Source organism: Lissotriton helveticus, chromosome 1_2, assembly GCF_964261635.1.
Source record: "Lissotriton helveticus chromosome 1_2, aLisHel1.1, whole genome shotgun sequence".
Classification (NCBI taxonomy): Eukaryota; Metazoa; Chordata; class Amphibia; order Caudata; family Salamandridae; genus Lissotriton; species Lissotriton helveticus.
In genome coordinates, this window is record NC_136058.1 from 344,443,409 (window position 1) to 344,587,587 (window position 144,179).

Below are 144,179 nucleotides of genomic sequence, written 5' to 3' on the forward strand. Positions count from 1 at the left end.
TTTGCTTATTCTTGTTCTGAGCTCCTAAAAAAATGGAAGACTGTAGCATGCTTGAGCATGTGATCATGACATGGGAGGTCTTTCAAAGCATAGTTTACCACGTTCTGGTGACTGGGTCTTCCCTTTGCGGCAAGATGTTAAAATTAAGAAACGCAGATAACAGAGGCAAAAATAATAGAGATCAGACTTCAGACTTGATGGTCGTGAAATACTGAACAATTCTAATGAACCCAGCCCTGCTAGCTTTCTTACTATCATTGTTGCCTAGAAGTACGCACATTGAGCATCAAAATGTTTGTTACTCTGTTTTCAGGGTTTCAGTTGTGAAGAACCAGAATTACCACCCACAACACAACAATGAAGCCTGCCATTCTTCTTCTGTTCCTTGGAATCTATGTGTGCTCATGTAAGTTTGATGCACAACTATTGTTTTTCAAGTAGAGTTTTTATCTATCGATCATAAAATGTTTGTTTCAGATAGGGTTTGGGTACTTCCAGCTGTGGAAATTCAATGGGTCATTTGGAAATGGTACTAGTCTGTTGGAATACTTGGCCAGTCATTAGAATTGTGATTGTCTAAGCACACCTCAATTCAATGCCCACTTGGTATGTTTTGAGTGTTGTTTCCTGCCCAAATGTCATTGTACAAACATTTGTGCAACAGTATTTTGGACACAAGGAGGTCAAAGGATAGGGGTGAAGAAGGTTTGGGAGTGAGTTGGTCCGTAATCCTGATTGAGTAGCAAGGGGGATTGCTGATATGAATTATAGCTCACAATGTGATTATCAATAGAGCTGTACATAACCAGGGCTCATTACACTATTATGATCTTGAACCACTGTCTCTGTCATATGTGCATGACGTTTTGTATAAATTCATGAAAACAGTGTACAGGAGGCTTTTTGGCAGATATAGAGTGTGCTATTAATTTCAACAAAGGAATCTGTCAAATAATCAAATGGAAAATACTTTCCATTCCTCCAGGGACATTTTTAATAGCATTTAAATACAGGGGCATCATTCATCTTTCAAACCATTTAATGTGGGGGACAGGTGCCCAACAGTATCTCCAATCTGTGGTGAACACACAGGATGAGATGGTTACATCATCTATCCAGCAACACAAAAAGATGATGGACAGAATGCTGAACATTGACAGGCATTCGCCCCCGTCATAGATCTGGGTTTAATCCATCATTCTTTTGCGCGCCACACCACTCCAGTTTGAATACAGCCAAATGCAAATCATTCTTGGCCCTGCTCACCATGAGAACCGTCCAGTCGAGCATGAACTACCAGGCTAGGTCCTTCTGGGACAAAAAGCATCCTCGAACCAGTTTAGGCTTTTCACACCTCATCAGCCAGACTAGCTTGAATCCAGTTCACAAAAGGGGGTGGTGATGGACAGAGCATCTGAATTAAGCAGAACACTCATACCCAGTCAAAAGATCAGGGCTTGATCCATCACCGTTTTTTAGCTCACTGCACCATCCCAGTTCAGAACCTGGCTACATGCAAATTAGTCTGTCCCTGGCCCATTGCATCATGGGAACAGGGCAGACCAAACTACCAAGCCAATTCTTTACTGGAAAGGAAACAAGCTTCCGGGGACCGATTTCTGGCATTGCAGCCATCTTCGGCCCGGCTTGCTTGAATCCTGATGGTGCAGTGAGCAAGGGACTCATGTCTGAGCATACCCTGCCACTCCTATAGTGGCCAAAACGATTCACAAAAGGGGGTGGTGATGGACAGAGCATCTGAATTAAGCAGAACACTCATACCCAGTCAAAAGATCAGGGCTTGATCCATCACCGTTTTTTAGCTCACTGCACCATCCCAGTTCAGAACCTGGCTACATGCAAATTAGTCTGTCCCTGGCCCAGTGCATCATGGGAACAGGGCAGATCAAACTACCAAGCCAATTCTTTACTGGAAAGGAAACAAGCTTCCGGGGACCGGTTTCTGGCATTGCAGCCGTCTTCGGCCCGGCTTGCTTGAATCCTGATGGTGCAGTGAGCAAGGGACTCATGTCTGAGCATACCCTGCCACTCCTATAGTGGCCAAAACGATTCACAAAAGGGGGTGGTGATGGACAGAGCATCTGAATTAAGCAGAACACTCATACCCATTCAAAAGATCAGGGCTTGATCCATCACCGTTTTTTAGCTCACTGCACCATCCCAGTTCAAAACGGTGATGGATCAAGCCCTGATGGAGATGTACCTTTTTTCCTTATGACCTGGAAGCGGTGGTAAAATGACTGTTCTTCTGCCCTGCACGCCAAGTACAGGAACTGGAGGTCGATATGAGGGACCAAATTCTTTCTTGTTTTCCATCTTCTCTCGAACCAGTTCTCCAACTCGGGGTAGCCAGCCAACTACCGGAATCTGCAACGCAGCATCAGATTTGGAGGGCAAGTGTTCCTTTGCAAGACTGTCTCTCGTCTCTTGTAGATGCTGTAAAACATGACAATGTTCATCTACGTCAAAGGGGACAGCAACTGCCGCCTGGTCTAGATCTTCAAGGTCCGGGACAAACATTTTGATACCAAAGAGCATTTCGTATGGGGTCCGCCCACCCAGAGACCTTCTAGGGAGATTATTAAGTGCACATTGCACGCTATTGAGATGGGCCAGCCAGTTCCTGCCAGTGCCTATAACCCAAGCTGTCAAAGACTGCTTTAAATCTCAGTTCATGTGTTCCACAACACTATTACCCTCAGGTCTGTATGGAGACAAAAACTTGACTTGGACCTCCAACAAACTCATGGCATCCTTGTACGCCTTAGAGGCGAACGTGGGACCCTGATCCGAATGGAAGGTACCTCAGGCAAAAATTCCTACAAAGATACGCAAGTCTCTTATGACAGTTCGCGAATCAGCGCTGCAGTGTGGCCACTTCCAAACAAAGTGGGTGCAAGAATCAACTGCAACTAAGATGTACTTATACACAGTATCAGAGGAAAAAGGACGGCAGTGATCTTAGTAAACACAACCAAGTGGTCTATTAGAAATGTACAACTGTGTCTGGGGCAGACACGTAGCAGTTGAAGGCTTAATCTGCTGTTAAATGTCACATTGAAGGACATAATCATCCGTCTGTTTGTACAGACCCCGCCACCAGAAACGCTGTTGTAACTGAGATACAGTAGCCGAAATGCCCGCATGCCAGACGCAAAACCCTCGTGGGCAACTATAATCAGTGTGGACCTGTGGTCCGTGTTGGGAATCAATCTTTCACCAACGTCCAGTATTTTCACATAAGGAACTTTATCAGGACTTAAGTGATATGAATATGAATACTTCGAAGGGAACCCCTTAGGATATGTACTTTCTCAGTAGCGGCAACGGCCGCCAAGATGTTATCATCAATCTTACTTTTGGAACGTGTAACTGCTGCAACCAAATACGTCAATACTGCTGTTTTTGCAGCCTCATCGGCCAAACTATTGCCAACAGCATGAACTCCCACACGTTGATGACCGAGAGTATGAATTACATACGCGAGTGGCAGCTGCTCTTTAAGTTCAGCCACTCGAACCCAGATCATTTTATGTTTTATCGTGCTACCCTTGGAATCATGAAAATCATTCTGAAACCAAAAGAATAGGTTTTCATTGTAAGATTGGACACAGTAGTAAGAGTCACTCACAATAAGAGTAGTCACACTAAGATCAGCGTACTCGAATGCAAGCATCAGAGCACGGAGCTCTGCCAATTGTGCGGTACAGTCCCCTAATATCTGAGTATGTATGACATCCGACTTGAACTCATCATTCACCATGGTACCTACCACAATGGCGCAAGCTGAAACGTATGCGTGCTTAGACCCATGCGCAACTTGCGCTGAAACATCAGTGTAAATGATACAATGGAAGTCCTCCAAAGACAGCATAGTTAATGGTGCAGGATGCACAAACTCATACTGCAAAAACTCTTGTGACTGCAAGGAGGCATCAAAAATAAATGTGACATCTGGAGATGTCAATGATGCAGCCCATTGTATCTAAAGTGGGTGCAAAGCTTTAGAATTTGGTACACTGGCTTTCGTCACTGCCTCTAGTGCAGGATACGGGGTAACAACCAACATGCGCTTTCCCTGCGACAGTGCACGTTCCTTAAGAATTGCCATTTGCACTTCTGTCAAAACTTTTTCCACAGGGAAAAAACACATTTCAGCCGAAGTGTACAAGTGTGACTTGTAAGCGATAGGCACTGTGTCACCTTCGTTAAAAGTAAGGTATGTGAAACCCACCGCCCGAGGGATGATTCTTATCACCAGGTTGGTGTGGTTATCACGAGTCAGTAAGAGTTTAGATTCTAGAAGATCAGCCTGCAAAGATTGCAAAATGGCTGAATGTTCAGGCAGCCAGCACCATTTGGTAAAAGTAGGTTGTATCAAAGCATACAATGGCTTGATACGCTGGGCATATCGGTAATATATGGACGCTCGAAATTCAAAAATCCCTGTAATTTTTTCAGTGTTGTAGGAGCGCGTAACTGTGCACATTTCTCCAAGAAGTGAGGAGCTAAACCTTGACCTTCATTGATGAGCTCATAGCCCAGGAACAACACTGTGTACTCTGCAATGCGAGACGTTGCAAAGTTACATTTGTAATCGAAGTCCGCAAAGTTACAAATAATGCGGTCAACGCGACACAGATGCACCCGAATTTCATCGTCAGTGAGATGTCATCCACATACAAACACGCATCTGGGTCAACTCTCTCCAAAAGAGAAACAATGCGGGCAGCAAACAAACCTGGACTATTCTTATAGCCCATGGCCAGGCGTTGAAATTGGTGTTGTTTGCTGTCACCGGTAAAACTGGTCCACAGGGAACTCATTCCTGACAAATTTTGGGCAAAATAAAAGTTGGTTATGTCAAGTGTGGTTTTAAACCTTTTGCGCACAAGACCATCCACTAAAGCAGAGCTGTGGGTATTCTGTACTGCACAGGTACGGCAATGCGAGTTTAAATGCCGGTAATCCAATACCAAACGGTACGAACCGTCAGGATTGGTCACAGTAAAAAGTGGGTTATTCATCGGTGTCACACAAGTTTAAATTACACCTTGATACTCTAATTGTTCAAGGATTTCCGCAACGGAAGCCTTTGCTTCACGCCGTATGGGATATTGAGATTGAGGCTGTGGCATAGACTGTAAGGGAATCTCGTGGTGTGGGTAAAATTAATCCCAGCCACAGTGAGTATGGTACAAAGCCGGCGCAAGGGCCTTAGCCCACTCTTCTGCAAAATTCAGCGCATTCTCCTTAGACACTGTGTGCGCGAAACTAGGGATAATTACCTCCTCTCCTCTCTGAGCTGCGAGAACAAAAGGTGGGGGCCAGTCAGCCTACGCTAACAAAATGTCATAGGTAGTTGTAAGATTTTCCCGAAATACCCCTTTTATTGTACGTTGTATGTCACCTTCAATTAAAAGGACAATTTCATAAAGCCTATCAGGGGGAGCTACTATAGTATCAGCTGTCTCTACAACAACATATTGGTCAGTCGCTGTCACCTTCAGTAGTGGATGCAGGGCCTCTCGCACTATGGTAATCTCTGCCACGCTGTCCAACAACGTCAGCGCCCATGTCTGATTCCGAAGCTGGGTTATCACTATCTGTGGCATATCTCGCTGGTAAAGCGGCAACTTTCTTTTTCTGAAACTGGGGTCTCTTCTGTGAAGAATCGTCCTGCTTGCCTTTTCCATCTTTCTCCGCGGGCCACCCCAACATCTGCAGTCGCTTCAACCACTGTACGAAGAGGCCAATCTGTCTTGTAAAGAACAAGGAGAGCGTTGATCAGGAAACTGAAATCTATCAGGCGACTTAATTTTACTGCGGTCGCACAAATCATAAACATGGTCAGTAGACGCAGGCATTGGTGATTGGGGACGGGACTCCTGATTCTGCTGCGGTTTCCCCAGTTTTTTATTTCTGTTTCATTTTTTCTTTGGAACTGTGGGCTGAACATCCATTTTAGACTTCGCACCCTGAGTTTGGTTTTTATCTTTAGCAGAAAAAGGCTTGACACCTAAACTATTGCGGCCAATGGTTTTATAAGCCACCGTAATAATTCTCGGTAACTGTCGGGGTTTGTCGGCATCGAGTACCTCGCGTAAGGTATTAGTCACTTGAAAGTTCACCGCATCTCCCTTTATATTAGAAAGGACCAGATCGGAAACTACATCAAATGAGCCCACAAGTCTCATTCCCAACTCAAACGCAGCATCCGGTCCGTGTTCGTCCTGAACACGCTTAATGACCGTCGGAAGAATTGACTGAGTGCCGAAGCACCTCGTTTACACTGCCACAAAAATCCTACCCCATGACTCACAGTCACCGGCTTCTGGTACCTCCTTGGGTCCTTGGGTAAACAAATTGTAAGAATCCTCTGTTTCTCAATGGGAGTCGAATTAGGAAAAACTGCTTCCAGCTGGTCAAACGTCTCGGCAAGCCAAAAAGGCATATCATCATTATATTGGGGACGCTTGCCCATTACTGCATTGACCATCACGGGACTAAGCTTCATTCCGCTCGGTCCAGCTGGAAGGGCCGCAACACCAGGGGCCCCGCCCTGGAAATTGCCGGTTTTATGTTGAACGAGAATGCGAAGTGAATCCAGCCAAAACCGGCCAAGAAGTGCCCGGAATGTACAAAGAACCCAATCTAGCCGCCGTTACACTGTGGGGAAGGGCGCCATCAAACCAAACACGGTGCTGTCATGCAGAAATCAGAATCTCCTGTGTCCTATAAGGGACATATTCTCCAGGCACGGCAGTGTGAGTGTAAGTGTTAAACACCTGAGTAGCCACATCAACTGCCGGAAACGTCACCGATGAATAGAATATCTCAAATGGGGAAGCAACCTCAGCACTCACCACCAAATAACTGCCATGCCCTCCAAACCAACGGTATAAGCTTGCAAATGATTGCGGACCGCAATCTGGCTATGCTGCGGTATGTCAATGTTAGCAATAGTAACACAGAGAGGAAAAGGTACAATGTAAAACAAAGTAGCACAACTGGGTAGTAATTCATAAAGAAACTGTTTTGAAAGATTCAAGCTTAAAAAGACCTATGTAACTATAGGTAGGTTTGTCCGACACTACTAATATCTGGAAACAATAGTGAAGGGGTTAAGGACTGATTGAAGCACTACTCAAGCGTCATGTAATAAGACACCCATCGTATGTGCGCCATGTTGCAGGGATTCTGCTCCTACACAGGAATGTGCGTAGAGACTTGGAACCTCAGTGAATTAGGGTGTGCCAAAACTCACCTTAGTACCCAATATCCCCTTACCAGACTAGCATCAGAATCTCATTGGCTCTTCCATAATACCAATGATTAGACAACCCAGAACATGGAACTTAGATTACCTCAGGCAATGTGGAACACATGAACACACTTTTGTTATACTCTCATACCAGTCCAAAACAGGGAGTAAAAGAAGACACGTGCAAGTTTGAAATATTTATTTATAATGCCGTGTTCTCATGCACAGTATCTTAGCTAATACAAGCAGACATATTATAAGCAATAAGATTATCAGCATAGTTACTATTCCATAAAATACAAAGGGAAAAAACATGTTATAATGCTAAATGGAAACAGGTTTAAAATATACCTATATTTCACCCTCCCATGCTAGTAGGTTATTTTATATCTACTGTAGGGAAATGGACCACCTGAGCAGTTTGGGATTTTCACCCTTCATCTGTTTTAGCCACAAGAGGGGCTTATGGTCTGTCTGAACTGCGAAGTGAGTACCAAAAAAGTATGGCCTCAGCTTCTTCAGAGCCCAAACCACAGCAAAGGCCTCCCTCTCAATAGCTGACCAACATTTCTCTCTAGGGGTCAGCCTTCTGCTAATAAAAGCTACTGGCTGATCCTGACCTTCTTCATTCAATTGTGATAGCACAGCCCCTACCCCGAACTAAGAAGCATCTGTTTGAACAATGAATTCTTTAGAGTAATTAGTACTTTGTAGAATAGATGCAGTGCACATGGCTAGCGTTAGGTCATCAAATGGCTTTTGATAGCTGACTGACCACTGAACTTTTTTTGGCAATCTTTTAGAAGTAAGTAATTCAGGGGTGTCACAATGGAACCATAACCCTTGACAAATCTACTATAGTACCCAGTCAGGCTCAAGAAAGCTCTGACCTGAGTCTGGGCGGTTGGAGCAACCCAGTCCATTGTGGTCTGGATTTTGCTCTGCAATGGTTCAACCTGGCCTCCATCTACAAGGTGGCCCAGGTATACAACCTGACTCTGCCCTATCTGGCACTTAGTAGCCTTGATAGTTAGGCCTGCTTTTTGCAGGGTTTCCAAAACATTTTTCAGGTGGATCAGGTGATCTTCCCAGGTGGAACTAAAGACAGCAATATCATCAAGATAAGCTGCACAGTAGTCATCCAGGCCTGAGAGGACTTTGTTCGTCAATCTTTGAAATGTGGCAGGTGCATTTTTCAGACCAAAGGGCATCACCACAAGCTGATAATGCCCACTAGGGGTTGAAAATGCTGTCTTTGGCTTGGCATCTTCAGCTAACCTGATTTGCCAGTAGCCAGCTGTCAGATCAAATGTCCTCAGAAATTTGGCAGAGGCCAACTTATCTATGAGCTCATTTGCTCTGGGTATTGGATAGGCATCTGTCTTAGTGACAGCATTGAGACCTCTGTAGTCTACACAAAGCCGCATCTCTCTCTTACCGCCCTGGGTGTGAGGTTTTGGCACAATGACTACCGGACTGGCCCAAGGGCTCTCGAAGGGCTCAATCACTCCCAATTCCAACATTTTCTGGACTTCTGTCCTGATACAGTCCCTGAAATTATCAGGCTGCCTGTAAATCGTATTTTTAACAGGCAGTCTGTCCCCAGTGTCTACTTCATGAGTGCGCCAGGTAGTCTGACTTGGAGTCAGTGAAAACATATGTCTGAATTGCAGCAGGAACTTGTCTGCAGTCACTTTGCTGCTGGTCAGTGAGGCTACCTGCCAAGGTTACACCATCAACTGACCCATCATCAGGGTTCTGAGAGAGCAGGTCTGGGAGAGCGTCACTCTCTTCCTCCTGTTCTTCATCAGTAGCCATGAGCAAGCCCATGTCTGCCCTGTCAACATATGGTTTCAGTCTGTTGACATGAAGCACCTTATGGGGGCTCCTGGGAGTTCCAAGATCTACCAAATAGGTGACCTCTCCCTTCTGTTCAACAATAGTGTGGGTCCACTCCAGTTGTCTTGGAGAGCTGCGATGGCCATAGGCTCCAACACCCACACTTGCTGTCCTGGCTGGTAAATAGCCAGCACAGCCTTATGGTCATGCCAGGATGTCTGTAATTCCTGACTGGCCTCCAGGTTTTTGGTTGCCTTGTTCACGTACTCAGCCATCCGTGAGCGGATACCAAGTACATAGTCCACAATGTCATGTTTAGGGGGTTTGAGAGGTACCTCCCATCCCTCCTTCACTAGACACAATGGACCTCTGACAGGGTGCCTAAACAGAAGTTCAAATGGGCTGTAGCCAAACCCCTTCTGAGGAACCTCCCTGTATGCAAACAAAAGGCAGGATAGCAGGATACCTCATCTCCACCTGAGCTTTCCTGGGAGACTTAATCATACCCTTTAAGGTCTTGATGAATCTTTCAACCAGACCATTGCACTGTGGGTGATAGGGTGTGGTGAACTTATAGTTTCCTCCAAACTCCCTCCACATTGCAATCAAGTAACTAGACATAAAGTTTGGACCTCTGTCTGATACAACCTCCTTAGGGAAACCCACTCTTGAGAAAACTCCCAAAAGGGCTCTTGCCACAACAGGTGCTGTAGTGGTCCTAAGTGGTATAGCTTCTGCCTATCTGGTGGCATGATCCACTACCACCAGAATAAACCTGTGCCCAGAGGCTGTTTGGGGATCCATTGGTCCAACAATGTCTATCCCACTTCGTTCTAAAGGGAACCCCCACCACAGGTAGTGGTATAAGGGTGTCCTTTGTAGTGCCACCTGCTTTGCCACTGGCTTGGCAGGTTACACAGGAGTGAAAAAACTCCTTGGTGTCTTCTGAAATGTGGGGCCAGTGAAAATGAGGGACAAGCCTGTCCCAAGTTTTGTTCTGGCCAAGATTTCCTGCAAGGGGAATATCATGGGCTATTGTGAACAGGAAGCCCCTGAATGCCAAAGGTATGACCAACCTCCTGGAAGCACCAGGCTTGGGGTTTCTGCCCTCTGAATACAAGAGCCCTTCATCCCAGTAAACCTTATGGGTTCTGTCACAGGGATTCTGCTCCTACACAGAACCGTGCATAGAGACTTGGAACCTCAGTGAATTAGGGTGTACCAAAACTCACCTTAGTATCCAAAATCCCCTACCAGACTTGCAATCAGTGTCTCATTGGACCGTCCATACCCCCAATGATAAGACAACCCAGAAAATGGAACTTAGAATACCTCAGGCAATGTAGAACACATGAACACTCTTTTGTTATACTCTCATACCAGTCCAAAACGGGGAGTAAATGAAGACACATGCAAGTTTAAAATATTTATTTCTAATGCCGTGTTCTCAGGTGCAGTATCTTAGCTAATACAAGCAGACATGTTATAAGCAACAAGGTTATCAGCATAGTTACTATTCCATAAAATACAAAGGGAGAAAGCATGTTAAAATGCTAAATAGAAAATGGCTAGATTGCACCTAAATCTCACCCTCCCTTGCTAGTATATTATTTTATATCTATAGAAGGTCTCTTGAGATTACAATGACGGCCCCATACTTCTGGTCCTAGTAGAAATGGATCACAACATTTTCTACACCAGCACTCTGCAGGCGAATGTTCGCCAAAATCAGAGGTGGCCACAACTGCATATATGTTATGTCTAGAACGTGCGCTGATCAGATCGAAAAACAACCACTGTGTTGAAATGACCTTGACGGCATTGGCACTCACTGTTCAGACAAAGCTTACCAAGCAAGGCTGCTACTATAGGAAAACATATTATTCTTGTGTGAAGCAAAACAGTCTGCTAGACTATAAACATTTATAATAATGTGTGCTGTGTGCAAAGGCAGCAGAAAGGAAAATGGCGTTTAAACTTCTAATAAGCTCATGCTAACTTAACACAGTGTAAAGGCATTGCACCTCTCCATGACAGTTCCACTAGCATTCCCTGCAGCCTCAGCAGCAGCTTGCTGTCTGAGGGGTTCAAGAGAAGGGCAGTCCAACTGCGCCTGCCTCAGATCTGCCCTGGAAGGTCCCCCTGTCCCAAGAAACTCAACCTGACCAGGTTCCAGTTCTTCTAGGACCTTTCCTTCTTCAGGCTCACAATCAGCTTCCTCAGAAGCCTGATCCTCACTCTGAGGCAGGGGGGAAGACACAGCCTTAACCCTACTGCTCCTTTCCTGGTAGGCAACTGGTCCATTATTCCAGAATCCAGTGCCTGTTCAGTGTTGCAATTGTTGACCTGTGACCTAGGCACTGCAAGAACATGTGCTGAGATACCTAACATTTCTGCATGTGTCCTAAACTCCACTTCAGACCAGGCTGAAGCCTCTAGGTCATTGCCAAGCAAATATTTTACAGGGAGATCTGAACTTACAACAACTTTCTTAAGGCCAGTTACCCCTCCCCAGGAGAAATTAACAACTGCCATACTATGTGTGGTAGTGACATTGCTAGCATTGGTCACTTGGTAGGTTTCACCAATGTATGATCTGTCCAGGGTCCACAAAGTCAGGTATCACCATTGTGACACTGTCACCGGTGTCCCTGTAGGCCTGAGCCTTTCTCCCATTCACTAAAGGAGTTTGTCTGTACTTGCCCAGATTACTGGGACTCACAGATGAGGACATATCCATACCTCCATCACAGATCAAAACAGCTTAAGTTAGTGTTCTGACTAGGCCAGAACCCATCTCAGTTCCCAGGGTTAACCCTAGAACACCCTTCTGTTGAAAACCACCACTTGGAGCTGAACTAGGGGGAACAGTTGCCTTAGGGGCAATGGTGATTGGAGCTGTCTCCTTTTTAGTGCACTCACTGGTCCAGTGAGTATTAGTCTTACAAACCTTGCACCATGGTTTCTTTGGACCTTCTTTCTTTTTGGATTGTTGGGGACCCCCACCATTAGAAGCTTTTTGGGGACCTTGTGAAGACTTCCTGTCTTTAGCTTTCTCCCCACCCTTTTGGTCTTGCTTCTTCTGGTCGCCACCTTGGTTCTGTACCTTCTGCTTCACCCTGGTTCTGACCAATTTGTCTGCCTTCTTACCCAATTCCTGGGGAGAGTTCAAATCAGAGTCAACCAAGTGCTCATGCAACAACTGGTTCTGACAATTATTAAGACTCTGTTCTGTCATGATTAGATTATACAATCCTGTATAGTCACACACTTTACTGCCCAGTAAAAAGCTTTCCAGAGCCTTAGTAGCACAATCTACAAAGTCAGTCCTGTCCTGAGTCTGTGCCTTCTTTGTATCTCTGAACTGCAACCTATACTATTCAGTGGTTAGGCCAGACCCATCAATTAGAGCACTCTTCAGGATGTTGTATTTGTCAGCATCCTCTTCTCTTACAGTGAGGAGCTTGTCTCTACCTTTGTCTGCAAAGGAGAACACACGATTGCTGCCCAGTTGCCCTGGGGTACCTACCGTTTTTTGCAGGCCCTTTCCAGTGCAATAATCCATTTGTGGATGTCATCCCCAACCTGATAGGGTGGGACAATCTTGTTTAAGTTTCTATGGTCATAAGATCTATCCCTACCACTAGGGATAATGCTGACACCAGGGGACTCTAGTTCCCTCTTTTGTCTCTTTCTTTCAAGAGCCAGGGTCTCTTTCTCAAGGGCAATTTCTTGTCTCTTGATCCTAAGCTGGACTTCCTTCATCCTAGCTTCATGTTCCCTCCTCTCATGTTCCCCCTTCTCCTATGAGATGAGGCAGAGGACCCTATTGATGAACCAGAATGGTTAGATTCCACTGAAGGTGATCTTACCCTTCTAGGCCCACCAGTAGGCCTACGTGGGGGGATAGAGGGAGACCTTTGAAGGCCCACTCCATCGCCAGGTGGTCCTGTGTCTGCCAGGTTGGGTTCATTAACCACTTCCTGGTCTGCATACTAATCATCCTCTGAGTCCTGTTGGGGACCGCACTAGGATCTTCTTCTGATGATGGATGGCCCCCCGCCCTACTACCTTGGGTATCTGGCTCTGATGCTTTGGCTAAGTCATCTGCTACTAAGATATCAATTAGGCGTTGGGTGGTGGGACTCTGTCCTTGCTTTAATTTCCTTATGGCACACAAACCTCTTAACTCTTGGAAAGAGAATGTGTCATACTTAGAAGGCAGTACTGGGCTGTCTTCTTGCAGAAGCACACTCGACCCTGCCTTTAAAGCCATGACTAGTGAGGTGTGGTGTGTGTACCTACCTACAGTACTTGATTTCCTACTAGAACCTCTCTAGGAGTTGAAGCCAGGGTGTGCTAGGCCCTTACCACCTACAACGTTTAAGTTCAGTACAACTTAAGTCTTATCAGCTTGATTTATATGTACCTATTGGTACCTTGATGTAATTTTTCAAATGATATTCTCAAGGTTATTTGGTAAAACAATGCAAGCTCTTATCCCATCTGATGCACACCAATGTGAGAAGTTGGCCTGGTATATGATGTCCACTATTCTAGTGGGCACCTTGCACCAGTCCAAACAACCCTTATTGATGGTAGGTTATAAAGTCAACCTTATAGAAAGCTATCCTAGTGGTAGCTGTGGAGAGCAGCCTTCAGGCTAAGACTTGGAGACATGTCAAGCAAGTGGTTTTGCCAATTATAGTCTCTTGAATGATCAAATGAAAGCACACCACACAAGGTATATATCAAATATATATGTATTTATTCTAAACACAACCCCTCTACACTCTTTATGAGGTCAGAGGTAAAAGTACAATAAAAGGAATTTAATTAGCATACGATAAGTTGCACAGTATACGTTATGCCCTAGGGGCCTCACAAACTATATACTGAAATAGTGGTATAAGAACCATGAGTGAGATAGAAAGCAGGTCTAGGGCCTGTGGAATCGCTGGGGCTGCCTAGAACCACCTAAGGTTAGGATGTAGGAGGCCCACGGGAGATGCGTGCAGTGTCTAAACACAACCGCAGGTTACAATTGACTTTGTATGGAGAACAAACAAGTTACAAAGCCTAGGTCCTTTTGACACCTGTTTTGAAAGAATACACATCACACTACAGGATGGAAATTAACAGCACTGTTACCAAGGACTCTGGCAAAAAGGCACATTCGGTTAGGGCAGAAAAATGCCAACTTTCTAAAAGTGGTTGTTAGGCTTGATAGCCTTATGGTGGTCTTCCCCAACTTTTTGCTTGTCTCACTCCAGTTTCTGACCTTGTTTTTTCTAGCTTTAGGACTATTTATTTTTATTTATTTAGCTGCTTTTATAGCGCCAGAATCGAACCCAAATGAGTTATCTCCGCGCTTTGGCCGCAGGCACAGGTGACGAGTAACCACTTTACAGATTATCTGGGGATGCAAGTGAGGAAATGCTAAAGCTTATATTTCTGTAAACAGATTGGTTTTTAGCATTTTCCTAAATGTAAGGTGGTTGGAGGTCTGTCTGAGGCTGAGGGGCAAGTTATTCCACAGAGTTGGCCCTACTGAAGAGAGGGCACGGCCACCTTGTCTAGTCTTTTTAATAAAAGGAGATTTATGCAGGAGTTGGTTGCTTGACCGTAGATCACGTTCCGGTCTGTAAGGCTGAAATAGTTGGGCTAAGTAGCTGGGGCCGTTTCCAAAAAGACATTTGTGGACCGTACAGCAGATCTTGAATTTGACCCGTTGGCGTACAGGGAGCCAGTGAAGTTCTCTCAGCAGGGGTCCAGAAGGTGTTCTAGGGGGGGCATTTAAAATCAATCTGGCCGCTGTGTTCTGGACCACCTGTAGTCGATTGATGGCATCTACATTGGCTTGTATCAGGAGCCCATTGCAGTAGTCAAGGCGACTTATTACAAGGGTCTGTACCAATGTCTTCCTATAGATGTAAGGTAAAAGAGGGAAGATTCGTCTAAGTAAGCCAATGGTGTGAAAACAGGCTCCAGCAATCACGTTCGCGTGATCTTTTAGGGTTAAATTTTGATCCAGTTTCACTCCTAGGTTTTTTATAGTGGATTTTGGGGAAGGTACTGGTCCCAGGTCTTGGGGCCACCAGTCGGGAGACCAGAGCATGTTAGCTTTACCAAAAAACATCACTTCTGTCTTCCCGACATTGCACTGGAGGTAGTTGGAAGCCATCCAGTTAGAGATGGCCCTCATACCTTCCGCAAAATTTTCCCTAACATTGGCGTTAAGGGCATTGAAAGGGTAGAGCAGTTGGGTGTCGTCAGCATACGACACTGGTGTGAATCCGTACTTCCTCACAATCTCAGCAAGGGGGGCCACATACACATTGAATAGTGTGGGGCTTAGGCATGAGCCCTGTGGCACCCCTTTAGTGAGCACCCTGGAGATGGAATGATAGGGGCCCAAGCTGACAGATTGTGCGCGCCCAGATAGGAAACTCTCCAGCCATGCAAGCGCCTGGCCTCTAATGCCCACTCCTTGTAGTCGGTTCAGCAGGATTTTGTGTGATACAGTATCAAAAGCAGCTGACAGGTCTAACAGCACCAAAATCATCGAGCCTCCTCTATCCTGTGACATCTTGATGTTGTCGGTCACGGAGAGGAGAGCAGATTCGGTGCTGTAGTTGGGCCTGAACCCAGATTGAGGTTGGTCCAGGCCCCCTGTCGCTTCTATGAAACTGGAGATCTGAGTGTTAACAAATTTCTCAGCCAACTTAGTCAGGAGGGGCAAAAGAGTAATAGGGCGGAGGTTAGAGAGTTCCGTCCAGGGGGAGGTGGTGTTTTTTCGTATCGGATTCACAACTGCCTCTTTCCACTGTTGCGGGAGTTTACCCTCTTTGAAAGAAAGATTAAGGATCTTCGTGATGATAGGGCATAGTAAACTGCCCAGGTTATTAATTAACCTGGCAGGGAGAAGATCACGAGGGGGAACCAGATTTCACATTACTCAAAAGAGTAAGTATATCACTTTCTGTGACTTCTGGAAAGACTTCAAGGGTCTCAGTGAGGGTTTCTTTGCACGAGGTGCTAGGGGCTTCCAATTTATTTGGGTGTTTGACTAGAATTTTGTTATAGATGGTGTTGATTTTGTCCTCAAAGAATGTGGAGATATTATTGCACAACTCTTGTGAAAAAGTGTCAGAGCTTTCACAGGCCAGCGGGTTGGCAAAGGTCCTGAGAATTTTGTACAATTCTTTTGTTGAATTGGCAGCTCCATCAAGCTGGGACAGCAGGCAGGTTTTCCTTGCCTTTTTTATGTTTTTAAAGTAGGCGGAGATAGCCTGTTGATAAAGTTCCTTGCTGGCAAGAGAGTGATTTTTTCTCCATTGTTTTTCCAGCTTCCTACATTTTTGTTTCTCCATTTTTAATGATTCGGAATACAACGATTCTTTTTTAGTGGTCAAAGGTTTTTTGACAGTCTTTTGTGGGGCTAAAGAATTTGTGATATCCAGAAGGATGTTATTTAGTTTGGATAGAGCCACTTCAACATTGTCAGAATCGGAGATTGTTGGCTCTTTCCAGAATTGTTTAAAGGAGTCCAGAGTGATTTTATGCCATGGTCTTTTGGTAATTCTCAGAGTAGTGGGGGGGTCCGAAGGTTTATCAAGTTGTGAAAAGGAGAATTCCAGCAAGCTATGATCTGACCAGCTGATGGCTTTGGGTGGATGGCAGTGTATTAAAGGGTGATTGGTGAATATTAAGTCCAATGTATGGCCCTTTCTATGGGTGGGGCCACAGTTTCTTAAATGAAGGCCTAGGAGAGCAAGGTCAGCTAGGAGAAGTTTAGTGTCGGGGTCTTCTACTACGTCTACATGAAAATTAAAATCACCAAGTAAGATAAAATTTTCCTTTGCTCTTAGGTGTGGGGCTAGTATTTCGGTCAAAGCAAGTGAAAAGCCAGCATTAGAGCCCGGGGGTCGATATACCAAGGCACCTTTCCAGTGTTCCTTAGCTCTGATATTGATTTTAAAAATCATTATTTCCATAGTGGGCAGAATAATTTGTTCCTGGACCGAGATATGGAGATTTTCTTTAAAAATGATGGCAGTCCCTCCACCAGTTTTTATTGGGCGGTCCTGCCGTAAAATTTTGTATCCTTGAGGAATCCCCAAAGTTATGGATGGGACCGTGTGGGGCTTCAGCCAGGTTTCCGTGAGGAAACATATTTCGGGCTTGTGGCTTTGGATAGTGTCCCAAATCTCGACATGATGTCGAGGAAAGGATCGGACATTTAAAAGAAAGCTTTTCCAGCCTTTAGCTTTAGTGATGGTGTCACTAGCCCTAGCGGAGCCAGTTATGATGGAGTCAGGGGTGGCTTGGAATCTGCATAGTGAGCAAGAAAACGGGCCCTCGGGAAATGGCCAATTATCACAGGCACATCTCAATTGTCCCTTAGGTTGGAGAGATAGAAGGGACTGTGGGGTGTACCTGATACATACATTCTTAGTAGAGGCCATGACGATACTGGTTAATGGGGTAGAGTAGGAGGCCCCTGGTCCCGTCCTGTCGCGGACGGGCGCAGACGGGCTTCTCTCTGGCGCGTCTCAGGCGCTTCGCTGCGCGCGACCGCTGCGCGTTCACTGTGACGAGGGGGCTATATGCTCCTCAGCATGCAGCAACTAGAGCGCTAACCGCTCGCTGCAGGCGGAAGTGACCTGGCTCTGCCTGACCCGCCCTCCGCTCTACGGCACTGGTTGCCGAGTCGGACCGGGGCGGGCAGGACGAGTGATTGAGCACAGGTAGCTTTGGAAGGTGAGTAATGTTATTATCGCCTGCACAGCAAAATCGGCGCTATAAATTCAGTGGGTCAATTATAAAAACTGATAGGCGCTATTACATCAGCGTTTTAGTTTTAACATCCACTAGGTGCTATTATATCAGCGTTATACTTTTAAAAACGAAATAAGTGCTATTACATCAGCATTTCACTTTCAAACAATTCACAGGCAAGCACAGTGGTTGTTCATCACCTGAGGCGTCAGCGGGTCGGGGAGACACTGCCACTGTCCTCCCTACCGCGATGCGCCGCCTGCTCCTCGCTGCCTATATGCTCCTCAGCATGCAGCAACTAGAGCGCTAACCGCTCGCTGCAGGCGGAAGTGACCTGGCTCTGCCTGACCCGCCCTCCGCTCTACGGCACTGGTTGCCGAGTCGGACCGGGGCGGGCAGGACGAGTGATTGAGCACAGGTAGCTTTGGAAGGTGAGTAATGTTATTATCGCCTGCACAGCAAAATCGGCGCTATAAATTCAGTGCTTTACCACTACTGACCAGTGCCAAAGTGTCTTAGCTCCCTCTCCTAAACATGACAATATTGGTTTAACCCCAATTGGCTTATTTAATATACTTATATGCTCCTAGTAAAGCGCAGTAAATGCTACTAGTGGGCCTGCAGCACTGATTGTGCCACCCACTTAAGTAGCCCTCTAACCATGACTCAGGCCTGCCATTGTAGAGCCTGCATGTGCAGTTTTGCACTGCCACTGTGACCCATCAAGATAAACCACTTCCCAGGCCTGAACATTCGCTTTTTATAAATATACATCACCCCTAAGGTAGGCCCTGTATGACCCACTGGGCAGGGTGGTATGTATTGAAAATACAGGACATGTACTTTTAAGTTTTACATGTTCTGGTAGTTAAAATCTCCCAAAGTCTTTTTTCACTACTACAAGGACTATGTCTCCCGTAGGATAAAATTGAGGTTACCTTATTGAAACTTTTAAGTGTAATTCCTAACTGTGAAGAGAGAGATTTTTCAAGTTTGGTGCCTCTACAAGTCTGAAAATGGCACTTTAGGAAAGATTGCGTTTTCTCACTTTAGCCTGTATTTACCTGCTGCTTGTCTCTGACTACATGTATTGGGTGGGTGAAAGTTGGGCTTTGTGTTTTACCTCTATACAGCCACACACAAATGGAGACTAGGTGTGACTGATGGGCCATCTACACCCTTATTGGCAATTCTGGGCAGGATGGGTGGGAGGAGCTGACACACCTGAAAAGGCTGTGTCCTGGCCTCAAACAAAGGGTTAAATATCCCCTGTAGTGAGCCTGGAGCCATACTGGGAAGGGAGGACCTCTGTGTACTTTAAAGCTTTCTTTGAAGCCTCCCCCACTTCAAAGGCACAACTTGATATATGTACTGGACCTCTGACACCAAGTCTTCAGTACAGTTCTGGACCTGTAACCACTTTGCCAGGGAGCATAAATGCTGTGCTACTAGAAGGACTGCCAATCCATTAGACTTCTGCTTGCTGTGCTCTTACCTTCCTGAGCTGCCCTGCCACCTCTTGTTCTCCTGGCTGGGTGAGAAGAACTGGACCTGCATCACTTGAACCAAGAGTGACTACAAGGGCTTGCTAGCTTGCCTCCTGTTCTAAGTCTCAGAGATATCAAAGACTTCAATTACCTGCACCTGCAAATGAACTGTACAAGATGTGAAGCTGTACTCCTTAGTGGTGCCACCAGAGCCCTGGACCCTTGGAATTGAACCCTACAGTGCTAGTACAACCAAAACCCTCTCATCATCATTGGAACCAGCGCGTCCTCATTAAATCGTGGAACAGAACCAATGCTTTCCAATCGGAACCAGCCCATCGCATTCACAATTTGCGCATTGCATGTTGTGGAAACAGTAGCAACACATCGCCTTCGGAACCTGCACCTCCTCGCACTTGCAACCAATGCATCGCCACCATTGCATGCAGAATCGCAACGCATCTCACCTGTTACATGGCTCACTTTGGCTGCACCTTGCATCTTCTTTGATGTCGACACAGGCCTAGATCGAGGTACTGTTGTTCAGCTGGCCTAAGTGGGTCCTTGTATCCAGTCTGCACTCTATCGCGGTGAGCTTGAACATTCGACTTTGGCCCGGTCCAGCTTGACCCGATATCTCATTTAACCACCTTTTGTTCTAAGTGCTACTTTACCTGTATTCTTTAAAAATTCACATCTCAACTTCTAGTTGTTGGATTTTTGTCATTCACTCCTGTTTAAGTTATAAAATTAAGCTTTATTTTTCCAACCTGTTGTGGAGGCTTTTTGTGGTGTTTTCACTGGGTTAATTTTTGAAGTGTTGCGCAAATACTTTACACATTGACTCTTAAGTTAAACCTGACTGCTACCAGAGAGTGAGCACAGCATAATTTAGGTTGTGTTGTGACTCACTGACTAGGATTGTGGTTCCTGCTTGGAAAGGGTGCATACATCTGCCAAACAGAAACTCAATTTTTAACAGTGGACTTTCTGCATATTTACCTACAATTCAACTATACCCTTTTCGCTGTTGTTTTTTTCAACTTTACCATTAAAGAGGATTAAAGAGGATTTTTAATTACAATAAAAAATAAGTGGAAGATACATTTCTCAATCTGATCCCAAACTGCTTAGGAGCAGATAGCGAAATCTGCTTCCAAAATGATCACCTATTAAGTGTTGTCTTAAGTTTGACTTTAGACAGACTTAAGACAGTGTTAAGACAGACTTAAGACAAAATCCTAACTTTAGTACTACTAAATGCCTTCTGTGAATACCGAAAGTATTAAGTTTAGGATTTTGTCTTAAGTTCATTCTGTGAATTGGGCCCTGCGTGTCCTCACCTTAATTTAGAAAAGCTCCAATCTTCCTTATAAAATTAAAATGTAGATTTTTTGATAAAGTTATTTGTGAATTGAATAAAATATTTAAATATATGTGTGTCTGTTTGTCTGTAAAGCTTGTGTCTGGATTGTTTGCAAATTATTTATGGGTTGGTCCACATGCACCTGTTAAACGGCTCGAGAAGAGACGGAGGAACAACAAAACTCCAGTAGCCCACGCCACCGTCAAAGCCGATGTCACCGCACACTACCTCCTCCTCAAAACCGCAAAGAAAATGGCCCTCCTTGACAGCATCATCGCCAACGCCCACAAAAGCAAAGAATTATTTGCCATCAAGGAGTTTTCAAAACCCAACAGTCAGACCACAGATGTCCCACCATCCCTAGACCTCTGCAACAAACTTTGCACCCTTTTCCACCACAAGATCAAGCAGATCTCCGACAGCTTTGACACTCAAGCACCTCCCACCATACCAGCAAGCACTGCACTCAACGACAACACCCTGCTCAACTGGACCCTGCTCACCACGAATGACACTCTCAAAACCATGAAGATCATCCACCAGATACCTCCACTCCACCCAAGTGTCCTTGTCCACAGTCCCACTGATCAGCTATACCAAGAACAGGACCGGAGGAAGATCCTTCACTTACCATGTAACAAAGACCTTTAACACCCTGCCTCTCCAACTCAGGTAAACCCAGTCGCTGACCCAATTCAGGAAGGATCTCTAGACCTGGCTCTTTGACTGAACCCCAGCGCTCAAACAGATCAGCTGCCCTATCCCCCACACGGTGAGTAGTTGCGCTTCATAAACCATGATTGATTGATTGCTTGAAATCATTTAACATGCATAGACAGGAGTCCCTGGCTTCCAGTAATAACTCAGTGTGGGACCCAGGATCCCAACAATGATTCAATGGGGATTCCTGGATTCCAATAGTGACTCAGTGTGGATCCGTTAAACTGTTAAGAATCACTGTTCAAGTGTCTTTAGAATCTGAAGCGGTGAATATTTAAAAGTACTAACAATACAACGTTTAAGAGTAAATTTACACATGAAGATTTACTCAAGTGGCCCCACTGGGTTGCGGGGCTGCCTCACTGGTTCTTGTCTGTTCTACGGCTGCCTCCCTGGCTCCTCTAACAGTTCACTTGTCAGCTGTGGACCTGTGGGAGTCGGAGGATCCTCTTTCTGTGGTTTCCTTCTGCCCTACTGCTGGCTGCCTACTCCTTGATTCTCAAGGCGGTTTTCGTGGACCTGTTGCTTGTTGGAGCGGTTTGACCGTGGCAAGAAGCGGTGGAAGCAGCATTTTTAGGGATGTCGTGGCACTTTACACTCAAGGTCTGCTCTGTTTTGATTTTTTCTTTATTCCTACCTTTTGCTGAGACTTTGTTGAGACTTTGGGGGAACTTTCAAGCAATAGGAATTGCTTTTTGTCTGCTTTGCCTTCTCCTCTGGGATGGGATTCAGTCCAGTCCCTGCCACAGTCTACCTACACCAGACACTTGTTTCTTTTTTCTTTCCATCCTCCACTACAAGATCGGTGGATGTGTCACATTTTGAACTTAAACCGAAGGGTCTCCCAAAGCCACCGTGCTCAGTGGTTCTCCAGATCAGGTCTGCTCCAGCTCTCGTATACGCCTCAAACCCCCTTAAATGCTTTTATAGTACGACCTGTTTTCTCAGGGAAAACATCTGCACAAGAAATGGGCCCACCACGCTCAACAAAATCCCCACACAGGCAGAACCAAGGAGAAGGAGAAGGCTATTGGGATAACCGGGAATAACGTGGGTAAACAATACCGCTCCCTCTGCAACTGGAGAGCCACAATTCACTGTAAATACTTCTCAAACAGCTACTGGTAGCAATCATAGGCTTAAAGTGGAGGCTCAGCCCGGGCCTGGGTCACAAATAGGGAAGTCTATCTTGAATTTGATGCAGTCTGGCCACGCAAACGGAATCCTTTGTACATGTGGTTGCGAAAATTCCATTGCAAGTCTTGTAATGGCCGAGGTGCTAAAGACTGCAGTGCAGGGAAGTAGGAGCCGTGTCAGTCTTGCATTTGATAGTAATAATAGCAATAACAGCCTAATCAGCAGCTTCTCTCCTACAAATATTCTACACTCTGATGCTACTGACACCACAATATCTCTCCCAACTGATCAGATTGACGGAGCAGACGGAGCGAATATTGGGGGAGCGGATTGTCTTGAGAACGATAAATGTACCAATCAGGATGATATGGCTGGGCGTGATAATGTTATAGATACAGCAAAAGCCACAACTACAACTGCTGGTGCCCCACTCTATTCATTGATAGCACAGCTTATGCATTACAGAGATGGACATTGTCTTGAGCGAGGCACGTAAGCAGGGAAACATGATAGTTGACAATGTCAGAGTATTGGTGTTCCTGGACTACACTCTAGCGGTTTGGTGGAAATGTTGCACTATCCTTGAGGTTGAACACAAGCTGAGGGAACATCACATCCAATATGCACTTCTCTTCCCTAACCATCTCTGTGTCCAGATCAACGGCGCAACGTCATCTTTTGCTGACCCTAAAGATGCTTGGTCCTGGATTGACCCCGTACTTTTTCCAGTTCCAATGTCCTTATCCTCACTAAATGCTTAAAACACTGGGACTTGCTAGATGTATGGCACCTCCGACATCTCAATACCAGAGTGTATTCCTAGTATATACATGCACATGGACTTTTTGTCCACCGTGACAGAATATTTTTTACGCAGGATGTTGTTCCACATATAACATGTATTCACCATCTAAGCCAAACACACTCTGACTGTAACCGGCTCCATTTGCAGTTATGCTACATCTTCCCACATACACCTACTTGGAGACTACAAGCCTTCATGCTTCCATCACTGATAATATCACAGAATACTTCAATGGTAACAGCGGTTCAGCCTTATCTCCCTTGATAGAATGGGATGCATTCAAAGTATCAATTTGAGGGCAATGTATAGGTAACGCCCTTAATGTGAGTTGTCATCTCAGTAAAGACATTTCCCGGTTGGTAGGACCTGATGGGTCATGATGAACTGGCTCAGTCTTCTAACTCTGCCCAGGCACGATTGCATCAGTTTCAGTGTGAACATCTTACACTATTGGAAAGGTTACTCTGTTTTAATTATGTCGAACACATTAAAAGAGTGCATGTTGATGCAAACTATCAGGGTATGCTGCTGGATTTACTGAGCCATCAGGAAGTGGACCGATGTTATCTCCTGTGTATTTGTTCAGATGAAGGGTAGTTACTCCACAAACAGCGGGATATACTTTCTGCTTGTACATGTCATTACACCCTGTGGTATACATCCGTGTCTGTCTTGGGAGCCATTAGTGACTTTTTCAGTGAAGTTTTCTTGCCACGGATCTTGCTGGAGTGCAGGGAAGAACTCAATGAAGAAATCACTGATGCCTGAAGTGATACGTGCACTTGTCACTAGCAAACCCCAGGGCCTGATGGGTTACAGTCTGAATTTTAAAACGTATATGTACCATTACTGGCACCACATCTGACAATGTTGTATGACACTGCACTTACTGCAGTGGCCTTGCCGCCCTCATAGTGTGATGACCTGCTCCTCTCATTGCCTAAACCGGATGGAGATCTGCTTTCCCTAGAATCCTACAGACCACTTGCATTGCTAAATACTGATTACAAAATTCTGGCAAAGGTTCTGATGGATCGTCTAGCCCCCTTGATTCCGCAGCTGGTTCACTCAGATCAATATGTTTGTTTACCTTCTAGATACTGCTCCTTGATTCTCCGCTATCTTTATGGGGTTCTTGAGCATGCCCAACAGCAATATCCCCTTCAAGATAACTAGTCCTGGACTTGCACAAGGCTTTTTATTCTCGCAAATGACATTTTTCATTTGAAGTGCTTGGCTGATGTGGACTGGAACCTCGCTTTCTCCGACTGATTTAATTATTTACACTAATCCCATGGCCAGAGTTAAAATTGGTTGCCATATCTCAGATCCCATTGCAACATAAAGAGGTACCCAAAAGGAATGCCCGTTGTCTCCTCCAATTTTTAATTTGGCTCTGGAACATTTGGCACATTGTCTATGTGCCCTGGGGGATGCTATTACAAAACGGTATACACCCTGTCTACCTTCATGCTGATAGCATGCTGCTCTATCTTAATGATGCTTGGTCTATACCTCCCACTGCTGACTTGTTGACTGACTTTTCCAGCATTTATGGAGCTGGACTAAGTCGTATCTCTTCCCTTTTAGCACTGAAACTCCAAACTTGCTGTTTAGTATGCATGGCTTAAAACTTGCATGGCAGCTATCCATATTTCTTTACTTGGAGATACGTATTAACCACAAACTTGAGGACCTTCTGGACTTCAAGATGTTGTTTTGCAAACTATGCCACTATCGGTGGCATAAAGGGTGACTCTAATGAAAACGGTGGTCTTGTGGAGGCTATTATGTTATTTTGCCAATCTTCCTCTTTTTATACACTGGCCATTCTTTCACTCTTTTGAACGTACGGTAGGTTATCGCGGTTCACTGACAAAATATCGACCCCCGAAATAAAGATAGATGAACAAAATATTGAATTTAATATATTAAGTACTACAATTATGTTTAAAAAAATAATGTACATTTAATATACATTTTAAGAAATATAAAAAAGACATTCAATTAAGAAAATATTTAAAAATACATATATTTATATATATATATATTCATACTTTAAAACAATTAATAAACTATTAATTGTAATGTATTTTATAATTTTATCAATATATAAAAATATACAAATAAATAAATATATATTTACATACACTAATAACATAAAATCTAATTAAAAAACAATATATTATAAATTAAAACATTACAATATTTAATCATCTTCAAAGTAAACTTTTGCACTAGAGTTAGTGTAACAGTAGTATTTTGGATAACAGACTAGTAAAATTGACTAATCCCACTTCAGTGAGTGCAAACGTAAGGAAAGTGTTGGACAGCGGACGGGGGGAAATTAGTATTCCCACTCCTGTGAGTGTAACAGTACGGAAAGTGTTGGATAGCGGAGGGGTAAAAATTACTATTCCCACTCCAGTGAGTGCAACAGTAGGGACAATGTTGGATGGCGGAGAGGTAAAGCTTAATATTCCCACAACAGTAAGTGCAACAGTAGGGACAATGTTGGATAGAGGAGGGGTAAAAATTACTGTTCTCACTTCAATGGGTGCAACAGTACAGAAATGGGTCGATTTGGATTCGGTAAAACTGCTCCGAATAGCCGTACGGAGCGTTTTTCCCATACGAATCGTACCCTGCAACGTCCCCCGTACGTTCGACGAAGTGCGATTCGTACCAGGATCTGGACTCCGTGCGAATCGTACAGAGACCGTACGAATAAAATCCCCATATGAATCTCCCTCGGATCCCGCTGTACGCGGCTGCTTTTCCCAACCCGGCAAGTACGATACGTGTGAGGTACGCACCGTACGACGCTTTTTCTACGGGAGCCGAAAATGTCCGGAGGAGCAGAGTTCATCTGGAAACAGGTACCGAATGCCCCCCCCCCAGGTATGGTGCCTACACCCTATGATTGCAGGGGTACGGTGCGTACACCCTGCGATCGCGGGTTACGGTATGTACACCCCATGATCACAGGGGTACGCACCGTACCCCTGCGATCATGGGGTGTACGCACCGTACGGTGTGTATGTGATTGTGTGCTTTTCCATACGAATAGCCCTTACCTGACGTGGACCGTACTCGTCGGGTCGTAGGCATGTGTATGAGTCGTACGGAGAGGGCTCCGGATACAAATTGTACGGACGCTTTTTTTCCAGGATCGGAATCGGCCCCAAAGTGTTGGACAGAGGAGGGGTAAAAATTACTATTCTCACTCAAGTTAGTGCAACAGTAGGGAAAGTGTTGGATAGCTGAGGGGTAGAACTTAATATTCCCACTCCAGGGAGTGCAACAGTAGGGAAAATATGGGATAGCGGAGGGTTAAAAATTACTATTTCCACTCCTGTTAGTGCAACAGTAGGGAAAGTGTTGGATAGCAGAGAGGAAAAAATTATATTTCCACTGGTGTCAGTTAAAAATTAAAAAAATATATATATACAACACAAAAGATTATTAAAAAACAAAAGGAAAACATATATAGAAATATAAAAAATTACAAAACATAGAAAAATATTATGATGGTAAATAGATATATAACAAATACCCACAAAGATTATATTAAAACATTTACACAATATTTTACAAACAAATAACTATTTATAAATAGAAATTATTTATAAAGAAAATCATTAAATATTACATACATGTAATCTTTTATATGTCCTACCCTATAACACCACACAATTCACAACACACATCTACATTTAAAAAAGTACCTTTCTAATTAACATAATTATCAATTAAAAACTGTATTAATTAAAAAACAAATGAACCCGAATGAACATTAATTTACTCTCCAAACGTTACCCCTTTAAAACCAAAATCCACACACAAAATAAAAATAAACAATTTCCCTAATTTATTATCAATTGATGAACTAATATTACTCATCAACAAATTATTGAATAATTAAACATAAACATATATTACTTTCCAGCCTATACCAGAATAAACACCACAACCCACACCTAAAAAACATTACACAATGTCCATATTTAATTTCAAATTTATGAATTAATATCAATTAACAACAATGTATTAATTAATTTAAAATCATTTACTACACACCCTTTACCACTATAAACCCCACAACTCACATCTAAAATTAATTACACAATTGCCAAATTTTAAATAATTAATTAGCATTAACTAACTAATAATTATTAAAAACAAATTACTTCCCACCCTTTACACTTGTAAACCCCACCACCCGTTCCTAAAAAAATGACAAAACTGACATAATTACCAATCAATTAAAATAACCAATTAATAAATAAATATTAATAAATAAATTCCCAAAATTAACATTATAAAATATATCAACAAGTCCTGGGCACACGCATAAAAGTAAAATAACATAAAATGTAGTTGTTGTATGAGAATAATGACAAAGTGTTCTTTCTTGATGTGCAGAATTTAATGGTGTGTAGCTTCACAGGCCAGCCACCACGTGTTTCGTCATTGTGTGATATCCTTGACTTATTCAGGGCTCAGTTAAAATATGGCAAGTCCTGGGACCTTTCAACTGGTAATAATTCCAACCCAGCGACTCATAACAATCACTCCAATGCGTGAGTTTTCTTATTTTAATTCTTCAGTGAATCTCTTAAGGAAAGTAATAATATTCAACATCCGTCGCGAAACCTGGCTGTTTATGCCAAAATGGTATAATTTAATGCTGTATGACGAAATGCCTCTTTCAGGCAAGATAAGAGTAACGTGGCGCCATCCGCCGTACGAAAAGCGAAGGTGAGTACGCCCTGTAACTCCTTACTCCAACACCTTGTTGAGTCGGAAAGTCTGAAAACTCACGCATTGGAGTGATTGTTAGGACCCACTTGGTCCAAATTATCACCAGTTGAAAGGTCCAAGGACTTGCCATACTTTACCTGAGTCCTGAAGGATTCAAGGGTTTTACAACCATGACAAAACATATGTTGGCTGGCCTGTGAAGCTGCACACCATTACATTCTACACATCAAGAAATAACTCTTTGTCATTATTCTCGAACAACGACTACATTTTATGTTATTTTACTTTTATACGTGTGCACAGGACTTGTTGTTATTTGTAGACGGACCCTGTTCAGAATTAGGGGTTTTCCGTCACCTGTCAATAATTTTCCTCTGCTACATTCCCGAAAACAGGCAAACACCATATCATACCGTGTTAACTAACACCCCCTTTTCATCTCCTATTATAAAATGTAAAATAAATAAATAAAGAATATTAATAAATGTATTATAATTAAATTACTTCCCACCCTATTCCCCCATAAACCCACAAAATGCTCTTAAAAAAATAACACAATTAACACATTACACATTAAATAATTAATAATAATTAACAACCAATTAATAAATAATTATCAATACATTTATTCCCAAAATTAACACTATAAAATCTATATTCGATTAATATTATTAAATAAATAATATTAATACATTTATTATAATTAAATTACTACCCACCCTATTCTCCTAAGACCCACAACCTGCTCTTTAAAAAATGACACAATTAACATGAATTCCCACAAATAACACTATGTAATCTAAATTAAATAAATACTAATAAATAAAACATAATAATGTATTTCTGATAATTAAATTACTTCTCAGCCTACTCCCTTATAAACCCACAACCCACTACAGAACTAATAAACGCAAAGATGAATTGAAATAAAATTATTAACTACTAAACATTTTACACATACATATTTTTGGAAACAAAAGTAATACTTTTACAAAAAAATAGATCACATACATTTAAAATATATACTAAAATACATCACACTTTTAAAAATTGATATTTTACACAACCATATTTTTGCAAACGATATTAATGACTCCGGTATTTTTTAAACGATATTTCTTACCTGAAAGTTGATATTCATGACCGCTATATTCTTGCTGTTGATATTTATCTGTCACGATATTTCCAACTCGATATTCTGTCTCTACACCGGTGATCGTATATGGTGCAATGCAAATCGCAGAGAAGCGCTGCTCAATCTTTATCTTCCAACAGAAAGTGGAGAGCTCAATGTTCCCAACCTTAAACATTATTATTTGGTTTCCCAACTCCAATGGGTATCACACTGGTTTGCGGGTGGCAATTTAACTAATACATTAAGGTAAATAATATCCAGAAAGTACAAAATTAATAAGATTTAAAGTTCTGAATACCACTTGTCCTTCGGACCGTAGTGAATGCAACAAAATGTTCTTCTTCCTCTCTGCAGAAAATCTGTCGCCATCTATGGCTTTCAAAAATGTTAGAAATTCTTCCTTACATCTATTCCAAGGAATGGGTGGATCTCTTTTGGATTGGAGAAATTTGGATGGAGGATCAAACTGCATTTTAAGTAAAAGTTTGAATAAAGTAGTACACATAATATTTAATCAGAAAGTCATGTGGACGGACAGAGCATTCCTTCAAAATACATGTTGTTCATGACATGATATCTTGTGTCAAAAATAATATAATCCAAAAGCTAAGCAACAGTAAGTTACAAACAAAATAATAGACCAAAGAATTAAAAAAACGGAGTACAATTATGTGCTCAAACCTATTCTTGCCAGTAAATGTAGGAATTTCTTGTTTCCTTATTGAAAGATGCAGCGAAGACGTTCTTTTTCACAAAGAGTGTTGAAATCCTTAAGCGCTCGTCTGCCCGACGATATATGGCTTTCACGTATGCCCAGTTGCGTCATGCGCGACGTGAAACAATCGGGAGCTGTTGTCGGGCTAGAGTGAAGGAATGCTTGGTGGGACGCTCGCTCTGCACTTCAAATGAAAACAAAGCGTGAGGCAGGTAAACAGTCCGCTAAGCGCTCGCGAGTGTAAATTTTGGATGTTCCATTGTTTTAAGCTGAAAACCAGCGAAAATGAAGTAATTTAAAGTGAATAAATTACCTTATGATTCGTGAAGAAATAGATCAACTTGTTGAAAGCTTGAGTAAGAATCCGCAACAGGCAATAGGTTGATGTACATAAAAAAATAAGCAGGATATACTCCAAACGATTCAGTAGTAATATTAGAAGTCAAGGAAAATGCCAACTACGATCCAAGATAAAATCTGATATGTCGCAGTAGAATAAAAGTCCAATGTAGGTTCAATAAAGTCCACAAAATTCAATAAAATCCATGAAAATGAGGTCGCTCCTGTGTTCCTTGTATTTTTGGTAGCAGACGAAAGTACCTCATCGCCAATTTTGTAGTAAATAATATCCAGAAAGTACAAAATTAATAAGATTTATTGTGGAGGAACACAGTACCACATCTGCTCCAGCTAGAGACTGTGATAACTCCTCTCTCTGGAACATGGAACATTACAAAACCATAGCATCAGATTGTAATAGGGATTTCAAGGATAAACTACAGGCATAAGCATTAAAGCAATAGTACTACAATTTTAGCATAACATATACAACACTCTTCTCCCTTCTTGGGACTTTGACCAGATACGTGCCACTTTCTATCCCCTCGCTAAGGCTTTGCAGTTGAGGGCGTCTCTTTTCCAGGTTGCTTACCAATGCATTAATTGGGCTTTGTTTATTACCTCATAGATGCTTCTTCACACTCCACCATTTCCACTGCGTGGTATGACCCGTGGATGCGTGTCTAGTTCCCTTCGTGATTTAACTCCCTGGCGTGCAGCGAGTTTACACAGTGTGGTTTAGGTGAATGTATGACCTAACAACTACTGCCTAAACCACGACTTCCTCATTAACGAAAGCTAAACCACGTACTGTATTTCACCACTACTTAGGTATATCCTGCCGGAACCCTCCTCTCAATGGAGGACATACCAGTTGACTTTAAGCTCTCTCCTTGACAGTTTTTATTACACACCTCTTTTATTGGTGTGCTGAGCCAGTCATGGGGTGAGATACAGCTGGGATTCACCCAGTATCTTGTCATTCAATATTTTCATGTTTTAGGTACGAGTGTCCTTCAGACCCAGTGGTTGGACAGTGCCTTATTCACTCACACAGCCCTTCCTCTCACTGCATTGCGTAAACATTGGGACACAGAGCTTGGCCACGCTTGCACTGACAGCGAATGGTACATTTTGTCAATTTACCCTACCTTAGTGTCTTTCAACGCCTGTTTCAAATTTATACAACTCTATATCCTACATTGCTCCGACTTAACACCTGATAAAAGAAATCATTATTTCCATTGCACTGATGCTGTTTGTCCCTGTACCCTAGCCACAGACATGGAAATATTACACATGGTCAAGTCATCAGGAGAAATCGAAATGACGGGGATCCGAAGCGCACTCGCAGAGGAACCTGCAACAGGAGACAACCTGCGGCCATTATTTGAAACTTAGGAAATGATGGCTGAATAGAATAATTCACCATCACACTGGGGAACAAGATTTCAAACAGAACAGGGACAGATTTAAGACAGTCGGGATGGAAGTAAAACTGGAAGGGAGAACAAAATGATGGTCTTCACTTGCTAGAGCCCTGAAGTAGTCAAGTGGGCACTCACCCACGATGAAACACGTGTTGGCTAGGCAAACCATTAAAATAAAAGAACAAAAGAACATACTCAAAGACTACCACTTGTGATATAAACCTATTTTGTCTGCATGTCCGATACCATAACCAGATTATTTACTATGGAACTAACCATGGGGAGAATATTAAGAGTATGGGCATAGGATCGTGTTAACAAAGGCTGGCATGTGTTATACACTGGTCTTAAATCTCTGCTTGAAACTATCTTTAGCCTTCTATTTGAGTGCACAGTAGTGTTTGAGAAAGAATTGGCTAAACTTTCTATCCTAGGGGAGGACCTCATGGGTTTAGAGAGGCATTCAAAAAATATTTCCCACTCCATTTGTTCTTATTGTTTGTCCTGCCCCACTAGCTTTCCTTATTCTGGTCTGGCTGTTGAGGGGATTCAGTAGAGGCTGTTCTTCGTACAGAGCTATCAGATCTGCCCCTGCTAATTGATGGACCCTGAGTTTTCAAGCTGGAGGCAAAAACTAATCTAGCAGGAGCGTTAGCAAACAGATAGGGAATGCTGGTAAGGGTTGACTTCGAGAGACCGCTATAACAGTTAGGCCCCTAAGGAATAAGTCTTGTGACACCATTAAGGTGCCACCCGATGCTTACAGATGCATAGTTATACTTACAATGCTCCATCCTTGTGTACCAATGTGAGCGAGTCTCCTGCACAACTGAAAAATAGGTATGACATTGACTATTTAATCTTGCCAACTTCAACAAAAGGGATTGGAATGACATTTGATGGTTAGGAGAGTGGGGTGGATTGGGTATGCCAAGAAGAGTTTTCCTGGAGATTGTGGTATTATAATTTGTAAACATCATGATTTGGTATGTTACATTTTAAACCAATGTAGGAATAGCACACACCTATGATCAAGTATTGGTGTCCTACTGCTTGTTCTTTTTATTCGACCTCCTACATAGAGACAGGAAATTAGTCCAGAGATTCTGAAAGAGTTTTAAAATTGTTCTGCAGCTCTGGTAGGCTTAAACAATATTGATTGACTTGTCAATGTTAACTTTAGGGGACACAGCGGCTAGGATTGTGTTGTCCAAGTAGCTGATTCTACCACCAGCCAGATAAACACAATAATCTTTCCCATTTGCCTGGCATTGAATCTAGTCCAATACTTGAACAGGACTTCAAATTACTAATGGGTCCAACTCCATCCAGAGTAACTTTATACGGTGCCCGGAGTACATGTTTTATTACTGTTACAGAGGTGGGCGAACCTTTAAATGACCCGGGCTGGCTCACCTATTTGAATGATTTCCACACATGACTTGTTGAAGAGAGTTAACTAACTAATTCGGCATTCTGCCCAGACTACGTGACTTTTTGTATCTACAGCTGAGCTTTTCACCTCTGGCAGAGGGTCTGGAGGATTATTGATTTAGGTTAAGATCTTTTCAAAATGTAACTATACATAACTATCACTTGTCATTAAGGACATTTTGGGTAGATTACTAGTGGGGATTGGGCAAGAACGTTTCCATAAATGTAATCTGTACAATTGTCCCCAGTGAGCCATAAGACGTCTCCTGTTCTTGTAACCTTAGCTCATTATTTAGCGAATAATGTCATTAAGCCCACTTGCCTTACAGGGTTGATTTTACAATAACTTTCATACCCCTTGAATGAATGTAACTAATAACAGACTTGGAAGATGAACAGAGGGGCATTACTATTATTAACTCCAACTCATTCATTCCCCATACCTTTAAAGCCAGTCAATTACTTTCTTTAACTTTGCAACATAGCCTATGTGCCTGGAAGGTAAGGTCATTGTCTGACCAACAGAGATAACATATTTATCAGAGGCTTGTATTTTAGTCTGCAAGATTACATTTTATTGGATATTTCTATCTGGCATGAATTCGATTGAATTTTAAAGTCGATGCTAGGTCCGACAGTGATCATTATCCATTTAAACTTGCAGTTGTTTTACCCCATGCTAGGTAGATGATTAGATTCCCCTAGGATTGTTCACCCTGTCATTCAGGTTGAGAATAACCATACGTTTGTCAAGTGGCCTAGAGTTGTAGGAAATCAGAACACAGTAGCTTTAATGTACCAAAGCTTTTACAATCTTTATGAACCTTATATTAATTGTCCAGTTGACCAGATCTAATTAGTTAAGCTTCACAAGCAAATATTTGCTGAATTAAATGAATATTTTTGGAAATTCTTTTATTCAAAGATCTCCAGAAATATTTTCTTGGTCAGGGACTGAAATAATTCCAGTCTATACAAAAAGGGGCCAAGGACATCCCTTGAATCATAAGACCCTAATCCTACTTGACAACCTTCTTCGCTCACCAGGTCCTTAATGAATTGGAGGATTGGATATTTTAAAAAAAAGCATATTGTCACCCTTTTAAGCAGACTTTAGAGAAGCAATATGGACCGTCGTTCAGGTCTTCGCTCTACATTAATTTTGTGGAAGCATACTAAACTAACTAATGATCATTTATACATTTCCCTCATGGACTTGAGATCAGCATTCGATCTGGCACCATTGAATTCATGTATTATTTAATGTATTTATATTCGTTTTTTAATATGTGCATAATAGTTTATACTATGAATGCACTGTCTGTTGTTCCTCATTGTATTATATTTGTGCTGTGTGCAGCTCGATGCATAATTTACTGTAGTGACCTGGGGTCAGGGGGCACTAGGACCCTGCACTCGGACCTTGGGGAGGAGACAGAGACTGGACACCACTTCCGGTCAGGGAGTGGGGCTGGCACTAGACTGGACGAGGGCAGAGGGAACGTACATGCATGTGGGCACGAGGCAAGAAAACAATGAAGAATGGAAGCATCACTTACCTGTCTCAGGGTGGGTCATTTCGCTGAACACGACAACTAGCAATGAGCAGGCGGGATCCGTAGCCACCACGAGAAACAACGTCGCAACCATGTCCACGTAGAACCAGGAGCCCACCCTGGTCTGCCGATTGACGGAACGACTTTGGGAGCCAAGAAGAAGAAGAAAACCAGGAGTCTACCATGCTCCATCAGGCCCCAAAGAAGAGAAGACGCGAAATCAGGGGCCCACCCCGATCATGAGAGAAGTGGAGCCCGGAGCCCACCCTGGCCTGTGTGCGACATCCACGGCAACATCGGGAGCCGCATCAAAGAGAGTGAGGTGAGGGAAGTGCTAAATAGGCGCCCGATCGTGGAAAAGCCGCCCGCCTAACTAAACGAGAGCCTGAGCGTCCCGCGTTGAGATTCAACTCAAAATCTCGCAAGAGCTCTGCGGCCATCTTGAAGTCAGGCGGGACAGCCAATAAAGAGCTGAGGAAGGCCCGGTGGCCATTTTGAAGACAGGCAATGCAATAGACCGCAAATCTCGCCCATAAAAGTTCCGGCAGCCATCTTAGAGTCAGACTGGATGGCGAATAAGAGGTTGGAGAGGGCCAGGTGGCCATTTTGATGACAGGCAGTAACAAAAAGCCAGAAGAAAAGGTGAAAATAAAGAATTAAAAGGAAATTGCAGCACAAAAAAAGAAAGAAGGAACACAGTATTATAAAAGGAAGACAAAGGAAAGGGAGAACAATGGCCAACGAAAGTGACAAATCCAGCGCACAGGCAATATTTTGCAGACCTCTACCATTCAGCATATCGTAACCCCAGACAGGCATCAGGTGGGAATGCTGGATTCGGTAAATTGAGCGCTACATGCGCGCCACAGACATTGCAGAGGCCAAACACGTTAATCTCTATTTGAATCTCGCAGGAGATGAAGTAGAAGACCCGCTCACAACATTCCCCAACGACAAAACAGCCACGTACAAGGGACTGATACAGTGTCTCACAGAGGAGTTCGACTCCCAAAGACAACTTCGACTTCAAGAGATTCATATTTAACACTGCGTGTCAACAAGCTGAGGAGTCCCTCGACGATTTCACGACCAGACTGTGAAAGCTAGTAACGTATAGTGAATTTGACAGGTTCGACAATGAACAAGCGATACGACTGTGCATCATCGAAGGTTGCCAGTCCATGGAGGTTCGCACACATATTCAGAAGAAACCAATGACGCTGGAGAAAATACTGACAATGGCCCGAGGAGAAGCAAGAGCAATGACACACGCCACAGAGATGGAGCATTGAAATGACAGAAGGGCAGAACAAGCGTACGTGCTACTGGTGTGGCCTTGACTTCCCACACATCGGTGCATGCCTGGCAATGGGCCAGAAATGCAGAAAGTGCAACAGAGACAATCACTTTGCAAGTGCCTGCCTGAGTAGACAGTTTAGAAACGAGAGAGGAAGACCGACAAGACCGCGAGCAGCAACGAGCTGGCATGCCAGGCACATGGAGACTGCAAATCTCAGTTCCTCAGGTGAATTGGGAGGAACAGTCGCGTTGTAAAGGGCGGAACAACTGTATTTGATGTCAGATGCACCCAAGGAGGAACGAGGGGCAGAACACATCAACACTGTGGAGAAGCAACAAATAAAGAAAACAGCAACTGAGGAGATTGATGAAGTATGCCACAGCACACGCTTCATGGTTGATAGTGGGGCCACGTGCAACATTTTGTGCACGTCGGAATACAGAAAGATGAAGATAAGACCGCCACTATCACCATCAACCATTGATATTTCACATGGGGCTCGAAGAAGCCGGTGGAAAACATGGGGAAGTTCATAGAAACACTAACGTACAAGGACCAGTCATGCAGAGAAGAGATACATGTGCTACACCATGCCTACTGAGCAATGTCACGGCGCAGGTAATGGGCTTCCTGGCCATGACATACCACATGTCAGAGAAACAGAGCATTCTACAAGAACATCCAGCCATACTACAAGGCCCCGGGCGTCCAAAAGGGAAACAAATAACATTGCACATTAACGAGCCACTTAAACCTGTGGCGCAGCATCACCGACGAGTGCCCATACACCTACAATCTCAGGTCGAAAAGGAAATACAAAGTCTGCTTGTACAAGACATAATTGAGCCTGCAGAAGGGCCAACTCCCTGGGTGTCTCCCATAGTGGCGGTTCCAAAAAAGAACACCTCAAAGATCCGCATATGAGGATACCAAACACAGCCATTGAAAGAGACCGACGCCTTGGGCCACACCGAAACGACATGATAAGCTATCTCACTGGAGCTTGTCGATTCTCGAAGCTGGACCTGTGCAAAAGGGTACCATCAACTGGAGCTCGACGAGCAATTGAGATACATTACAACGTTCTCCACGCACATGAGCCTGTTTGGCTACAAACAACTGAGTTTCGGCGTATCATCAGCTGTGGAGATATTCAGGAAACAATAAGGCAGGTGATCAGGTCGGTAAAGAACAGTCTAAACTACAGCGACGGCATCCTGGTGTTTGGTTGTTCCGATGAAGCACATGACACTGCCCTACGTGAAGTATGCCTGCAGCTGGAACAAGCATGACTTACGTTAAAGACTGACAAATGTGAGCTGGGAAGAACTGAACTGGTATTATTTGGGCATATCTTCTCAAAAAAAGGAACAAGGCCAGACCCCAGTAAGGTAGAGTCATTAAAAAAGGTGAATCCTCCAATAGATGTTGCAGAAGTGAGGTCATTCCTTGGTCTTGCTAGTTACTGTGCTTGTTACTAGACACTCCCAACTTAACAATCAAGTTCGCCAGATTCTATATTCCCATTGGCACATACTAAATGTAAATAAAACAAAACAGGAATTGATACCTAAGCCTTTGTTTGCATATCGCAAACATAAAAATCTCAAAGACTTGGTGGTAAGATCACGTATGACGGTAGCTAAAGGGAATTTATATAGAAATCTGATCACCGGGGCTCCGGTGACTGGCAATTTCAAATGTGGGAACTGCAAAATCTGCCCACAAACCATTGAGACAACTGATTTTCTATTCAATGGCATCACAATAAAGAACAACTACATGACGAACTGTAAAACCAAAAATATCATTTACCTATTGTTATGCCCCTGCAAAAAGGGATATGTGGGAGAGTCTTCCAGATCCATGTACATCAGATTAACCGAACATAAATCAGCTATTAGAACAAGAAAAATGCATGCACCATTAGTGGCTCTCTGTGTAGAAGTCGACCATAAACCAGAAGATATCCAGTGGATTATTCTGGAAAAAATTGTCCCTAAAGCCGGTTTATGGCCAGATAAGATCCGACACAAACGAGAAGTCTTTTGGATTTTTTCCTTAGAGACAGCAAAATCGGGACTTAATTTAGAAATTCCATGGGAACAAGCTATTATATAGCCATAAGACATTAATTACAGAAGTCTTTATTCTTAGTCTGTATATAGAGAGTATGGCAGATATATCATGGCTGGAAAATATTGGATACATTTATGCATACAATACATTTTAATCAGTATCCCCTTAATATATTGATCATCTAAGCTAGTTCTGACCTTTTGGTTAAAATATACACTGATGCACTGAAATGTGTGTTATGGATAAATAAATCACCTCTTTTCACTACCCTGGGTTCAATGCAGAGTAATGATTAGGAATTTCTAATTAATAAAAGAAAATGTAATTTATTATTACTGCCATCATAAAGACTCGTATTATATAATAAATCAGTACTACAATATATAAATAATTGATAATTAGTATATTTCGCGTTTGCAATCATATTGGCAAAGAAATCGGTCAAGGAGAATACTCTTGTCCGCTATTAGTGTCCGGGTCTCAAAAAATATAGACAGAATAGCGAGTTTTCGCTTCTGGCAACCGCCTTAGTCCATCGTTTATTTCTTTCATAAACAAGTCTCTTCGAAATGACGTATTTCTCTAGATTAGATGCAAAAAGTCAACCACCAGAATGACAGCCCATTTCCTGGAACACCAACACTGTGTGAATGAATTACAGTGGACAGTGATTGAACAACTACCCACAGAGTCAGGGCTATTTGAAAAAGAGCAGCGGTGGGTGTTCCGCCTGGGGACAGATAACTCTGGGCTGAATGACTCTGTTCCTTGGAGCCAGCTACGTTGAGTATACTATGACACCTTAATCACCATGCTATAAAGAACTCCAGACTTATTTTCCATATGTCTTACTGAATAATCCACAGTTATCAAATGTTTAATTAACGGTATGAACTTAGGCCAGGATTGCTCAGGCCCGTTAAAACATCCGCAATTTAAAAATCTCTTGATAATGAGTACCATTTGGACCCGTTACGGAACAGGGCCCGCAATCACTGCAAAATTATTATTTTTCTGCCCCTGGTTGTATATAAGACTATCCGGCAGCATGCACTGCTCCCCCACGCATTGACGAACAGAAGGGATACATCCGCACTAATCTTTAGCGCATGCGCGTCCCGTAAGCATGTAGTGTACTGTTGCATGTTTTCCCCTGCGCATAGAAAAGAAGGGATACATCCGCGCTAACCTTTAGCGCATGCGCGTCCCATAGGAATTCCGGGTGCCACGGTTGCGCAAGTCTTTCCACACTAGCTTCCAACACGTGCGCATCCGCTTCCCTACCGACAGCGCAACAGCGGATCCGGGTGCCTAAGTTAAGTTAAGTTAAGTTTAAAATATTTATCAAGCGCAACATACACCTGGGCGGTTTCTTGGCGCTAAGATAGCAGGCAGCCAGCTGGGCAAAATCAGTCGCTAAGACATAGAGTGAAAAGGCGAGCAGAGCTTAAGAAAGTAGAGCCTGAGTGAATAAAAAGGTCTTCAAAGCTTTGCGGAAGCTGGAATACTGGGTGAGGGACCTAAGGTGGAAGGGGAGAGAATTCCAGAGCCGCCAGAGAGCCAGAGTGGAGAATTTCGAGCCGCCCTGTTTTTTTTTCCGGTAGCGAGGGACTGCTAAAAGAAGTTGTGCCGAGGAGCGGAGGTCTCTGCCAGGGACATAAACTTTGATGGCTGAAGATATGAAGAGAGGGGCCAGGCCCGTCCTGGCCTGAAACGCCATGCAGCCTAATTTGAACAAGGCGCGTTCCCGTACGGGGAGCCAGTGGAGGGTCTTCAAGAGGGGAGAGGTATGATGAAATTTGGGGAGACCGAAGGCAAGGCGGGCTGCCTGGTTCTGCACCAGTTGCAGTTTACGCAGGCTGTACTGAGGGATGCCATTGAACAGGATGTTCCCGTAGTCCAAGCGGGACAGGACCAGTGCGGACATAATTAGTTTAAGTGCAGAGAAAGAAAAGAAGCGAGAGATAGAGCGGATAGTGCGAAGAGTAAGAAAGCAGGAAGAAACCACCGAACCAATCTGGGAGTGCATAGTGAGTTTGTCATTTAGCTTGATGCCAAGAGTCTTAACAGAGGGAACTGGGGTAGGAGGAGAACCAAAGGAGGGGGGCCAAAATAGAGAATTCCAGGGACTGGAGCAACCACCCGTCACCACAAGTTCCGTCTTATCGGGATTGAGCTTCAGGTGGTTGAAGTTCATCCAGTCCCTGATGAAAGATAGAATAGATTGGAAGTTAGAGATGGAGTCAGGGGAAGAGGACAGGTTAAAGATGAGCTGGAGGTCATCGGCATAGTTATATACCGTGACCTCCAGCTGCTGTAGGGCAAAGATAAGAGGCGAGATATAAAGATTGAGCAGTAAAGGAGAGAGAGAAGAGCCCTGGGGAACACCGCACTGGACCTGGCAGGGGGTAGCTGAAAACTCCCCAAGATGAACCGCCTGGGTCCGGTCCCTCAGAAAGGACGAGAGCCAAATAAGGGCTGAGCCTCCTATGCCCGCCGCCCTGACACGGGAAAGCAAGATGGAATGATCCACCGTGTCAAAAGCGGCGGACAGATCAAGGAGGACCAGCGCCTGAGATTTGCCTACGTCCATACCCTCTCTGAGGGTGTCTAGTACTGACACCACTACTGACTCTGTCGAGTGCTTGGGCCGAAACCCAGCCTGACACGGAGCCAGCCTCCCATTCTCCTCGACAAAGGAGCTGAGCGCAGATGTAACATGTCGCTCAAGCACCTTCGCCAGAAAGGGTAGAAGGGAGATGGGGCGATAATTGGCCATCACGGAGGGGTCGGCTCCTGGCTTTTTTAAGATGGGGCCTAGCACACCCTTATTTGGGCTTTACTTCCGTACCCAATTATCCAATATACTCTACCTAATTAGCAGTACGGTAGTATAAATAGAAAACCGCCAACCTCACTCCTCACTTCATCGGAGCAGCGTTGCGGGCAGGCAGGCGATTCTACCAGGCTTTTACCGTGAGTTGGGTCAGCAGGGCTCGAACTAGTGGTATGTACCATTGTACTTTTTATGTTACGCTGAACTTACAACTAAAACAACCTATTATCCAACTTTAATATCCTTTAGGTTGCTTAAACTGAGCAGTGAGGAAGAAATCCCCCAATACCACGCTAAGGCTCATGAGGTCTCCTAATCTTGAACTATAAGTAAGCCCTCTCCTCCACCACCATACCAGGGGGCACTAAATTCACAATGTAGTTGTGTGTCTATGTTTACTGTGTGTCTTTTTTCTATGTCTTCTTTTACAGGGTCACTGAAACTCATTTTGGGTTCTTTTTTACCCTTAACTCATTTAAAAGTATTGCCCTTTCCTGAGTCCCTGGACATCCGACTATGATGTTTATTATGTCTTTTCATTCCACAGGTTCTCTTCAACGCCAATTGGGCGCAACTGAGCATGTCCATTAAATAACATTGATAGGTACATTTCACCTAGTTTTATTTTTTGTAGAATACACTTTGACATCCCATGTGAGTAAGTTGAGGATAACGTGCATATCCTTGCCATGAAGAAGGAGTCCTTGTACTCCGAAACATGTTGACACTTCCCGGTTGATATACCCTAACACGTATATATTCAACCCTCTTCGCACCTTTTTAATAATACCAGCCGAGGATATAATAAATTTTGTTTTTCCTACGAGCCAGGTATTTTTTAACTTCACTTTTTTCACCTCACCTCACTCACTCACTTTGCTTCCCTCAACACATACCCACACGTAGTTCACTATCAAGTGCTCCTACGTAGCCGCAAGTCGTAGCACGCCGCACTCCGTAGAGGGGTGCGAAGGCCCCAATGATGAAGCATGACACCAAGGGGCCTTTTGGTGTGTGAGGGGCATTTAAACAACACTGTGTGCTCCCCATCACTTTAGGGATCACGACCACTTTCCAGAGTGGATTCCATTTTGTTTAACTGTATTTCTCTAAGTGCCATAGGAGGTTTGCCCAGCTGAGCCAATTTTAGACGCTTTCAGCTAGTTAGTACTAATATATAAAGGAATAAACATGCACTAACGTTCCTTTCACCGTCGGATCCGCGTGACCGGTTACAAGAGAACCCCAGACCACTACAAGCCCACGAAGATTATAGGTATGTAAATAGCGAAAGTCACCACCACGAGCAGATTACGTTATCTTGCATATTTAGTATTTCTAAATCCTGCTATCTTGTTTGCGTGTTCTCTCTTTTAGATAGAGAAGCAAACTATCATCGAACATATGGACTAAGAAAGTAGAAATAGTCCCTCTTTATCCATGGCCGAATCATCATTTCGAGCTGATTTGAACAAAATTCTCAAAATATAGCGTGCTTAATTCTATTTAAGGTAATCAGATAACTTCAGCCGTACCATTTAAACCATGTCTTTGGTGTTTTATTTATTACGCTTTTGTTTGTGTCTTTATTTTTAAGAACACTTCCGAGAGAAGTAATCCAGAAGACACTACTAGGTCTCTGAACCGAAAGATTGCATCAAAACGTTAAAAACGCCCCAAAATCGAACCCCACGCTACCGCGGTACAGAGTTAAACTAAGGTAATTAAACAACAATAGTTGTAATAATGAATGCATTTCACGTCTTGACCCGATATTAGCATATTGACTGGAATTATATATTATATTTTTATGTCATTCTCCAGCTGCATCACTGTATACAAATACACCAAAAGGAGGAGCTATCAATGACAGTCCAAGATTAATATAAGGTACTATCCTCTTGCATCTAAAGACCCTATTACATTGTGGGAGGTGAGGATTCAATTGTAGCTAATTCCTGTGCCTATCTGTTAATATTGAATCTTGCCTTTAGTTTAAACTAGCGAGAATATATGCATACTGTTTTACAAGTTTCATCGTAATAGGACAACTATATGGTATAACATCAACTCCACTTGTCTCTCTACGAACAAATTTGGAACCGAATATGTTTAATAATTACAACTTCGCCATTCTCTGCCCCATTAAATTGAGGGTGGAAACAAAAACATTTTGATAGGCTCTTTTTCTTTCTGCAGAATATAAATAAAAGTCTTGAGCTCTCCCCTCAAGAGCCTACAGTGGAGGTGCTAAAATAGAAGTAATTTCCAGAGAGTAATTAACCGCATGAGACATTTTATAAGTAAGTGATGATGTTGAATAACAATCACGCTTTGATCAACTGGCTATCTTCTCCTTAATATAGAGATAAGATGAATTGCTAATACTAAACTACATCTTTTTGTTTTTCATTTTTCTTTTAAATTCTTACTATTCTTTTTCTTCTGTTTTTCGATCCTGATAGGGAAACGTTTCTTTCAACCATTAATTCTCTGTGCATTGAACAAAATATTAACTATTTAAGTCAGCCTGACTGTCTATACATTAATCATCAGGTATAATGAATTGTAAGAAACAAGAATGTATTAACCATGTATTATTTGAGACAAAATGAAAAATGTTGATATTTATGATGAAAACATTGAGTATATAACAGACTATTTAAAAGGGAACCTAATGAGAAAGGGATACTTATATATAATTGTTTACTAAAAAATCAAGTAAAAAATAGAAATGAACTCCTGATTATAATATGAAGTGAATATAACAAATGTTTGATGAAATGACCCAGTATGTAACCTTACTTAAGATTGTTTTTATTTAAAAACCATACCTCATGTAATCACTTAAAAATAGAGATAAGTTAGAAGGTGTTATAGTTTAACAATTTTGAATTTGAACTGACCCTGGCCATTTACGTTTGCATATATTTGGAATAAGCAACAATTGCTTTAAACCACAGTTATCAAATGACTGATATGTTTTTTCGCTTTTTTACAGATCTTTGTGTAAAAAATGTTTGTCTTGTAAATGTTTGTGTTGTATATGTAGGACGGATCACCTGATGAAGGCTACAGGCCGAAACGCGCGTTGTTTAAGAACATATTGCCTACATCTGTAAAAACATCGACCAAATTTACGTTATTTATATGCTTTTATGTATTCTTTTTTTCTCTATGTAAAATGTATGTATTTTTGAAACAAATTTTATGAAATAACCAAAGAAAGAAGAAAAAAATAATGGACAAAACAATAATTTTCTTATAAAAAAAATACATGAATAATAAATTATATTTCAAACTCATATTGTACTTATCATGTGTTCTATTTAAACGTCATTTGTTATATGTAAATGATATATGGATCACATTAGCGCAGTAGATATTTTAGTGTTTGCCAATTAAGTTCTTTACTTACCTGTCTAATTAGTCCCTACAATTAGCAAACTTAATAATACGTAGGGGTCCCCTGTTTATAAAACAACTGATTCATAAAGGGACCCCCTAGTCCCAACAATTGGGTGAGTGTGTTGTTAGCGCTATGAAGTTGGGTTACAATCCAACGGCACTGAATCTAATGAATTTCTTTGATGAAACAACAGACTAAGCGATATAGACTATACATTACCATACATTTTATTTAACAGATTCGAGTTTGCTCAGCGCCTGCATGCCATAAGAATTGGCGATTCTCTAACAGTAATATTCCGGGGTCCATACTATGCAGAGGCCCATAGGTGAGTGTATAAATAACGAGTGTCTCTCACTCCATACAATAATAGTATTTTCCATCAATAACTTCGTGCAAATCCTTTCCTGATTAAATACTCTTTGACCAACAGGCGCCATATCACTACCCCACCCTGCCCACTGTCCTGAAGAAGACCCGCCACAGACCCACAATTAAGGCGTCAAAAGCGTCGAAACATCGACGATATTAAAACCATTGGACCTGCAGAGAATATCCAGTCAACCAAGGCCAACTGAAGTGGCATGCTGGACTTATTATAATTGAAAAATTTTACTGGCCAAAAGACTGTTCTCCTTCCTTTCCCCCTCCCCTTCCTTCACTCACTTGTATATAAATCACTATTTATATGTCATCAGTGCACTATATGTCACAATATACTCACTATATTGAAAAGCGCCGTTCTGTATAAAGTATATATATTCCTTGATTAATCCTCATGTGTAAAAAACAGGGTGTTTATGAATGAGAGCAATTCATAGACTAAAAATATATTGTTAACCTGATCTCTCCTTGGTTTGGATTTGCATGTTGAATATGTTCTTAGTAGAGTACTGTCTTAAGTAACCATATGACTAATCAAAACTTGGAATGATTTATTCACATTTTGAAGTAATCAGGTTGCATACCGGACAGAACCATTGTTTATACTAAATGTTATTGCCCAGGTTCTGAGGGACACTGGGTTACCCCATAGCGATGTACAGTGCCAGAGACCAGGAGGCAAAAGAGAAGATGAAAGCTTACGCGGACGACAGTAGACATGCCTCCAAAGGGCACCTCAAGCAAGGAGACCAAGTGATAGTGCATCAGCGGCAACGGAGAACGTCTGACAGTCCATTCTCCAAAGGGCAGCTAATGGTAATTGAGGTCAAAGAGCCAATGATCACGGCAGAAGAAGGCCCGTACAGAATAACAAGAAACAGTTCTCATTTCATTTTTTATTTTTTTATTTTATTTGTTCAGTTCATAGCAGACAAAAGAAGGCAAATAAAGCGTGAATTCAATAGCATTTGAAACAATACTATAACACTATGACAAATATCAAACAAAATTATGATCCAAATGAAAATTCAAAATGTTGGAGCATTGGCTGCCATATCTTCAACCCCAGTTGTTTTTTTTTTATATATTTAATGCGATATAAGTTAAATTCTAAATGGAACCTACCGCCATAGCCATGAAAAGAAAATATCGGTGGGGATAGCAGTTCTGTGCCATTTCATCATCAATACCAACCCCAAACAGCAGCAGTTCCCGACTAATATGAAATTGCACCTTCATTATTGTAACTAAAAATTCCTCCATACTTAAAAAAAACGGAGAACGTGCATTACAATCACAAAATATATGAACAATATCTGCTGCATCCATTTGACATCAAAAACATTTTCCATCATAAATATCTCCCCACCTCATCATTTTCACTGGTGTATGATACAAATTAAACACAGTTTTATAGTGTTGAGTACGTAAATTAGCAGACAAGACTATTGCACCTGCCATATCAATTGAATCTTGCAAGAATGCACCCGAACATCCCAATCGATTTTGCCATTCGGTATCCTGCCTTTCAATTTCATCCGATTGTTTTGATAGTAACATTTCATACAAGACACCAATCTTAGCTCCCTTTGAAAGAGCTTCCATGAATTCATTATTCACAATAGGTTGTAGTTGACGTTTATACAAAAAGTCCCGTATTTGCAGATATTTTAAAAAATCATTCTTCGCCACCACATATACCTCCATTAAATCAGTAAATTCAGCCAGTGTACCATCCTTGAAAAGATCCCCCAGACGGCATATCCCTTTAGCTTTCCAAATCCGCATCTTAGCGTCCCAGAATATAGATGGTAATATGTTCCTCAAGTCTAAAGGTGTATAGAAATTGAGCCGTTGAATATCCAAAATTTTCCGAAGCCACTTCCAACCCTTATAAGCTGCGGTCATCGTTTTGAATCTGGTACGCTTAAAATAACTAGGTTCATAAAGCTTCAACAAAGCTTCACAGGCCAAATCACCCAATATCATTTGATAGACATTAGGTGTCTCAAACACCCGTGTATTCCCCCCAAGTAGCATAAACCTTGAGTTTTGTATGAGGCATACTAGATAATAAAGAATAAAATTTGGGACACCCCATCTAGCACGTTCCAGAGGTAATGTCATATATTTAGAAGCACGACAGGGCTTCTTTCAACCCCAAATAAACTTATCCAAAATGCCTTGCAGCTGCATTAATTGTGCCCTGGATAGCTCCAAAGGGATAGTCCGGAAATAGTAAAGTACTTTGGGGAGGATACTCATCTTGAGGACATTGCGGCGCCTAACCATAGACAAGTGCAAGCATTCTAGCTTTTCTAACTGACTCTTGACAGCTCCTATCATATCATTCCAATTAACATCAATTATCTCATGTACGCACATCCTAATTTTAATCCCTAAGTACTTAGGGGTCCATTAGGATGGCGGGCGGACTTTGTCCGCCCGCCACCCTAACGGAGATCGGGACCGCCCGCCATAAGGGCGGGAGTCCCGTTGGGGCTATTAGGATGTGCCCGCCACAGTGGCGGGCACATCCTATATGTTTTACATTGTGGCGGGCGGTGCTCTCTGCAAAACATAAGTTGATGCATTTACATATGCAAAGCGGCAGGCACCGCGCGGTGCCTGCCGCTTTGCATATGTAAATGTGAGGGGGTACCATAGGTACCCCCCATGTGCCCCCCCGACAGTGGCGGCAACCTGGGGGCCCTGCAGGGGGCCCCCGCAGCAATCTAAACCTGCCTTTCCGTGGCGGCATTGCCGCAGCGGAAAGGCCCCTACATTGTGCCATCGTAATATGGCTGGCGGTGTCCATTGGGCACCGCCACCATATTAATCTATTACCGCCGCGGTCGCCTTGCGACCGCGGTGGTAAAGCGGCGGACGGTCTTTCCGTCCACCGCTGTCCCCTCCGCCATCCTAATCTGGCGGAGTGGAAAAACAAGAGTGGTTGTCGGGTGGATTGCCTCCGCCAGGGTGGCAGTGGCCACCGCCACCCTGGCGGAGGCAATCCGCCCGACATCCTAATGGACCCCTTAGCCTCTTTCGTCATTCGTGGCTCACTAACGCACAGCCCCATTAAACAGACAATTTGGGTTTTAGAGATGTTGAGTTTATAGCCAGCCACCTGTCCAAATGATTGTGTCAAGCATTCAACCTCCCTTATTGCTAGCACGGGATCCGAAGTCACCACCACAATGTTGTCAGCGTACACGAGTACGCACACTTCATAATCGCCAACCATCATTGGTTTCACCAAGTGATAGTGCATCAGCGGCAACGGAGAACGTCTGACAGTCCATTCTCCAAAGGGCAGCTAATGGTAACTGAGGTCAAAGAGCCAATGATCACGGCAGAAGAAGGCCCATACAGAATAACAAGAAACAGTTCTCATTTCAAAGGAGTGAAGACCATCGACAAAGACGTGGAGGGCGCTGTGGCAGAGACTCCCGGAGCACGGGAGAGAACAAGAGCAACTGACAAGGAAGAAAGATGGCTGGACAAGAATGAAGGACAAGCAGAGGAGTCACAAAAAAAGAGGAAGGGACTTGTTCAAAAAGAGTGAGAAAAGGACAAAAAGACTGATCGAAGAAATGTAGCGAAGGGGATGACCTCATATCTCTCCATTCTTTCCATTTTACATATCTCTCTCTCTCTCGCTCTCTCTCTCTCTCTCTCTCTATCTATCTTTTGTTTCCCTATCGTTTCGACACAATACACAATATCTCTCTCTCTCTTCACATTCTTTCGTGACAAGGGGGGAGATGTAGTGACATGGGGTCAGGGGGCACTAGGACCCTGCACTCGGACCTAGGGGAGGGTACAGACACTACATACCACTTCTGGTCAGAGAGTGGGGCGGGCACTAGACTGAACAAGGGCAGAGGGAACGGATGTGCATGTGGGCACAAGGCAAGAAAACAATGAAGAATCGAAACATCACATACCTGTCTCGGCCTGGGCCATTTCGCTGGACAAGACAATTACTGACTGCCTATTGTACACATGTGTTTGTGGAGGTGGGTGGTGATCTCTACAACACTAGATCTACAGGTTCTATCAGTAGATTTTTAAACTCAGTCAGATGACTAGTAGATCGATTTTTAGGTTTTTATCACTGGACTGTGTTCTGATCCAATTTTATGTGGAGTTTCTCTTCCTCGGACCCCGTGCTATGGTGCACTTTATTAATACTACGAAAACAAATTCTGTGTTATTGTATGTTTTTTTATGAAGAACTTTTTAAGGTTAATGACCAAAATTATGTATTTTTGGATGATGATCATTGTAGTTAATCCAGAAGGGTGTTTCATATGTTAATCAACCACCCCATCTCCCAACATACTTTGTCCTGGCTCATCAGTGAAAGGAAAGTGGAGGGGGGAAGAGTATGTTAAAGAAGGAGCTAAAAATTCTGGATGAAAAATGCATTGATTAATTATATCTCTTATTGGCCATACCCTGTTTTTGTATTTCCTACTTTTCAGTTCATATATCTGGATATTTAATGTCTTATTCATATGTTACTTTCCTCTGTCTCTCTTTCTCTCCCTTTCAAAAATGTTCTTGACGTCTGTCAGCCTTCCTTCTCCTTACCCTGTAGGGAATCCTTCTTTGTCGCACTTCCTTTATGTCTGCCCATTTCTCACACTCATTTGAGGCTGACATATGTCTAATTTTGGTCTCCTTCTCCGCTCGCCTCCAATCCACTCCACTGCCCTGCTGTGCCATCCCGTCCCCTTCCCTCCCCCTCTCCTCCCCTCTCCTCTCCTCTTATCACCCCTGTAGGTGGAGCCCTCAGATGTCACTATTACTACCCGGGAGAAGAGGAGAAGATCGTGGATTGTGATCGTAATATGGATGCATGTTTAGACCTCCGTTTGGGGCCAAGTGAGTATTTTATTTATTTAAAAGTTTATAAAGCACAAACAGCGACAGAAAGGCCTCTTGGCACTGATTGGTACAAGCTAAAACAACTAATACTGCTGCAAAGACAAAAATACCCCAAATGCTCAAATGCAAGAATATTGTTTGAATAGCCCCATTTTTAAGTGTCCTAAATTTAGTATGGTTGGTTTGAGACTTAACCAGCAGAGGGAGTTGGTTCCAGACTTTAGCTGTGTGATCAGAAAGAGCTCCGCAATAGACTTGTGCTTAAGAAATAAACTTATTAAGTACACCTTGACATAGAGTTCTTCAGTATCAGATCATCAACATCAGTTCAAAACAATGTCAGAAGTGACATCCTGCTCCCTTTGCAGGATTGGCCACATGTCACTCCCACAGCGACACCACATATTACAATTTGTTGCTAGGAGGGCAAGTACTTGTACCTCTTCCACTGCCCCAAACAAGAATTGCCAATGGCAGTAACATAGATATTAAAGGTAGGGCAAGGGGTAGGAGTTGCTACTATGAACTACCCCTAATTGACATCTGGTTATCTAACAATTACACTAAGGCTCTCATTCCAAGAGGTCTGGAGGAGTATGACTCAATTAGATACCACTCTGGTCCATTCTTCTGAGTACCCTGGTAGTTCTGAGCTTAATATTACTGAATCTGAAAATACTGGGCCTGTAAATTCCTGGCTCCACTTGAACCAGAGCCGTATGTGATGCTATAGGGGCTGCAACAACTCCTGCCCCCAGCCCTTGTCCTCCCATTTTATGGTGCATGCAAAACACACAAAAATAAACACGCATAGCCAATAGGTCTCGTCTTTGGAACCTTTAGGTGTTTAACCATGCAACAGTTAATGTTTTTGCACCTAGGATATTGTGCTGGAAAACTAAATACTTATAAGGTCCTAAAGGCGAGACCTATTGGCCATGCCAATGCTTGTTTTTACAGATATTTTGGTTCCTCGTGCCCTGGCTCTCTCTCCCTGCTGCTTTTCTCACTGATTTTCCCCCACACTAAAGTGAACTCTTCCAGTAGAGGTGTCTGATCTCAGCGACAGAGAGCCAAGAAGCTTCAAACAGATGGCATGCAGCGCTAAAGAAAAACCAACAAGTATACACATTGAATGCGCTGCACACAAGCCACCCTTACACACAACCTCTAGAGAAGCTCATAGTCTCACAGAACCATTCATCGATGTAGCAACACACAGGTCCCTACACAGATCCCTCTACACACCATAGAAGCTCAATGTCTCCGATACCCACTACACACTCCAGCACACACACAAAGTATTCAGGACAACACAATTCTCTCAGACCAATCTCAATACTAACACAGCCACATACAGACGGAGAACAACCATTACAACACAACTTTTACGACGCAGTACCATCACAACGCAACCATTACAACGCAGGTGCCATCACAACGCATGCCATTATAACGCATGCCATTACAACGCAGGTGCTATTACAACGCATGCCATTACAACGTAAGTATAGGTAAATATATAATTTTATTAATAATATTAATTTAATTTAATTTTAATTTGTATTATAAATTAATTTATTTAAAATAATTATAATATTTTAAATACATTTATTTTTTTAATTGTAATTTAATTTATTTAATTACTTGTTAATTTTTAAATTAAATTCATTTAATAATAGTAATTTTAACCCCTACATTATCCAACACTTACCCTACTATTACACCCCCCTGGAGTTAGAATAGTTATTTTTACCCATACACTATCCAACACTTACCCTACTATTACACCCCCTGGAGTTAGAATAGTAATTTTAACCCCTACACTATCCAACACTTACCCTACTATTACACACCCCTGGAGTTAGAATAGTAATTTTAACCCCTACACTATCCAACACTTACCCTACTATTACACCTCCCTGGAGTTAGAATAGCAATTTTAACCCCTACACTTTCCAACACTTACCCTACTATTACACCCACCTGGAGTTAGAATTGTAATTTAAAAAATATTTTAATAAATTAAAAATGAATCACAATAATTTAATAAATATTTGTTTTAAATTAATTAAAATTAAAAAAATATTAATAAAATTAAATACTTACCTATATTTACGTTGTAATGGCATGTGTTGTAATAGCACCTGCGTTGTAATGGCATTCGTTGTAGTGGCATGCGTTGTGATGGCACCTGTGTTGTAAAAGTTGCGTTGTGATGGCATGCGTTGTGAATGCATGCGTTGTAACGTCATACATCCCATACGGACCCCCACAGTGCTAAACAAAAACTCACAGAATACAAAACACAAACTCCACAGAAGCTCATGAGGCCACATATCTTACACACAGGCTGCCACCCTTCCTAGGCCTGTGAAAGAACACACAAACTGCCTCACACTACCTCAATACAATCCCTTAAAGCCTTGTGTAATGCACTTACACAGACCTACAGTTGAACCAGCATGTCAGCAACCTTGATTTCTCCATTTGTGCATAGAAGAACAAAAATAACCTCTGCCAACACATGAGTGCCTTTTGTAACTCATAAACAGACCTACAAGGGCATTACAACCACATGGACACCTCCATATGCTTACAGAGAGCACACCAATCAGCACAACCTCAACCCAACAACGAGTGTAACCCACACAAACTCCTACAACAGAATTAAATCTACGTGGACACCTCCCTATGCTGCTGGGCAAAACCACAATCTGGGCCACACAACCTGTAGGCAACTCCAAAGGCATGTGTACAACCCACACACAGACTTACACAGTCACTCAGTTCTGTAGTCACCTGGAGACTTGAACAGATCTGCACAAGCAAACATTACCGTGTGCAAACACAAGCAACCATACACAACTATTTTTGGTCTTCCTTCAAGCAGTACTTGAGTCATAATGCAAACACTATAACATCACAGACAAACTAGACTTCTAGCCCTGTATACTACCTCAAAATGAGTGCTACCTACTCTGTTCAACACTGTGAGAAGTTGGCCTGGTATATGATGCTCACTAGTTCTAGTGATCACCTTGTATCATGCCAAGCAACCCTTATGATGATTGGTTGTAAGTCAACCTTATAGACCAGCTATCCTAGTGGTAGCATGGGCAAAGCAGTCTTAGGCTAAACTCTGTAAAGGCATGTGAAGCAAGCTGTTTTACCATACACAATGCCCTTGAATACCAAATGAAAGGACACCACACAGATACATATTGAAAATATATATATATTTATTTACTACAAAATCCCCTATACTCTTTATGAGCACAGAAGCAAATGCGTTAAAACAAAACACAGTTTAAATATACGAAAGTTGCACAATATGGATGAGCCCTAGGGGCCACTTAAACCATATACTAAAATAGTGGTATAAGAACCACCAATGGGAAAGGAAATAGGCCTAGGGCCTGGGGAATCGCTGGAGCTGTTCGGGACTAACAGTGAAGAAGTCGGGAAAGGCCTGCGGGACTCGGGTGCAGCGCTTAAAGCACACGCATGCACCAATGCAATGTCAATGGTGCGTAAAAGTTATAAAGTTACTGTTTTAGGAACCTTCCGACTGACCTAGAAGGACAAAACTTTAGATCTAGGCAGTAGAGGTGTGTACCAGTGTAGGAACACCGGCGTTGCTGAGTTACCTCACCCACAGGTGCGAAGATGTGTCGGGTTTCGTCACGCAGGTCGATGGTGACTGGAGATGAAGATGCTGCAGGCGGGTCGTCGAGGAGAGTTCTGGTGGATCCAAGGATGGATCTGAAGATGTGAAGACCTGAAAGCAGAGGAGACCATGTTCAAAGCCACTAGCCAGTGACTACCGTGGAACCAGGATGGAACCAGGCGATGTCGGGTGCAAACACGTGGACACGAAGAGGTCGAGGATGTCCAGGAGTCAATCACGAGCTATCCCACAAAGGCTCTAGCTGATGGCCGTATTGGCAACTTGATTGGAGCAAACAGGCCGTGGCTAATGCAAGCCACGCAGGAAGTGGAGAAAGCTTGTTACTTGGACCAGCAAGGTCAGAGCGGGCTCTCCTTTTCAGGGGAGCGAGGGCCAGTCTGGAGCAACAAGACCAGCTGTGTTGTTTGTAGGTTTCATCACCAAGATGGCCACCAGCCAATGGGCTAGCGACCGGGATGACGCATCGAGTGGCAAAGTGCAGAAGGGCCCCACGCAGATCGTGGAGATGCTGGAGGGCTGATCTTCGGTGCAGGTACTGCTCAATGGTGGGGCTTCTCAAACGCCGAAGCACAGCATCGAGAGTTCCTCGGGTGCTGCGCAGTCAGCTTCCCGGTGGTCTTTCAAGATGGCCGGTCCCACGTCTCTCGGTGCCTCCACGGGTCTCTTCTTTTCAGGGACTGTGGATCGGGCTGTGAGATGTCTGGGAATCCAGGTCTTGTCGGGCTCTGGGCTCGGGCTCCGGTGGGAAGCGGCGGCAAAGCAGACGTCGAGTAGCTGGTTGGTGCCTGTATTCACAGGGTGGTCACTCCTTGGCCACAAGGGAGATTCTCTTCAGTCTTCTGTGCAGCAGAATGTCGAAGTCCAGTCTTCTTCTTAGTTTCAAGTCGAGTTCAGGATGATCTGAAGTCTTGGGACATAGCCCCAACTCTTATTCCAAATCTAGGGGCCGGATTACCTGCTAGGTCCCTCCTCTGGGTGGGACCAGGAAGGGGGGTGGTTACACCCCCTTTCCTTTGTCCAGCTTCGCGCCAAGACTGGGGCTGGAGAGCCCCAGCACCGGTTTGAACTGGCCTATGCACAGGGACACCTTGTGTGCCCCAGGCATGTCTCAATCTATTCAGCCCTGTCCTACCCAATACACAAAATCCCGTCTGGGGTGGTGCTAGCACCTCCCATGGCAGGAAACCCTTTGTCCAAGCCTCCCTCGCTGGAAGAACTCCCAGCAGCAGGAGGTCATACTTGTGTCTGTGGTGGCAGCATCCATTTTGTGATGCTGAGGCTCATGTTTAACTTTAACCGGGGTTCAGGTTATGTACATGTCGTGTCCCTCTAGAAGGGTGGAATGCTACCCCCGTCGCCAGAACTGGCGAGGGGGTAGTATCCCAATTCGTATGACACCTTACTCGACATGTTTTGATAAAGCCAAACCAAAGATAGCATTTAACCGCGAGGTTCATAATGCACTTAAGAGTATATGGTATGGCAGTATCATGGAACAGCTAAAGGACGTGGTTCCGAAAGCTGCAGACAGGCTCAGCTCATGCTAGAGCACCATCTCACATATTTCCAAGCACTCTGCCTCCAGGATTGATGAGGCCTTCCATAGGAGTGGCTGACAGGAACATATGTGTCCATTTTAAGTTAGATATAGGCATACTATACCTAAGCAAGAGGTGATTACACCAACTTGCCCCAGCTGAGTGATCAGCCAGTTGTGTCAAATATGGAGGCCAGGCCAGGGGTGGCACAATACGTGCTGCAGCCCCTGGTAGGCCTTGGAAACACCTATGCCCTGGGTACCTGGGGTACACTGTTACAGGGGCCAATAAGGGGAACCAGTTCCAATTCGTAATGCACCTGGTGTGCATTGGCATTAATTTAGAGAGAGAACAGCAGGCTGTGGGTCTGATTAGCAGGCCCACAGCCACATTAAGTCATAAACCAGTGAAGCAAAAAGCAAAAATTTGGGGTGACCATAGGATAGCAGACCCTACTCTCCTACACAACCCTCCCCCCCCAAATGCAGGGATATTCGACTAACCTTGACCAGTTGTGTCTTCATGTTCTAAGTGGAAGTACCTGGAGAGACCATCTGCATTACCATGGTCAGTCCCTGGACGGTGCTCCACTGTAAAGTCCATCCCCTGTAGGGAAATGGACCACCTGAGTAGTTTGGGGTTTTCACCCTTCATCTGATTAAGCCATAAGATGGTCGGTCTGAATCTTGAAGTGAGTGCCAAACAAGTATGGTCTCAACTTCTTCAGGGCCCACACCACAGCAAAGGCCTCCCTCTCAATAGCTGACCAACGTTTCTCTCTAGGGGTCAGCCTTCTGCTAATAAAAGCAATGGGCTGGTCTTGACCATCTACATTAGGTTGTGAAAGCACAGCTCCCACTCCCAACTCAGAAGCATCTGTTCGGACAATGAACTCTCTTGAGTAGTCAGGACTCTTCAGGATAGGTGCAGAGCACATGGCCTTCTTCAGGTCATCAAATGCCTTTTGACAGTTTACTGTCCACTGAACCTTTTTGGGCATCTTCTTGGATGTCAGATCATTAAGAGGAGTCACAATGGACCCATAGTTCTTAACAAACTTCCTGTAGTACCCAGTCAGGCCCAAGAAAGCTCTGACTTGAGTCTGGGTAGTTGGAGGGGACCAGTCCTTTATGCTGTGGATCTTACTCTCCAGTGGTTGAACTTGGCCTCCACATACAAGTTGGCCCAAGTATACAAGTAATGTGCCCTATCTGGCACTTTGTGGCCTTGATAGTGAGGCCTACCTTTTGCAGAGCCTCCAGCACTTCCTTCAGGTGGACCAGGTGATCCTCCGAGGTGGAGCTGAAGACAGCAATATCATCCAGATATGCTGCGCAAAAGTCATCCAACCCAGTAAGGACTTGATTTACCAACCTTTGGAAGGTGGCAGGTGCATTATTCACACCAAAGGGCATCACCACAAATTGGTAATGGCCTCCTGGGGTAGAAAATGCTGTTTTGGCTTTGGATTCCTCAGCTAACCTGATTTGCCAATAGCCAGCTGTCAGATCAAATGTGCTCAAATATTTGGCAGAAGCCAACTTGTCAATGAGCTCACCTGCCCTTGGAATAGGGTGTGCATCTGTCCTGGTGACATCATTGAGTCCTCTGTAATCCACACAGAACCTCATCTCTCTCTTGCCATCTTTGGTGTGAGGTTTGGGGACCAGAACCACTGGGCTAGCCCAGGGGCTCTCTGAAGGCTCAATAACACCTAATTCCAGCATCGTTTGCACCTCAGTCTTTATACAGTCCCTGACATGGTCAGGTTGCCTGTAAATCTTGTTTTTCACAGGAAGACTGTCACCAGTGTCCACCACATGGGTACACCAGTTAGTCTGACTGGGTGTCAATGAGAACATATGTCTATATGACAGCAAAACTTGTCTACAGTCATTTTGCTGATGTTCAGTGAGGCTGCCATCTAGGGCCACACCATCAACTGAGCCATCTTCAGGGTTCTGAGTTAACAGGTCTGGGAGAGGGTCACTCTCTTCCTCCTGCCCCTCATCTGTAGCCATGAGCAAGCCCATGTCTGCCCTGTCAACATATGCCTTCAGTCTGTTGACATGGAGTACCCTGTGGGGGCTCCTGGGAGTTCCTAGGTCCACCAAGTAGGTAACCTCTCCCTTCTTTTCAACAATTGTATGCGGTCCAGACCATTTGTCTTGGAGTGCTGCTGGGGCCACGGTCTCCAACACCCATACTTTCTGTCCAGGCTGATACTCAGTCAAGACAGCCTTTTGGTCATGCCAAGCTTTCTGTAATTCTTGGCTAGCCTCAAGGTTTTTGGATGCCTTCTCCATATACTCAGACATCCTGGAGCGGAGACCAAGTACATAGTCCACTATGTCTTGCTTAGGCTTTTTGAGAGGTAACTCCCATCCTTCCTTCGCCAGACATAGGGATCCTCTTACAGGGTTCCCAAACAACAATTCAAAGGGGCTGAAGCCAACCCCCTTTTGTGGGACCTCTCTGTAAGCAAACAGAAGGTAGGGTAGAAGGATGTCCCATCTTCGCCTGAGCTTTGCTGGTAATCCTTTGATCATACCCTTTAGGGTCTTGTTGAACCTTTCAACAAGCCCATTGCATTGTGGATGATAAGGAGTGGTAAACTTGTAGTTGACACCACATTCCTTCCACATAGCTGTTAAGTATCCCGACATGAAGTTGGCCCCTCTATCAGATACTACCTCCTTAGGAAACCCCACTCTGGAGAAAACTCCAAGTAAGGCCCTGGCCACAACAGGAGCTGTTGTGGTCCTAAGTGGAATTGCCTCTGGGTACCTGGTGGCATGGTCCACCACCACCAGTATGAATCTGTGCCCAGATGCTGTAGGGGGATCCATTGGACCTACAATATCAATCCCCACTCTTTCAAAGGGGACCCCCACCACAGATAGTGGTATCAGGGGGGCCTTTGTGGTTCCACCTGCTTTGCCACTGGCTTGGCAGGTTACACAGGAGCGACAAAACTCCTTGGTGTCTTCAGACATGTGAGGCCAGTGAAAGTGAGGGACAAGCCTGTCCCAAGTCTTGTTCTGGCCTAGGTGTCCTGCTAAGGGAATATCATGGGCCAAGGTTAGAAGGAAGCCCCTAAATTGCAGAAGTATAACCAACCTCCTGGTTGTACCAGGCTTGGGGTCTCTACCCTCTGAATAAAGGAGCCCATCATCCCAATATACTTTATGGGTACCTTGAGCATTCCCAGCAGCCTCAGCAGCAGCCTGCTGCCTGAGGGGTTCAAGAGAAGGACAGGTTAACTGAGGCTGCCCCAAATCTGCCCTAGAAGGTCCCCCTGTCCCCAGAAACTCAACCTGATCAGGTTCAAGTTCTTCAGGGACAGTTCCTTCAGGGGTCTCAAGATCATCTTCCTGTGAAGGCTGATCCTCACTTGTAGGCAGTTGGGAAGGCACAGCCTTTACCCTCCTGTTCTTCGTCTTGGAAGGTGCTTGGTCCATTGTTCCAGGATCCAAGACCTGAGGTTCAGAGAGGCACTTTTTGGCCTGTGACCTGGTCACAGCAAGGACATGTGATGATATCCCTAACATCTCTGCATGAGTCCTGTACTCAACTTCTGACCATAGAGAGCTCTCAAGGTCATTGCCCCACAAACATTCAACTGGGAGATCAGCACTAACCACAACTCTTTTTTGGCCAGTTACCCCTCCCCAGGAGAAATTAACAATTGCCACAGTATGTGTAGTAGTGACATTGCTGGCATTGGTCACCAGGTAATTATCACCTGGTATGTATTGTCCAGGGTCCACAAAGTTAGGTGTCACCATAGTGACACTGGCACATGTGTCCCTGTATGCTTGAGCCACTTTTTCATTAATCAAAGGTGTCTGCCTGTACTTGCCCAGATTACTGGGGCTGACAGTAGTGGACAAATCTATTTCCACATCACAAATCAGAACAGCCTGTGTAGGGGTTCTGACTAGGCCAGAATCTCCCTCAGTTTCAAGGTGATACCTGCTACCCCCTTAGTTTGTGGACCAACGCTGCTGACTGTACTATTGGGTGCAGGTGCCTTAGGGGCTGCAGTGTTGGGGGCTCCACCCTTTATACACTCACTGGTCCAGTGAGAGGTGTTTTTGCAAGTACTACACCAGGGTTTTCTTTGACCTTCTTTCTTCTTCTTCTTGGAAGTTTGGGACCCACCCTCAGTATTAGTTTGGGGCCCTGTTGAAGACTTCTGGTCTTTAGCTTTCTGCTCCCCACCCTTCTGGTCTGTTTTCTTCTGGTCACCACCCTGGTTCTGGTTCTGGTTCTTTTGCTTAATTCTGGTTCTAACCCATTTGTCTGCCCTCTTTCCCAATTCTTGGGGAGAGGTCAGATCTGAGTCAACCAAATGTTGATGCAACTGCTGGTTCTGACAATTATTTAAAATTTGTTCTCTCATAAGTAAATTGTACAATCCTTCATAGTCTGTAACTTTACTTCCCAGCAACCAGCCCTCCAGAGCCTTAGTGGCACATTCAACAAATTCAGACCAGTCCTGAGTCTGTGTCTTCTGGGTTTCTCTGAACATTAACCTGTACTGTTCAGTGGTTAAGCCTAACCCATCTATCAGAGCACTCTTCAGGACCAGGTAGTTTCTAGAATCCCCATCACTAACTGTGAGGAGTCTGTCTCGGCCTCTACCTTCAAAGGAGAGCCACAAGATTGCTGCCCACTGCTCCTGATGGATCTGCTGTACTCTGCAGGCTCTCTCAAGTGCTGTCATCTATTTGTGGATATCATCCCCAGCTTTGTAGGGGGGCACAATCGTACTCAGGTTTCTATTGTCATAGGACCTGTCCTTATCCTTAGCGATAGTGCTGCCACCAGTGGATCCTAATACACTCTCTCTAGGCTGTCTTGCTCTAGCAAGTTTCTCTTTGGCCAGGGCAACTTCTAGTTCTTGCTTCTTGATCCTAAGCTCAGCCTCTCTCATTTTGGCCTCATGTTCCCTTCTCTGAGGGCTAGTCAACCCCCTTCTGGAGTGACCATGAGAACCTCTAGGAGCTTGGGAAGTGTCAGATTCACCTGAGTGATTCCTTCTCCTCCTAGACTCCTGGTTAAGTCCACTTGGGGGTCTGAGTGGGTTGGACCCTGACTCAGTCCCAAATTGGCTTAAGTTAGCCTGGCTAAGTCTCCTGACTGGCACCTGACTAAGTCTCTCATCATCAGAATCACTTTCTTCTTCCTCCTCTTCCTCCTCCTCATCCTCAGGCTGAGTATCTCCAGTGGTCTGGTTTTCCTCATCTATCTGGATGACAGGGACAGGGGCATCAGTGTTATCATCTTCAGAGGGAGAGCCTCCTTCTCCAGGCCCTTTGGGGTTAGGATGGGAGGTCTTTAGAGCTTCAGACTAGTATAAAAGCTCTCTGAGGTGTGCTGTAGTAGGGGTTGGACCCATCTTGAGACCTCTTAAGGTACACATCTGCCTCATTTCTTTAAAGTTCAACATAGCAAATTTGGATGGTGCCCTTGGAGGGTCACTCTCAACAGGGACGGGTCCAGTGGACCCCTCTGCTCCAGACATTGCTCTAGTGTGGGTGGATATGTTGCAATCTACCTACACTGGTGTTTACCTACTAAAACTATTTAGTAGTTGTAGTCAGGGTGTGCTACTCCCTATCCTCTACTTCAGTAGAACTTAAGTATACTAGTCTTGTTTTATATGTACCTAACAGGTACCTGTATGATCTTTCAAATGATAGTCTCAAAGATTGTAATGGTAAAACAACAGCAAGCTCAAATCCCAAACGCTGCTCACCAATGTGAGATGTTGGCCTGGTATATGATGCTCACTAGTTCTAGTGATCACCTTGTATCATGCCAAGCAACCCTTATGATGATTGGTGGTAAGTCAACCTTATAGACCAGCTATCCTAGTGGTAGCATGGGCAAAGCAGTCTTAGGCTAAACTCTGTAAAGGCATGTGAAGCAAGCTGTTTTACCATACACAATCCCCTTGAATACCAAATGAAAGGACACCACACAGATATATATTGAAAATATATATATATTTATTTACTACAAAATCCCCTATACTCTTTATGAGCACAGAAGCAAATGCGTTAAAACAAAACACAGTTTAAATATACGAAAGTTGCACAATATGGATGAGCCCTAGGGGCCACTTAAACCATATACTAAAATAGTGGTATAAGAACCACCAATGGGAAATGAAATAGGCCTAGGGCCTGGGGAATCGCTGGAGCTGTTCGGGACTAACAGTGAAGTAGTCGGGAAAGGCCCGTCGGACTCGGGTGCAGCAATTAAAGCACACGCATGCACCAATGCAATGTCAATGGTTCGTAAAAGTTATAAAGTTACTGTTTTAGGAACCTTCCGACTGATCTAGAAGGATACCACTTTAGATCTAGGCACTAGAGGTGTGTACAAGTGTAGGAACACCGGCGAAGATGTGTCGGGTTTCGTCACGCAGGTCGATGGTGCCTGGAGATGAAGATGCTGCAGGCGGGTCTTCGAGGAGAGTTCCGGTGGATCCAAGGATGGATCTGAAGATGTGAAGACCTGAAAGCAGAGGGGACAATGTTCAAAGCCACTAGCCAGTGACTACCGTGGCACCAGGATGGAACCAGGCGATATCGGGTGCAAACAGGCGAAGAGGTGTAGCTTGTCTCTGCAGCCACGTGGACACGAAGAGGTCGAGGATGTCTAGGATTCGATCACGAGCTGTCACATAAAGGCTCTAGCTGATGGTGGTGTCGGCAACTTGATTGGAGCAAACAGGCCTTGGCTAATGCAAGCCACGCAGGAAGTGGAGAAAGCTTGTTACTCGGACCAGCAAGGTCAGAGCGGGCTCTCCTTTTCAGGGGAACGAGGGCCAGTCTGGAGCAACCAGACCAGTGGTGTTGTTTGAAGGTTTCGTCGCCAAGATGGCCACCAGCCAACGGGCTAGCGACCGGGATGACGCATCGAGTGGCAAAGTGCAGAAGGGCCCCACGCAGATCGTGGAGATGCTGGAGGGCTGATCTTCGGTGCAAGTGCTGCTCGGTGGTAGGGCTTCTGAAACCCCAAAGCACAGCATCGAGGGTGCCTCAGGTGCTGCGCAGTCAGCTTCTCGGAGGTCTTTCAAGATGGCCGGTCCCACGTCTCTCGGTGCCTCCACGGGTCTCTTCTTTTCAGGGACTGTGGATCGGGCTGTGAGATGTCTGGGAATCCAGGTCTTGTTGGGCTCTGGGCTCGGGCTCCGGCGGAAGGCGGCGGCAAAGCAGACGTCGAGTTGCTGGTTGGTGCCTGTATTCACAGAGTTGTCACTCCTTGGCCACAAGGGAGATTCTCTTCAGTCTTCTGTGCAGCAGAATGTCGAAGTCCAGTCTTCTTCTTAGTTTCAAGTCGAGTTCAGGATGATCTGAAGTCTTGCGACACAGCTCCTACTCTTATTCCAAATCTAGGGGCCGGATTACCTGCTAGGTCCCTCCTCTGGGTGGGACCAGGAAGGGGGGTGGTTACACCCCCTTTCCTTTGTCCAGCTTCGCGCCAAGACTGGGGCTGGAGAGCCCCAGCACCGGTTTCAACTGGCCTATGCACAGGGACACCTTGTGTGCCCCAGGCATGTCTCAATCTATTCAGCCCTGTCCTACCCAATACACAAAATCCTGTCTGGGGTGGTGCTAGCACCTCCCAAGGCAGGAAACCCTTTGTCCAAGCCTCCCTCGCTGGAAGAACTCCCAGCAGCAGGAGGTCATACTTGTTTCTGTGGTGGCAGCATCCATTTTGTGATGCTGAGGCTCATGTTTAACTTTAACCGGGGTTCAGGTTATGTACATGTCGTGTCCCTCTAGAAGGGTGGAATGTTACCCCCGTCGCCAGAACTGGTGAAGGGGGTAGTATCCCAATTCGTATGACACCTTACTCGACATGTTTAGATAAAGCCAAACCAAAGATAGCATTTAACCGCGAGGTTCATAATGCACTTAAGAGTACATGGTATGGCAGTATCATGGAACAGCTAAAGGACGTGGTTCCGAAAGCTGCAGACAGGCTCAGCTCATGCTAGAGCACTATCTCACATATTTCCAAGCACTCTGCCTCCAGGATTGATGAGGCCTTCCATAGGAGTGGCTGACAGGAACATATGTGTCCATTTTAAGTTAGATGTAGGCATACTATACCTAAGCAAGAGGTGATTACACCAACTTGCCCCAGCTGAGTGATCAGCCAGTTGTGTCAAATATGGAGGCCAGGCCAGGGGTGGCACAATACGTGCTGCAGCCCCTGGTAGGCCTTGGAAACACCTATGCCCTGGGTACCTGGGGTACACTGTTACAGGGGCCAATAAGGTGAACCAGTTCCAATTCGTAACGCACCTGGTGTGCATTGGCATTAATTTAGAGAGAGAACAGCAGGCTGTGGGTCTGATTAGCAGGCCCACTGCCACATTAAGTCATAAACCAGTGAAGCAAAAAGCAAAAATTTGGGGTGACCATAGGATAGCAGACCCTACTCTCCTACAAACACAACCCTACACCATCCCTACAGGACCCCAGAACTTGGGGTCCAGCTTCGCCTCATGACTCCCCGAGACCACGCTTCCATTCCAAGACCCCCTGTTACAAAACATGGAAATCAAGTGTGGAGGATGGATGAAAACCAGGACTGCAACTCCCAGAATGTAAAATGTACATGGTGAACCCTATTGGCTTATATCTCCATAGCATAAGCCCCTGTGTGCACCACAAGGAAGCACAGAGCATAGAGGTTCTTGGAATGCAGATACAAGCACTGTTGTCTCTTTGTGGCATATCGAGCTTTAGAAAGTGTGTGTTTAGAGAGGGTGTGTACATACAGTGTAACTGGCGTCCGTCCAAAAGGATGTGACTCAAAAATCCATACACGAGTAATACAGTGGGGGGGATGAGTCAGTAGCAGCACTGCACTCCTTCAATAACTACTACACATGCCTGTCTTCAAAAACACATTAATTGCCAGTAACAGTAGCTTTGCCGCATAAATCTTGCTGTTGATTCGCATACATTGCCCATGTAAATCTATCTACAAGCCCACTGGAATTACGTGCACGGAAAGCACAAAAATATATGGGTGGGTTAACTTACTTAGGCACCAAAAAAAGGCTAATTTACAAAAAGCAGCTTCAGCTAAAACACTATGAAAGTTTAGTCCATATGCTTTGTTACATACATTATTATGTTTAAAAGGCTCATATATCGGTAAACAAGGCTAAATGGGCCTGAAAATGACACACACAGAGTCCAAAGGCCACACAAAAATTGCTTTAAAGGCATTAATAATAAGCAGAAGGCACACTTAAGACAATAAATGTCACATATAGCTACGAAAAGTACAAGCTTCAAATCCCCACCTCCCCCACCACCACCACCTTGTGGGGCACTAGGCTGTTACATGTACATGGTAACACCTATTGCCTCATATCTTCCTAGCATAAACCCCTGTGTGCACCACAAGGAAGCATAGAGCACAGCGGCTCAGTGGAATGCAGATACAAGCACTGTGGTCTATGTGTGGCATAGCAAGTTTTAGAGAGGGTGTGTACATACAAGTTGACTAGCCGATGCTCGAAAAAAGGCAACTAAAAAAACAGCAAATGGGTAATGCGGTGGGGAGACCGGGTCAGTAACACCACTGCACACCTTCATTAATGACTACACATGCCTGTGTTCAAAAACAAAGTACTTGCCGGTATCAGTAGCTTTTTCGCATAAATATTAATGTACATTTGTGTACATTGTACATGTAAATCTATATGCAAGACCACTAAAACTACTTGCCCAACAAGCACCAAAATATATGGCAGCGTTGACTTAATTATACACAAAAAGATGGCAGATTTATGGTGCCTTGTCTGCATGCTCAGGATTGCGCTGCAAATCTTTTATACACATATCGTTTTCAAAGTACACCTTCTTCTTCAACCATTCACAAGCACTAGAAGGGTGGCAGTAGCTACGATTTGCCTACTACACACAAAAAAATATATTTCAGCGTAGCTCCACCTAAGTTGATATTTAATCATTATGTGTATATAAATATTAAGGGGCCCATTAGGATGTCGGGCGGATCGCCACTGCCATGTGGGCAGTGGCGATCCGCCTGACATCCATGCCCGCTCGCCACCCATTTCCCCACTGCCATATTACTATGGCAGGGGGACCGCGGCGGACGGAAACACTGTCCGCCACTTATCCGCCCCGGTCGCCTTGCGGCCAGGCCGGAAAAGGGTACATATGGTGGCGGTGTCTATCAGACATCGCCTGCCATATTTGGATGGGCTGTGGGAGTTGCTCATTGCTGCCACGGAAAGGCAGGCGGTCTTCACTTTGGGGGCCCGTTGCAGGTCCCTATGGTGAAGGCTAGGTGGGGGTGCACATGGGGGGTACCCCCCTGCATTTGCATACACATAGCGGCAGGCACCGCGCGGTGCCTGCCGCTTTGTGTATGCAAATGCATCCAATGCATTCATAACATTGCGGCGGGTGCCGGTGTGAACACCGCCCGCCGCAATGTTATGAATCCATGATGCGCCCGCCAGTGTGGCGGGCACATCATAATGGCCAAGGTGGGACCGCCGATCCAATCACGGGTGGTCCCGTTTTGCACAGGGATGGTGGCCAGGCAAAGTCCGCCCGCCATCCTAATGGGGGCCTAAGTGTTCCTTCCGCAATAAAAGGTTACTAAGTACAACTAAACAATAAAACATGTTTGCCAAACTCGTACGTTGCAAGTTTGGTCCTTTAACAGCATCCCACCCTTATTTCTACAGGTTGTCTCATTTATGTTATGCAGGGTAAATGAAAAATGCGCTATGTGAATCTGCCGCTTAATAAAAAGGCATGCATTGCTCATCTTACAAATTAAACAGTGGGAAAGCGGCTGTAGCTAAAACACTGTTAACATTTAAATGATATGCTCTGTGTTACGCAAAGTAACACAATAAATGTACAATATAAAGAGATTTCGTAAGCAAAACACCCACAACTCTTTAGTTACAAATTAACCACTAAAGAATGCCTTTGGCTACATGTTTGCAGCTCTACACAAACAACATTTATAGCGTTAAATAAAAGCAAAATCCATTGGTTAAATTACATACAAAACTTAGGGGCTCATTAGGATGACAGGCAGGCTTTTTCCGCCCGCCATCCCATCGTAGAAAGTGACCGCCCGTCAGAAGGGCGGGGATCCCGTGCCTGCAATTAGGATGCGCCTGCCACAGTGGCGGACGCATCCAGCCTACCTGACATTGTGGTGGGCGGTGCACTCAGCACCGCCCCCCACAATGCCAGGAAGGCATGCTGTGCACTTCCATGTACAAAATCGTAGGCACCGCGTGGTGCATGCCATGTTGTGAATGGAACTGCTAGGGTGTACCATAGGTACCCCCCATGTGCACCCCCCACTCCCTGAAGTCACTGGGGTCCTGCAACAGACCTCCAAAGCAGACTCCGAATGCCTTTCTTTGGCAGCAATGCCGCCACGGAATGGCATTGTAAAATGCCCATTCTAATATGGCTGGCGGTGTCTGATAGACACCGCCACCATATAGTACCCTTTTCTGCCCGGTCGCAAGGTGACCGGGATGGAAAAGCGGCGGTCGGTCTTTCCGTCCGCCACAGACCCCCCAGCCATAATAAATGGCGGGAGTTCATTCCGGCACGGACAGCGGGCGGATCGCACCCACCAGGCAGGCCGTGGCTACCGCCGGCCTGGCTGTGGCGATCCGCCTGCCATCCTAATGGGGCCCTTAGCTTTCTTTTTTAAATTGCTTTCACAGGGCATTTGTTACTGTATTAATATACTGCAATACATAAATGTATTTTTGGGGAAAAAAAGCAGCCACAAAGTCTGATATAGTGTAATGTTTTGGAGTAAAATCCTACACTTCAAAAAGGAAACCAGGACAGGCTAATTAAGGACAAAGAAGCTGAGCAAGACAGATTGTAATCTATTCGTCTGCAGCGTCTGGGGGATGCAAATCAACCACAGCAGGCTGCTAAAGTTGTGCTCGCACGTAAACAGGTTAAATAAAAAAAACATTTTGTGTAAAAGCACCGAAACCTCTTTTGTTTGTAGTCTCTAAATTAAAAAAATATATACTATGTAAAGCTTTTGCCTAATCAAAAACCCTGCATCTCTTTGTCACAAATTAGGCTGTAGAAAAAATTGCTTTCACGGTGCGTTTGTTACTGTGTTAATATAATATAATAGATGAACATATGTTTAGTGAACAAAAGCATCCTAAAAGTCTCCTGTTGTATAAGTTTCGGGGTAAAATCCAACACTTCAAAAACAAAACAAAAACAGGCTAATTATGCGTAAACAAACTAAACAACACACATTTTAATCTATTCTAAATGCTAAAGTTGTGCGCACAGTGTTACAAAGTTGCCTATATACTGATTAGACACACAAACGGTAACCACAGCAAAATTCTAAAGTTGTGCTTGCAGCGTTACAAAGGTGCCTATATACTCATTACACGTGCTAGCGGATTTTTTTTTAACTCATATTGCTCATAATATAGCTTATTAAATGTGCAAACAATTGCAGCTAACTACAAACATGTACAGTGTTACAAAGTAGCCTATAGACTTATTAAACACACAAAAGTTAAACGCAGGAAAATGGTAAAGTTGTGCTCGCGGTGTTACAAAGTTACCTATATAGTTAATAAACACGCAAACTGTACATTTTTGTTTACGATAAACCACTAAAAAGACGACTGTAACCACGCCTCGCCAAATGTCTCTTGCATCATAATTACGGCCAGTACAAATAAACTATATCCATGTTAAACATAAGCTAGCAACCACCAACAACATTATTTTGCCAACAGAAACACTTCAATCCACTGAATGCATGAATACAGTAGTTAGGCGGTGCTGTATGGGCGTTCCCCCACAAAAAAGGAGGGAAAAACATACATATTAACCTGTCAACAGAAAGACAAAGTAAAAGACAAGTGAACGCACCAATAGGAGATCAACAGCTAAAGTTTCCACACACCTACTAATTACTAAATGTCTCAGTGAGACAGCACTTGCGAGCTGCCTAGGCAAGACCTAAAAAGTCCAAGAATACTAAATCATTTTTGAGAGGCAGAGGTCACTAGAAAATACAACTATGGCCTTGGTTAATTTGCCTGCAAAGCCAGGAAGAGATGAATTGTGAAACACACACACTCCTTGTAGTGCTCAAATTATTTACTGGTAATCTTCATTACTCCAATTCTTTCCTACTCCTCCCAGTACTTATATAATGAGTGAATGTGCCTGTTCTCCAGTACCGCTAACCACTTCCTAAAGATGTTTTCTCTTTCTATCCTTGGAATAAGGATTTACCCATTCATCTCCTTTTTTCTCCCAGGACAGCCTGTTTACCATCTAGCCCTTAGCACAAAAAGGCAGATGAAGCACACCAGGTCGGGATGAAGGTTTTGTAAGCAATAGGATGAGTAAGGGAGAATCATATTAATGAAGATTGCTCATAAGTAATTCGAGTATTACTTTTCTCTTCCTTCTTTGTCGCATTCCTTACCTAATGAGGTTTGACCAAGCTTACCCCCTCCCTTCATCAGTCAAAAGAACAAACTAAAGAATAAAAGCTGAATAAAGCTGGAAGAAACTTACTTAATATCCATTCTATACTCCTGATGCATATAAATTCACCTGATCTCTGGTACCCCAACAAACATAAAAAAGGAAAGCAAACAATGTCTACAAGCTGACATCGGCCCCAAAATAAGCTTTAACCCAAAGTGTAACTCAAAGTCCTGATTAACATGCAGTCTATCATGAAAAATATATGTTGAAGGTAAGACCTACGTTGCATCCTTATAAATCTCTTTAAAATAACACTCTGCCCATTCAACCCAGGAAGATATCATTCCTCTAGATGATTGAGTCTTCATTTTCTCAGTTATCCCCTTACCACAACCCAGATAAGCTGTAGAGCTACCTGATTATATCCATTGTGCTGTAGTGGAAGAAGTTGTTTTTTTCCCCTCTCTTAACAGGTTTGAAATTTACAAAGTGGGCTTCAGAGAGCCTATATTCAATCGGTAGTTCTTATGGCACTTACTACATCCAGGAGATGCATCAAAGGTCCTTATTGGTATTATCTGGAGGTAAATAATGGAGAAGAATCTCTTGATTCCTATGCAAGTTAAAAATACACTGTGAAATTTATATGCTCAGTTTGGGTGCACCACCTGTTGTGGTAAGCTCCCTCCCCAGTTGACACAGTTCCCCTTAATCATCTCCTCTCTCACAACCACAACATTTTGGCATGTAGAAGTCTCATGGTTTCCAGGGCTCTGATCTGGCAATTCTGGGTCTGACTATAGGCACCCTGTGCTTGCACCACTTACACATCAATATGGCTCACAGCCCTGACATCCAATCCCTTACCTTAAACATCCATGACATATACTCCACTAGAAAATGCTATGCCGTCTGCTCCTACATCAATAGCTAGCAGGCGCAGGATATTTTACTCGAGAGACACATGTCACTGCCGGGGAGTTGGACCATTTGCGCAGGCACTGAAGGGGCTTTTTTCCACCACAATCTGTTCAGTGTATCCATGTGGATTCATCCTGGGGTCCCCTCTCCGGAAACCAGCATGACATTACGCCCTTCTCAAGGGCCCCCTAGATTGCCAGCCAGTTCTAATTGGAAGTGTTTATGCGCCGAAGGCCGAGCAGGGGCCACCTGGGATACTCTCTCCTCCGCACTTACCCATACCATTGAGTCACCATGGGCTTTAGGCGGAGATTATAACAGCAGTCTTGACCTAGCCCTAGATAGACTCACATCCTCCCCTGCCGCACTCCCTTCTACACACACAGGAGCATAATTTTAAAACCTGCATATTCCACTGGGTGCTTCCAGATGCATGGCGTTCCCGACTTCTTACATCCTGGCTTTACTCCTTCAATTTCATTCCGCATAGCTGGCACATGCAACTTTGCCGTTTCCTCGGCACTCCTTGGCTCCTACCCCTTATTCAGCATGTGGACTAGCTGGGAAGAAAAGTCTCAGATCATTATGTGCATGTCATGGACCTCAAATGGCCCTCTCGCCTCCCACATCCACTTGGAAACTGCTGTGAGACTGTCTTATTGACTCGGTGTTCCAGGAATACCAGGGTGTATGCATCAGGCAGTACTCTGCTAAAACCACCTTTACAGCTTCCACTAGGCCAGAATGGGGTGCCTTCAAGGTAGTCATGAGGGGAGCCTGTATCCAGCAGATAGCAGTAATCCACCGGACCTCGGAGAGTGGCATAGGGGCAGCTGAGTGGGCCCTAGCTGATCAAGGTTAATCAATAGACACTGATCCCATGCTAGTCCCGCAAGCTAGTAGATGTGAAAATTGTATACGCTGCTCTCCTTGAAAATGTACAGCACTATAACTTCACAGCACATGCAGGTAAAGTCCATCGGGAACTCAACAAACATGGCAGACTCCTAGCTTGGCTAGTCCGACAGGTGTCAGTGACTCATCCCATAACCAAAGTGGTCGATGTTTAAGGAGTTACAGTCCACAACTAGGCTGGTACACTGCCAGCATTCTATGAGTATTATTCATCCATTTACCGGGCGCCCCAGAGCTTCCGGCAGAACTTGTGGACATGTTCCTGGTGGGCATTATTCTCCTCGCATCTCGATCCTCAAAAGACTCTCTTTGGACACGGATACCACACCAACAGTCGGAAAAAAAGCGATCTGTGACCTTGCCTGGAACAAAGGACCTGGCTTAGACAGCCTCCCCCATGAGTATTACCATACTTTTTAATCACTCCTGACCTCCGGTCTGGCGGATATATACAGAGCAGTGCTAGGGAGTGGGGAGCTTCCTAAATCGCTTTGTGAGTCCATTCTGGTGTCTCTCTCCAAGACAGACAGGAACCCCACACAACCAGCTTCTTTCAGACCCATTGCTATTCTCGGGTGGATTATAAATTCCTATGCCAAATTCTAACTGAACAATATGCTCAGATCCTTCAGGAGGTGGTAGACCCCGTTTATGTTTATGTTTATGTTTAAGGGATTTGTAGAGCGTGTGACTACCCTTAGGCATCTCAGCGCTCTATGAATCAGGTAGAGGGGGTGAGCACTTAGTCTTGTGTAAAGAGGCAGGTCTTGAGTTTTTTCCTGAACTGTACTTTGTTTTGAGTGAATTGGATGTCTGGATCAAGACTGTTCCAGAGCGGAGGTATCAGATGAGCGAAGGACCTTCCGCCCCATCTGGCTCTTTTTATTGTGGTATCTTTCATGAGGAATTTTGAGCTTCACCTAAGCTGTCGGTGGGGTGTGTAGTGGGTAACCAGGTTTTGAATGAGTGCCGGACCCCTTCCGTGCATGGCACGATGAGCCAGGTTGAGGGACTGAAATTTAATTCTGGCTTGAACCGGGAGCCAATGCAATTCCTTCAATCTTGATTTAACTGATTGGCGTCTAGGCAAGGGCGGCTGGTGACATTTCAAAGTGGTGGGCGTAAACTGATTTGCATACTGCACCATGGGCTTCCTCTTCATTTTAATGGCTAATTGGAGTAGCATGCTGTATAGGGCAGTGGCCATTTTGTTTTGAAAGTGTAAGGTCATTGTTAGTTCACAATAAATGCAATCATTTTAATAGAACAGATTCTGGCTACATGTTTTACAAGCTGTGCTGCGTAATAACTATGAATGTTTAGAGGCCTGCACGTGTTAGCAGTAAAAGTAAAATGTAGCACGTGGGCAGCAATACCTATGTGAGCTAGAGGATTACCAAGGGTTTCCCGCCTGCCTTCCTCCTTGGGATGCCTGGTCCAATGAAGATCAATCCCCCTCACCGATATTTATGTCAGTATAAAGTTAGCTGGAAGTCTAAGAGACTCGAACATTCCATAACCTTGAGTCCGTAAATATGAGCGTGGTGGGACTATAAAATAACTCAGTGGGTTAAAGCACTGCCACTTGCTAAGGAATTCAATGGAGCAAACTGTAGCTCGCAAAGACGCAATCTCAGCACTCTATTCCTCCTATAAATATAAACCTCCCTCTCGCTCGTGAAAAGTCGTTTGTTGCACTAGTGAAGTATCTGACTGATACACAAACAATCCCTTATTAGTTATTACCGCCGCGAGCCGAGCCGCCCGGAGCCACTACTAACTAACTGTAACAACACACACAGAGAGAGCGAGATCTTACTTTTAATTTTTTTGCAGGAATGGTGGATCTCGGATCCCGATCTCTCTACACAGAGTCTACTCCACCGGTGTCAGGACTCCAGAGTCCAGTCAGACAGACTAGGCGGGAGTGAGCTGGCTGTGAGCAGCCAGACAGACAGCGTGCCAGGGTCCCGAAATGGCCAATCACTGCATGGCTTCACATGAAGTCCCACAGTGATTGGCCATACAGTGCGAATGCGGCAGTGTGCCACCAGTATGGCACCACCCACGCGCGCGGCACCCAATGATGGATTGCTGCACGGTGGACCATTGAGACCAACCAATCCTGGCACTGTATGCAGTGCCAGGATTGGCTAGGGGGCACAAATACAATTCGCCCCTTTCAACCCTGGGGGCTGCGGCCCTGGGGGTGCTGCATGAAACAGCACCCCTTGGGTCCCTCGCTAAGGGGGAAGAAGTAAGCGCATGTGCGGGCTGAATAAAGCCCAAAAATACACATGCGCAGTTTGCACACTACTGCTGCAACTGAGTGAACTGTCACTCAAGCTGCAGCAGCTCAGTCCAGCCCCACCCCCTGGCACCGCGCACTCTGATAATGATATTCGGCCGTGAGGTTCTGTTACTGAGACTGTCTGACTGCAGTCTGTGCTGCTTTGCAGGAGCGGTGCGTGCAAGCTACGACCCTTAGTGGGGCTACGCCCCTACACCCCAATGGATGCACCACGCCTGCGTCTAGGTATGTTCAGTAACAATTGAGCTGTTGCGTTCTGAACAGTTTGTAGACGGTTTATTACGTATTTGGGAGAACCAAGGAAGAGGGGGGTTTCCGTAGTCCAGGTTCGAGATCACCAAGGCCTGGACTACTGTTCTCCTCGCATCTTCCGGAAGTAGTATCCCAAAACAGGTACCAGATAGTTTTTTGGCCTGTATGTCCATTGTAAGATTTTGTACCAAGATTTTTTATGGCTGGCTTGGGAGATGGGGGTGGTCCCCAGCTAGTTGGCCACAGGATTTCTGAGCCAGGGTTGAAATTGTTTTCCAGGATCATCAGTCCTGTCTTATCGCCTTTCAACTTAAGTCTACAGTCCGCCATCCAGGATCCAATTTTCTCAAGGCAGGGAACAAGCTGCCGATGATCAGAGTTAAGGGTGTCGGAAATTGAGAAAACGAATTGCGTGTCATCCGTGTATGACACGATGGAGATGCCAAATTCCTGGATGACATGGGCTCAGGGAAGGACCCTGAGGCACTCCCCAAGGTGCTGGAAACTGGGGTCTGACTTGAATCCGGCCTCCACGCATTGGAAGGTCCTGTCACTTAGAAAGGAGGCAACCCATTCCTTCGCTCTTCCACCAATTCCAGCCCTTTCCAACCTCTGTATCAGCACTGTGTGGTCTACCATATTGAATGCGGCACTCAGGTCTAGGAGCACCACTTCTGCCATTTTTCCTTGGTCTAGGATGGCTTTGAGTTTTCAGTGACCACTAACAGTGCTGACTCGGTGCTGTGCTTAGGTCTAAACCCCATCTGTGTCTGATGAATGACTTCGTTGTTTTCGAGAAAGGTGGAGATTGTGGTGTGCACATGTTTTTCTGCCTTCTTTCCCACTATAGGCAGAAGTGATATTGGGTGATAGTTTGATAACTCGGCTGGGTCCAGGTGCGTCTTTTTCATCAAAGGTTTAATGATGGCATGTTTACATTCCTTGTGTACCCTACCCTTTTCAAACGAAAGATCAATGAGATTCCCTAGTTGAGTGAAGACGGGTTCCCCTCCTTGGACAAGAATGTGTGGAGGGGCTGGGTCCAAAGGGGATCCTGACTTGATTTTCCTTACTAAGTCTGATATATGGTCCGGGTTTATGGAAGGGATAGTCATGAGAAATGGTACGGCCATAGGTACTTCGATCTGAGACTCGTATTGTGGGATGGGGGTATTTCCTAAAATCCTTGTGGGTTTGGGTTGGAGAGAGTTAGAAATATTTTCGACTTTACTTTTGAAGAAGGTGGCCAGCCCATTGCACCTGTCTTTGGAGTGTTAGGGCCTGTTTGGCCCTTGTTCTGGGTTGGTAAGTGATTTTACAATTTTTTTTTAAAGTTCCATGTGGGAGTTGGAGGATTTGGTGATTTTTTCTTCATGGAAAGCAGCCTGTGCTTTCCTGATGCTTTTTTGATAGAGATGTATGGCAGCTCTGTAGGTTTTTTTACATTCAGGATCATTAGGCTTCCTCCACTCTCGTTCCAGTCTTTTGCATTTCTTTTTCTGCTCAACTAGCATGGGAAAGAATCAGGAGGATCTATTGGTGTTTTTATGACATAAGGGACATGGCTTCCTAACGTTCCTATTAATGGAACCGTTTATCCAAGTTACTATGGGCTTCATTCAAATATTTAGTGTCTGGGGGCGTGGAGGATTCCAGATCAAGGATCCAGGCTTCAGGCACTGTCTTCGGCCATTTCTGTCCCATTACTGAGAGATGTTCGTTTTGTCCTGCTATGGGTATCTGGAGTTGCAGTGGGATCAGGGCATGATCAGTCCATGGCATCCATATTGGGTCTAGTCCCTTCAGTCTCTGATCATTTGAAAAAATGGGGTCTAGGAGGTGACCTTTCTCATGTGTGTCAGAGGGCACCAGCTGTGGTAGCTGTAAGGCTTCCATGTGAGCTAGACACCTTTTAGCGGAAGGGTTGTTGAGATCATCCAGGTGGATGTGAAAATCACCTAGCACTGTAATGGAGTTTTTCTCTGTCTGTTGTGATCTCTAGTAATTTCCTTGAACCCACATACGGGACAGTAAAATGGTTGTTCTACACTCATCGAGGGCTGACATTGCGGGTGGACTGTTACCTTTAGTTCCAGAAGTTCTGAACTGGTATAAGTATGTGGATTCCCCGGGGATGTGGTCGTTAGGGCAGGGTTTCTGGCCCCTGGTCCTGGAAGGGGCGTGGAGGGGCGCGGACGGGTGCGGACGGGCACAGACGTGCTTGCCTTTGGCGTGCCAGTGGCGCGCCCGCTGCTCTTCGGTGCCATACTTTCTTTAAGTATAGTCTGCCCCTTAATTACGGGGAAATAATTGAACGCCGCTTCCAAAGATGGCCATTCCTCCGTGGTCACCCGGAAGTCGGAAAAGTGATCCTCCCTCCACAACAAGCGGCTGTAAAGCTGTGGTGGAGCGGGGAGTCACGATGCAGTTACAAAGCCCCAAATGTATTTAAAAGCAGTTGACGATTTTTTAAAAGAAAATATAACAAAGTGTGCGATCGCGCTGAACAAGTGCGCTAGCAGCAGAGCTTGAAGCAGGTGGCAGCTTGCCAAAAATTAGCAGCGTGGCACTTCCCTGGCCAGCATACAATGGTAGGTGTCTGCCTCATATTCAGCTTCACTCCGGGCCATAGCCCTTCCCAGAATATCCGCCACCTCTCAATTTGTAGGACCAGGTAAGGGGGTAGTTCCCGTGGGGAATTTGCCTCATTGTTGATTTAAAGAAGACATTCGATACCATGGCCTGGCATTACCTGTTTGCAGTGCTCACTCACAATCGAATCAGACCTTTGCTTTTAGCTTACACCAAACTATTGTACCCCAACCCAACATCCAAGATCCGCCTAGTTCATTTAGTCTCGTCTTGCTTTCCGGGTGTTGAGGGACGAGGTAGTGATGCCCGCTCTCACCCCTGCTATTTGTGCTGGTAATGAAGTCTATGGCTGTACACTTAAATGAGAGAGGTCAGGAGTTGGGCATTCCATTGGCCGGTACCTGCGCAGCCATGGGCAACAGTTTCAGGACATATACGTTGGTGACACCTGCCTAAATTGGTACACACAGACAACGCAGTTCTGGGGGGTCTGCTTCTACCACACTCCCCTGGACCCTTATGAGGGGAACCTCCACAAGGTCATTCGGGTATCCGGTACTAATTGCACTTCTGATGGTCCCTTCCAAAAGGTACCTTTCGGTAGCATTGTACTGGTGAAAATTGTTATACTGCCCTGTCTGCTGTACTACTTTGTGAATCTCCAGGCAAGACTTCCCCACTCCTTCTTCAGGGAACGGAACATTGTCCTCTGTACAATAACATGGGGATCAAGGCATTGGCATGTTAACCTGACCAAATTGCAGCTGCCAGTGGACCAAAAAGACTTTGGGGTCCAGTGCCTTGAAGCATACTTCCAGGAGGCACAGCTCCAATGGCTGTCCCATTGGACAGCTTTTCTATACCTGGATGAGGCCAGCTCAGGCCCTTACCAGTAGCAGCAATCCTACATCTCCTTTTCCCGAAGACATGTTCCATAGCCCCCTGCAGGTGGTGGTCGCCTCTCCCGTAAGACTTCGCTCTATGTGAGTTACAAATTCTTGTCTTTTGACATCAGTGTCTTAAGAAAGCCTAGATACTAAAGGTTTAGCTGCAAACAGCTCATTCCACGGGCATCTGAATGACTTTATTGCAGTTCATCGCAATCTGAGGGTGGCCACAGACATTCCCTTAACAAATCACTCCAGGAACGGGAGAAACTGTAGGATAATAGGAACTGAAGATTTAACTGGAGAGAAAAATCTGTCTCTCTGCATGAAGAATCAAACCTTATTAGTGGATTATCTTCTGGAAGCTTGTACTAATCTGGAAATAGAAAAAGAGAGGCCTTATTCAAGAACTTCTCCCTCTCATTCTCCAGACGAAGAGAATTAGGCCAGAGAATTAAGGGGTAGTTGCGACTGCAACACGGGAGCAGTGCTCAATGGTGTTATACATTATGGGCCCAATGCCAACCTCCTCAAGAGCGGAAACAGCTGTTGCCTTGTCCGAAATGGCAGAACGAACATCATTCCCTCTGGAGTCTAGCCAGCTGACTTGGAAACAATGGAATGGACAGAAGGGCAAAGAGGTGGCAGGGCATCTATTGTCATAGCTAGATGATTCTGAAACATTGACAGGCAGTTCAGGAGTTGAGAATTGTGATGAGTTGCGAATAGGTTAGGTATATGACACCCTCACCTTCTGGAATCAACCAGAAGATTAAGATGCTGAGGACAAAGTACCAGGAGCTTAGAAACATTCCGCACAGGTAATCCACCTGAGTATTTTGGACATCCCATGATGTAATTGGCTCTGAGATCAAGTAGATTAAACTCCTCTCATGAGAAAATCTATTGCACCACCTGTTTCAGAGAGATGAGACCCAAACCTAACTGACCATTCAAGTGGGACATTGCCACTGTATTGGCAGTATGAGCCACCAGAGCTCTTCCCTTCGACACACGTGCAAAGTACTGAACTGCTCTCCAGACAGCTGTTAATTCCCCGTCAAACTATCTGAACAAAATGTGGGTCTTAAAAACCTAGAAGTAATTCTATGAAGTATCACTAAGAAACAAGCTGCTGAATATGCATATATGATATTAAATCTCCTGATATTTGATGGCAAAACTGCAGATGACCTCCCACTGGCCCCGTAGAGGTTCTGGCATAGTTAGGAGCTCAGTTTTTTATTGCCTCTCCTGCGTGATTGATTTTCCTTGGGCTGAAAATAGTTCTTATTCTGGTAGAAGTCAGTCTTTTGACTCATGCTCATACTTCTTCCTGCCTCTTTACCAAGATTTCTGCTTGTGACAAAAGGCATAATTTGCTTCTGACTCTTAAAGGACTTAAGCTGAAGTTCCTAGCACTTACAATCAGAGAGTTTTTTGGTCCCAAGAAGGGCATTCTCAACAGACAGCTTTTTTGGGCTGCATCCAGTTCCTAAGGTGCAATTGATGCCTAGCAGCAGCTGAGCTTGCTAAAGCCATGGCTGAGGCTCATAGGTAGTCCTGCATACCATCCAACAAGAAATGGGCCTGGTTCTCCATTGCTCCCAATAGCTTTGAGAAATCTTTACCAGCCTGAATGCAGCATGAGAGACAGAGAGAAACTAAAAGTCCTTGCCTAAGGATTGAGAGACATATATCTAACAGATCCCCACACTTAAAGCAAGACTAAGACCTGTATGAAATCTCTTTCCCTCAGGCTTTGAATCTGCAGGGCTTGAAAGGACAAAGTTCTCAGTGAGAAGGGATGGTTTACCCAATAAATACGCTAGAAGGAGGTTCACCACCTGTCATTCAGGCAGTACAGTCACTCCTTTTGCCAAAGTATCAATGTTCCCCTATGAATCTAGGAACTGAGACTCTGGCAGGGTCCTTCCTTTCTTTCTACAAGAGATTTTAAAAACTAGTAATCACAGACACCCTGGGGGAAGAGGGCCTTTGGATTTGATGAAACTGCTCCCCACTTGTTCTTCACTAATCCTGCTCCACAGGCAGCTGAAGATTGTGAGAGAGGTAGGAGACCACCGACTTCAGCTTCTCTATCAAAATACATTTCAGTTTAGGATCAGACAGATCAACCAGAAAACCTGCCACTTCTTCATCATACTCTGAAGAAGCCCAGGAGGAGCAGGAGGACAGAGTCAGAAGCAGGATCTGTCTGGAGACATGAGAATCGTGAGGCAATTAATTACTCTTACAGCGGCGATTATGTGTCTCAAAAAGGCACCTCACTATCTTCTGCAGATCCTTATCAGACACAGAGGAATCCCAAGATCCCTGCCCGCTGTTCTTGACTCAATGTAGGTATCTCTCAGTGACAGGTAGGAGACAGTGTGACTTCCTGAGATGCTTCCACAAGTAGGCACCAGTGAGATGGTCCACTTAAATACCCATCTGGGTCCATAACTGGGAGGCCCACCAAGTGCCTAATCAATATTAAATGATAAGCAAACATCCAGACGCCTAAGGTTTCTCTTAAAAGAGAGACTCCATAAGCCTCTGTAAATTCCCAAGGGGCAGGGTTTACTCTGATGTGTATATTTCGTCCAGCACTCAAAGCCAAAGTTTCACCCTTTAACAGTTTTTACTTGCAAAAAGGCAATCTATATAATTTTAGCAGCCATGATGCCAATTTCTTTATAATATATTCGGTATATGGTAATGGTTTAAAGGCGTGACTGTATTGCTGTAATATTATGTCACCTTAGAACTTGATCTTGTAGAATAACTCATCTGTTTAGCTCTCTATAGTTTTGATGCACTGTCACTCTCTTGTGCCATATATCACCCTTGTTCTTGCAATGTAGCTGCTCAATGGTTCAGATCGTAATTATTTCTTTTATTTTTTTAACTTTACATTTTTTGATATACTCTTATGGTTGCGTATGTAACTAAAATAAAGCTTATTTGTATTTGAACTGTCTTTACTCGACCCCTCCCTTTTCTTTTCAAGAGGAGCATATTAGAACTCTAACAGAGTAGAAAGTAAGCCACATCAGCCATAGGGACCACATATTCAGACACTACCCCTCTGCTCTGCACCGAGAAGTAGGTTCTAATATGTGGCACCCTTGGCCAGCAAGAAACTATCTAGAATGCAGCGCCACTGTAATTAAACAAACAGTGCTCACTGAAGCTGTTCAATTCCCAAAAGAACGGAGGCAGTATTTGACATAAGTAAGAGAAGCAGCTTGTAGCCCACCATCCCCTCAGAGCCACAACTGGGGAGTGAAGAGGACTCTTGAACCCGAGCCGGTGTACTGCCACTGCAGGGATATTTGAATCAGCCCTTAACAAACATTAAGCGCAAAGTTTAACAAAATAAGATAGAACATCCTTATCACTAAACAATATCTTCGATATAGGAGACTCAGGGGCTCATTAGGATGGCGGATGGACTTGAGTCCGTTTGCCATCCTGTGGTAAAATGGGACCGTCCGCAATACATGCGGCAGTCCCACATACCAAATCAGGATGCGACCACCACCATCGCGGTCGCATTTTGGTTTTTAACATTGCAGCGGATGCTGCTCACAGCAGCAACCGTAGCAAAGCGAAAAACCATGTTGTACATTTCACTGCACTACGTGGCAGGAACCACACGGTGCCTGCCAAGTAGTGTTGTAAAATAAAGCGGGGTACTATGGGTACTCCCCAAGTGCACCCTCACTTCCCCCAACAGATATGGGACCCCCTAAGTAATTCCCACATGCATCAATGCTGCGATTGAAAGGCCTTCAATTACTACCATCATAATTTGGTGGACAGTGCCTGCTAGGCACCACCACCATTTTATGGTCCCTGGACCGTCCACCAGGCAATCTGAATGATTGCTTATGACGGACAAGTGGTGGACGGTCTTTTAGTCCGCCACGGTCAGAAACGATTCCCCTTTATCCTAATGCAGCGGGGGGAACTAGCAGTCGGCGGACGGGAGGACCGCCACCGCATGGCTGGCTGTAGCAGTCCTTCCACCATCCTAATCGACCCCTCAGTATCCCCTGCAATGCCCCACAGCCCTCAGGAACTGACAAGGGTACAACAAAAGAACAGGCAGTGCTGTGAAAAGCCTGGGAATTTATGGGTAAATCCCTATTCCAGGGATAGAAAGAGAAAACAGCTGTAGGAAGTGTGAGCAGCACTGGAGAATGGGAGAAGAGGAGGAAATGTCATATTTCATGCCAATTCATGTCCTTTACTTGTTGAAGCAAATGAAAAAAGAATGAACTAATTAGATTGTTGTTTTTTACAGCAATATTTAAAGAATGCACAACGATGGCAGATTGTGAAGGCCAAAAACCCCCCGACCCATTATACAAGCGTTACGGCTACAAGCTTGCCTGTTGTTCTGATGACTTGTGCAACAATGCACCAGTGACACCAAGAGAAACTCCAAAGTAACAGCCATCATAGATTCGGAGCAAACGGCAGCAGTTAAACAAGTTGGTCTCCAAGTTTAACTCAAGTTTGTGATACATGCCTGCCCTCGGGTCAAGATTACAAGCCTAAAGTTGTCTTCGTCAAAGAAATTACTTTATTGAATAAGTATTCCTCTAAACAGACTTTGTTATGTAATTCTTGTTTTTATGTATCTTTTATGGCTCTGTTGTGCCAAAATAAAGATTATAAATGAAATGAATTAATAAGTATTCCTTAGTTTTTTTCTGTAATTATTATTATTCCTGGCATTTCCTTTTCAGTGGGATGGAAAGCCTTATAATGCTGATAAAGCTGATGTCAACAATATATCTAAACAATGTGGTCCCAGATACTAGAACGAATAAACCATGGTTAGGTAACTTAAGTAAATACAAGAAAATTATAACACCATTGTTTTTATTCACAACGTGTATCGTAAGAAATCATTCATAAAATAAATACATAGTAGATCACATTTGATGCCCCTAAAGAATTGGACAGGGAAGGGTAGTGATGGGATGGTGAAGGTATTGAATGGGAATTATAACAGTGGTCACTAAGGCCTCAATAAACCAGAAATATTAATTGATTAACACAATGGAAATTACAATTCATCAATTAATTCAAAAAACCATGCCTCAAACAGAACAGAATCACAAATGATAAATCAGGGAGGAGGCTGAACACAGGAGGAAGTGTCTACGTTTCGACCCAAACAGATGCAGGCGTGGTGTAAACCTTGCTAGAGGGTCTTCATCAGGACAAGGGACGCAGAAGGGGGGGCAACGAATCTGTATGGGAAGTTAATGAATTAATATTAGTAAGGGTCACAAATGATCCCAAATACACCTAAAATACTAAAAGGCCGAGAAGGGAAATTGAGAACACACGATCATATTGTGAGATCCAAAGAGGAATACATTAGATAGAGAACTGGTATTGGTCAAAAGTTGGTATTGACCCACATGGGGGAGAGAATAACTGAGTAGTACCCCATCTCTTATAGGGTCAGCTGTTGTTAATGCTTAAATTAAACCTCGCCACAAAGAAGGTCGCTTACAAATTTTCGGTGTCACAGAGAAAGTTCTATATACTACTAATCAGAAACGCCCAGTGATGACGTGCACAAGATCTAGGCATCATCCAAGTGATGAAGAAACCATAGCTGTGAAGCAATAGCCGAAGTGGGCACACAGCCCCAGATTACCTGGTCTGGGAAACTTTGATCAGAGATTGAAAGGGGTACCTCGCAAGGATCAAGGTCCTAAAATAAGTAAATTTCAAGGATGTAATCACAACCAGTTCGGTATGGGAAATGCATAATCGGTGCGCAGCAATTGTCCGTTAGCCTACCTTAAATTATTAGGGAAATACAGCACATGGGATTCAATTGCAATTGCTCTCTCCAATAGTACAGTGTGGCTAGTTCTGGAAATGCAAAACATCGGATGTTAAATAGCAAATATACGTGTTTTTCACAGAGATTTTTAGAGTAAAGGAATATAGCGTACCTGGCGTGTATGTAACGTTATATTATAAACGACGAATCTTGGTGGTGGAATATCAACAGGAGTACAGCTTCTGAGTGGTAAAGAAGGGACCCAATGAGTAATGTGTACACACAATCACTACCCAATATATAGCGTCGTAGAATCATGGATAGCCTACCTTAGACCGAGGCTGCGTGAGATGTCAGTGTCAGATAGCCACACGTGTAAATAAAAATCTATGAAAAAACGGAATAGGCTGGTAATCAATACAGTCATATTGGAGGTGAACTGTCGTCATTGAAATAAACAGTTCTCGCTATAATTGTCCTGAACAGGCATACCTGTATGAGGGAGAATCACGGCCTTAAGCGGGGATTCCGATGCGTTCACTGCAGTCGTCAGACGTCAGACACCGGATTGATCAAACAGGAGGTTTACAGGATTGTCGTGGTGTAATTGCCACATACAAGACAGGGATCTGGGGATTATTAGAACGGCAGATGACTATATCCGTTAACCGAAACGATATATGTCAAAGTTTTAAGGTTAACACGGAGTTCCGTCTAGCAAAACTGTAGGAAAAGTGATCACCAGCTTACAGTGGGGTTCAATGGATCAGCAATCATCAGTAGACGCCGTCCGAACGGAGGGAAATATTGACTTCCGAGAGAGGGTCCCGGTCACGTGAACACGGCTGATCAGCGTACTAGAAAGCGGACTTTTAAAGATTTCTTGGAGTGAGTGAAATGACACTTTCGAAACAATCGAAAATGGTCTCACAAACGCTCCCGCCGCAATGTCATATATGAAGAATGCGACCGCCAGGGCAGGCGGTCGCATCCTAATTAGATTTGAGAGACCGCCGCACGTCTGGCGGTCGGTCCCAGCACCATGAGGATGGTGGTTGGACTAAAGTCCGCCTGGCAGCCTAATCAGCCCCCTAGTTAGGCCTGGAAGGAAATACTGCCATTTTACATATGGAGGGGTCTTTCCTAAAATTTCCTTCACTTTTACACTATCATTTCTGACACACATTTGCATCCATGACAGTCTGGATTAGTTTCTTGGAAACTATACTTGCTTACAGAATCAACTTCGCAAGAATGTATTCATTTATTTCCAAGGTTTTATATAGTGCTACTGGACCCGGGGGTATCAGAGTGCTTTACAAGATAGGTAAACAATTACAATAAAGTAAAACAATGTGCATTAAAACATGAGTCACATAAAATAGGGTAATAGAATGTGCTGGGTGTTTAGGGGTGATGGAGATCAGACGGGGGAAGGGGGTTTTGAAGTTCAGATGGAGAAGGGAGTGAAGAAAAGGGGAGAGGCAGAATGAGAGGCGGGGAAGGGGTTGAGGAGGAGGCGGGAATAAGGGAGCAAGTAGTGTAGAGAGTCAGACATCAGTGAGGTTAGGTTCCCCAATATTTGTTGTGAAGGAGTATTTTCAATCTTTTTTTGAAGAGAGGGTAGGAGGGGTTGCATCGAAGATCTTTGGGGAGAGAGTTCCAGATCGTGGGGGCGTTCCCAGAAAAAGCACAAGATTGGGTTTTTTTGTGCTTGAGTCTGGGAGAGATTAGGACAAGGGAGTTGGTGCTCCTCAGGGACCTGAAGCATCCAGCTTTTTGCAGTTTCTCAGCCAGGTAGGAGGGGGTGTTTAGGTGAAGGGCTTTGTGCGTGATACATGCAATCTTGTAGGTGGATCTACCTTCTATTGGGAGCCAATTGAGTTTTTTTAGGACCGGAGAGATGTGGTCGAATTTTTTACAATTGGAGATAAGTCTGGCGGCAAGGTTGAGGACAGATTTGAGCGGTGCTAGGTGGGCTTTAGGGGTGCCAGCGAGTGTGTCGTTACCATAGTCAATACGGGAAAGGACAAGAGATTGGACAACGGTTTTAAAGTCGTCTGCTGGTATGAAAGGTTTGAGTTTTTTGAGGTGGTGGAGGGTGAAGAGGGCACCCTTGGCAGCATTTTTGATGTGTGAGATGAGATTCATGTTATGGTCAATGCTGATGCCTAGGGATTTGACAGTATTCGAGGGGGGGAGGGGGCAATTGAGAGCTGTAATATCCTTGATCCAGAGGTGAATGGGGAGGGAGTTGTTTTTAGGAGTGAAAAGGATGATTTCAGTTGTTTTGGGTTTAGTTTGAGATGATTAAGATGGTACCATGCTTGGATTTTAATCAGGGTCTCGTTGAGGTGAAGGATGTCTTTGTGAGATTTAATCCTGTAGTATAGCTGGGTGTCATCCGCATAGAGGTGGTAGCATATTTTAGCTTGTTTAAGGATGAGGGTAAGAGGTTCCATGAATAGGTTAAATAAGGAAGGGGAGAGGATGGAGCCTTGCGGAACACCAAGTGAGACAGGTTGGGGCTTGGAGAGGTAGTGGCTGAGCTTAATTTGTTGGGATCTATTTTGAAGGAATGAGGAGAACCATTTGAGAACGGTGCCCTCGAGACCGAAGCGAACTTTGAGGGTGTTAAGAAGGGTGGAATGATGGACAGTATCAAAGACAGCCGAGAGGTCAAGGAGGATTAGTAGAGAGGATTCACCTTTGTCTAAGGAGCGCTGGATGTCATCTGTAATATTGAGCATGGCCGTTTCAGTACTGCATCCTTTTCTGAAACCAGATTGGAATATGTCTAGGAGATTGAATGAGGTCATATGGTTATCAAGTTGGGTCAGGACACATTTTTCCAGGGCTTTTGAGAGGAAAGGTAGGTTAGGCTACCTTGACACCATGTACAAGGTTTATACACACGTATAAATGTTCGTATTGTTTTTTAATCTTTGGCAACATACCTATCTATAACAGGAAAACAATAGCAGCCTGATCAAGTCCCAGGCAAGTATGCCTTTTGTTATTAAAAACATAACTTTCCAGGTGTTGGCAGAGGAGCATTTTGTACTAATTTGCAAGGTCTCTACACGTTGATGCTTTGGCCCAGCAGTCTGCTGATATATCCAACTTGTGACCAAGACAGGGTCTACATTCATTCCTATAAGATAATGGGATTGGATCATCCAGAATGGGGATTCTCGGCAGAACACACACACACTAAAAACGCTTAGGTTAGGTACACAAAGTAGGAGTACGCCAGATTGTGATTTTTTTATATGCTTGCATATGTACGTTGTTTAGACACGATGGTGGAATTTTTTATTCTGTTCACTGTCCTGATACTTTCATTTGCTACTGTCTATTTATCACTGTAGCAGATATATTTTGTACAAGAATCACATTGGTTCAATAAACATTGACAACGTTCATATGTGTACTCTGTATATATTTGTCTGAGAGAAAGAGAGCACGAGTGACTAAGCAAAAGGGCTCTAGATCTGTTACGACGATTCCTGAATGATCAAGGTTGTGTGTTCAGTGGAGGCCAGAACCATTTCCTACCTGTCTAGGTTAGTGGGTGTTCATGGTGGCACTGTGAGCAAGCTGGTCAATCGGACAACATATCCTGAGGGGGTGCTTGGAATCAGTCCGGCACCATTCTGACATTTGTGCTGTCTACAAATGCAATTCCTACTGTAGAGTAGACACTACACAACAGTGCCTACTGCCAAAACAGCACCAGCACAAGCAGAAAGGACAGGAATGCACTGTATTGCTTAAATATGGTGCATTTCTGCCCTTTCAATATGGTGTAGAGCAGTGCAGCAAGGTGCCTAGTGGCACCACAATAATACTACTAATGTACAACAAAAGCGATTCACAAACCTACATGTGGAGGTTTATGCCTCTGCCTCTTTTACATGCAAAAGTTATACATTTTAGCAGTAAACGCGGGGAGACAAGGGGAAGTGGCTGGTAAATGGGGGGAAACATATACGAAATAGGAGGAATTAGAAAAAGAATAATAAGGGATTTAGAGTTGGACATGCAACCACTTACCCACCCACCCACAAAAGAGTAAGCCCGTTGCTATTTACAAACTTCACTTCTATAATTACTAAGAGTTAAAAACAACCAGAAACAGTAGTAAATGTACTCCTGCTCTGACCTAGTGTAGGTCCAGCACCCCATATGGCCAACCACTGGTAGTGCAATACTCTCCCTTAAAAATAATGGGCAGGGACTTAAAATAAAAACTCATTGGAACTTATGCTAAATTAAATTACCCTATTTTAAACTTTTAAAAATACAAATACATGTAATTTGGTATGATATGAAAAAACTATATAAATTAAAAATATTTTTTTTTTAATTTTTTTTTTTTTTTTATCCTCATCTGCCCGACACACGTCCCTTAGATGCGAAGAAGACAACCCGACCAGCTCACTGCCATTGGGAGCAATGCCCTGGAAATTGAGCCGCTACACACCTTGGCAGAACTTTTTATGAGTTGGTGGGTACGACCATGCATCTTATTGACGATCTCAAGGCAACTTCGTGCCAGTAAATCCAGTATGCAGATATCGGGATCGGGGCAGACCACTATACTGAACCATTGAGTAGATGGGCTTAATCATCGGATCTTTGGGGAAAAAAAAAAACCCCAAGAAGACAGAGAAAGGTTCACTTCCACTCTGTCAAAAATTTCCAAAATGTGAGGTTCTGGGCTCTACATGTTCTTTTCAAGTCTAGCTTGGAAGTTTCATAAAGTGAGGTTAGCCATGTGGAGTGAGTGGGAGAGGTAATATCCACCCAGTGCATACATATCTGCCGTCTTGCCAACAGGATGGCATAAAATATGAAGGACCGCGCTACTCCAGTGATGTTCTGGTCCAGGCCAAAAATAACAAGTGGTAAAGTTAAGGAAATGTTGGTCTTAATAATTGAATCCAAAGTTGCTTTGATCTCCATCCAATAAGTCGATATGTGGGGGCAGTCCCAAAACATATGTATATCGGAAGCTGCTAACAATTGGCATTTATTACAGCATTTCCCCTCTTGATATTTGGATAAACGTAAAGGGGAGAGATATGCCCGGTGTAAAGTAAACAGGCGGTTTCGTCTAAGCCAAGCGGGTTTGACCAATTTATACAAAAGGGAGAAAGATTCTGCCCACCAATCCTCGTCTAGTGCCACAATTTCTCTACCCCATAGTTCCGTTGGGAGATTAAAGTCCCCATCTATCTCTTCCAGTATGGACCAATACCAGAGAGCCACCTCCTTACCTCCTATCTGTTTTTCGACTAATTGTTGTTCTAGAGGGCTAATTCTCCCGGTATTAGGGTCTTTCCTGATTAATTCTCTGGCCCAGCCACTAATTTGTGTGTATTTAAATCTTGATAGTGTCGGCCCTGCTTTCTCCCTAAGGTCTTCCCACCCTATCAAGATGCCTCCATATAGCAATTCACCCCATCTAAGAAGCCCAGCTGTAATTAGGGGGTTGCCAGAGAATCTTGCAGGCACAATGGAAGCCCAGGAGAGTCCCAAATCTGAGCGTGGTTAGAGTAGTACGCCAACCCCTCTCTACGTTTAATTTGTACCCATGACTTCAGTTGTGTTAATAGAGTCTTCAGCCTCACCTTTTTAAAGAACTTTCGATCTCCAAATTTAAATAAAAACCCATCTAATGGGAGGTTTGCCCCTACCAGCATTGCCTTGAATAATTTCCCATTTGAAGTGAGATCTGGTGACTTCAAGAGCATTCTTGAGTGGGAGAGCTGGAATGCCCAAGAATAGTACTGCAAGTCTGGGAGGGCCAATCCACCTTTTTCCCTCCTCCTCCTCAGTTTTGTCCAAGCCAACCTCGTGGCTTTATAGCCCCAAATGAAGGAATTTATTTCTTGTTGGCACTTAAGAAGTTGCTTAGAGTCAAATGCAAGGGGAATTGTGTTAAAAATAAAGGTCAGTTTCGGAAGGATAGACATCTTTACAATGTTAACTTTCCCGAAAATTGATAATCTAAGCCCCACCCATGATCTCAAAAGGGCCCTACACTCTCTGGCGACCAGATCTAGGTTAGCTTTAGCTAAGACTTCAATATCTTGCGTTATTTTCACTCCAAGATAACGGATTGAACGGATTGAGGGCGTCACCCCAACACCCGGATTGGCGATATTCCACGTCATAAGCTTAGTCTTATCGGCATTGACATCGTAGCCCGAAATAGTTCCGAATTCCTTGGCCTTTTTGACCACTATGGGAAAAGCATTTGCTGGATCACTGGTGTAAATAACAATATCATCAGCATATAGCCCTATTTTCCTTTCCCATCCGCCGAATTTAAATGAAGAAATTCTTGAGTCGTCCCTAAAGGATTGTGCAAGTGGCTCAATGTATATGCTAAAAAGTAAAGGGGATAAGGGACACCCCTGTCTTGTTCCCCTAGTAATCTGAAAGGGCTGGGTACATACACCATTGACCATGATGCTTGCACTAGGATTTGTATACAGGAGTCCAATTGATCTCCGAAAATTTGGACCGAATTCAAATTTCTTCATGGTCTCGGCTAAATAAGCCCAATTTACTCGATCAAATGCTTTAGTAGCGTCGAGGGTCATAATGGCCATAGGAAGAGAAAACGTAGAGGCTATGTCCACAGACCCAATTAAGTCATACGTAAGGTCCGAAAGTTGTCTGCCCTTTATGAATCCCTTCTGGTCTGTATGAATTATTGAGCCAACCTCACGTCCCAACCGATTCGCCAACACAGCTGCAAAGAGCTTGTAATCGCTATTTAGAAGCGAGATTGGCCTATAGGAGCCACACTTAGCTGGATTTTTCCCGGGTTTCGGGATCAGAACAATAATCGCCTCGCCCCATGATTTAGGAGGGGTCACACCGTTTACTAAGATGTCGTTAAAGAGTCTTGTCAGCACAGAAACTATTTCGGGATCTAGTACGCGAAATAATTCGCCTGGGAGACCATCAGGGCCTACTGCCTTACCCCTCTTCACCTTTTTAATGCTTTCCCTCACTTCTTCCTCTGAAATAGGCCTTTCAAGACGGTCTCTTTGTTCAGAGCTAAGAGTGGGAAGAGTAATCTTCTCCAACCATCTAGATGTTAATATCGGGTCCACCGAGATCTCCTCCTTATATATTTGCTGGAAAAACTCCAAGAATGCTTCTCCAATATCTCTGATGGAAGATCTTTCAAGTGTCTCCCCCTCTGAAATGATGTGCTTTATGTGTTTCTTGGCCTGATCCGATTTAATTTTCCATGCTAGGACCTTACCCGCGGACTCACCGTACTCAAAGTTGGAAAACTTACTTGCTTCCCATCTCAATGCAACCCTCTCTTGAAGAATATTATCTAGTTTCTCTTTTAGGTTTTTACGCTGCTCCTGCTCTATAATAGTTCCAATTCCGGAACCAATACGTTGGTCCAAGGATGAAATATCCTTTTCGATATTGGCGATCTTTGCCCTATATATTCTCCCTCGATAAGAGGCCCTGTTAGTTATATAACCTCTCAAATAAGCTTTATAGGCCTCCCATACTATATTTAACTGGGTAGAGTTTATATTGGTATCCATGAAAAATGTTGTTTTTTGGATGAGGAGGTCAGTTTCTTCATCCTCTAAGAGAATCGTGCGGTCAAATGACCATAGAGTCTGAGAGAGTTGCTGAGCCGTTTGTAAAGAGAAAAATATAGCGGAGTGATCTGATAAGTGTGAGGGCAGGTATGTTAAGTCCTTTAGGGGGTCTCTTAATGAATAACTAAAAAGAGCGTAGTCAATTCTCGACTTATGATTATATTTATGATTATGGTATGATACCCCAAGTGCTTCACCTGCTCTCTCCCTCCATGGGTCCGCCAATCCGAGCGTTGACATAACAACCCCCAATACCTGCCTGGATTTCTTATAAGTTAATGCCCTTGAGTTGGGAGATTTATCCAATTTTGGGTTAAGTGCCAAATTAAAGTCTCCCATCCAGATTATTGGACCTTGAGTTGTTAGGAGGTGGCTCTGAATTTTGTTCAGATATGAGGGGTCATCCTGATTAGGACCGTAATAGCCAACCAGATTATATGGTCTACCCTCTAGACTGACTTTGGCGTATAGCCACCTACCACTAAAGTCTTCCTCATGGGCAAGAATCTGAGCTCTTATTTGCTTTTTGAAATAATTAATATACCACGAATATTCGCATTATGGTTGGTACAAATAAAACAATCTACCCATCTGATTTTACTCAACATCTCCCTCGCTTCGTGTTGAAGAAGATGAGTTTCCTGAATGACGATGACCTGTGCTGGAGAGTCTCTCAAGTATTGCAATATTCTATACCTCCTACTCTTAACACGCAGGCCATTGACATTCCAGGACAAAAATTTAATTCCCATCAGCTGATGTCCATACCCCTACCCCAGCTCATTAGGTAAGTATAGAAATTACATCTCCCAATGTGAAAAGAACAAAACAGAAATGTGTTTGGAATGATTTGTGAGTGTGGAACGGTGTATGATCGATGAGGATATTTTACAATTTTACCCCTTCCCAACCCCTCCCCCTCCCTGGAAAACCCCCCCTTAGTTATTCTGGCCATTGGTGCCAGATTTGTCTCTCTAAGGAGTCCCCTTTTGCCCAGCTCAGTTACATATATAAAATATGTTACGGCATACCTAGGTAAGTACTTTAGGGAGAAACCATCATAATCATAGAGAACAGAAAAAGCTAGAGGTGGGTAATTGTCACAAAAAGTTTCCAGTCCGGGTTAGTGCTCTAAGAGTTTTTCCATTATTTATTTGTTTGTATATATATATATATATTTTTTTTTTTCCACCTTTCCATCCCCTTATGTTCTTTTTTTTTTTTTTCTTCCCTTTCCCCAACCCTATATTCCTTTTTTTTCCCTCTTTTTTTCCCGTTTCCTTCCTTTTTTTTTTTATATATTTTTTTTTATATATAATTCAACACCCTCTGTGAAAATCCCACTTCCCCCTATCTCCCTTTCTATGTATATTCATTCTATTTCCCCCCTTCTCCTTTTTTTTTTCACATGTCTTTTATCTCTGTGTCTCTGTGTCTCCCTACTATTTAGTCTGAAAGCTTTCCCTAGATATTTCCCTGTTGATGGTCGCTAATAGATGTCAGAAGTTCATCTGCCTCCAGTGGGGAGTGGATGTTATGCATTTTATTGTTGTACATAACCCTCAGGAAGGCAGGAAACCTCATCTGGACAGTAGCTCCCAGAGACCTAAACTTCTCCATTTTTTGGCCTAACTCCCATTGTCTGTCAAGGGTAGTTTTCGACAGGTCAGACCTAACAACATAAGAGAAGTCCGGAGCTTTTAGAGCTGTAGATTTAAGTGCTAAATTCAAAATCTTCTCCTTAACAGAATAGGTTAAGAAGTTGACTAGGATCTTTCTTGGTTTAAGTCTCCCCTGTTTTAAACGGAACGGATCTCTGTGAGCTCGTTGAATGTCTTTTTCCAGGTCTTCAACAGATTCCTCCAGGTTCAGGGACTCTTTAAGCAAGGAAGCAACAATTTTTTTCATTTCACCTCCCTCTTTTTCTTCTTTTCCTTCTGGAACTTTCAAAATTCGGATATTGTTCCTCCGTGAGTAGTTCTCCAAAGATTCCACTCTCTCTTTAGTTGCATTTCCATCGCGCCTTAAGTAGTTTATCTTCTCGTTTGCAGAGTCTAGTTTGGCTTTTAAGACATCTACTGCGCTTTCGAGGGTATCAGTCCTCTCCGAGAGAAGATCTACTCTCTTATCCAGTGCATCGAACGCCGCTTTTATCTCTTGCTGATTGCGCTTAGATTCAGCGAACCCACTTTTGATCTCATTTAGTAAGACTTCCAATGAAATCCTCTCCTGTGTCTCTGGAGTCTCACCCACCTTAGCATGAGGGGCTGAAAGCCCGATCTCCTCCTCCGAGATATTATCAACAGGAACCCCTGAGTCTGTGTCCAAAACTTCTAAAGGGGCAATCCCTTGGGTATTTTCTATACCACTCATCTTTCTAACCTCCTCTTGAGGTATGCAGGAGATTTCTAGGACCTGAGGCAACACCTTGAAGTATGATTTAAGTGAGGGAGTGAGCCTCACCGCACTACTTTTAGTGTGTTTGGGTTTTGGTTTAGCGCCTAGTTTTGAATCTTTTGAAACAGACAACCGAGGAGTTGTAGCTGCGGTGACTGTATTGACAGGGTTGACGGTATAGTCGCCGGAAAAAACAAAAATAGAAGGGCGCTGGGAGCCCTGGGTAGTCTCACTAGGGTCACAGTCTAAAACTTTTGCTTCCTCTTTTGCGATACCAGAATCAAGACCCACTACAGTGATGGTATCAGTAAGGGTATTATCTTCCACAATATCTGTTGCTAAAGATCGTGTCTCATCACCCCCAAACACCGAGTTCTTAGCTCCTTTAACACCTTTAACACCCCCAGCCCCCTGCCCAGACACCTTACTTGAGGGTAGTGCTTGTAATGCTTGAACAGGTATTTTTCCTGCACCTTCCTCTTCTGATGCTTTAAGATGACGAGTCCTCTGATTTTTCTTTTTTTCCACGTTGGAAGCACCACCTGATGTGGCCCTTTAGTTATGGCAGGGCACTTTTGGGAGGAGAGAAGGCCGCTGAGATCCCCAAAAACACCGCGGGCCGCCGCTCTGCGGCTCCTTCGCAGCTCCACGGCTGCCTCTGCCCACCGGGAAAGGGAAGTGGAAGACGGAACCCTGAATCCGCACATCCGCGCCTCTGCACCTCCACACAACCACAAGGTAAGCGATCTCACTCGAAACCGAGATCACGAAATCTGCGCGGACCTCCGTGGCAGAACTACAGAACTGGCAGAACTACAGCTCTCCGGAGACAGCTGACGTGACAGCCGACAAGCAGATCTGCGGTACGGCTGGTGCGAGCGAGCAGGCGGGCGGAGCCGACTCTACCTCTCCCGCAGCGCCCTGCTCAGAGCGGCTCCTGTCACGGGGAGAACGCTGGAAAACGAAAGAAGGTAACGGCTAAATAAGTCTCGAGATCCGAACAAGAGTCACTGCATCTCCCGAAATTTGTTAAAGTAACGCCGATAATACCACACCGTTTCGCTGGGCTTTCAGGAGCTCCGTAAGAGAGACGCGACCCGCCCTAGCCGGCGGCCGCCATGTTTTCCCCCGTCGAACCTGATTAAAAATAATTATTAGTTAATAATAAAATGTTAATAACTTTTTTAAATGTAAAAATAAATATACCTTTAATTACAAATAATTAAAAACCTTTTATCAATATTTTTTGTTGTAGTTTTTATTACACCATATATTCATATATATGTTATAATTTCAGTGGGATTTTTGGCATATTTAAAATTATTTTAATTTAGTTTAATGCATTCAAAATAATTATACACTTTGATTAAGAAGTATGTTAATGTTAAATAGTCTTTTATTTTGTTTTACATGTAAAATACATATGTTAAAATAATTTCAACATATATTGTAATCAAAATATTTTTACTATTTTTCTTTTTTATATTTAATAAACTTTAAATTGTTCCCCTAAAATTTATAACAGGGAAATATTCATCCAGATGGCAGATATCTAGGTCTACATGTGAAAAGTTGGAAGGACTAACTTCAGTTTTGAGTAACTTTACACTTGCAAATGTTTACTTCACAAAAGTAGCAAAGTTATTCAAATGTGTATGTTTAACCATACACATATAGATTTACTCATGTGTACATATAACTTTGTGAATAGTCCCCTAGCAATCCAATGCTGCAGCCAAAGGAATCAGGTAAGTGAAGTTCCAAAGTGTACCACAAGGACTTGAATCACAAGTAAAGGTCTATGAGGCCAAGGCTCCAGGCAGAGAGACAGGTGAAGTGGAAAAAGGATAACTACTTATGCAACAGAGGATACTATCCCAGGCACCTAATACACTGAACCAAATTAACTAGTGCTCTTTCCATGTGACGCACTGCATCCCCCAGCACTCTGCCTTTCTAAGCTGAAGAGATGCAATGATCTGAGTATTGTTGTCAATCGACGTCCATTTTGTGTGGGCCTCATGGTAGAATGTTTTCCAATAGAGAGGAAGTAAGCAAGCCCTTTCATATATGTGTTAGCCCACACTGGACAAGCTGATTTCTGGCATAAGGGTGGCCTGCTTTCTAATCCCTGGGAGACCACTCGGGCCTAACATCACCCGTCTCCCCAAGGTGATGTAGGAGAGATGTCTTCTGGTCACAGGAATCAAAGTTTTTCACTAATTACCTTGTCATGACTTGTGGTGCAGCTTCCCATGTCCTATATATGAGATCATAACCTTTCCAATTGATAACATAATAAAGGAACGAAGCATATCATATGGTTCATGTTCATTCCCACTGATTGTTAAGAACTCATTTTAGTCTGAATCCTGTGTTTGTATGAGTAGGCTTAAATAAATCGAAACGATAGGATGAAGGATTCGAGTGTTAAGTGTGGACTGCAACTTGATTGACTATCTCATCAATGTGATCGAGTTTCCTGGAGCGAGGCTGTAACTCTCACTTTCTCTCCAACTGACTTTATTTGTTAATAACCTGACCATGACTCTGATGCAACACAAGGGACATTAGAGGCCTGATTTAGAGTCTGTGGATGTGGTTACGCTGTCAAAAAACAACTGTCCAACCATCTCCTGCATTGGTGGTTCGAAAACCCAAGATAGAGTTTGGCAGCAGTGGCGGCTGGTGACATTTGAAAACAGTGAGACGTAAAAGTTGGGCATGACAGCAAGCGAAGTGAGTAAGCGAAGCTAATGAAAGTGGGTACAGGTTGGGTCCTCCTCTCAAAAGAAAATTGGAAAAGGATTGGCAAATGGCTATTTTTAAAGTAAAAGTATTCTGAAACAGACCGCCGGGCTGCCTGAATAGCACACCAAGTCTGTTAATGTGGGCAGGTGAGAGGCGGGGACAGAGGGCCAGAAGTCCCTTCTGGTATCTAATGCTACAAGCGGCCCCCAGCCCTCCCTTTAACAGACCAGCAGTGGGAGCACAAACTGCACTGGTGGGAACTGTGGACTCTGCAAACAGCGGCTGCAATCTCAGTCACAGCTGACGGAAAACACTCCAACTCCTCAAGGCTTAAACTCCTGGAAACCAACACAGCAAGTGATTAATGTCATTCAACAAAAACAACGAGCGTGAGATTAATGTCATTGAATAAACAAACCCAGGAAGTGATTAATGTCACACCGCAGCGGGCATTAATGTCCTTAAACAGACACTGAAACGCCTCTCCTTCCATAGCACGGGTGAGCAGGCAATAAAACGAGCATATTCCGTGGTTGTGCACAGGCTGCCACCCTTCACTTTTCACTGTGATACAAACTCGCAGCACCAGTGGTTTCGGGTCCACTCACTATAGTGCAATGCCCACCACACTGCGAGCCTGCTTTGTGCTCCCGCTCTCTCAGTACCACGGTTTGAGAGACAACTTAGTGCTCAGCAATACCCCAGGCCCCAAACGCTCGCGCAACAGGTGAGTGTGCACACTTTTCAACTCACACCGCCATGGAGTGTTTAATACAGTGCTTCGGTAACTTCATAGCGCTATTGCTGCGATATAGCGGTGTGTCAAATTAGTTTTTGAGCAAGTTAAAGTCCGCATTAGCAACATACATCTATCTTCCCTCTGGCTCGGACTGAGCCCAAGTTCTCACCACGTGCTGAGAAACAAATGCGGAATTGTGTATCAATGTTGGATTTTAGCATTCGAGAATCAAATCAGATGCAAACTGCAAAATGAAACACTAGACCGTTATATTAACCAGTCCTAAAAGGCAGATAAAAAGCGCGTGGGTCACCATAGTCGGAGGCAGAACGGGGAGTGTGAAAAGTGAGGAAGTTTCAGGTAGGCTGGTACTCCTCGCTGTGAGAGAGAAAGTAGTGTCAGAAAAACATCAGGCTTCACTTGTGTCGTGCAAAGTATTTATCCAAGTAATGTTTAATAAAATTCAAAGCTATATTTAATAAAATTCACAACTATAGCATTTCGCATAGAAAGTTCCGTGATTTTCCTTTGACCTGGCACATGTAAATCTTCCCTAGTCTAAATGGTAAGGCATAAAATCTTCCTTTCAACGTTTAGTATTATGCTGAAGCCAGATGTGAGTTGTGTGACTATTTTACATTAAAAAAGAATGTACGCTGCAATTGGTACGGGATTCACCACCCATTAAGACTATGTCGCTGGCTGTGACACTCTCAAGGGAAATGTCTGCCATATCGAACATTTACCGTGGTAAAACAAAAAAAAAAAAAAATGATCCATGCAGCGTTTTCAGACGCAGGAATCGTTTTGGGGTGAAAATGCGGAGAAAACAAGCATAGACATTTTTGCAAAAGTTCAGATTTTGCATACGAAAGTCCAAATGCATAGAATTTCACACCCTTTGCCACATTTTTCATGTTTTTTCAAGGTTTTTAAAGTAAGTGCATTAAATTGTCAGGAAGGAAACTTTACACACTCGGAAGGCAAACAAATGAAACCGTCTCAGCTCTGTCGTCTCTCAGATGCACTGAATGATCACAAAATGAGGTTATCACCTTACCTCCTCTGTTGACTTGGGTATATGCATGAAATCGTGGGTGGTCCAACAGAAAACCAATATACCGCCTGCCATATTTACACTTTCATTTCTGTGGATGGAAACATGGCAGTTTAACCTGCGCACTTGAGCAGGAGGAAGAAAAGGATAAATAATTAAGCCCAGCCCACAACCCTGATACTACCTAGTTTACAAAAAAGTGGCATACCTGCGGTAACAATCTTTCTGGTGAATACTCTATCTACCTGCAGATTCCTCACCTGTAGAACATCCCCAGTTGTTAGAATGGAACCAGAAAACTTCAAAGCCCTCACATCGCTGGTAGGGGATGCGGGGTTCTAATGACACCAGAAGTGGTGTCAGGAGGCATCTCCAAATCTATATCATGCCCATCCCAGCAGAGCAATGCCAGTTTCGATTCATTTTATTCCCTGCTTTGGAAGGGAAAGGCCGGACTGACATAGACAGAGTAGTAAATTACTAAAACATAAACTAGGATCTTAGTAACTTTACCTATAACACTTCAAACGGAGAGGTAGGCAGATCGGTGAAGAATCTGCAGGTAGAAAGAGGATCTCCCTGAAAGATTGTTGCCGCAGGGAAGGAACTTTTACATCTGATGAATACTTCTACCTGCAGATCCCACACCTGAAGAATGCATTTCAGAGCACTACCTTTCTCTTGGAGGTGGGATGAAGGAAGGTTAAACATGAGAATTCTGTATTTGACACCCATATCACTGCCTTGCATATCTCTGTCATAGAAACACCTCCACAAGCACCAACTGGAGGATTTAGCCCTTGTATGATGCTCACTGATCTCTTTTAGAGAGTACTTCTTGGCCAAACCATAGCAGGTCTTTATGCAGAGAAATATCCATCCCGAAAGCATTCTTTTCCAGCACAGCATTACCTTTGTGACACGATAGTCCCCAACAAACCAAACACAAGGAGATGATGGACAGAGCGCTGAAACTTTTCACTCACCCCCAGTCACGGATCTGGGCTGAATCCATCATCATTCTTTAGCTCACCTCGCCACCGCAGTTCAGACCCAGCTATATGCAAATCAGTCTTGACCCTGTGCCTCATGGGAAACGTCCAGGCTGAACTGCCAAGTCAGGTTTCTGGGTAATGAATGAATGAATGAATGAATGAATGAAAATGGATTTTTAAAGCGTGATTGCTGCCCTGGGGCAGCCAAGCGCTAGAGGAACCAGCTGGAGGTGTAATGAGGATAACATACTGGGAGAAGGGGGGGGGGGGATTGAATTGTTACGGGGATTTGAACAGATGTGTTTTCAGTTGTTTGCGGAAGGAAACGAGGTTGGGATTAGATCTCAAATGAGAAGGAAGGGAGTTCCATATCTTTGAGGCGTTGAGGGTGAACATTCTTCCGCCTGCTCTAGTCCTTTTAATTCTGGGGACTATTGCCATAAGAGCCTGGCTAGAGCGTAGGTCTCTGCTTGGATGATATTGGCTAACTAGGCTACGCATGATTTGAGGCCCCGAATCCCAGAAGGCCTGGTGGGCAATACACATTGCTTTGAAAGTGACTCTCTTGCGTACTGGTAGCCAATAAAGGCTGGTCAGTGCCTCCCTGACTGGGGTTCTGCGGGGGATCTGCAGTAAGGTACGAGCAGCACAGTTTTGTACCAGTTGTAGTCTGTTCAATGTGTACTCTGGGGCTCCCAGATAGAGGGCATTATTCGAGTCCAGTCGTGACTGTATTAAGCCCTGCATAGCTGTTTTCTTTGCCTCCATTGGAAGCAGGGGGAGAACCTTCTTCAATGTCCTGAGCAGTCCAAAGCAAGTGGCGGAAAGCTTTTTGGCCTGAGTGTTAAGGGAAAGATTCCTGTCCAGCCATACCCCTAGGCTTTTGATGTTTTCTTTCGGAGCCGGGGGGGGGGGGGCCTAGGCAGGTGGGCCATAATGACTTGAAGAGGGTCGGGTCGGCCGGGCCCAGGAGCATAAGCTCCGTTTTATCACCGTTAAGCTTTAGTGATGACAGGGTCATCCAGGCCTTCACCTCCTCCAAGCATTTTGTTAATCCCCCTGAAGGAGGATGTTGGGCTTCCTGCGCTAGAGAGACCACCAGCTGTGTGTCGTCCGCATAGGATATGATCTTAACTCCATACGGACGAACTACCTCAGCCAGTGGCCTCGTGTAGATATTAAAGAGCGCAGGGCTTAAAGAGGAGCCCTGGGGGACTCCACACTTCAGGAGGATGCTGGAGGAGACTGACTGTCCGTCAAACACCTGGAACGACCTATTGCTTAGGAAAGATTTTAACCAAAGCCAGGCCTTATCCCCGATGCCGACGTTTGCTAAACGGTTCAGTAAGGTGTTATGACTGACCGTGTCAAACGCCGCACTAAGATCAAGGAGGACCACTGCCACTGATCCTCCTTGATCAAGGATTTTCCTGGACTCCTCGATGACCATGAGGAGGGCGGATTCTGTTCCGTGCTTAGGCCTGAAGCCTGTCTGTGTGGGGTCCAACAGCTGGTTGTCTTCCAAAAAGCTAACCAGTTGGAGATTAATATATTTCTCCGCAATTTTACTCACCCAGGGGAGTAGTGAGATCGGACGATAGTTGGCGAAGTCCAATGAATCTAGGTTTGGCTTTTTTATTAGTGCTCGGACCATTGCCCGTTTCCAGGCAGGAGGGACAATGCTGGAGTCAATGGAGGCATTCACGAGATTCTTGATGATGGGTAGGATCGTTTTAGATGCCAGTAGCATGATCTCTGGCGGAGCCGGGTCGGTTGGAGAGCCGGATTTCACTTTCCGCGCCATAGATTCTACCAGTTCCAGGTCCATGCAGGGGAAATGGTCAAGAGTGGGTGGGGAAGCTAGCCCAAGATCTGACTCCCTGTTTTTATCCTGCACTGATGGAGAGGTAGTGTCAAGAGGGAAGGACGTGTATATTTTATTCACTTTAGCTGAGAAGAATTCTGCCAATTCGTTGCATTGATTTCTCCTCGTGTGTCCTGGGGGGGGGTGGTTTAGTTAGTTTCTGTAAGGTTTGGAAGATTTCCCTGGATTTAGATTTTGAGGCTAGGATCTTGTTGGAGAAGTATGCTGTTTGGGCAGTTTTTATCTCATCTTTATATGCCTTTATTTCTTCCCGATATCGGGTTTTTTCCTCCGTGGAAAAGTTTGATCGCCATTTCCTTTCTGCTTTCCGGCATTGGCGCTTTTTATTCCTGAGGGCTTCTGAATACCATGGTGCTGTTTTGTGGGAGCGTTTTACAGTGGATTTTTTAAGGGGGAGGATGGTTTCGAGGGAGTGCGAGATCCAATTTTCGTACTCCTGGTTTGCCAGACAAGGGTCTTTGTTGTTGGAGGGAAGTTTTTCCAGTAGTATGTTTGTCCAATCTTCCACTTGTATCCGTGCCCATGATCTAGCATATCTAGTCAAGGGGGTTGACGGAATAGGTTTCTCGGTGGACCAGGTGAAAGGGACCAAAAAATGGTCGGTCCAGGGAAGTGGGAGTGGGGGCTGAGTTAACAACTCTGCACAGTTGCTAAAAACTGGATCTAGGAGGTGTCCCTTCACGTGGGTTGAGGTGTTTACTCGTTGCATGAGTTGAAGTGCGGCCAGGTCATCGGCCAGGATAGTGGCCGTTGAGTCTGATGGTGAATCAAAGTGTAAATTAAGGTCGCCTAGTACAGTAAAGTTAGCGGCAGTGCAGATGCGTGGCGCCACTATTGCTGGTAAACAGGTGTGAAACTGTTTAGGAGGGCCGGGTGGACGGTATATCAAGGTGCCCGAGAAGCAGTGATTGGGGGAGTGCTCCAGCGAGAAGGCTAAATTTTCGCAGTCTGGAATGTTTTCTACAGCAATTCTGCAGCAGTATTGCTCTTTGAATATGATTGCTAGTCCTCCCCCTCTACCGTCTGGGCGGTCTTGACGAGTGATTTGGTAACCAGAGGGGAGGGAAGCTACCACATCAGGGTCGGAGTCTGCCGTTAACCATGTTTCCGTGAGAAACAAAGCGTCCGGGTTACGTTCCTCCAGTAGGAGGGATATTTCCGCCTTATGCTTTGGAAGGGACCTACAGTTTAAAAGGAGCATGCAGTATTCATGCTTCGAGGGGTTGCTCTGCCATATGGGGAGGGGGGCGTTACATTTTGGACAAGTGGCTGGAAGGGGTGTAATATCCAGACCGTACCTTGTACAGTCGTGTACCATGGGCCTCAAGTCGTGGAGAGCGTCTGGACTGTAGGCTATGGTCTGTTTCGCCTGGGTAGTAAGGGGTATGGCTCGTCGCGCCCGCTGCGCTCGTCCGCTGCGCTTCCTAAATGAACACATTTTTATAGGAGATAGATGAGTGAAGGGGGCGTGGCCTAACCTGTGGGCGTGGCCTATGTCCTCGTAATGGCGGCGAGGTAAACAAACTCTCTCCGGTGGCAGCGTTTTGTTCCGCTGGCCTTCGGGGGTTTTGTGCAGTGCTAAGTGCTAAATAGGGTGAGTGCAGCGAAAAGCTATTAAAATCCAGCAACAAAAATTACAATTTTTAAAAAGTAGAGTTTCCGCTCTACTCCCGGCTCAAGCCTCAGGAGGTTCCTTCTTTACAATGGGAGCGCTTGTTGTTCAGCGCGCTTTTGTAACGGGTGAAGGGGGCGTGGCCTAACATGTGGGCGTGGCCTATGTCCTCGTAATGGCGGCGAGGTAAACAAACTCTCCCCGGTGGCAGCGTTTTGTTCCGCTGGCCTTCGGGGGTTTTGTGCAGTGCTAAGTGCCAAATAGGGTGAGTGCAGCGAAAAGCTATTAAAATCCAGCAACAAAAATTACAATTTTTAAAAAGTAGCGTTTCCGCTCTACTCCCGGGTCAAGCCTCAGGATGTTCCTTCTTCACAATGGGAGCGCTTGTTGTTCAGCGCGCTTTTGTAACGGGTGAAGGGGGCGTGGCCTAAACCTGTGGGCGTGGCCTATGTCCTCGTAATGGCGGCGAGGTAAACAAACTCTCTCCGGTGGCAGCGTAACACCCTTCATCTGCCAGGCTAGCTTGAATCCAGTGGCAAATTGAGCAAGGGACCCACGTCTGGGCATACCCTGCCAACCTAGGGCGAAAAGTGTAACTGCAACAAATAATGGACGGAATTCTGAATGATTCAAACATTCTCCCCCAGTCAAGAGATCTGGGTTAAATCCATCATTAGTTTGCCCAATAGACCACCCCAGTTTGGACCCAGACATATGCAAATCAGTCTTGACACTGTGCCTCATGGGAACAATCCAGACCAAACTGCAAAGCCAGGTCCTCCCTGGACCGGAAACAAGCATCCTGGGACCAGCTACGGGGTATGTCATCCTTCATCAGCCAGGCTAGCTTGAATCCAGTGGCACAGTAAGCAAGGGACCCACGTATGGGCATACCCATCCCACCTAGTGACCGTTACACATTGTGTGGAATACATTTGTAACATAAGAGCAAATGCACGACCCCCGGGAGGGGATGTCAAACTGAAAAGTTAACCAACTGCCCTAGATAGCTTGATTCTCGGCTTTACTATGTTGGGTCTCAAAAAATCAGTTGAGCTTAAAATCACCCACAAATAAGAGACTGCGTTAGTGGTGGAGAGGCTTTTTGTTCCTACCAATATAGATGTTAATGGGATACTCTTTGGGCCACAAGCCAAGACAAAAGATTTGGAAAAAATAGTCAACAGGTCAAGTGTGCCCATAATTCCACAAAAGAGTGGACCGATAAATGCAAAGCTCTGGGCGTGCGTGCTAATAACACCGCATTGTTTACATTTAACAAAACTGGGCATGGCTTGCCAAGCATCGATGGAGCATCTGATGGAAATGCTGTTAAATTGGTGCCAAGCTTATTTATGTACATGATGAGCAGCTAAGAAGCCAGCACGCACCCTGGTGCACCCCTCACCCAATATGGATCTCCTTTGTAAGTTCCCCACTTTTTCCGAACCTCACTATATCCCGTGTATTTGTGTGTTTGAATCTAAAAATATGTAAAAGTGGCAAATCCATCCCCACCTCCAATACAGTTTTCCTTAGCCTTCACCAATGCACGCAGGCAATGGCCAAGATGAGGTCCATGAACACAAAATACATGGTGTCGCATTTTGCCATGGTAGATTTACCCAGAATTAAGCTAAGTTCAGGCCCTGCTCCTGTGTTCCAATGTGTTTTCAAAAGTCGTATTGACATGGATCAAAAAATCCTATTGCCTTCCACCCACTCAATAATCTTATTATATAGGACCCTTGCAGAGATTTTGGCCTGTATGTCTATGATGGAAATTGGGTGATAGCAACTGGGTGAAGATTGATCGCACTTTTTGAATATTGGTACTATTGTCGATGAGGCCCATTAGTCTGGTAAGGATGCACAATTTTAATTATTGAAAACATTAGTTAATGGGACCGCCCATAAACTGTTGTCACACTTTATTAGGTTGATAGGTATGCCTTCTGGACCAGGTGCCTTTCCTCCTGCGCTTTTCTTTATTGCAACTAAAACTTCATTGAGGGTCCCATCCACAGCAGGATTTGGCTCTGCTGGCTTGCACATGTGTCCAGACTCCCTGTGGAATAAATTGGGGGAAATGTGCCTTTCGATGCCTCACTGCTGATGTTGTAGGTAATCAGCGTCCAAGTTCTGTTAACTGATGTCAAAGCTGAGGCTGAATCCTAACTAGATTTGTGACTCTTGGTTGATGCTGACTTCACCAGTGTGAAAAGTTGGCCCGGTATGTAAATGTCATGGTACTTATAGAGCGCACTGTCACCAGACGGTCACCTTGCGGTGTCGCCTATGCGGTTTCCTGGCACTGATACTCATACCGCTGTGGAACCCCTCCTGGCTTTCCCTGTGAAGTGTCCACTCCTGGGCACCCCCAGGCATCCTTAGCGCTGTTGGGGCCGGTGTGGAGGCTCAGCAAGCTATTGCCCAGAGTTGCAACGTGGGGCCCGTGATTAAAATAGGCACCGAGGCGAGAATTAACAGGTCCGAGGAAATTGAGCCCGAGACCTTGCCGAGGCAGGAATCGAACTCTGGTCCCTGGCCAGAACTCTGCATCAGGGTTTGCGGCTCTAACCATTGAGCCACACTCCTCCACTATGGACGTATATGATGTCCACTAATTAAAGTGGGCACCTTGCACCAGTCTAAATGACCCTTATCATGTATGAGGTCAGAGATAACCTTTAGAAAGGTATTCTAGTGGTGGCTGTGGAGAGCAGCCTTCAGGCTTAATTTTGAAGGAATGTAAAGCAGCTTGTTTTACCTGAATATCATCTCCTGAATGACTAAATGAAAGGAGAACCCCGAAGTAGTTATATAATAATATGTATTTATTAATAGAACACTCTCTACTATCTTCTACACGAGGATAGAACACAAAGCACACAACACTGGATCAACAGAACAGTCGTAAGTAGCACAATAAACAGCGGGCTCCAGGGGGAGACCGAACCATATCCTAAAAAATTGTATAACAATCCCGACCTGAATAAACACAGTGCCTAGAGCACGTAGAATCACTGGGTACCCAAGGAACCACCCAAGGTACTGACACAGGAGGCCCATGGAAGACGGGGACAGTGAGGAAACACGACTGCGTGCTCTGTACAACTCTTTGAGAAAGTCGCAGTTGCAAAGTAACAGTTTAAGGACGTTTCTAGGAGGACTACAAGCAAACCCTTTGGAACATAAGAGGTTCTAGAGCCAACCCACCTGCGGATATCAAGGTACCTGAATTACCTATCCCAGAGGAGCCGGGTGGCTAGGGTTCAAATGGTGTGAGAAACCTCCGTCGTTTTCAATGGAGTGCAGTGAAGACGTACTGCCCTGAAGGTGAAAAGTGCCCGGTGGAACCCAAGCCTGGATTCAGGAAGGAAGAAACCTGAAAGCAGAGGGGAAAGAGTCTGGGTCACTGCAGGTGACCAGGGGCTCGGTAGTTGAATGCCCACTGATGTCAGATGCTTCAGGAGTGATGAGGAGTTGCTTGACTCTGCAGCCATGAGGACCCAGGGATTTCTAGGACAACCAGGAGCTGGAGGTGAGCTGACCCATGAAGGATGACGAGTGCTGAGGGGTCGATGTCCGGCTGGAGCACCAGCAAGCCTCGGCAAATGCAACCCATGCTGGTAGAACAAACAGCTTATGGTGTGGACCTGCAAGGTCCAAGGGACTCTTAAAGCAATGAAGAGTCAGGGCTCGTCTTTAGCAACCAGGGAAGCCCAAGAACAAACAAGGTGACCCTTGCCAGGACCCACAGGCCAACGGACCAGGGATCGCAAGTAGACCTCAAGCAAGTTTGCAAAGTACCATCCCACGGAGCCCTGGGTGTGAGGAGGCCTGATTCTTTGGAGAAAATACAGCTTGGGGTTAGGACTACACTGAGTCCAACACCCAAGCTCGGGAATCACCAACAAGCAAATGCATCTGCAAATGTACACTGTGCACAGGGGTTTGGGTCACGCAGTCCCCATGAGGGATATTGGCCTCAGAATTGCTGAGAGGGCAGATCAACCTCAGGAACCTTCAGTAACCCACCTCCTGTGTTGCTGAAATCTTCAAAGTCCTCAGGTTCTTGGGAGCAGCAAGCCGGTCAGATGCACTTATGTGCCTGCTAGTGCAGGGGAGTAACTCCTTTACTCCAAGGGAGATTCTTCAGTCGTCCAGCGTCATGCAGACAGTTGAAGTACTTGGTATATTCTTAGCAGAATCTTGTCCAGGTGAAATCCAAAGAGCTAAGGTCAGGTAAGCCCTCTTATACTCACGCGAGAGGGTAGGACAGATTCAGAGGTCCCTCCTATGGGAGGGGCAGGACAGAGGGGTACCTACACCCATGACCTTTGTCCAGTTTCATGCCAGAGTGGGAGCCAATGGCTCCCAGAACTGGTTTGAGCTGGACTATGAACAGGGACACCAAATGTTCCCCCAGTGCAGACTTTCTGGCACTCTCAGAGTGCACACACCCAGCCCCAATACACTAAACCCTGTCTGGGAGGTGGTTACACCTCCCTGTGACAGGATGCCTATTGTCATGTCTTCCTCTGCTCGAGCTTGGCTCAGCAGCAGGAGGGCAGAAATGTGTCTTTGGCTGGCAGCATCCAGTTTGTGCCTCCCAAGGTTAGAAAGCTGGTACCGGGTAGAACCATGAAGCTTACTTCTGGAGGGTGGGATCATACCTCCCACACCGGTACTGGTGTGGAGGTATGATTCCAAGGTGTTTGATACCAAACACAACATGTTTCTAACACGCTGTTTTAAAGATAACATTTACCGCAAGGTTATAATGCACCTTAACCTATATGTCTGGCTGCATCACAGACAACCCAGGCCAATGGTCTCCAAAGGCTACAGAGGGGCCCTACTCATGCAGGGCACACTCTCACATAAAACCCAGCACCCTGCCTTTAGGATTGATAAGGCCTGCTTTAGGGGTAACTGATAGGTTTTAGGTGTAGTGATATAGAGAGATATAGTGAACCTATATCTACAGTAAGAGGTGCAAGCACCTTCTTACACAGGTTGCAGTAACAGACCTTTGGTGTAGTTTTGAATGGTCTCTCATGGGTGGCACAATATATGCTTTAGCCCATGGGAGGCCTCTAGGGTACCTGTGCCCTGACTACATGTGTACCATATAGTAGGGACTGATAAGGGTACCCCAGTATCCAATCAGGAGTGTACCTAAAGTACATACATTGCGATGTAAGGGAGAAAGTGGATAGACTGGGTCCTGGATATCAGGATCCCAGTCAGACTAGTCCAAAAACAGTGAGACATCAGCAAAAAGGAGGGTAACCATAAGAAGCAGATCTTACTTTCCAACCCAACCCCCACCCCACACACAAGTTCATGAAACTAACCTTGACAAGTTGAGTCTTCATTTTCTAAGTGGAAATATCTGGAGACTTCATCTGCATTGGCATGGTTACTCCCAGGTCTACTGTATTGTCCATCCACTGCAGGGAAATGGACCATCTCAAGAGCTTGGGGGTTTCACCCTTCATCTGTGTTAGCCATAAGAGGGGCTTATGATCTGTCTGAACAATGAAGTGAGTGCCAAACAGGTATGGCCTCAGCTTCTTCAGAGCCCAAACCACAGCAAGGCTTCCCTCTCAATAGCTGACCAACGTTTCTCTCTGGGGGTCAGCCTTCTCTTTATGAAAGCTACTGGCTGATCCTGACACTCTTCATTCAATTGTAATAACCAAGCCCCTATCCCCAAATCAGATGCATCTGTTTGAACAATGAATTGTTTGGAATTATCAGGACTTTGCAGAATGGGAGCAGTGCACATGGCCTGCTTCAGGTCATTCTTTTAGACGTAAGATCATTTAGGGGCTCACTATAGATCCACAACCCTTAACAAACCTCCTGTAGTACACAGTCAGGCCCAAGAAAGCTCTGACCCGAGGTTGGGTAGTTGGAGCAACCAAGTCCATGATGGTCTGGAGTTTTCTCTGCAATGGTTTAACCTGGCCTCCACCCAGAAGGTGGCCCATGTACACAACCTTACTCTGCCCTACCTGGCACTTGGTGGCCTTGATAGTGAGGCCTGCCTTTTGCAGAGCCTCCAGAACATTTCTCAAGTGGACCAGGAGATCCATCCAGGTGGAGCTAAAGATAGCAATATCATCAAGATAAGCTGCACTATAGGCTTCCAGGCCTTTGAGAACTTTATTCACTAGCCTTTAAAATGTGGCAGGTGCATTTTCTAATCCAAAAGGCAGTACAATAAATGCCCACTAGGGGTTGAAATGCTATTTTTGGTTTAGAATCCTCAGCTAACCTGATTTGTCAGTAACCAGCTGTGAGGTCAAATGTACTTAAGAACTTGGCTGAGGCCAAAGTGTCAATAAGCTCATCTGCCCTAGGAATTGGATGAGCATCAGTCCTAGTGACTGCATTGAGTCTCCTGTAATCAACACAGAACCTCCTCTCTCTCTTACCACCATGGGTGTGAGGTTTTGGTACCAAGATTACTGGACTACCCCAAGGGATATCTGAGGGCTCAATTACTCCCAGTCCCAACACTGTCTTGACTTCAGTCCTGATGCAGTCCATGACATGGTCATGTTGTTTGTCAGTCTTATTTTGAACAGGCAGATTCTCACCTGTGTCCACCTCAAGTGGACACCAGGTAGTCTGACTTAGACTCAGTGAAAATATTTGTCTCTAACTGATTGAGGACCTTCCTGCAATCAGTCTGTTTCTGTTCAGTGAGGCTGCCTGCCAAGAGTACATCGACTGAACCATCATAAGGGTTCTGTGAGAGGAGGTCAGGGAGTGGGTCACTCTCTTGCTCCTGTCCCTCATCAGTAGGCACGAGAAAGTCTGTGTCTGCCCTGTCCACATACGGCTTGAGCCTGTTCACATGGACCACCCTATGGGGTAACTGGGAGTTCCAAGGTCCACCGGGTAGGTAACCTCTTCCTTCTGCTCAAGAATGGTATGGGGTCACTCCACTTGTCTTGGAGAACTGCTGGGGCCACGGGCTCCAACACCCACACCTTCTGTTCCGGCTGTTACACAGTCAAAACAGCCTTTTGGTAATGCCAGGCTTTTTGGAATTACTGGCTAGACTCAAGGTTTGTGGATACCTTCTTCATGTATTCAGCCATCCGGGAGCGGAGACCAAGTACATAGTCCACTATGCCTAATTTAGGTGGTTTGAGAGGTAACTCCCAACACTCCTTAACTAAACACAAGGGACCCCTAAGTGGATGACCAAACAGAAGTTCAAAAGGGCTGTAGCCAACCCCCTTTTGAGGAACCACTCTGTAGGCAAAGAGACGGCAGAGCAAAAGGATATCCCATCTACGCCTAAGCTTTTCAGAGAGACCTTTGATCATGCCTTTCAGGTTTTTGTTGAACCTTTCAAATAACCCGTTGCATTGTGGGTGATAGGGTGTGGTGAATTTGTAATTCACTCCACACTCCTTCCACATAGCAGTACGATAACCAGACATAAAGTTTGTACCTCTGTCTGATAAGACCTCCTTAGGGAAACCCACTCTGTGAAAGATTCCCAGGAGGGCCCTTGCCACCGCAGGATGTGTGGTGGTCATAAGGGGTATTGCCTCTGGATACCTTGTGGCATGGTCCACCACCACTAGTATAAACCTGTGCCCAGATGAAGTTGCAGGATCCATGGGACCGACAATGTCAATCCAAACCCTCTCAAAGGCAACCCCCACCACAGGTAGTGATATCAGGCGGGCCTTTGTAGTACCGCCTGCCTTACCACTAGCTTGGCAGGTAGTACAGGTGCGACAAAACTCCTTTGTGGCCTCTGACATATGAGGACAGTGAAAGTGAGGGACATACCTGTCTCAAGACTTACTCTGGCCTAAGTGTCCTACTAAAGGGATGTCATGTGCCAATGTCAATAGGAAGCCCCTAAACTACAGAGGTATAGCCAATCTTCTGGTAGCACCATACTTGGGGTCTCTACCTTCTGAGTAAAGGAGAGTGAAACTATTCATCTCTACGGCAGATCTCAAAATGGCAGTACAATCCTTAGTTATCTCAAGGATTGAATATTGATGTACAACATTAGCAGGTCTACCAAAAATTTCCACTGCACCACTAAAAGCATGCCTCAATGCAGCAGCAAGGCTCATCACCGGATCGAGGACATTCGATCATATCTCGCCACACCTGAAGGCGTTAAACTGGCTACCATACAAAGCCAGAATCCAACTTAAAATGGCATGTATCACCCACAAAGCGCTCCACTACAAAACACCAAGATACCTGGCCCAGAAGATTGAGCTATCTGGAGGAGGCAGACCAGTTAGGAGTGCCAAGGAGCTGCTGTTGAAACCACCCATCTTCCGGAAGAAGAAAACATACGATAGAGCTTTCTCCGGGGCAGCCCCCAGAATCTGGAACTCACTCTTTCCAAATATAAGGAAAATTACAAACACGGCAACATTCAAGAGGGAAGCTAATATCTTCCTAATGAGTAAGTTCCTTACATAGGCAAGAAAGGACTTCACCGCCACCGCGTCATAGATGGGCCAAAAAGGAACAACAAATGGAAGAAAAGAGAAAGTCACTACAGATAAAGACATTTCGGAACTATTGGACAGGATTATAATATATAGTACAGTAGACAAGTAGAATACCTTATATGGTAACCATGGAGATAGATGCAGACTAATATTATATAGAAATATGCAAATCCCGATGTCAAGGATTAGCCTAATCTTACCACGCCATCGTACATATTCTATGCTATATTACCTTATAGACGTATACCTAACCTACCTCATATCAGTGTGAAACGTTTACTATATGCCTCTATACCTACCTACCTCATTCACTATATGTTTATGCTATGCGAGTTGTATCTCTAATCTATCTCATGTATATGTATCTGTGAAGCGCTCTGATACTCAAGGGTCACGTCCGCGCTATATAAAACTCTCTAAATAAATAAATAAATCCCAGTAGATCCTGTGGAACCCACTGGCAATCCCAGCAGCCACAGAAGCAGCCTGCCGTCTTAGGGGTTCAAGAGAAGGTCTCTCTACTGCTCCTGACTCAGATCTGCCCTGGAAGAATGCCCTGTCCCCAAGAACTCAACCTGATCAGGTTCAAGTTCCTCTGGGACAGTAACTTCATAGGGACTGAGATCATCTCCCTCTAGAGACTTATCCTCACTCTGAGGCAGGCGGAAGACACTGCCTTACACCTACTGCTCCTTCTCTTATAAGGGACCTGGTCCATTATTCCAGGATCCAGGGCCTGTTCAGTGGAAGACATTTTTGCCTGTGACCTTGTCACTGCAAACACATCTACAGAGATACCCAACATTGCTGCATGTGTCCTGAGTTCCACATCAGCCCACACTGAAGTTTCCAAATCATTGCCCAACAAGCATTCCACTGGGAGGTTTCAGCTAACCACAACCTTCTTAGGGCCAGTTACCCCTCTCCAGCTGAAATTAACAACTGCCAGGGAAGGGTCTGTCCTGACATTGTTAACATTGGTCACTTAGTACATCTCACAAAGTATGAGCTGGTCAGGGCCCACAAGATCTTTTGTCACCATTGTGACACATGCTCCTGTGTCCCTATATGCCATGGTCTCCTTTCATTTATCAAAGGCTTTTGTCTGTATTTGCCCAGATTACTGATACTGACAAATAAGGAGGCATTATCCATGCCTCCATCACAGACTAAAACAGCCTGAGTTGAAGTTCTGACTAGGCTTGTACCCATCTCAGATCCCAGGGTTAACCCTAATAAACCCCTGTTCCCAGTACCACCAATTGAAGCTGAACTAGGGGGAACTGTTGCCTTAGGGTCAGTGGTGGTGATGGTGGGAGGATCCTTCGCCCTTGAACAATTGGCATCTCTTGTCCAATGGGTTTTCTCCTTACATAGGAAGCACCAAGGTTTCTTCTTGCCTTTACTCTTGTTAGATTGTGACTTCCCCACAGATGCAGGTTTTTGGGGCCCTTGTGAAGACTTTTAGGGCCATATGTATCATTTAAAATTGCAATTGCAAACACTGAATTTCGAAGAATTTCGGCGTTTGCGATCGTAGTTAGGCTTAATGGTATGTATAAAAGAAAAACTGCCTCACAAAATAAGGAATCGCAAAATTTGCGATTCCTTATTTTGCAAATGCATTTAAGGAATCGCAATTTGTGATTCCTTAAATGGAATGTATGAGCCACCCAAGTTGTGCGAATATGGCATAAGGAATCACAAATTACCACCAACTACAGGCTGGTGGTAGTTTGCGATTTCTTTCAAAAATACACATTTGTGCATTTTTCAAAGTGCCATGTGGCGCACACACATGCCCTTAGGGCATGTATGTGCACCCATGCTCATCTCAGGGGTGCAACAGGGTGTCCTTTTGACACCCTGGCACACTTGAAATTGCATTCTCAATTTGCGATTCTCTAAATGAGAATCGTAAATTGAGAATGTCTTCCCATTCATTCCTATGGGCCTTTAGTCCCATAGGAATGAAAGGGGAGGTATTCCTAAATTGCTAATTGCAATTTGCGATTCGCAATTAAGGAATATGTAGGATTCGCAAAATTTATTGCAAATCCTACATACATAGCGTTTTGCAATTCTCAAATAGCGATTCCCAAAAATTCGCTATTTGAGAATCGTAAAACCTAACATTGATACATATGGCCCTTGATCTTTACCCTTCTCCCCACCCTTATCTGGAGTTTTAGCATCTTGCTTCTTTTGGTCACCACCTTGATTCTGAGTTTCCTGATTCACCCTTAGTTCTGACCCACTTATCTGCCTTATTTCCCAATTGTTGGGGGGAAGTCAGATCAGAATCAACCAGGTACTGATGCAACAACTGATTTTGGCAATTATTAAGGATCTGCTCCTTTATAATTAAATTGTGCAATCCTTTAAAATCATTCACGTTACTTCCAAGTAACCAGCCTTCCAGAGCCTTAGTAGCACAATCTACAAAGCCTATCCAGTCCTGAGTTTGTGTCTTTTTGGTGTCTCTGAACTTAATCCTGTACTGTTCAGTGTCTGAACAGTACAGGATTAAGCCAAACCCATCAATGACAGCACTCTTCAGGACTGAATAGTTGTCAGCATCCTCTTCTCTAACAGTGAGGAGCTTATCTCTACCTTTGTCAAAAAAGGAGAGACACAAGATAGCTGGCCGCTGCTCCGGAGGGCCCCTCTGTACTTTACAGGACCTCTCTAAAGCAGTTATCCATTTGTGGATGTCATCCCCACTCTGGAAGGGAGGGACTATCTTGTTCATGTGCCTATTATCATGGGTGTACTCTTTAACCCTAGGGACACTGTTTGTGCCACCGTGGGACTCTAGTCCCTATCTCTTCCTAGCCTTCTGGAGTTCTAGGGATTCCTTTTCCAGTGCCAATTGCTCTTGCCGGGCCTAAACTTGACTTTCAACAGCTCCAGAAATTGGCATTGTCTCTCATGAGAATTTCTTCTATTCTGAGATATGGAAATCCCTACAGAAGTACCTGAATGTCGAGATTCTACGGAGGGAGACCTAGGTCTCCAAAACAAACTCTGCCACTATACCAGGATGATTAAATAGAGGGCCCTCAAGGCCTTCTCCTTTGTCTTCCTGATCTTGATTGTCCAGGTTAGAATAATTTTGATCCTCCTGGTCAGGGTTTGATTCTAGGCCGAAGAAGGTGAGACGTCCTGGCCTGTCCTCATTCCCTGCCCCACCCACTCTTTCTACCTCATCTGACGCAGAGATCTTTCAAAGGTCATCTAAAATTAACACCTCAATGAGACGTTGGGTGTTTGCTTTCTCACTGTCTTTATCTTCCTAGCAACACACATGAGTTTGAGTTCCTGGACAGTCAGTCAGTGTCAGTCACTGTCAGTCAGTCAGTGTCAGTCAGTGTCAGGCAGTGCCATTCAGTGTCAGTCAGTGTCAGTCAGTCAGTGTCAGTCAGTGTTAGCCAGTCAGTGTAAGTCAGTCAGTGTCAGTCAGTGCCAGTCAGTCATTGTCAGTCAGTCAGTGTTAGTCAGTCAGTGTCAGTCAGTTACTGTCAGTCAGTATCAGTCAGTCATTGTCAGTCAGTATCAGTCAGTCAGTGTCAGTAAGTGTCAGTCAGTGTCAGTCAGTGTCTGTCAGCATCAGTCAGTCAGTATCAGTCAGTCAGTGTCAGTCAGTGTCAGTCAGTGTCGGCCAGTCAGTGTCAGTCAGTCTATGTCAGTCAGTCATTGTCAGTCAGTGTCAGTCATTCATTGTCAGTGTCAGTCAGTCAGTGTCAGTCAGTGTCAGCCAGTCTGTGTCTGTCAGTCTATGTCAGTCAGTCATTGTCACTCAGTGTCAGTCAGTGTCAGTCATTCATTGTCAGTGTCAGTCAGTCAGTGTCAGTAAATCAGTGTCAGTCAGTGTCAGTCAGTCAGTGTCAGTCAGTCAGACAGTGTCAGTCAGTGTCAGTCATAGTCAGTCAGTCAGTTTCAGTCAGTCAGTTTCAGTCAGTGTCAGTCAGTCAGTTTCAGTCAATGTCAGTCAGTCAGTGTCAGTCAGTGTCAGTCAGTGTCAGTCAGTGTCAGTCAGTGTCAGTCAGTCAGTCAGTGTCAGTCAGTATCAGTCAGTCAATGTCAGTCACTCAGTGTCAGTCAGTCAGTGTCAGTCAGTGTCAGTCAGTGTCAGTCAGTCATTGTCAGTCAGTGCCAGTCAGTGTCAGTCAGTCAGTGTCCGTCAGTCAATGTCAGTCAGTCGGTCAGTCAATGTCAGTCAGTCAGTCAGTCAGTGTCAGTCAGTGTCAGTCAGTCAGTGTCAGTCAGTGTCAGTCAGTGTCAGTCAGTGTCAGTCAGTCAGTGTCAGTCCGACATTGTCAGTCAATGTCAGACAGTCATTGTCAGTCAGTCAGTGTCAGTCAGTGTCAGTCAGTCAGTGTCAGTCAGTCAGTGTCAGTCAGTGTCAGTCAGTCATTGTCAGTCAGTCAGTGTCAGTCAGTATCAGTCAGTGTCAGTGTCAGGCAGTGTCATTCAGTCAGTATCAGTCAGCAATTTCAGTCAGTCATTGTCAGTCAGTGTCAGTCAGTGTCAGTAGGTGTCAGTCAGTGTCAGTCAGTCATTGTCAGTCAGTGTCAGTGTCAGTCAGTGTCAGTCAGTCAGTGTCAGTCAGTCAGTGTCAGTCAGTCAGTCAGTCAGTGTCAGTCAGTCAGTGTCAGTCAGTCAGTGTCAGTCAGTCAGACAGTGTCAGTCAGTAAGTGTCAGTCAGTGTCAGTCAGTGTCAGTCAGTCAGTTTTAGTCAGTGTCAGTCAATCAGTGTCAGTCAGTCAGTGTCAGTCAGTCAGTTTCAGTCAGTGTCAGTGTCTGTCAGTGTCAGTCAGTCAGTGTCAGTCAGTCAGTGTCAGTCAGTGCCAGTCAGTCAGTGTCAGTCAGTGTCAGTGTCCGTCAGTGTCAGTCAGTGTCAGTCAGTCAGTGTCAGTCCGTCAGTCAGTCAGTATCAGTCAGTCAGTGTCAGTCAGTCAGCGTCCATCAGTCTCAGTCAGTCAGTGTCAGTCAGTCAGTGACAGTCAGTCAGTGTCAGTCAGTCATTGTCAGTCATTGTCAGTCATTGTCAGTCAATTATTGTCAATCAGTCAGTGTCAGTGCCAGTCAGTCAGTGTCAGTCAGTCAGTATCAGTCAGTCAGTGTCAGTCAGGCAGTCAGTGTCAGTCAGGCAGTCAGTGTCAGTCAGGCAGTCAGTGTCAGTCAATCAGTGTCAGTCAATCAGTGTCAGGCAGTGTCAGCCAGTGTCAGTCAGTCAGTGTCAGTCAGTCAGTGTCAGTCAGTGTCAGTCAGTCAGTGTCAGTCAGTGTTAGTCAGTGTCAGTCAGTGTCAGTCAGTGTCAGTCAGTGTCAGTCAATCAGTGTCAGTGTCAGTCAGTGTCAGTCAGTCAGTGTCAGTCAATCAGTGTCAGTCAGTGTCAGTCAGTCAGTCAGTGTCAGTCAGTGTCAGAGTTCATCAGTGTCAGTAAGTCAGTGTCAGTCAATGTCAGTGAGTCAGTGTGTGTCAGTCAGTGTCTCTCAGTGTCTGTCAGTGTCAGTCAGTGTCAGTCAGTCAGTCAGTGTCAGCCTGCTTCACCACCAAAATCCAGGAGGCCACACATTCTACAAAAGAATTGTTGCAAACAGTCACTGCATTACTGAAGTGTCCGCGGGACACAACATTTACACCAGACCAAAAGTTTGTAGACAAGCTGGCAGGCTTTTTTCAAAGCAAGGTCCAGTCTGTATATAATGACCTCCTAAAATCGGTTAAGGACACAGCGAGTAATGTTTCAGCTCAGTCTGAGCATAAGGTTTCTCACTACGCCTATCGCAATTCCCATTGTTGGGAGAGGAGAAAGTGGCTGACCTGTTGTTAAAAATCAAATCAGGCTCTCCCCTAGACCCTTGCCCTCTGCATATACTACATCTGGCTCCAGATGAGATGAGTATCTCGCTATCCCCCATATTAAATCTAACTTTGACCTCAGGAGTTTTCCTAACGACCTGGAAAAAAGCCTGTATTCACCCTCTCTTAAAAAAATCCAAGCTGGATCCCCATCTCCTGTTTGCCTCTGCCTGCCAAAGTCCTTGAGAAGGCTATGAATTCAGAACTAACATCATATTTAGAGGTCAATAACATCCTTGATGCTACTTAACATGGCTTCAGATCATTACACTCTACGGAGACAGCCTTGATCATAGCAGCAGAGGAAATACGTAAGGTGATGGATGATGGAGGAAGGGCTGTACTGGTCCTGCTTGATTTAACAGCAGCCTTCGATACCGTGAACCACGCAGTATTAATACGAAGGCTACAGGATGTAGGCATCAGTGGTACAGCTCTTGGCCTCCTCTCCTCCTTTCTATCGATTAGGGAACAAGTGATTCTGTGGGATGGATATCAGTCCGCGGCGAAGTCCCACAAGGCTAGGCCTTATCCCCTACGCTTTTCAATATATATGAAGTCCCTCTGGCTAGACTATTAAAAAGTTACGGCTTTACGCTGGTGTCATATGCTGATGACATGCAGCTTATAGTGTTGGTAACACAGTCAGTGGATGCTACGGCAGCCCAATTCTGCAAATGTACTTCTGCCCTGATGACTTGGATTAATTCTAATTTCTTAAAACTGAATGCAAATAAAACCGAGGTGATAGAGTTTTGTCAGAAAATCTCGGTCTGGAACTAACTATGGTGGCCAACTGCAGCCGGTATCTGGCCCTCTCTGGTCAGTAAAGCCAGGAACCTCAGTCTTATGTTTGACAAAGACCTTATCTGGGCTCCTCGGATCAACCAAGGTTCATCAGCTTGTTTTTTACGTTAAGAGGCCTGAGGAAGGTTTTCCCATGTATTCCTTTTCCCTTGATGAAAACAGTGGTAGTAGTCATGATTTTATCTAGAATTGACTATTGTAATGCCCTCTATTTGGGAGCGGGTGTTGCTCAATTTTCCAAACTTCAGTCAATGCAGAACACGGCAGCTGGAGTATTGCTTAAACTACCCAAACATCACCCTACATCGACCACTATAAAACAACTTCACTGGCTCCCAGTGTGACGATGAGTTGATTTTAAGACTCTATGCCTGGTGCACAAAGCCTTGTTTGGTGGGGGGGCCCAGAATGTACAATCCCTGGTTTCTTGATATGTACCAACACGATCATTAAGGTCGGCCTCCCTTGGCCTGGTACAACACCCAAAGATAAAGAGAGCAAGGTGTGGAGAGAAACACTTCTCTTTCTTGGCATCCAAACTTTGGAACTCACTGCCCACACACCTGAGACTTCTCCCAAACAGATCTTTCTTCAGGAAATTAAAACATGGCACTCTAACCAACCCTGAACATGTCGGCCATTGTTTTAACACATCACCAAGCGCCAAGATGCCTCGGCAGTAGTGCGCTCTATAAATACCCTCAGTCAGTCAGTCAATCAACACTTTAACCAACCCTGAACATGTCGGCCATTGTTTTAACACATCACCAAGCGCCAAGATGCCTCGGCAGAAGTGTGCTCTATAAATACCCTCAGTCAGTCAGTCAATCAGACAGTCTCAGTCAGTAAGTGTCAGTCAGCCAGTGTCAGTCATTGTCAGTCAGTGTGAGACATTGTCAGTCAGTCAGTCATAGTCAGTCAGTGTAAGTCAGTCAGTGTCAGTCAATGTCAGTCAGTGTCAGTCACTCAATGTCAGTCAGTCAGTCAGTTAGTGTCAGTCAGTGTCAGTCAGTCAGTGTCAGACAGTCAGTCAGTGTCAGTCAGTCAGTCTCAGTCAGTCGGTGTCAGTCAGACAGTGTCAGTCAGTGTCAGTGTCAGTCAGTCAGTGTCAGCCAGTCAGTGTCAGTCAGTAACAGTCAGTGTCAGTCAGTCTCAGTCAGTCAGCCATTGTCAGTCAGTGTCAGTCAGTCAGTGTCAGTCAGTGTCAGTCAGTGTCAGTCAGTCAGTCAGTGTCAGTCAGTGTCAGTCAGTCAGTGTCTGTCAATGTCAGTCAGACAGTGTCAGGAAGTGTCAGTCAGTCAGTGTCAGTCAGTCAGTGTTAGTCAGTGTCAGTCAGTCAGTGTCAGTCAGTGTCAGTCAGTCAGTGTCTGTCAATGTCAGTCAGTCAGTGTCAGGAAGTGTCAGTCAGTCAGTGTCAGTCAGTCAGTGTTAGTCAGTGTCAGTCAGTCAGTGTCAGTCAGTGTCAGTCAGTCAGTATCAGTCAGTGTCAGTCAGTCAGTGTCAGTCAGTCAGTGTCAATCAGTGTCAGTCAGTCAGTGTCAGTGTCAGTCAGTCAGTGTCTGTCAGTGTCAGTCAGTCAGTGTCAGTCAGTCAGTGTCAGTCAGTCAGTGTCAGTCAGTGTCAGTCAGTCAGTGTCAGTCAATCAGTGTCAGTCAGTGTCAGTCAGTCAGTGTCAGTCAGTTAGTCATTGTCAGTCAGTCAGTGTCATCTAGAGCAGCTTTGCAGACCTGGTACACTGGCTCTAAAGCAGCTCTGCTGACCTGGTTCTCTGGCTCTACAGCAGCTCTGCTGACCTGGTTCTCTGGCTGTAGAGCACCTCTGCTGACCTAGTTCTTAGGCTCTAGAGCAGCTCTGCTGACCTGGTTCTCTGGCTCTACAACAGCTCTGCTAACCTGGTTCTCTGGCTCTAAAGCAGCTCTGCTGACCCGGTTCTAGGGCTCTAAAGCAGTTCTGCTGACCTGCTTCTCTGGCTCTAGAGCAGCTCTGCTGACCTGGTTTGACTGGCTCTACAGCAGCTCTGCTGGCCTGGTTCTCTGGCTATAAAGCAGCTCCGCTTAACTGGTTCTCTGCCTATAGAGCAGCTCTGCTGACCTGTTTCTCTGGCACTACAACAGCTCTGCTGACCTGGTTCTTAGGCTCTAGAGCCGCTCTGCTGACCTGGTTCTCTGGCTCTGAAGCAGCTCTGCTGAACTGATTCTCTGGCTTTAGAGCAGCTCTGCTGACCTGGTTCTCCGGCTATAAAGCAGTTCTGCTTACCTGGTTCTCTGCCTCTAGAGCAGCTCTGCTGACCTGTTTCTCTGGATCTACAACGGCTCTGCTGACCTGGTTCTCTGGCTCTAAAGAAGATCTGCTGACCTGATCTCTGGCTCTACAACGGCTCTGCTGACCTGGTTCCCTGGCTCTAAAGCAGCTCTGCTGACCTGGTTCTATGGCTCTAAATCAGCTGTGGTGACCTGGTTCTCTCCCTCTGAAGCAGTCCTGCTGACCTGGTTCTCTGGCTCTAGAGCAGCTCTGCTGACCTGGTTCTCTGCCTCTAGAGCAGCTCTGCTGACCTGGTACTCTGCCTCTGGAGCCGCTCTGCTGACTTGGTTCTCTGGCTCTACAACGGCTCTGCTGACCTTGTTCTCTCTCTGGCTCTAAAGCAGCTCTGCTGACCTAGTTTCTGTGGATTTACAGCAGCTCTGCTGAAATGGTTCTCTGGCTCTAAAGCAGCTCTGCTGACCTGGTTCTCTGGCTCTACAACGGTTCTGCTCACCTGGTTCTCTGGCTCTAAAGCAGCTCTGCTGACCTGTTCTGTGGCTCTAAAGCAGCTCTGCTGACCTGGTTCTTTCCCTCTGAAGCAACCCTGCTGACCTGGTACTCTGGCTCTGGACCAGCTCTGCTGACCTGGTTCTCTGCCTCTATAGCAGCTCTGCTGACCTGGTTCTTAGGCTCTAGAGCAACTCTGTAGACCTGGTTCTCCGGCTCTGCAACAGCTCTGCTGACCTGGTTCCATGGCTCTAGAGTGGCTCTGCTGACCTGGTTATCTCACTCTAGAGCAGCTCTGCTGACCTATTTCTTAGGCTCTAGAGCAGCTCTGCTGACCTGGTTATCTGGCTCTACAGCAACTCTGCTGACCTGGTTCTCTGGCTCTAAAGAAGCTCTGCTGACCTGGTTCTCTGGCTCTACAGCAGCTCTGCTGACCTGGTTCTCTGGCTCTAGGGCAGCTCTGCTGACCTATTTCATAGGCTCTAAAGCAGCTCTGCTGGCCTGGTTCTCTGGCTCTACAAAAGCTCTGCTGACCTGGTTCTCTGGCTCTAAAGCAGCTCTGCTGACCCGGTACAATGGCTCTAAATCAGCTCTGCTGACCTGGTTCTCTCCCTCTGAAGCAGCCCTGCTGACCTGGTTCTCTGGCTCTAGAGCAGCTCTGCTGACCTGGTTCTCTCCCTCTGAAGCAGCCCTGCTGACCTGGTTCTCTGGCTCTAGAGCAGCGCTGCTGACCTGGTTCTCTGCCTCTAGAGCAGCTCTGCTGACCTGGTTCTCTGCCTCTAGAGCAGCTCTGCTGACCTGGTTCTTTGGCTCTACAACGGCTCTGCTGACCTTGTTCTCTCTCTGGCTCTAAAGCAGCTCTGCTGAACTGGTTCTCTGGCTCTAAAGCAGCTCTGCTGACCTGGTACTCTGGCTCTAAAGCAGCTCTGCTGAACTGGTTCTCTGGCTCTAAAGCAGCTCTGCTGACCTGGTACTTTGGCTCTAAAGCAGCTCTGCTGACCTGGTTCTCTGGCTCTAAAGCAGCTCTGCTGACCCAGTTCTAGGGCTCTAAAGCAGTTCTGCTGACCTGCTTCTCTGGCTCTAGAGCAACTCTGCTGATCTGATTCTCTGGCTGTAAAGCAATTCTGCTGACCTGGTTTTCTCCCTCTAAAGCAGTTCTGCTGACCTGGTTTCCCTGGCTCTACAGCAGCTCTCCTGACCAGGTTCTCTGGCTCTAGAGAGGCTCTGCTGACCTGTTTCTTAGGCTCTAGAGACGCTCTGCTGACCTGGTTCTCTGGCTCTGAAGCAGCTCTGCTGACCTGGTTCTCTGGCTCTAGAGCAGCTCTGCTGACCTGGTTCTCCTGCTATAAAGCAGCTCTGCTAACCTGGTTCTCTGCCTCTAGAGCAGCTCTGATGACCTGTTTCTCTGGCTCTACAACGGCTCTGCTGACCTGGTTCTCTGGCTTTACAATGGCTCTGCTGACCTGGTTCTCTGGCTCTACAACGGTTCTGCTGACCTGGTTCTCTGGCTTTAAAGCAGATCTGCTGACTGGTTCTATGGCTCTAAAGCAGCTCTGCTGACCTGGTTCTCTGGCTCTAGAACAGCTCTGCTGACCTGGTTCTTTGGCTCTAAATCAGCTCTGCTGACCTGGTTCTCTCCCTCTGAAGCAGCCCTGCTGATCTGGTTCTCTGGCTCTAGAGCAGCTCTGCTGACCTGGTTCTCTGCCTCTAGAGCAGCTCTGCTGACCTGGTTCTCTGCCTCTATAGCAGCTCTGCTGACCTGGTTCTCTGGCTCCACAACAGCTCTGCTGACCTTGTTCTCTGGCTCTAAAGCAGCTCTGCTGACCTAGTTTCTCTGGCTGTACAACGGTTCTGCTCACCTGGTTCTCTGGCTCTAAAGCAGCTCTGCTGACCTGTTCTGTGACTCTAAAGCAGCTCTGCTGACCTGGTTCTCTAGCTCTAAAGCAGCTCTGCTGACCTTTTTCTATGGCTCTAAATCAGCAACCTTGCTGACCTGGTTCTCTGGCTCTAGAGCAGCTCTGCTAACCTGGTTCTCTGCCTCTATAGCAGCTCTTCTGACCTGGCTTTTAGGCTCTAGAGCAACTCTGCTGACCTGGTACTCTGGCTCTACAACAGCTCTGCTGACCTGGTTTCATGGCTCTAACGTGGCTCTGCTGACCTGGTTATCTCCCTCTAGAGCAGCTCTGCTGACCTGGTTCTTAAGCTCTACAGCAGCTCGGCAGACCTGGTTCTTAGGCTCTACAGCAGCTCTGCTGACCTGGTTCTCTGCCTGTGGAGCAGCTCTGCTGACCTGGTTCTCTTACTCTAGAGCAGCTCTGCTGACCTGGTTCTCTGCCTCTAGAGCAGCCTTGCTGACCTGGTTCTTAGGCTCTAGAGCAGCTCTGCTGACCTAGTTCTGCGACTCTAAAGCAGTTCTGCTGACCTAGTTGTCTGGCTCTAAAGGCCCTGACCATTCAAACATACCTCAGTAGTCCAACCCCGCCTCACACAAAATATACTCGTCAGCTCATCATAATGCGCAAATGAATGCTCCCAAATAGATTGCTTTAAATCGCTAAACACCAGAGAGATGAGGTGCGTTGATGATGCAGCAGAATTCCACATTTTGCGAGGGTGGGGGCTGAAGCAGGAGAGGCTGTCAGTGGCCATTACAAGCTTGTGGGCGGCGCTGCAAATTAGAAAAAAAGGGCTTCGAGCCCTTTCAAGGAAAGAGTGTAAATCCGCCCGTAAACGATCCAATCCCAGTGGGCGTGCCTAAAAGGAGACAGGATGGCAACAAGGAATGATATGGCATGCCTTCAGTGTAATCATTGCACTGCTTTTGGTATAATTTGTGACGCCAAACGATGCACACGAATGAAAGCTGAGGGCAGAGCTGAGACGAGGCTTCTGGAATCGTTTAGATTCCAAGAAATCTCGTATGACGAGTGCAGCGCATGCGCTGCTGACATCATGCCGAAACCTAAAAATGGTATGACAATCACGACTTGATTAGACACAGTGCCTAGAGAACGTAGAATCGCTGGGACCCCAAAGTACCACCCAAGTTAGTTACACAGGGAACCCAGGGAGGAGGGGTGTAGTGAGGAAACACAAGAGCATGCTCCATACAAATCTATGAGAAAGTCACGGTTGCAAAGTTACAGTTTAAGGACACTTCTAGGAGGACTTCAAGCAAACCCTTTTGAACATAAGAGGTTCTAGAGCCAACCCACCTGTGGATATCAAGGTACCCGAGTTACCTATCCCAGAGGTGCTGGGTGGATTCTGGAAGGAAGGAACCTGAAAGCAGAGGGGACAAAGTCTGTGTCACTTCAGGTGACCAGGGGCTCTGTAGTCGAATGCCCACCGATGTTGGATGCTTCAGGAGCAATGAGGGGTTGCTTGACTCTGCTGCCACGAGGACCCAGAGACATCTAGGATGACCAGGAGCCAGAGGTGGGCTTTCTCACGAAGGATGATGAGTGCTGAGGGGTCGATGTCCAGCTGGAGCACCAACAAGCATTGACATATGCAACCCATGCAGGAAGGGCAAACAGGTTACGGTGTGGACCAGCAAGGCCCACGGGACTCGCCAAGCAATGGAAAGTCAGAGCACGTCTGGAGTAACCAGGAAAACCCAAGAACAAACAAGGTGACCCTCATCAGGACCCACAGGCCAACGGACCAGGGATCACGAGGAGACCTCAAGCAAGTTTGCAAAGTACCAGCCCATGGAGCACTAGGTGTGAGGAGGCCGGAGTTCTTTGGTGAAAATACTGCTTGGGGTCAGGACTACACGGAGGCCAATGCACAAGCTCGGGAATTGCCAACAAGCATATGCAACTGAAAATGTATGTGGTGCACAGGGGTTCGAGTCACGCCATCCCCACGAGGGATACTGGCCTTAGAATTGCTGAGTAGGCAGATCGACCTTCGGAAATCCACCTCCTGTGTTGCTGAAATCTTTGGAGTCCTCAGGAGCTTGGGATCAGCAAGCCGGTCAGATGTGCTTAGGTACCTGCTAGTGCAGGGGAGTAACTCCTTTACTCCAAGGGTGATTCTTCAGTAATCCAACAACTTGCAGACAGTTGAAGTACTTGGTATCTTTTTAGAAGAATCTTGTCCAGGTAAAATGCAAAGAGCTAAGGTCAGGCAAGCCCTCTTATACCGACACGAGAGGGTAGGACAGATTCAGATGTCCCTTCTATGGGAGGCACAGGACACAGGGGTGGCTACACCCATGTCATTTGTACAGTTTTGCACCAAAGCAGGAGCCAATGGCTCCCAGAACTGGTTTTAGCTGGAATATACACAGGGACGACAAATGTGCCCCGGTGGAGAATTTCTGCCACTCTCAGAGTGCACCCACCCAGCCCCAATACACTAAACCCTGTCTGGGAGGTGGTTACACCTCCCTATGACAGGATGCCTATTGTCATGCCTTCCTCTGCTCGAGATTGGCTCAGAAGCAGGAGGGTAGAAATGAGTCTGTGGTTGGCAGCATCCATTTTGTGCTGCCCAGGTAGAGAAAGCTGGTACGGGGTAGCCTGGTGAACTATGAAGCTTAAATCTAGAGGATGGAATCATACCTCACACACTGATACTGGTGTGAAGGTATGATTCCAAGGTGTTTGACACCAAACACGACATGTTTCTAAGCAGCCGTTTTAAGGCTAGCATTGACTGCGAGATTATAATGCACCTTTACCTATATGTATGGCTGCATCACAGATAACCTGGGAGAATGGTCTCCGAAGGCTGCAGAGGGACCCTAATCATGCACCTCCACCTTCCTCCTTTTAGTTACTATCTTATACCTTTTACATAGGCTGGTCACCAGAGTGGGATCCTTGGGGCAGACAGTCAAGGGCTTCTGAAGAGCTTGGTTTGCAATCGAACACTTGTAACCAAACCATCTTGGAATGGGTAAGCATCCTTTGATGTATTTATCAGCTTTGAGATATGAATTTTGATACCTGAGGAGAGAGCTGTGAATGAACTTACTATGCTTCCTCCTGGTGTGACCATAGTCAGATAGAAAACCTAAAATCGGATCTATAGTCCCTGGAATAATTTCTGAGGCCATTTGGGAGGAAACATGGCGGCGGGCTGACGCCGGTTGCGGGTGCTCCCGGGCAGAGAGGAGAGAGGAGGAGGCAAAGGAGAATTAAAATGGGCAAAATGACATAGGCTATCAAAGGGTGTAGTGCAGAGATTTAGCTCTATGATTTAAGGAAACTTTTACCCAATTCAAGCCAATGTAAGAACGAGTATCGCGTGGCTGGACCGCGATGCGAGTTGCTTCAGGGGAAAAATGCGGAAATATCGGCAGAGGTCCATAAAAGCAGTGGATGTCGTGGAGGCAAAGCTAAGTCTTTTTTCTATTTTCAAAACTTACAGAGTGAACCCTCCCAATGGTGGCAGGTTGGGAGTTGGGGGGAGAAGTCAGAGATCATACAGACACCGGGGGAGTTCAAAAGTGAGTTGGTCGATTGAAGAATTGTCCCCTAGAGTCGCTGAATCTGACTACGATTTTCAACGTGGGGGTAGCGGTATCGCTGTTCCCCGCGACAGTGGAAAAAACATTGGTGAAGGTACTAATTCCCCTTTAACAACTCTCTTAGATGGACAGGGTTTGGGGCAAGGATATTGAAGAAAGTAACGGATACCACGGCATTAGCATCAAAGCCCCAAGTGAGGAGCAGGTACCAGTTAAGATCACTACCGGACAGGAGGAAAAAAGGTAAAGGTAGGAAAGGAGGGGTGACCCGGGATCAGCTTTTGGGGGAGGCTATTGTTGTCACTCCAGTCTCACCCAAAAAAGAAAGTTTTAAAGTGCACAGGAAAACCTTGGCGGTGTGGGCAGAAGGAGGTGTGTGCCCCAAAAAAAACACCTCCCTCTTTTAAGTCATACTTCAAAATTATGGAGCATGTTGCAAGCTCACAAACTAAGGGGAAGAAAGCCCCCAACGCATATGATTCCAGCTCCCCTTCCTCTGGAAAATAGATTCTCTGCTTTAGCTGGGTTGACTTCTAATGGGGATGGGCAGCAGTTTGATAATGCTAAGGTACCAACTAATGAACATGGCCCTGACTCTGGCCTTAGTATATGCCCGAGCTTTTATGCCAGCCCTAATTCTAGCTCTAACTTGGGTCCTAATCCTAGCCCCCCCCAGTGTGGCTCACATAAGGTTAGAATCTCTCCATGGAGGGATGGATAGTTCGGAATGGGGAGAATCATGAAGAGGGCATGACAGATCGAAGAGGTGGAGGCGAAGAAAAAAGCATGGAAAGATTGTTTCTGAACTTAAGGCAAGATATGCTTGAGAAATTTGAGATATCGGAGTCTAACCAAAAGGGGATTCATGATAAATGTGAAGCTCTCGATGAAAAATGTGACGACATTGTACAACGTACCTGTACTTTGGAAGGAGAGGTTAAATCACTATTAGTAACTGTTTCAGAAAACTCAAAAGACATTTAATGGTTAAGGAAACAGAACAGAACATTACAAGTAACCGCGTAGCTACGCAAAGTGCACTTCGCACTACGCGAGCTATGCGTAGCGCTACGCCAACTGCGTAGTGCGCTGTTCGCGATGAATGCACAGTGCAGGATGTTTGTCTGCACTGTGCAATCATTGAAAACAAGTGGCAGCTTTCTCAAAGCGGACTGGTAGTTTCTCATCACGAGCGGTCGCGAGCATATGCGACCACTCGCAATGAGAAACCTGACCTACCCACGTTGAGAATCTCGCCGGGAGGTTTATTTTCCACGCTCGCGATTGCCAACTTGATGTTGCTGATCGCAAATGAGGAAAAAGTCTCGCCTGGATGTCATTTTGCTTGCTCGCGGTCACCAACTTGACATTGAGGACCGCGAGCAAGCAAAAAATGACCGCTGCGCTATGCTACTCTACGCGTATGCTACTCTACGCGTATGCGCTGTGCGCTACAGGCCATTTACATAGCGCAAAGTAGCACAAACGTCTAAAAACAACGCGATTGTAGCGTACTTGTCCGCCCAGGCTTCATTACAAGAAGATATAGAAAGATCAGAAACACAATTGCGATTCTCCTATTAACATGACCAGAGAATCTGGATTTCATTAAAGACACGGAGGCTAACATTATGCATTAATCCTTTTAATGCAGCTCACACAGCCGCCTACATCACAAAGGTTTAGAACAATAACAAGGTGACATCACACTATCCATAAAAGGCGTGTGCCAGGAGAGATCAGCCTCTTTTAAATGTCTTGAACGACAGAAGGGGTGAAGAGTGCATCTCAGAACTTGAAGGAGGTAATGAAGAAACTTGGAAGATCCTTGGAGAGAGCTGGGGAATCCTTGGAGATTCGTCAATTAGAATTGTCTGAAAGAAAACAGAGGGAGTCAAAAGGGGGCACAAGGTAACCTTCAGAAGCAGTAACAAGGAAAGCATGAGGTTAGAAGGCATGAATCAATAAAGGCAAAATAAAGCAAGTCAATTCTCCGTATCCCTCAAGGGAGGGACGGGAGGGATAATGTTAGCCTCCGTGTCTTTAATGAAATCCAGATTCTCTGGTCATGTTAATAGGAGAATCGCAATTTCATTACAAGACAGGAGGCTACATTATGCATGTTGGTAGCCCTGAAGAACAGCATCTGAGACGTGTTCTATGGGTTTGCAGTAATGGTGTGCAAAGGTAGAAGCATTAGACCAGTCAGCACAGTTCAGAATTACATTCAACTTACCACCAGACCAAAAGGACTTGCTGGACATAGCGCTCCTTAGGGAGTGAGCTTGGAATTTAGAGAGGTCAATACCAGCAAGGCTCATAGCCAACTTAACCCATCTAGCGATGGAGCAAGATGAAATAGGTCTAAAAGGTTTGACGTAGGAGATAAGGAGCTGGTTTGCATCAGGTGGGCGAAGGTCCTTCATTCTAGAATCATATTCTTTCATGCAATTAACAACGCAAAGTTTTGGGCAGAAATCAAAGCGAGGGTAGGAAATGGAATCAGACATAGTCTTGGTTCTCCTATGAATCTCAAATTTAACACCAAACATGTCATAACATCTATAAGAAATATCCAAGGCTTTGACATCGGAAACCCTGCGACAAGAAATCAGGCACAGGAGAGTGGCAAGTTTAATAGACAGACATTTCCTATCAAGAGAGGAGTTATCAGGCCAGGAGGAAAAAAGGTCAAGCAAGAGTTTGACATCCCAAACAGATTGATATTTAGGTCTAGGGGGTCTCTTAAGTCTGATACTTTTGAGAACTCTACAAATGATAACATTTTTACCTACCGTCTTATGATTGACGAGAGAGTGTCCAGCTGAAATTGCAGATCTAAAACAGTTAATAGATCTATAGGAGAGACCACTGTCGAAGAGTTCCACCAGAAAATTGACTATGCTGGGGATAGGAGCTTCCACGGGATCCAAGTCCCTTTCCAAGCACCAACTAGACCATTTCTTCCAGATATTATTATATCTGTAGTGTGTTCCAGGTGCCCAAGATTCTCCAAGGAGGGTGAGAGCCGAAGACGAAAGTCCAGACAACTGGTTAGATTGCCTGACACTTTCCAGGCAAGAAGGTTCAGGTTCCCTGAGAGAACCAGGTGGTGATCTTCTCCGCTTGCGTTTAGGAGGAGTCCCTGAGTAGCCGGAATCAGGAAGGGAACGTCGCAAGAAAGTTCCAGAGCAGTGGGGAACCATGCTTGAGACGGCCAGAAGGGGGTAATCAGGACCAGGGAGCATTGTTCCTGTCTCACCTTCTGCAGAACCCTTTGGATCATCGCAAAGGGGGGGAAGGCGTAAGGGCAGAGGGGAGCCCAAGGCTGGAGGAAAGCGTTCACAGCCAGAGCACCCGGGTCTGGCATCCAGCTGAAGTATTGGGGAAGTTGAAAGGTCAAACGGCTTGCGAAGAGGTCCACGTCGAAGGGACCCCAGAAGTGGAAAAGGGAGTTGAAAACGGAGGTATCGAGTTTCCAATCGCTGAAGTCTAGAAGGAATCTCGAGTTCCAGTCTGCTGAAATGTTGGATTTCCCTGGGAGATATTCTGCCCTCAGGGAGATTTTGTGTTCTAGGCAGAACATCCAAAGTTTCTTGGCCAGGTCTGATAGGTCGGCAGACCTCGTGCCACCGAGACGATTGATATAAGAGACTGCAGAGATGTTGTCCATTTTCAGGAGAACGGATCTGCCCTGGAGAGAGTGTCTGAAGCTCATCAGAGCGTAGAGCCCAGCTGTCAGCTCTAAGAAATTTATATGGTGAGAAGATTCTGAGGGGGTCCAGACACCACCGGTGTCCTGGTCGAGGAGGCGTGCTCCCCAGCCGTGGAGGCTGGCGTCTGACTCCAGAACGAAGTCCGGAGTTGAACCGAAGATAGCCCTTCCGTTCCACGCGTCCAAATTGTCCAGCCACCAAGAGAGTTCCAGTCTGGCTTGTTGGTCCAGGGAGACGTGGTCTCCGTACCAGAGGCCGGATCTGAGAGCATTGGCTTTCACTCTCTGAAGGGCACGGTAGTTCAGCGGGCCTGGGAAGATAGCTTGGATCGAGGAAGAGAGGAGACCAAGAAGTCTGGCCAGTTCTCGGAGGGAGAGAGATTGTTGTCTCAGAACGAATCTGATTTCCTTGCGGATTTTGGCAGTTTTCTTCTTTGGGAGTAGGAGGAGACAGCTGGAGGTGTCCACAGTGAAGCCTAGGAACTCCAGAGAAGTGGAGGGTGAAAGAGTGGACTTTTCCCTGTTTATAATGAATCCGAGGTCCTCTATGAGATTCATGGAGGTCTGGAGATCTTTTAGTAACTGCGAATGAGATTGGGACATGATGAGGATGTCGTCTAGGTAAATAATGAGACGGATACCTCTGGTTCTCAGGGTGGAGACGATCGTTCTCATGACCTTGGTGAAGCACCAAGGTGCGGATGAAAGGCCGAAAGGAAGGGCCTGGAACTGAAAAAGGCGATTGTCCCAGATGAATTGGAGGAAGGGTTGATGTTCTGCAGCCATGGGTATGGTGAAATAGGCATCCTTTAAGTCCAATTTGACTAGCCAGTCTCCTTGGAGGAGGAGATCCCTGAGAAGATGGATGCCCTCCATCTTGAAGTGTCGGTAGACGAGGTATTTGTTTACCTCCCGAAGATTTATTACTGGGCGCCAACCCTTGTCCTTCTTCTCGACAAGGAAGAGGGTGCTTACGAAGTTTTTCTGAGACCAAGGGACCTCTATTATGGCGCCTTTCTTTAGCATAGAAGAGACCTCTTCTTTGACAATTTCTAGGTGTTCTGGAGGAAGAGCTAGAGGGTTCGGAGTAACATATTGATGTGGAATCTCTAGAAATTCTATTTTGAACCCTTGAACTGTTTCTAGGACCCAGGGGTCTTGCGTCAAGGACTCCCAAACGTGAAGGAAATGTTTGAGCCTGCCCCCGACCTTGGGAGTGGAAGGTGAAGGAGAAGCACTTACTTTGAGCAGCGTTGTTGGAGGCACCACGGGGGGGGAAGCCTCTTCCTCGCGAACCTCTTCCTCTTGGCGGGTAATATTGCCTGTTGTTGGAGGGGTAGAAGCCTCTGCCGGTAGAACCCCTTCCTCTTCCAGATGAGAAGGGCCGAAAATTTCCACGGCCGGAGGAGCGGCCCCTTCTTCCGGCCTGGCCAAAAAGGTTTGTAGGGAAAACCCTTTTCATATTAACTTGAGCTCTGTCCAGAGCGGTAAAGGTCGCGACATATTTACCCATTGTCTTAATCATGTCCTCTCCGAAGAGGAGGCCGTTAGGCTTGGAGGAAGGCTCTTTCTCTGCGAGATCGCCCAGTTTGGGGTTTATTCTATTGAGGACAGTCCTCCTCCTTTCGATGTTAAGCGAGGAGTTCGCATTGCCCAGGAGTACTATTGCCCTTTGGCTCCATCCCCTGATTAGGTTGGTGTCGAGGGGGGTGTTAGAGATGTGGGATTCCTCGGCTAGGTCGAGGATTTTAGTGAGGGGGCCTAAAAGGTCGAGGAGGCGGTCCTGACAGGCTTTAAGAGCCCTTTCAAGGCCTTTCCTGGGGTCCTTACCTAATTTGAACAGAAACTTTATAAGGTCAGGGTCTAGGTTAGGGGTTTGACACACCTTATCCTCTATGTAAGGCCTGGGGCATTCAGACCTCATAGTGTTGCGAGACTGTAACTCGAGGGAGTTTCTGAGCCATTTGGTCACAAATTTTGCGACATGGTCATGTGGGTACCACCTTGAGCTGTTAGGGTGAGATATGTTGGTTGGGGAGAACATTTCTCCGCCTAGGGGGTCAAGGATCGCGTCCTTTGAGGAGGGTGAGGAGTCTGCCTCTGATAGCGTGTTGAGATCCAAGTCGTCCAAGTCTCCCTCATCGAGGTCGAGGACGAATTCATCGTCTGGTTCGTTGAAGAACTCGTCTTCATCGGAGCTAGGATCCACACGAGCACTGTCAGTGTATGTGCCGCTTAGGACACCTGTCAGTTTTGTGCCGCTAGGGACACCCAATCTAAGTGTGCCGCGAGGGGCAACCTTACCATTTGAGGCGCTAGGGCCTCCCAAACCTTGTGAGGTGCTTGGACCTCCCGTAACGTGCGAGGTATCGCGACCTCCATCAGTGCTTGGGCAGTGTCTGGATTTTTTCTGTGGTTTTGAGTAACCAGAGTCACGTGGAGTGTCATCGAGCAGGAGGGATCTTTTATTGGAGATGACCTCCCTGAAGGTATCCAGCATACAAGTCCTCATTTCCCTCTGCAAGAAGGTTTTAAATGCATCGCTATTGTGGTTGGGGGAACTAGCCATTGCGTCGTCTGATTCTGGATCAGACATAGTAGGTAAGATAAATTAGTATTAGACCTATGGGCAGGTATGTATTTAATATAGTAGTATGGGGCTTAGTTAGGCTAAAGGAAGAGTCTACGTAAGCTATATGGCAGTTTGAGAAGGGTAAGTACACGATGCTTTCAAGGTACTTATTTCTCCCTTTTTTTTTTTTTTTTTGTTTTTTATGTGCAGAGCCTTATAAGTTGGTCAAATTAAGACCAGCGTGGAGTTAAGCTTGTTAATTGCGAAAAAACGGAGGGGCGCAAGGGCTCTGGAGTTCGGGGTCGCAACCGGCAGGCAACTGACGCGCTTGGGCAGTTGTTGAGGAAAGGACCCTAGGGAGCGTACGCGTTGCGCCGCCGTTGCTAGGGTGCTTTCCTCGGCATCGAGTCGGAGGGCCGGAGCGGCTCCGGAGCAGCTCGCGCTAGGAAAAGCGCTTAAGTCAGAGGTAAATGCGTGGAGAGGTAAATGCGCCCAGATCAGAGGCAAATGTCGTGGCGGGGTGAAGCGGAAGGGGCAGCAGAGGGGTTGAGGCCATCAGGTTCGAGACAGGGAGCGCTGAGGCCGAGATCGCGGCTAAACGATGTCCCACGGACTCGGGGTGGGGTCGGAGGGAGGGGGGAGGGAGAGACAACCATAGATTGGAAGTCGGGGGGCGAGAAGGAATGAAAGGACGGGGTGAGCACTGTCGTAAAGGAGGTACATGGGGAGAGTCATGACAAACATAAGGCAGATGCCATCGAGTTATTAGGTAACAGTAGAGGAATCCAGTAACTCGACAAATGTAACAGTGAATAAATTCAGTAACTCAATAAATCATAGAATATATGTAACAGACTCAATAATACAATAAATCATACAATAAAGTAGAGAGTAGAGAGGCTACTTATCTGTTGTGAGCCGCATTTAAAAGAGGCTGATCTCTCCTGGCACACGCCTTTTATGGATAGTGTGATGTCACCTTGTTATTGTTCTAAACCTTTGTGATGTAGGCGGCTGTGTGAGCTGCATTAAAAGGATTAATGCATAATGTAGCCTCCTGTCTTGTAATGAAATCTCGTCGCAACAACCTGAGGCAGCTGAGAAAGGAGACGTGAAAACCCTTATTTGTACCCTCTTAATATAAATTTTGCCTGAGAGATTGGACATTGATTGGGAAAGGGAGATTCAGAGAGCACATCGGGACCCTTTTAGGCTAAACCCCGAGAGGAGAACTCCAAGAAAAATTTTGATCAACTTTTTGAATTTCACTCTGAGAGAGTTGGTATTGGGGAAGGCATTATAAGAGGGTTCCTTAAGGCATGAGGGTTTTACGTACCAGATAAGATCAGATCTAAGTAAGAGGACAGCCCAGAGGCAGGCGGAGCTGGGTACAAGGATGAGTGAGCTTCGAGAAAAGGGAGCACAGGTGCAATGAAAATTTCCGGCCATGTTGAAACTTATGTGGCGGAATAAGATGCATAATATCAGCGATCCTGAGTATGTTGATATGTTTATACAACAGATGGATAAATGAGCTATTGCACATTTGGTAGGATAAAAAAAAAGGAAAATATACATAAGGAGTAGTGTGTAGTTTGGTCTAGTTTTCTTGTTTTTTTTTTGGAGGTTGTCTCCTCTGTCTTGGTCTTCTCGAGATGGGGGCTCCAGAAGGGCAGATTGTATCGCCCAAAAGGTAGAATGGGGTTTTCTTGGGGAAGGGGGGAGGGGGGCGGGGGTAAGGGGTACTAGGTGTGTGGTGTAGTGGGAGAAAAAAACAAAAAAATGTGTCCTCATTGATGTAGTTTCTAATTCTTTCCTGTGGGAGGAACGAGAAGGGGTTGATATTGTAGGTCGGATTCGGGATTCTCTTTATTCGATAAGATGAACATAGAAAAAGCAAAAAGAATTAATATATTAACATGGCACGTTAATGGATTAAGATCTGGGAAAAAAGTGTCACGTGTTGCTGAATTTTGTAAGGATAGTGCAGCCCAAATAATACTGCTGCAAGAAACCCACTTAGAAAGAAGAGAATGTAAACAATGCTTTCAAAAATTTAGATGTATACTGGTGGTAGTATGTGTTCAGACCAGAGTGGGAGTACCAGAGGAGTGGCATTAATTGTTAAAACTAACCATGAAATAAGATTACTTAAATATGAATTAGACCTTTCGGATAGGTGGTTGGTGTCAAATCTTTTAGTGCATGGCGGGCCCTTGATTCTTCGACCTAATCCCTTTCGCAGCGAGAAAGATGGTGGCAGTAGCCCTCATTACCTCTCGCATAGATTACTGCAACAGCGTATACGCAGGAACAAATAGGACAGTCTGCCACAAATTACAAATGGTGCAGCATGCAGCGGCCAGACTAGTGTTGGGATGGAAAAGAAGGACCTCAGCCACTATAGCTATGAACACCCTGCACTGGTTGCCAATACATAAAAGGGTGCTGTTCAAAATTCTGCTATTCATCTTTAGGGCTTTCAACAGAACAGGACCCAAATACATCGAAAACATGTTCCAACGGTATGTCCCCTCCCGATGTCTGAGGTCCCAAGGTGACAACCTCCTTACCATCCCCAAGTTTAGACTCAAAACCAGGGGAGGCAAAGCCCTGGCAGTTTTGGGGTCCAAGGCCTGGAATACACTACCATCCCTTTCCGACAAATCCTCACTGAAACCACTTTCAGAAAGACCCTCAAAACCTGGATCTACACCTTATCCGACACACAATGTAAAAACATGATCTAACACCCCTATCACGAACTGCCACACGAACAAAGTCACCTGTTTCATTTACACTCTGAAGCGCTAAGATGCACCCTGGAGTGTAACCCGCGCTATATAAAAAACAGTTACATTACATTACATTACATTACATTGATCTGTGCTTTCTATTATGGGCCGAATAATGATAATCCAGATTCCCTGGCAAAATTGGAGTATTGTCTATTGGAGACAGGAGCCCCTATTATATTAGTGGGGGTGTTTATACTATAACTATAATGAGATAATTTAATGTAGTAGATACATGGCATACAATTAAAAAGGATAAGAAAGAATTCACTTTTCATAGTAAAAAATACGGACACTACTCATGTATCAATCAATCAATCAATCAAGAATTTGTAGAGCGCATTACTTACCCGTGAGGGTCTCAAGGCGCTGGGGAAAAAAGGGGGAGGAGCTACTGGTCGAACAGCCAGGTCTTGAGTAGCCTTTTGAAGGTCCGCAGGACTTGGGTCTGTCGTAGGCTCAGTGAGAGGGTGTTCCAGGTCTTGGCGGCGAGGTGGGAGAAGGATCTTCCACCGGTGGTTGTTCTTTGGATGTGAGGGACGGTGGCGAGGGACATTGGCAAGGGCGAGGTCAGCGGAACGGAGCTGGCGGTTGAGGATGTAGAAGAAGAGTCATCTGTTGAGGTAGGCTGGGCCGGTCTTGTGGAGTGCCTTTTGTGCGTGGATGAGGAGCTTGAAGGAAATCCTCTTGTTGACGGGGAGACAGTGCAGGTTTCTCAGGTGGTGGATGATGTGGCTGTGGCGAGGTACGTTGAGGATCAGGCGTGCAGAGGCGTTTTGAATGCGTTGCAGTCATTTGATGAGCTTGGCTGGGGCTCCCGCGTAGAGGGCGTTTCCATAGTCGAGTGTGCTACTGACGAGGGCCTGGGTGACTGTTCTTCTTGTATCTGTTAGGATTCACCTGTAGATCTTGCGGAGCATGCCGAGGGTGTTGAAGCAGGAGGAGGAGACTGCGTTGACTTGATTGGTCATGGAGAGTGTTGAGGCGAGGATGACTCCCAGGTTGCGTGCGTGGTTGGTGCTCCCAGTGCCGTAGGCCACCAGGAGTCGTCCCAGGCTGAAGGGTTGGAGCCGAGGATGAGGACCTCGGTTTTGTCCGTGTTCAGCTTCAGTCAGCTGATCTTCATCCAGTCGGCGACAGCCTTCATTCCTTCGTGGAGGTTGGATTTGGTGGTGAGGGTGTCCTTAGTGAGGGAGAGGATCAGTTGAGTGTCGTCGGCGTAGGAGATTATGTTGAAGTCGTGCTGTCGGGCGACTTGGGCGAGCGGGGCCATGTAGATGTTGAACAGTGTCGGGCTGAGGGATGATCCCTGGGGTACGCCGCAGATGATTTTGGAGGCTTGTATAGATTACTTTTTGGCTGATCATTAGATATGTGGAGATGTTCTTGATGTGAGTCATATCCCAGCAATAGTATACGATCATTCTGCAGGGGGACTATCTCTAAGATACCACCAAATAGAGGAGTGTAGAAGGTGGACTTTAGATAGGGCAATCCTCTTAGAAGAGAAGGTATTTAAGGGAGAAATCTGAGTGCTTTTTTACTATTAATGAGGGTTCAGCAGAAGAAGATATTGTTTGGGATGCTTTTAAAGCATATTTAAGGGGAACCTTAAAATCTAGAATGATTGGGAAAAATGGAGCGGAGAAACAGGATAGGGAATGTTAGACCTGGCACCTTGGCGTGAGTCTCCCTTCCACTTTTTTGCTAATGTGCCTCATGTGTTTTGCTGGTGTTAGCTACTCAGGGCACTGTGCCACTGCCAATCAGTGCCACAGTGCAAGTGCTCCCTGTATAAAGTGCTTATGAAATTGGTTTCCATAATTGGCTTATTTGGTTTACTGTCAGACCCCAGTAAAGCGGACCAGGAGTGCCAGGGCTTGTATATACAAATGCTACTAGTGGGCCTGCAGCATAGGTTGTGCCACCCACAGAAGCAGCCTGGTAAAATGTGTCTAAGGTCTGTCAATGCAGAATCTGCGTGCAGTCTGGTACTGTCATGCTGACTGGGCAAGTGCACTCACTTGCCAGTCCCTAAACTTTACCTTTACTTCATGTGAGTCACCCCTATAGTAGGCCCAAGTGCAGGGTCAATGTAAGCATACGGTAGGACACACCCTGATGTGTGTGGCATGTCCTAATAGTGAATTACAGCCATTTTCATTTTTCACTATTGTAAAGCTACCTGTTCTCATAGGCCAGAATGGGCTGTTGGAATTGTTACATCATACATTCCTAAAAGACTCAGGGAACATGGTAGAAAGTCAATTTTAGTATGCCCGAACTCAAAATAATAAAATACATCTTTTAGTAAAGTTTATTTTAATATCCTGTGTTTGCAAATACCACTTTTAGAAAGTTGGTATTTGCTTGCATAACCATTTCAGCCCGCCTCTGCTCTGATGTGTATCTGCTGTCTGGTTTCTGTGTATGACAGGGCTGGGGAATTCTGTTGTAAACGTATCTAGGACCCTATTTAAATATTTCCGATTTATGCCCTTATGTGGATATAACAAATCATATCCTTATATAGGCATAAGAATCATATCCATATTTAGTCATAGCTAATGCAGTCCAAATACGGCAAGGCTACTCCCCTAGACTCCTAGAAAGCACAACACGTTCTTAAACAAACCAAGCCTCCAGCAGCCCGGGAATCCCCCCTGCTGCTGTATTGATTTGTCCTAGAATATCTGGCGTCCTAAAAAGAACTGCGAGTTCTTAGTGACGTCTTATGTCCAACCTTACGTCAAACTCGGCACCTTCCAGGTATAAATATACCAGCAGCTGCCCTAACAAAACACACGGTGGTTTGGAGCAGATCAGCTATCTACTTGCCCGACGCCCTGCTGTGGCAAGTGCCGAAGGAAGCCAACCCTCCCTTTGACGCACTGAGAGAGACGCTGTCTTTTCTCCTGCCAAGAAATCCAGCTCCAGTGTTTCCAGTCACCCTTGCGGGTTGCTGGGAGATCGAGTCCTGAGAAAGAGATACAAGACCTCCTTCATTCTATAAGCAAGGTACGGAGCTGATTAGATCCTTAGAGAATTCTTGATTCAGATTCTTGGCAAAAGCTATCTTAACTTAAACTGCAGCTCACTTAATCCTTCCCACGTACTAGGCTTAGGTTAGATACACCGGGGTAGGCGTATCTTAGAAGCACCAGTTGAGTACATTTAGTCAATGATTTTATATATGTATATATTTTATCTATTTTAGATACCGTATGGCTTAGAAACCATACCATGCTTTTACAGTATTATTTTATAATACTCCTTTTACTGTACGCACTTTACTTTATGACAAGTATTGCAATTGTGGCAACTCACTTCTCTTGCATGAGAAAGAAGACTGTTCAATAAATAACCACTTTTATTGAAAATGCCCGTCTCTCTATTTCTCTGCGCTTCTGGTGAAATTAAGTGTGCACGATTGGCTGAGTGAAATAGTTATCTATTGTTTCCGCGACTCTGGAGATATACTCCTTATTCTGGAGGGAGCAAAGTTGTCATGTTTATGCGGTTGTCAGAAACTAATCCCTTCTTCTATTCAGGAAAGTTAACACCTTCTTGTTTACTCGAGAAAGTTAGCTAGCTAGCATTCATAATTAAGTCTAACATATTCAATAAAGACCTAGTCGACCTCAGTCCTATGTCTAAACTATCGTTTATGTTATTCCAATGCGCACAGACTATTGGGAATATAGGAACTACACTACATGGCACCCAACGTTTGGTAAGGCGATAAATATAACGCTAGATGCTAGAGTAACTCAGTCGTGCTTTTCACGCAGACCCCTTTTTCCCGTAAATACTCCAATAGACGTCTGGAGTGGGTGAAAGTTTAATATCCGCCGAAACTTAGTAGGAAGAGATTCCTACGTATTAGTTTTTGGTTTAGTCAACGTTGAAGGATACAGTGTTCCAAAATATTGTGCACCTAATCTTTGTTTCCTTGAAACATGCTCTGCAAACTTTCTGTTAGCAAAATGTTGGAAGGTAAAGAGGAAAGAGAAAGAGAAGCGATAGCAGCTCAACTTTTAGCGGAAGACACCAGTCTCCGGCAAGATGACCCGGATGCTATAATCATCCCAGTCAATGTAAGGAAGAGTGTAACTTACAAACTTATAAATAATGGAGTATCACCAAGAGGTGGTACAGTCATATTTGTGGTAGAGGCCCATGAATATCGGCAGACAGAGGTATTCTATTCCTGGATACATTTTCCAGCAGCACATGCTGTGACACGCGATTTCCACTATTACAAAATAGAGGTATCTCCAACGGAATACGTTCCTTTAGAGGACATTGAAATTTCACTAACGTACCAAGAGCACCAGCTCTGGTTTAATGGCGCCCTAAAACATCAAAATCACTTCACCAGGCTCGGTCCACTAGGTAGACCAGGAGCAACATGGACGGTTCTAGCCGGTTATACACCACATCTGGACATTGAAGAAATGTCAAGCGGAGAACTTTTAGTTCAGCTAAAACAACTAATTAAAATACATAGACAATTGGTCCAATATGTCATGCGGACTTTAACAGTCCAACCAGCAATAAGAATTCCCCAGCACACCCCTCACCAGGGGAACACAAATAAAATTACACCACGGACTATACAATCAGTCATTGGTAAAATACCCGCAAAACGGGAACAAATTCCATTTTGGTTAGCTCAAAAAATTACTCAGATAGAAGCAGTATTTCCTGATACTACACCTCATGATGAACACAGAATTCTGACTATCTGTCTTCCAATGGGGATCGCACCATATGTGGAGGACTGTGACACTTGGGGCACAGTCTTTGCTTCGATATACACAAAAACACATGGTGTTCCCTCTATGGCGGTTATACCAGACATACTAAGACAGATTCAAATTGAATGTGGTCCAGAGCCTGCTTTAAATCTAGGTATGAAAATACTGAAAGACTTTAGGCAAGTCTCGGCTATACTATTAGCCAACATAAAAGGAGAAGCAGCATCCTTAGGATTCCGCCAAAAATTGAAAGAAACAGATATAGCAGAACAACCTTTTGAACTTGCCAGAATAATTGAAAAATCCTATGAAGAATTAGGTAGAGATTGTTTGGGTGGGAAACCACTAAAACCACAATTAACTGAAAATCCTGAAAAGAGCTTTATTAAAAATAATCTCATTACTCCAAAAAAGAAGTGGGAGGGTAATAAACAAACAACTCCCAGAGAAAAACAGTTTCAGTCCAGAGGAAGGTCTCCCCAATGGAGAAATAGATCTCCAGAACGGGGGGGCAGGTCTCCACAACGGGAGCCCTCTGAAAAAAAGATACAACCTTAGAAATAGGGATAATTTCAGAAAACCTGACAGATATCAAGATAATGATACACGTCCCTCTCGATCTTTTCAGACTTCCTCACAGAAATCGGAAAGAAGAGGACGGTCAGAACATAAAGAAGAGCGCGTCAAGTCCAAAGACAAGGAACCTGCTCATCAAAGTAAAAAATTTACAATTTCACAAAAAGAAGGTAGCCAGTATTAAAATAAAACATGCCGAGGATTCTGAGGACACAAATCAAGAACAGAGAATGGGCCCAGACAATGCTAGATAGCGCAGCAGATGTGACCATAGCTCGCAAGATCCTGATGAATCTTCTGGAGACAGTGGACACGAATGAATACATTCAGGTGGAAACTGCAGACACCAGAGTTAGTGTGCCCCATAAATTATATGAAATAACATTACGTATAGAAGGGGACAAAACTAGGAAAATAAAAGGTCTCTTTTGGGAGAACCTATCTAAAGGCTATGATATCCTGCTAGCAGAAAAGGACTGGTCACCAGAGTTTGTCAGGGAGTGCCCACATGGCAAAGAAATGATTATGCCTGCTTTCTCAAATCACATTCCAACTCATAAAAAATACACATTTGCTTTGGTTTGCATAGAAAATGGCCAGTGGCCCAAGCCCCTGCATTATATAAAAATCACGTATGATGGGATGAGGATTCTCCTCACCATAAAATTCAGTTAAAAAATCAACCTACTGCACAGAGGCAGTATCCTGTTAAGCAAGAAGCTAAAAAACAAGTCAGGGAGATCTTAGATTAACGTGAATATCAGGGGGTGATTGAAACATGCACCTCACAAATGAACAATCCTGTGTTTCCTGTCTCCAAGCCAGACGATTCATATCGTCTAGTTTTGGACTACAGACATCTAAACTCACGCTGCAAAACATTTGCAGTACAAAACTCACACAGTACAGCACTAATGAATAACATTGTGCGCAAAAAATATAAAACGACATTAGATATCTCAAATGGTTTCTTTTGTCAAAACATTGCACCAGAAAGTAGGTATTTGACCGCTTTCTCAAGTATGAGGGCCCAAGAGCAATTTTGTCGTCTCTCCCAGGGATTTAAGAACAGCCCAGGATTATTTTCAGCCATGGTAACAGAATTACTACAAATGTATGATGATGACGCATTATACTATGTCGATGACATCTATCTTACAGACGATGACTTGGAGACACACTTGAAAAGAGTGAACACCATTATACTTGGGTTCGCATCTAAAGGGTACAAATTCAACTTTAAAAAGTTCCGAATTGCCCACCTCACTGTCCTATTTTTAGTATATGAATTATCAAGTGAAGGCAAAAGCCTAGCAGACAGCTTCTTAGAGAAGTGTGCAGTACTCCAAGCTGCCAAAACGCTGAAAAACTTACAATCAATTCTAGGTTTCCTGAATTTCGGAAGAACTTACATTCTAAACTATGCAGAGAGGGTTAAACCTCTCTACGAATTAATAAAACCTGATTTCAATCGGTGAACAACACTTACAACGCAACTTTTACAACGTAGTGCCTTTACAACGCGGTATTTACAAAGCAAACCATTACAACGCATTGCGCTGGGGGGCGCTCTAGGATAGGGAATAGATTTACAATCCAACACCTTCCCTACTATCCACGGGGACTGGAGTTGGAATAGTAAATTAAACTATTCACTATCCAGCGCCCCGAAGCACTATGCGTTGTAATGGTATGCGTTGTAACACTCACGTTGTAAAAGCATGCGATGTAAAAGCATGTGTTGTAATGTCATACATCCATTTCAAACCAAACAATTGGACTCAGAAACACACAAAAATGTTAAGATCAATACAAACAGATATGTTAACTAAAACAAAACTGCAAACACGCGCAAATGAACGCAACCTTGTAATCCGAGTCATCCCAGGAAGATGCGGATTCACGTACCTGACCTCTAATGAGGGAGAAACGGTACCAATAGCTTATAAATCACACTTGTGCACACAATCTGAAATGAAATTCAGTTCTACTGAAAAAAATTCTGACTGAGGTTCAAACTGCTGTAGCAAAAGAAAGAGCCCTAGTCCAAGGCAAGAGCATATCTGTTTTAACAGCAGTATCAGCCCTTGAGGCAGAACAAGACCAAGCATTCCGAATGCTAAAGCTTTAGATCCAAAATGGATACAATGGGAAAATTTTCTTGCTGCAACAGACGTGAAACACGCATTTGATCCGAAAATGAAAAAACTATAAGATCTGGAATACGAACATGAATGTCCTCTGTCAATCGAAATTCTGCCTCTCGAACAATACACCTGTGTAATCTACATGGACAGATTTGCACCACACTACGTTGTGTAAAAACAAATTTACAATGCAGCATGCGCGATTGTTAAAGGTCGCTGCCGCTTAGGTAAAATCAGACCGATGGTCACTAAAAATGAATCACTCAGAAACTGTACAGCTCAGCGAGCTGAAATAAGATCTTTAAAGATGGAGCTTGAGAATGCCGATCGCGAATTCCCCACACTAAAAGTTTGCGATTCGTATTATTGCGTCCAGTATTACAACAAATTCATGCAGACCTGGATTGAAAACGGTTACAAAGATGAGACAGGTGTCACAATCAAACATTAAAAACTTTGGGAACAAGTAGTTCTTATACAGAAAGAACTACGATAGACTTACGTGTTACATACGCAGAGTCTTCAACGTAATGGCATTCACGTTGCAGGGAATTCATTGGCTAGCAGAGCCAGAACGGCAGCGATTCAACCGGCTTCCGCAGCTACAAAAAAGCGTTCTAAAAAACAAATAGATGGATAAACCATGCTGGCAGTAAAAGCCTCATTAAAAGGCGACTATGCAGCATTACCTCTCAACTATCCACTCGACAATACATACATAATTGATGCGAACTCCGTTCCTTTTGCTCGAATCCCTGGAGTGGGGGACAGAGTAATTCCAAACACGAACCGGAGGGCTTACTTGATTCAAGAAGCACACATGGGAATGGGCCTGAGGCACCATGAGATCTTGAAATCTCTAATAGAATTACAGTCACAATACTGGTGGCCGGGGATGAGCATGCAAATGTATAACTTTGCAAAGGATTGTCAGGACTGCAACAGAGATCGCAGTTGTGAACCGGACCAGACACCTGCCGGGACACCTCTATTAGACAGCATTAGGCTATCTATACGCAGACATCCAGATAGAAAAATGCAATCCCATAATTATTAAGACGAGATTCATTTGGATGTGGCCCCAGCGCTCGGCTGACGCCAGAACTGTTATAAAAGATTTGCGAGTCTTTATCAGCACCTACGCAATTGGCATGCTACATTCTGACTAGGGTCCTGCGTTTAGCTCTCGAGCTTACAAGGAGGCCATGGCCAGCTTGGGCATTGCATTGCGGTACTCTAGTCCATTCCATACCGAGGGAAATGCGGTAGTGGAGAGAAAAAACGGTGACATAAAGCAATCTAGAACAGCGAGGGTATTAGGTTCGGGTGACGGGTGGGTCAAACATCTAACAAGTGTCCAACGTAGTCTTAATAATCTGCCAAGAAATTCTCTAGGGGGAATCACTCCGTATGAACTTTTGTTTGGTACTAGAATGATGATCAAAGACCTCGATTGTCAGACTTCAGTGGTAGAACAAAAAACCTTTGATATCAAAGATCGTTTGGCTGTTTTACAGGACTTAAATGAAACAAGAAGAAGTCTAAGTAACACAAAGCTAAAGCCAACGGCCACTGAAGAAAAATCACCTGTCCCAGCAAAACCTGTCTGGATTCCGAAGATTGGGGATCTGGTCGGAGAAAAGATTGCGGTGAAGAAGGAATCTTACAGAAAAGCAGTACCTGTCTTAGCTATCAGCGGAACAAGATCAGTAGTACTACCGCCCCTTGTTGGTAAAAAGGAGAACAGAGTTGTATCAATCGACCTGGTAAAACTACAATCATGTGGCCAATAATAAGTAGTAGGCCCAGTGGACTCCCAAGAAGTAGCAGAAGACCAAACCTTGCTACAATTCAAGAGGTTCAAACTGAGAGCCTAATCACATTTGATAAACCTGCAGTGAATAAAAAAGGACTATGCAACAAAGCCATGGAACTTGTGCCTCTTGAAACCCAAATTGCAACAGTTTGTCAAGAAACACCAATCTACAATGATGTAGCCTCTGACTATACAAATGCAAAGATTAATGAAAATCCGGAAGCAATTCCAACAATTGACAGAACTGCATCTGGCTACTTCATCAATTTCGATGACTTTTCTGACGATCCAAGTGAACATGAAGAAACGCCAGCAACTAAAACTTTCACAAGAAAAAAGACTGAACTCTTTCATCAACCCAAAGAAACATATCTGATTTCACCATGGATTGAATTATGGATTGTTTTAGGTGCACTTTTCCTCCTACTCTTGCTCATTTTGGTTTTAGGCTTAGGAAGAATGATTGAAGAAAAATATAGTACAATGGACACAGCAAGTCAGAACATCAACTTGGTCCTAAAGCCTCATAGATCTTCTCACATTGAAAAAAGAGAACTATCATCAGTAAACATCACAGGCATTCCTATACCTGGTGGTGTAGCATGGGACACTACTGATTACGACATATATGGCCCGGTTGAGCTTTTGAGATATCTACATCAGTTCAAGGTTTCATTAAGTGACTTTTTATCACCTAGTACTTTCTCTGATGATTGGGACTTTGAAAATATTAATAATATGATGTCAGATTTAGAAATGTCCGCAAAATTTACAGAACATGATTATTTAGAAGGCTCATCAAACTATGAAGAAATATATTGCTTTAATCATTATGGGCCTCACTATTTGCATAAATCTGCTAATCCTAGAAATGTTTTTGCTTATAATCAATGGGAACATTGTCCAACACCGCCAAAAGGCAGCTCGAAAACATTTTATGAGAAATTCCCATACTTCTCAGGGTTTAACATCACTGATCCAGAAAAGTTTTATTTTAAAATGTTAAATAAGACAGGAATGAAAAACATGTTGACAAACACTAAATTTATATATCCCACAAAATTTGATGAAAAAATGTCTACATTTGGTCTTGAATTTTGGAAAAACAACATTGAAACAAAAACCATTTGGG

The 144,179-nt window shown here is 44.9% G+C and overlaps 1 long non-coding RNA gene across 1 annotated transcript; it reads left to right on the forward strand.

The window, feature by feature from the left end:
• Nucleotides 1-310: 310 nt before the first annotated feature.
• On the forward strand, nt 311-81,041 carry LOC144807896 (uncharacterized). The gene is made up of 3 exons (XR_013606510.1): nt 311-406; nt 49,593-49,694; nt 80,655-81,041. It is a non-coding gene; the product is annotated as an uncharacterized LOC144807896 (long non-coding RNA).
• The last annotated feature ends 63,138 nt before the right edge of the window (nt 81,042-144,179 follow it).